This window comes from Cololabis saira, chromosome 10, assembly GCF_033807715.1.
Source record: "Cololabis saira isolate AMF1-May2022 chromosome 10, fColSai1.1, whole genome shotgun sequence".
NCBI classification, from domain to species: domain Eukaryota; kingdom Metazoa; phylum Chordata; class Actinopteri; order Beloniformes; family Belonidae; genus Cololabis; species Cololabis saira.
Genome location: NC_084596.1, coordinates 35,931,751 through 36,056,849, shown reverse-complemented (window position 1 = coordinate 36,056,849; position 125,099 = coordinate 35,931,751). Strand labels below are relative to the sequence as shown.

The window sequence follows — 125,099 nt, the reverse complement described above, 5'->3', positions numbered from 1 at the left end:
AAGGAAAACAACGAGTCTCAACTGAAAAAGACGGCGACAGAAAAAATGACAGCTGAAAACAGTAAAGAAAAGTCTAGCGATTCATGTGTTTTAGCTCAGCAAGCAGCGTTCTGAGTTAAAGAGCAGTCCTTTGTACAAGGGAACTCATGTGTGCACCATCACCTAAGAATCTGTTCCTACTAAAATATGAATTTGCCTCTATTCTCTTGTGGTGCCAGAACATTATTTCAACACAGCCTGTGCCTGCACCACATCCTGCTTTATCACAGAACTTGTAAAAAAAGAGAAAGAAAATGGCTTAAGGGGTTAAAATTAAATGTTTGCCAGTCACTGACCTGATGAATTACTATCTAACAGCAGCAACAGGACTGCAAATAATATCATCTGCCAGTTTAAACCAGAATTGCAGCTCCTCTGATGGCTGTCGTGTAAAATTGAGAACCAGTTTAATTAGGGTACGATGACATTTTTTTTCCCTCATTTGTATTCATAATTAGAAACATTTTTACTAAGACACAGCACATAATAGCAGCCAGTACTGCTCTGAATCGATGGCCGCATCATTCTGTCCACATCACAGTGAGATCTGAACTTTACTTGAGCATTATGCAGAATTCGCTTTGTTGCCTGAGCTGAATATTTAACCAGGAGCGCGTCAGTCAGGCAGTAATTGCTTTGCCACTCTACATTTCTCTTCGGATTACCAAAAGATAGTAGCTCATGTCAGCTGTTAAATTGAGGGAAACCAGTTTCTGCAGTGAGCTAACAATGCACACTTCATTAAATTACATGCTGATGTCTTTGCCAAGATTTTCACATCCAATCCATCTCAAATTTAAACAAAAAAAAAAAAGGAAACTAATTCCTGTTTCCTGAGGGATGGGCTTTGCATTTCAGTTATGGAATAAAATCAGAGGGGATGTTTTTGTTAGCACTGGTTTTAGTGTTTGCTGAGGATGTAGGGTAATTCATTTTCTTTAAAACGTACTCTTTTGAATTCTTACAGCTGCAAAGTCAGTTTCGAACCGTACCTTTGCTGCCAGAATGTTAACAAATCCCAAATTTATTCAAAGCATAGAGCTGTGTTTGGATAGCAGATGTTTCTGACAGCGACAGTGGATCTTACCCTCCAACATTACGTATTATGGGAAAAAAACAACAGAAAAACATTCAGTATTCAGCTAAACTTAAACCGAATGATTGGCGGCATCTGATTTGACTGCTGAAGTAAAAGACGACATTTATTCCACAGCAGACACCTATGAGGGAAGTTGTTCAGTCATTCTTCTCAGCCTTCAGATCACCTGGGTGTCGTGCTGTCATGCCGACGCTGACTGATTCAGATCAGCAGGTCCTGAGAATTTGTCTTGACTGCAGATGGTTGGCGGAAACTGACCGTTCATCACATTAATGGAAGAGTATTGATCGTGGTGCAGGACCATGATATCCTTCTGAAATAGTAATGGACTTTGTGAGATCACAGATGAAAAGGCATTTGGGGGTGTCCAGAGAGAAGGTAGAGGCAGCGCCCTGATTCTGATTAACACATCATTATCCGATTGGATGTGTGCACCTTTACATCTAGTAATGAATAGGGGTGGGCAAAAATATCGATATGGCAATATATCGCGATACTTTTCCAGCCGATTCAATATCGATATTCAAAATTTGAATATCGTTTTTTTTTTTTTTTATCCCCGATCTTTTTCCCATTATATTACCCAGTGCTCCTACCTAAGTGACAGTCCTGGGCATTGCCACTCTCTACCAACCCTGGGAGGGCCCTGCACTGAGCTCCGGTTTTATTTCACGTTTTATTTCATTTTATAATTTACTTTTTATATAACACAATTGCCTGTCCTTAAAAAATGAAAAATAATGGACAGAGGTTTATTTATTTATGGATTTATATCTATACTGACTGATCACTGTGCCTGTCCTTGGTTTTAGTACCCATCTTTCTTGTTTTTATTATCATTTGCCACATAATTAAAGCAACCTCATACTAAATTTAATGTTAATTTCATATGATGTAAATAATATGAAAAACATATACAAATAAGTTGTAACTTTAGCTTGTATAGTTATAATAAAACATTGTTTTGACTCAGTTTGTCCCATGAATTGTCACTATAATCTGATGAACGTGCAACTCGGATTTTAAGATCCATCACTATCATCTGATGTACATATATACAACTTGGATTTTAAGATGTGTAATGCATTTTTAAATTTTTCGGTGAACTATGTAGAATATAATAATCGGGATATCGCATAATCGGGATATCGCAATGTGTATCGTATCGTGGCTCAAGTATCGTGATGCGTATCGTATCGTGAGGTCCTTCCCAATACCCTCCCCTAATAATGAATGCATCTGACAGAAAAACCCACTAAGAGATTAATTACCTGTGTTGTTAAAGTAAAAATGCTCTCACTTCTTTTTTATAGCAGGCCTTAAAAATAATATAAACTATAGATACATAACTTGATTTAACAATAAGTCTTGTTTCTGTTGCCACACTCAAGTACCTGAGAATGTTTCCCATCATTCAGGCGCTGCGTTCTTCACTGTGTTTGTCAGCTACTCACTAATGATGAAAGGTGCTCTTTTAAGTTGTCAAGAGCTGTAGAGTTTAGTTTAGAAATCACTATGGGATGATGCGACGTGTCGTGTTTTACTTCTAACACTCACTTGCAGAGGCAGCGCAGCCTGACACCACAGAGAAGCCGGTGACAGAACAATACGTCCACCCCGGGAGGACGTGCCCGTCTCACAGCCTGTGTTGTGAGAGGGGACGTTCATGTGTTCATGTGTTTTAGGACTTGTTCCACTTTCTCGGTTTGATGCGATAAAGGCACTGAAGCAACGTGATTGAGTCAGTGCTTTTTGAACACCTTTCATAAATGTTCAGCACGAGCGCTGTGCAGCTGCACATTAAAAGCGAGGCATCAAGGACACGAGGAAGAATAAGCCTCCGGTAGATCCAGGCTCAGAGACAGTGTCCATCTGCCTCGACCGGTTGGGGGTCTGAGATAACCGGAAAGAGAGACCATCAAACACAGAGAGTTCTGACATATGTAACACAAAACAGTAGAATGCTGGTTGCAAAAATAAAGGCATTTACACAATGAACGGGGAGGAAAGAGCCCAGTGCATAACGGGAATCCCTCACCAGTCTATGCCTATATAGCGGCACGACTAAGTGGATGATGCAAGGCACCTGAGCCCGCCTTCACTATAGGCTTTATTAAAAAGAAAAGTTGTCAATCTAGTCTAAAAGGGAGACAACGATGTCTGCATCCCAAACACTAACTGAGATGAATTCACTGTGGAGGAGACTGAGAACTGAAGGCTCTGACTCCCACTCTGCTTTGGGAAACTCCCGGAAACACAAGTAAACGTGCAGTTTGAGAGCAAAGTGCTGCGCTGGAGCGATGGAAGTATGGTTTACTTTAGCTAGGCGCTTAAAGCAGCACAATGTAACTTTTCCACCTTAATATAATATTTTCAGAGTCATTGTGATGGTACATCAACTTACAACAGGTTTAATGACACCTCTGTCATGGTCTGAGGGGTCTGTATCGCCTTCACTGGCACTATGTAACTTCGAGGTGCATTGTAGGAACTAGGAACCCTTCCACGCTACTGGTAAAGCACTACCGCTTTTGTCCAAAGGAGCCGCCAAACTCAACAAAAGCTGAAAGTTACATTGTGCTGCTTTAAGATCATGATGTGTGAGGAGAAATGTTTTAATTTCTCCCAGACTAAACAGGAAACTAATTTAAGGGATCTAAAATTGAGGAAATGTGCTCCTTTCTGCAAATCCTAATCAGAAGTCTTGCTGCAGCATTTTGGACCAGCTGGAGGATGTTTGAGTCATTTCAGGATGTTCTACTTATCAGGGATTTCAGTAGTCAAATCTGGATGTAACAAAGGCATGGATTCATTTTTCTTTTTTCCTTGTTTTCACAATATTATCTTGAATTGAGATGGAAAGGCAGACACAAATGGAAGTAAAATTGACTGAACAGTAGAAATAATATTTAAGAAGAACAAGACCAAAGCCCCAAAACCACTCAAGGTTTCTACACAAACATTTCTGTTAAACAATTGCAGTAAGTAAAGAAAGAATATGAGACAAAGTAATCGATTAACAGACAGAAAATCCTTTTAGTCATAAGAGATGCTATATCGATGTTTTTGACAAGATGTTGTTGTTTCATCCAAGTGTCTTAAAAAAACAATCAAACAAGTGTCTGTCTCCAGAAAGACCACCGAACACAAACCCTGGCAAGCTATATGAAACGGTTGTTTCTCTGTAACTTCAGTAAGCATAAACATTTCATCTAAAAGGTAATATAACTGTCCTGTTTATTTGACTACACCTGCTGGAATATCTGATGGGAAGATGTCTTTTCTCCACAGATCAGTGTAATCCCCTTTTTCCACGATCTTACATGTCAAAATCACTGACAGCTGCCAAAGTGCGAGGACCGAGGCAAGGGATACTGGGCAGACTTATCCACTGCGTGCGTGAGTGTGTGTGTGTTGCAGAGTCACTGTTGCAGGGCCTAATAACATAAGTCTCTGGTAGCCTGCATTTGACAATCCCTCCAGTGATTAGTGGAACAAATGTCTGCCTGGTGCATTACAGCTGTTGTTTTGCCGGCCATTTGTGAAGCTTTAATGTCCTGCATGTTTTCTATCGGGGGATCATCTCATTACAGCATGTCTATGTGTGGGTGGAAGTGTGTGTGTGTGTGTGTAGGTTTGCATGCAATAAATCGCCACCATCACCACAGCATCTGTTTGTGCATTCGAACCAGTGTGAACCAAATCACAAACAAATGTAGTGTTTTTCCCACCTGATTAGTTTCAGTTTTGTCTTTGTCCCTCTTCATCTGTTTCTGCGCTTTTCTCTCTTTTTTTTCAAATCACTCAAATTTGGGATTTATAGTGGCATCATTATTTTTATTGTTGTATTGTTCATTCCCAGTTACATTTCTCACAGCTTGCGTCTGCTCCTGAGTCGTCCTTTGTCTTCTGATTCACATGTCTCCCATGAAGAGAAAGAAGAAGAAAAGAAGCATTTGTTTCTCTGCACGACATTTCTGGGCAACAAAGGAGCCAAATAGTGACAAGGCTACTTCGGTTCCAGATGAGAGGTGGAAAAAAATCCTCTATAGCGGGGGATGTACACAGCATGCTTCTTTGATTTGGAGGTGTTTTCATTCGTGAGGCAATTGATAAAAAGAATACTTCTAACTACAAAAATCCCTGTGGGAGTCACAGCAAAGGGATGAATGCTTTTTATTCAAACACACACATACAAATAATACATTTTCTAGCCCTTCATACATGACATTGATAATTTATTAACCTGTTAACAATGTTTATGATTCTCAGGCTGATGTTCAGCCTTGTTTTTCATCTGGTTATGTGTGTATATGATGGCACTTCTTCTACTTTAAAGTCCTGGATGTGCAGCTTTTCCGATTTAGGATGAAATTAAGTCTTTTGATGATGTGGACTCCAGTCTTCTTAGAATCCTGGCATCACTGGTGTCTCTGATCAGCCTCAAAGATGGTCCTCCAACATCGCTGATTGGGTGCAGTGTGTTCAACTAGAGCATGTTCTCGCTCAGACTCTGTCTGATCACAAATGGTGTAATGTATGTCTCATGACTCGAGAGCTTTGGATATTGACGCTAAAAAGTCACTAAACTTTCTAACTGGCAAAAGGGTTTCACTTGTAATGGGAGCACCAGCTTTGAACCTGTGCTCTAATCTGAATTAGTGAGAAATGTGCTTATACATATATTAATGAAGACATACTTGGAGTACTTTTACTTTTTTATAACTGTAATTCACATCTTCACATACAGTCCAACATTAAGGTTTCGCACATGGACAGAGGTGTCAAAAGTATTCACATTCATTACTCAGGTAGAAGTATAGATACTAGAGTTTAAAAATACTCCTGTAGAAGTTGAAGTATCAACTCAAGTTTTTTACTCAAGTAAAAGTATAAAAGTACTGGTTTCAAAACAACTTAAAGTATAAAAATAAAAGTAATGTAAGGGAGAAAAAAGCCATTAAGGACAAAAGCCATTGAAAATAAATGCATCTTAGTATAATGCAAATATATTAAAGAACCATATATGTGTACTATTGAGCATTAACATGTGTTTCAGAGAGCAGGAGATATGATGACTAGTTGCCTATAAGTATTGTAATGGTGCAAAAAGTCAAACTTCAGAGGCATGTTATCATTTATCCTAACCTTTATTGGAATGTACATCCAAGTTTAGTTGCAGGAATCTGAGGGAACGGATGTAAGAACAAAACTGGACAAGAACATCTGAAACAACCACAACCAAATTCACTCTATCCGGATGGAGCAATTTAACTGGATAGTTTTTTTTAAAGGCGAAATGAAATAGAGTAACGAGGCTGTTTTTAAAATGTAAGGAGTAAAAAGTACAGATAATTGCGTGAAAATGTAAGGAGTAAAAGTAAAAAGTAGTCTGAAAAATAATTACTCCAGTGAAGTATAGATAACCAAAATTTCTACTTAAGTAAGGTAACAAAATATTTGTACTTCGTTACTTGACACCTGTGCACATGAAGCAATGCACATATTACTATGGAAGTACTAATGCTTGCCGTTGATATGCTGATAAAGTGTAGATTACATTTACATACAGAGAAAAAGATCTTTGTGGAAGAACAAAAGGACCTCCAATTAACATTTCTTTGTATTTTATTATTTTTTTGGGGGGGTGTAAGCCCCAGCATCTGGTTGGGAGAAACCCCAACAGATTTACAATAAACATTTAACCAATTATACAATTTATAGATATAGAAAGTTTATAGCCATAAAATGGTGTTTCGTGTGTGTGCTTCCCTCTCAGCACTTTTTTAAAATGAAACAGGAGCAAATTTTCTGAGGTCCCTCCACAAAGAACGTGTGTTCGGTTTCCGGCAGTCCTCTAATAAACAGATCTTTTCGTCTTCCAGGTCGATTGTTTGGACAAACATCTCTTCCGATGCCAAAGAAAGCTTCTCTGTTTCACAGATGTCCACGGCGCCACCAGGTTTTTGAATGCAGGCACTGTGCTTCGTCTGCTTTTTGTTCTTGTATAGTCTGCGGTGAGCTGGCGTTACGAATTCTTTTAAACGCCTCCACAAAGTAGGCTTGTCCTCTGGTAGAAGGTCCTTAGTGCGTTCCCAGACATAGTCAGGTATTGAAATGACCTCAAGGTCAGCATAACGTTCTGATCTTGGGTACACCATGCTTTTTAAAGAACACATGTGTTCAGGTTCTAAGAGACATCCTGAACAAGTTATTTCCTCCTTTAACGAAGAAGTTTCTTCAGCTGCAAATATTTCTTCATTTCCAAAGATGTTTTGTGGCGCATAAATGCATTGCCGTAGAGAATTGCAGTCTTTGGAGTAACAGCTCTCCTCACTTGATGTGGAGATCTCATCCCATTCTATGATCTTTAGGTGTGTCCACATTTGCTCCAGTTTAGAAGTGTATTTCTCTCTGCAGACATGCTCTGTTGTTGAGTCATGTGCTTCTGACAAAGGTACACCCAGCGCTGAATCACCTGTCTGTGGGAAGCGGTCTTCGGAGCAAAGGCTGTTCTCGTGTGATGAGACCTCTTCCCATACAAAGATCTCTGCTTTTGCAAAAATGGCTTCAGGCATAGAAATATCTTCTGGTTTGTAGCTTGTGGAGACTTTTGTTTGTGGTAAAAAGTCTGCCAGTGCACAATTGTCAGCGGAGAAATCTTCTGTTGGTACAAAAGCGTCTTCAGTCTTTTCCGGAGCTGAAATGTTTGTTTGCTTGGAGAATCCGAGTGGTGTCACAGATGGAGCTGTAGATTTGAGTCTACGCTGGTCATCCTCTGAACACAAAGCCATAGCTTCAGACACAGCAGAGTCTTGCTCACCGTTTTGGTGGCTGCTCCTGACGTATGGGGAGATATTGAGCTCCTTAGCGTCCATTTCAAGGCCCACCGGACTCAAATAGCTCACTGTTAAGGGCTGGATTTACTTGTCCCTTGTGGTCTGTCCTGCTCAAATGTATGAAGTAAGCTGGCTGACTCGTATGTTCAGATTTTATTTTAGTTCTTTGATGCATCACAGTGAACTGCAGTGATGTCATAACCTTGGATTCTAAATCAACGTTCTCTGAGCAACATGGAATGTAAGCGCACATCAACATTTTAAACTGTAAAGTATATTATCATTATTGTTATTATTGGTGTATTGATATGGGGCTGTCAATAAAATACATGACATTTCAAAATGTCAACTTTAGAGGGTTGTTGGACACTATTAAAGGACCTCTTATCAACATTGTAGCTTTTTTCGTAATAATCATAGACTAGTTATACTAAAAAGACCAAATATGCTCGCTTGTCCTGTAAAGGGTTATGCCTTACAATGTTATTGCCTATGTTAAATTTTATTGCATGGCAGTGACCTAGTGTAAAATTGCAACTACAATCTCTCCCACCAAGAGCATGCTGACAAGAAGGAAAAGCAAGACAGCAGTAAACAAAAATGACAATAATTCATTAAAACTACTAATGCAGTCAGTTTAACCTTAATTAAAGGGGGCGCTTGAATAATAACTGTCTTCACATTGCTTTTTTTATATATATTTTTTACTTTTATTGGCTCATTAGTGTCAGCAGGGGGCCGTCCTCTTCAGAACAGTCTTTGTTTTTTTGTTTTTTTTTTAAACCTGGTCCTCAGGGCACATTGTCCTGCGTGTTGTTAGAAGTTGCTCTGCTCCAACACACCTGGCTCAAATTAGTGAGCCATTGACAGACTTGTGCAGACCTTGATGACAAGCTGAAAACATGCAGGACAGTGAGCCCTGAAGACCAGGGTTGTAAGACTGATTCAGACGACAGCACCTACTGTTTCATAAGTGGGGGTCTTGAAGTCCTTGTTCTCACTATTTGACTGATGGGTGGGAGGTGTCACAGACTACATGATTTAACGGAGACTTGGTCCCCCAAATGGCCTCCGAAATACATTTTGATAGCAAAACACATACAGAGAAAAGAGGCTTAACCACACAGAACAAGAGGTGATTATATGAAAGTGGTCCAGGAGACTGTGTGCATGGTTATGTGTTTAGACCTTGCACAGGAAGACTCAGACTATTATGGTACATTGTGTCTCATTCAATGTTTCCCACATGATTCTGTAAGTTTCTCTTCATTTTTCCCTTCCCCACGGTGACCTCACCCAATGCCTTGCCTTCTCCTTGGCTGCAGCATGATAGGGGAGTCACCAGACTGCTTTAGATATTTGGCAAGTTCGGTACCTGTCAGCGTTGACCAATGACTCTGTGATACATTGGAGATCATTTTGTCTCTGAGATAGTCATTACAACAATTGAATGCCAACTGGCAACTGCTGACCACTCACTGATTTGTCTCCGAATTTTGGCAAGCTCTGTAATTGGCAAATTGGGTGTGAAAAGTTATTATTTAGTATGTAAGCAGCTTTAACTTGCAAAGCAGCCAACTCTGAGAAGGTCTGCTGGTTTTGCTGTGATCTAGCTGAAAGCAGGAGACTTGTTAGTATAGCTAGCACACAGCTAACATAGACTGTATTAAGTACGGTGGGGAAACTAGCAGTCCTATTTGTCCTGTCAGGAGTTATTTTCCTATACGGTCGGACATATAACACATTATCTCTTACAGTTACTGGTGAACTTTGTCTTGGACATTGTTATAGAAGTGAACATGGTCTTTGCTAGTCTTTTGGACTAATTGTAGTTTAAAAAGTTAGCTGATAACCTCTTCGAAATAAATTAATAATAAAAACATATTCTTTTAAAAACAAAATATTTTCTTACGGTCGGCATTTAATCTGCTGTTTTTGTTCTTTGCACTGCAGCTCAGCTTTTTAAAAGGTTGTTACACACGGACATAATAAAGAGTAGACGCTGTATTGACTGGAGCACGAGAAAAAGCCGCCGCCATCTTGGATCGGTCACAACTCAGCCAACCTACACTGCAGTGTTTTCTTGTTCTGATCAGCGGACCATCGAAAGCCGGAAAACCGGGAATTACTTCTCACAAGTAAGACTGTATATTATAATATAATTAGTTGTATTTAGTAGTTAAAGTAGTTCCTGCCCTGTAATAATCTGTCCACCAGAAAAATCATGCCTAGCTAGTCAGACTCACTCACGTTTAGCGCTAGCTATGAAAGTTATATCATGAAAGTAAATCTATGAAACTTCATAAATCATACATTCTATAACACAGATGGCGATTACAGCTGACAATGTGAATGTTGTTGTAAAAATAAGCCCAGTGTGACTGGTATAAAACTGTTTGATCAGAGTATTTGGTTAAACAGACAAAACTATTGTGTCCATTTCTAACGAAAGCAAAATACTTATCGTGTTTCATACCATCTCCATTTACTTTTATATGATAATAATATGTTTGTGTTGGTTCAGAATAAATATACTTCTCGTAGGATAATGTCAATGGAGGACCAAAACTGAAATAATTAAAAATAAAAGCAGAAATACGTATATTTTGTTTTTCCTTTTCCTTATACATGCTTTCCTTGTTTTTACATTCCCTCGTCTCGTCATTTTAATTTCCCTTATGCATTTCTGCCTCATTATGCAAATGAGAAGCTGCTTCCACATGTCTGCTGTGTGCTGCTGACATCCCCGAACCCCGGTCTGGCCTTCGGCAGGAGGGTCCCCCCTTATGATCCAGGTCCTGGTCCAGGTTTCTTCCCTCCTAAAGGAGGGGTTTTCCTTTCCACTGTTTGGCTTAAGGCTTTTCTCCCACTAGGGGAGTTTTTACCTGCCATTGTTTATGTAATAATTGCTCGGGGGTTTATGTTCATGTTCTGGGTATCTGGAAAGCGTTTAGAGACAACATCTGTTGTATTAGACGCTATACAAATAAAATTGAATTGAATTGAATTGAATAGAAGGGCTTCCCTTGTTGGGGCAGCTTCCCTACTATTGGTCAATAAACGGGAAGGAGCAGGATAGGGCACAAAGGGCAGTCCTCCTCGTTTGCATAATGAGGCAGAAATGCATAAGGAAAAGTAAAAAGAGGAGAGGAGGGAATGTAAAAACAAGGAATGCATGTGTAAGGAAGATGAAAAACAAAATATATATTTTTCTGCTTTAATTTTTAATTATGTCCGTTTTGGTCCTCCATAAATGTCCCGATGAACCTTAGATCAAAGAAAACTTCTAAAACTTTCTAAAATTTGAGGGGAAAAAATAAACTTGACCTCCTTTGTAAAAATGTGTGTAGACTCTCCCACATCCCCAGTGTCTTTTCATTGTGAAGGTTTCCCAAAAATGAGTTACAAAGTGGGAAGTTGCTGTGTGAAGAGAGGGATTTACCAGCAGTAAATCCTCTGTGATACATGGCAAACACTTCAAGACAGAGGATTTGGAATAAATAGAGATTGTATAAATATAATCAGATATTATTTCTTCTTTCTTAATTAAGTCAAGTGCACTGGCATCAAGTCCAAACTAAAGACGCATCTATTCAGATTGACATTTGGCTCATAATAACATTTTTTTTGTAATTTATTGATTGATTTTATATTTGTAATTCTTTTTCATTTTTTACTGGAATGTTTTAATTAAGTCTATGTGTTTTATGATTATTTTTGTATTCCATGTTTTTATTTAATTTTAACTGCAAAACATCTTGGTTTTAAAACTGTTATACAAACACAGATTGATTGATCAGACATACGGTAGAAAAGAGATGTTGTTACCTTGACCTTCGTCAGAAGCGTCTCACTCAGTTAGAATGTCTGAACAAAAGAACAAACAAGTTTAACAACAGGACACAATGAACATATTTGAAATATGTCTGACTTTTGCAATAAAGAAAACCCCCTGTAAAAATCGATTGAGAGTCTGGGGAGTTGAGGTCATTTTCATTCCTTTTCAACAGGTGAATGAACGGAGCTGACGACCGGTCCAAGGTGGACACGCGGTTCATCAGCTCCTTTAGGCAGCAGCAGTCGATGCTGCATCTACTCTCTATCATGTCCATGGTTGTACGTGCTTGTTTGTCACTGGGTTATTTTTTCTTTTTCAAGGGGTATCTGAAGTTGTTTAAACATGTAACAAATGACAAATACTTGCTGCAGTTCAGTCAAGCTTTTCAAACGATCAGGGAATTATAGTTGGTAAGTTATTCAGGAAGCTGCACTTTATCAAAAATTAATGTCCTCAGCCTCATATCACTTTACCTTACAGTTTTCATTTCCAAATGTATACTCCCGAGTAAACTTAAGTCTGAACCAAGTTTTGATAAGATGGAGCCAGAAATTCTCATTTCACTTGCATTTTTTTTTTTAAATAAATTCAATCAGACTCACGGAATGAAAATGCTGAACACTTTATTAATCAGAAAACATATGAGGTTTGGTCTCTATGCACTTTTCAAGCATAATTTGTTAGGTTTAAATAGAGATATAGGAGCTGATGACCTTAACTTCCCCATCCACCGAATTGGAGCCTACAGGTGGATGAGGTGGGATTTTCATTCTGGGAGCAATAGTGAGCTTGGCAGGTGAGACATCCAAAAGTATTGGAGAGACAAGTACCTCTTAGCCCTTATATAGGTCTAAGAATGACATGAAGTAATTGGAAGGAACAATGCAGAGGGGTGACTGTAAGCACACTGTGAAGATTGTCTGCCTGAATTAACTCCCAGGGGTTGTTTCATAAAGTAGAATAGGGAATGATGACACTTTACAATCGGTGCCGGGATGACACTTCTACAGACACTTTGTATGGATCGATGTTATTGATCCTGAGCAGTTTCTCAAAATACCTCTGTTTGACACTAATATTCAGCTTCTCCTAGTAGAGTCCCTCTCATTTTATCTTATTATTTGACATTTCTTCCAAAGAAACATCTCTGGATTGCAAAAATCAAACAAATAAGAAGCTGCTCTTGCTATCGAGTAACCGTTGCAATGGTAAGGTTGTTCGTTCAACATGGGAAGGCCTTTCCAAAATGCAATTTGGGGTAAAAACATAAAACTCTACATCCTCTATAGAGATTAACACACCTGGATCATCCTGTTCCCTAATGTCCCCGCCCCTTTTTGGATCAACGAAACCCATTGAATTTCAATGGAGCTAAGTACAGCCTTCGCGTAATTGCTAACATGAAGTCCCTGTGGTTTCCCATCATTGTTTATGTAATAATTGCTCGGGGGTCATGTTCTGGGTCTCTGGAAAGCGTCTAGAGACAACTTTTGTTGTATTAGACGCTATATAAATAAAATTGAATTGAAAATTGAATTGAATCATAAATCTTGTCAGGCAAACAAATGCTAGTAAGCGTTATTTAGTGAAATTTTAATTTGTTGTGATGGATACTCTGTGTCCATCAAGGTGGACTAATCCTGCCGCCCGCTGGCCAGAGGTGTCATATTCCAACATCTGTAATTTCCATACAAAATCTCCAGGGCCATGTGTTGTATTTAAGATTGTGTCCTTTCAAGTAAATACCACATTGGACTACTATAAGTCTCAATATAAGAACTGATTACTTTTTTGACTTAATTGTGATAAAATAAAACAGCTGACCAGGTTCAACGATTTTCCATTTTCTCCCTCTCTGTAGATCGCCTGAAGCCACAAGTCTGTCCTTTTACCGTCCTTTCCTCTTTAAATAAGTGAACAAAATCTCAAAATAGGATTTATATGGTTTTAAATGATTTCATTAGCAAATGCTATGCAGTAGCTTTTTGGCATGATGCAGCTTCTGTTTTCAACTCAATGTATAGTTTTACAAGATGTGTTGTCAACCAGAATGAGGTGTGAATGAGGTCTTCCCCAAGAAGAGGGGTGTTACATATAACGCTTATTTGTCTATTGCCATTTGACATTTTGAAGAGGATTCTGGAGTAAAGAGGTGATTTCTCCACTAAGCCTTAGAGTCTCTAGTGTAGACATCCAAATAAGATATTGCACGGCCAATTTTGATGTTTTTAACCCTATGGTACTTAACGATTAAAGAAGACTTAAAGTTAGGTAAATAAAACCTGGCCCATGATTCTCTCTGTGCAGTCAAAGAACAAAAATGTGTGAAAATCCTGGATTAAAAATACTTTAAACCACAAGTGTGGACCTTAAACAAAAAACAGTGGATTCCATCTATCTAGCCTGTATCTCAGGAAATGATATGGATGAGGGTGGGCCGAATTTTCCTCACCTCCCAAAAATGTCCTCAGTTAGGTCAAAAACTAACCCACACATACACACCTGGAAACAATCCACACACTCTGTTTTTTTACAGTTTTCCTAAGAGCAGCACTAATGGAACGGGGACCTGTTCAAGTGTACTTCAGTAGTTGGGCAGTGGGGAGAGTGTGTATAGGAGGGATTTTTCTGCAAAGCTTCACATTGCCAACTATGGCATTAAAAACTTCAATGTCTCACTTTGGGACTGCTTAATCATGTGCTTTTGCTTTTTAGGGCTGGGAAATGCAATTTGTTCACAAAGCTTGATGCAGAAACACAATATTTGGATGACTACAAGTTTCTCATGCATTTTGATTTCAAATTTGCTGCTTTTGCTGTGAGCTAAAACAAGGATAGTTAAGAGCTGGTGGTTTTTTAGCAAAGATGGTGAAAGAAACCCTGGACACTTGCACACTTTTCAGCTTCGAATTAATTATTGTGATTTGGTTCAAACTAGGGTTATTGTGGTCCAGAGGGGGTAGGAGATCATTAAAAACTGAGCTCAAATCACACTGCAATGAGCTCAGCACCTCACAGAGATACAGTGAAACACAAACTAACGTACAGGCTCAGGAATGGTCACTTCCTCATATGCAGCTATGTGTCAGTATTCATTTACTCGCCTGTGTGGGCAAATGCTCAGAAACAGACAGCCGTTAATCAAGCTTAGCCAAATGTGGGTCAGTGTGGTTTTAAACTCTGTGGTGTGTGATCAGTTTGTGATCAAGTCATCATCAAATGGGACACTTGAGCAGAGAGGGACATATGCTACATGCAATATCTGTGATTCCAAGCAAGGCCACACCATGACGATCTAGAACAACATGACATGAGTAGCTTGGAAGTAGTAGCAAAAAAACAGACAAAAAAACACTCCATTGTGTATCTGCTCACACCAAGAACGTCTTTAACTATATTATTATACAATTAAAGTGGATTGAATCCCCACCAAAACTGTCACGATGATGGTAGCCAACAAGATCCCTTTTAGATGTGATTTGAAGAATGATTAAAAGAAAAAATGAAAATGACCAATTAAAATATACACAAAGGTAATGATTCACTGAGGACACACTGCCAAGCAATCTTTAATTGATCTTTACGGGTCCTGTTTGACTATTGCCAGGACATCATCAAAATGGATGATGATTCAAATGAAATATGAGTCAACCTTAATAATACGATTCATCTTTGGAAGATGGCTGACCTTGTGCGTCTCATGACAGTGGTAGATTTTCCTCACGCTTCATGTCCTCACAGATTTTCATGAACTAAATCTTTGCCAAAGGCACTAATACAACCCCATACCAACAGATGCTTGGAGAGTTCACTTGCCATCCTTGACCCAGACCAAAGGGCACCCATCTCTTTCTTTCAATTGAATAAAATAATCCGGAATACTGATTGTGTCATGGTCCATCCAAGCTTACAAGCTGCTACATCAGGAGGAGCCCCCCCTCCTCTCACCTCACACCTCTCACCATCTTTCACGGTCAGGTGAAGAAACGACTAGAGATGCTGAGCTGGGACAAGGCTGCAGGTCCAGATGGCGTCAGCACTAGTGTCCTGAGACTTTGTGTGGACCAGTTATGTAGGATTGTTTGACATCTCTTCACCCTCAGCCTGAGCCGGGAGAAGGTTTCGGTGCTGTGGAAGAGATCCTGCCTTGTTCCAGTACTGAACAGATCCCATCCATCTTCTCCTAATGACTACAGCCCTGTAGTCCTAACATTGCACATCATAAAAGTCTTGGTGGGATTTTTATTGGCCCACCTGAATAAGCAAACAGCCACCCTTCAGGACCCTCTGCAGTGTGCATATTGTTGTGGGGCAGGAGTTTAAGATGTCATCATACACCTGCTTCAAGAGCAGACTGCAACACAAACCGCTACAGGAGATCCTTCCTGCATACGGCTATAAACCTCTACAATAAATCTCTGTGGAGATTGAAATCATTAAAACTACTGCAATGATTAATTTCTCTTCAGGGGTTTTTAAAGTATTTTTGAACTGAATTATATCAGTTATTGATGAATGATGGTTTTTGATACAGGGAAAACCATCATTCATCCACAGGTAAGATTGTGGGTGATCAGAGATTAAAGATTCCTATTTTAGACTTGCACTGTGCAGACTCCTTTAGTCATTGAGTGATATCATGCAGCGTAGGAGGAGATATTTGCAAATCCCATCCAAAATCTCTTTGAGGAACTTTTATTTTTCCGTGATCCTTTTTCTAATCTCTGTTACCCTAAAACTCATGGGATGTCCATGTCTGAACCTGAGCTTGTGTGTGAGGTTGATAACTTTGTGTGCAGATTTTATCTTTTTATAGCCGTTTGAATATTGTGTGTATCCTAGTTCTGTAAAGAGAAGCTGCCGATTGATCAGCTGATGTGGGCTGGCTTTGGATCTGGTAATGTATGACGCATGTAATATGTATTGAGCTTACATGACCTGCTTGCATTAGCGTTATGCTCTGTAGAATTTAATATTCAGTAGTTGAATAGTTGTTTCAAAACATTTTCAGTTTATCTATCTGCCTTTTAGCTACAGTACACCAATTGTTTCTTATCCATGGCATCCCTGATAATAGCTGGGTAAAAGTAATGGACAGCTTAGATTGCTAAATAAAGTAGGCTATGTAGTTTTTACATTCTTCATTTACTTTCTTTTAAATGTATTCTAAATATGCACTCATGTAAGAAGTGCATGCAACTAATGGATCAGCACAAAGATACTTTAACAAGACAGATTGTACACTACTGTAACTGTGCTATGTATCATGTGTGAGTGTGTTACAGTGATGAAGTGATACAGTGTTGGGACCTGGAGGTGCTTTCAACACATTTGTTTGTCAATTTCACTTTGTTATTCATGTGCAACATGTAATCCTCTTACAATGATAAAAGCATTTTGCAACCATTTTATGCTCCCTGCACAATGCTACCTGCAGGACACTGTAATCAGCACATCCACAGTTTGAAGACAGAGAAAAAGTCTGACAAGTAACAGGGTCAGACAGAATAGCAAGAACAATGTAGACTATATTTTTAAAATATATATTTCCCTCAGACAGCTGTTCTATTCAGATGATAATGTTATTCTTTGTGCATATAAGACAATGAAGTATCGTTCTCAACTAGAAGGTTGAATTTTGAATTATGGCTGCATTTCTAAACTGAGGCCATCCTATACACTTACATTATCTTCAAGGCCACTAAATTCCATTAACAAACTCAGCGATGTTGCCTCTCAGGGAGCATAACTGAGTTTGGTAAGACATGTTTGCTAGGATAGATCGGCTGGCGACTCGTGTTCTTTACTCTGTCCTTATAATCACCTTTTTTATTTTGCCTTTTTTGTCTGTGTAAGATTGGACTGGAAACTCTAAAGTTAAAGACTTGGGTAGTTTGGATCTATCACTTATGCTGAAACAACCAACCACACTTTTTCGTGTTTGCATCTCTAACATCTGATACTTTGTATGAGCAGGTTATGGGTAGAGTGTGACTTCACTGCCAATTGTGACTGCAGAATAAACCTGAACCAGTTCCACTCTGCTACCATGCTTTACCGTTGACCAGTGTGTTTGTCATAATGTATAGTGCATTATGTAGTCTGTTGCCAGACTACATAATGCACTATACATTATGACTAACACACAGGGGAACAAAAAGAAAAAACACCCAGTACCCCAGTGTGAGATGGTGCAAAATGTAGTTTTGCATTGTCTCACATTGGGCTAGATTTGTTGGGATATCTGTGATGATAATAATAATAATAATAATAATAATAATAATAATAATAATAATAATAATAATAATAATAATAATAATAATAATAATAATAATATAGATTTATGTCACGTTTTTCTCATCACTCAAAGCCCTCAAAAGCGCTCTAAATCTAAGGAGATCGCAAATAGACTTAAATGTTTTCCTCTTGTGGATAATCTTTCTCACTTTGGGATGGTGAACTCTAAATTTCTTGAGAATTACCTTATAACCCTTCCCACATTGCAAGAGTGTCACTGATATCTGTCCTCCATGGCACTGTATGAACACAGTGAGTGAGCTGCTTAGAACTAACTCCAGGTAAAGATGATTTGACAGAACACAGTTACATTGAGAGAAGAGAGCGGATACCTCTACAAAACCACATTGAAAAACAGTTACAGTAGCACTTTCAACAAGAAAACTCATACACTAACATTATCTCATAATAAATATCACACTCTCCGGTGATTACCTGCTTCTAAGTCATAAATATTATGACATGCCCATAGTGCGCTTTGTTTTTTTTCATTACAACTTTTTAATCTGAGTGGTCAAAACACGGAACAGGTATTATTATTGTAGAGCAGTGTGCTGCTTGTACCGACATAAAGGTGGTTTCAGGCTGGCTATGTGACATACATTCATTTAAGATCATTGTAACGAAAAAAAGACATACAAAATAACATAAAATAGAACAATCCCTAAAATGCAATATAAAGAGGCATGTCTCATTTTTCTTATGAAATACTACAGTTTGGTTTACTTTGGAGTCACTGGGTCGAATCGTTTGGAAGCTATTAAAAAATAGTGCATAACTGAATCTAGAGTGAGCATTTTGAATATCGACCTGAAATTAACTTTACCACTGTGCTATTTCTACAAACCAACCCGTTCAAAGCCAGTCAAAGACTAAACACAAGATGTATGTATGTATGTATATATATATATATATATATATATATATATATATATATATATATATATATATATGTGTGTGTGTGTATGTTTGGTCAAAGTCTGCAATTCGGTAAAAAGATTGTTTGATGGAATGCAGTACTTTCAATGCGAAAACACATCTGATGACAATATACCATCTTAAATTGTCATTGTCACATTGTATCTTTATTAGCTCTTTGAAATTGTTCTAGATTACCTCTGAATTGTCTGAGACTGTGTGGTGTTATTCTTATGTTGGTTGTGAAAGTGAGGGCTAGACTTTCTTAATGATCTCCAACCAGTCTGACTTATTTTCACTTCTATGTGCCCCTGACATGTAAATATTCATTACTTTCACACTGAAAGACAGTCTTTATCTTATTTGTAATCCCTCCAATCCATTATGTGGCTGTATTTACTTTCATATCAACATAGGAGTGTGTCTTCTACAGAGCTTATTAGCTGTGCATGTGCTTTCAGTCATGGTGCAAAACCATCTACACCCACACAGAAACTATAGGCAACAGAAAAAAGTACAATTTGTGTGATTACAAACAACATCAATGACAAGAATATCCATCCATCCATTCACACATGAGTTCTCCAAACCAGGTAATGTTCTGCTTTTGTAGAGGCGCTCACATCAGGGGATGATTAGTCAATCAAGAGCATTTGATCAGGAGCAACTGGATACCACTTATCCTCTTAATTCCTATAGTGACGCATGGGTGGGGTGGCTCGGGAGTACTTTGTTTTTGACAGCTTCTGAATTATTAGACTGTATAGAACATTGAGTCTTTGAAAAAGAAAGAAAAAAGGCTAATGAAACTTCAATAAACTGTTTTAATACAATCAGTTATATACGCGCTGAAAGTTCACAAGAAATTGTTACGTCTGTTCAAAGTCATTATAGCTTTGCGTTTTTCCTTTGAAGGATTTTAAAAGGTCGAGGTTCAGCTTGAATACACTTGTCAGTGACCTGACAGAAATGGCACTCTGTCAGCTGAGTCCTGCCTCGTTTTTTTCCACTCTTTTTTCTAATCGTCAGTACAGCCGGAAATGTAAGTAGGAGCCTTTGTCTTTCAGCATCAGAGCGTGGAGGATCACATTTACACAGGGCCGCTGTCCGTGGTGCTGAATTAACTCTGCAGTGCCCTCTGGTTCTGCTAAACCTCCGTTTACCAGGTGCTGAAATGATAGTTAAAACTCAGCTGTAACTATCGGCTCTCCTTTGCAAGGAAAGCATTGAGATTAACATGTTACTCTCATTGATTAACTGTATTCATCAAATCAATGAGTGAATGTGCCAGAAATGTCTCCAGCTAAATGCAGAAAAGACAGAGGTGATCATTTTTGGCCCTAAAAATGAAAGGGAAAAGATCAGCGCTCACCTTGGCTCCATGTCATTGACAGCTACAAATCAAGCCAGAAATCTTGGTGTAATTATTGACTCAGACCTGAACTTCAACAGCCATCTAAAGTTTATCACTAAATCTGCCTATTACCACCTAAAAAACATTGCTAGAATTAAGGGAATTCTGTCTAAACAAGATATGGAAAAACGTATTCATGCATTCATTTTCAGTAGGTTGGATTATTGCAATGGCATCTTTACCTTAACAAGAAATCTATCAGGCAGCTGCAGCTGATCCAGAACGCTGCCGCCAGAGTCCTTACAAACACCAGGAAACTGGACCAAATTGCACCGGTCATTAAATCAGTACACTGGCTTCCAGTGAGTCAAAGGATAGAGTTTAAAATCTTACTGCTGGACTACAAAGACCTGAATGGTCTTGAACCAAAATACATGGTTGATCTGTTAGTTCCTATGAAGCTCCCAGACCCCTGAGGTTCATCTGGATCTGGTTTGTTGTGGTTCCAAGAACCAGAACCAAGCAAGGTGAGGCAGCGTTCAGTTATTCTGCTCCTCACCGGTGGAACAAACTTCCTGTAGACCTGAGGTCTGCTGCAACTGTCAGCTCCTTTAAATCAGGCCTAAAAACATTACTGTTTACTCAAGCGTACTCCTAAATTAAATACTTACCTGCTGTACTCTACTGCCCTTACTTTTAACAACTTGTGCTTTTTATTATTTTACCTCTTTTCTTATCATTTTATTTCATTTATTTGTTATTTAAGCGTACTCTTAAATCAGCAACTTGTGCTTTTTATTATTTTACCTTCTTTTCTCATAATTGTATTTCATTGTATTTGTTATTTACTGTCTAATTATGTCTTGCCGATTTTAATTTCGATGTAAAGCACTTTGAATTACCTTGTGTTGAATTGTGCTATATAAATAAACTTGCCTTGCCTACTTTACAAGGAAAGCATTGAAATTAATATGTTAAAAGTTAATAAATGTATAGAAAAGTGTATAGGACCTGGCACCCCGTGCACACAGAGAAAGAGAGAAAGAGAGAAAGAGAAAGGGGGATGGAGTCCATTCAAGCAGGGATAATTAGAGGAGTGGGTCACTATTGGAGGATCCATCCAAGAAGGCAGGCAAAAGGAGGAGACCAATCAAAGCTGCATAACAATATCAGCGTCGGAAGGCTGATTTATGGTTCCGCGTTACACCAACGCAGAGCCTACGGCGTAGTCTACGCCGTAAACCTACGGCGTAGGCTCTGCGTCGATTTAACGGGGAACCATAATTGAGGCTTGAGACGAGCCTCGCCAGAGCCGACGCAGATGCGCGCAGTTTCCTTTCAGCCTCCAGTTGTGATTCTCCGGCTCAGCCTTTGTGGACTCTTAACCGCGGCTCCATAAGGAGCGAAGCGAGAGAGCACGGAGCCAGCAGCTCCTGCCGTTGTTTCAAGCGGGACTTGTGTTCTTATTTATTTATTTATTTATTTATCTATTCATTGTGTGTATTATAAACGTCCTTCGAAGTGGCTGGAGCAAGTGTGCAGGACTGCTGCTGCGGAGATTAAAGTCCGTCCACGCAAGAGAACGGGTAGGTTTGTTTTCGGGGGAAAAGGGAAGACAAAGTGCTCTCGGGACAGTCAGGACTGGCGCTTTTACAAACACTGCGACCCAATTCAGCATTTGATACATTTTAATCCCTCAAAGCGAAAAACGGACTGTTTTTCTCATGATGTATTTTGAAGTGCTTTAAAAGCAGTCCGTATAGCAGGGGACTTCGGGTGATTTGAGTGGGAGTGAAAAAAAAAGAGGCAGTTTTTGTTTCTTTCAGATGACTGAAATAATGGCAGGATTGAGGATGAAGTGAAACGAAACGCCTTTGAAACTCAAGACTTCTACCAAAATGAAACGTTGTACCATCTTGTTTCAATAGTTCAATTAACTTGTGCATGTTGCAGCCCATAGTAAAGAGAACAGTGTTATGAGCATTTGTGTTCAGATAAATAGATTTATTATAGACTGTTATTACTAGATTAGTGTAGCCTCCTCTTTTTGATATGGACTGGATTAGATTTTGAAAACGCCTCTGTGAAGTGCAATTTTACCATTGTGTGGATATTTATTGTCTTGACATTTGCTGCCAGTTGATGCATATATACCCACAATGCACATGCAGTGGTCTCCCTTAAGTGATGCCTAATCCCCTCTATTATTCTTATGTACGGAAATGGAAAAAAACAAGAGAAAAATACAAGCTTTTTAAATGTGACGAGTGCAACAGTGTTGCATTGCACTGCATTAGATTGTGCTGCTGTACCTTATAAATTGAATATTAACAGAATATGATTAGATAATGAATTATAAAGCTTAAAAGCCCTACAAAAGAAAGCTTTCATGAAGATAAACCAGCATCTGTTCAGCAGCTTTGATGAATAATAGAACTTTCACAGTTGCGGGCTGTGCTGTGTGGATAAGACTGCATTATGTTTGGCAAAGTTTACCCAATATATTGACAACTGGGGCAAAATTTAGACTCATTGAGGTAATTTCGTTTTGTCTAATGTGCTTCCTGTTTATGTTGTTTTCACATTATTGTGATTGGTGATTAATTTGAAAAGCAAAGTGAGCATCCCCAACTTTAACTTGAGCCATCATGCTGCATGGCTACAACATTGATTTTTGAACATTTACTAGCCACAAATTGAACACATTTCATCACAAAGCTCCTATATAACTAAATCACATTGGCATATATAGGTGATATTGTTGTCATGGAGAGATTGGTGCTTGACAAGATCCATGCTGAGCACAGCAAACCCCATAGGATTCTGGCAGAGATATTACAGTGACACTCACAGAGTTGCTGGGAGCAATATGCTATGATTAAGTTAGCAGTTGCTTACTATTAAATATTATGTCTGCCTATAGGATGTCACCGTGTTTTCTCTTTCTGAATGGACAGCATCGCTCTTTTTTCTTTTTCCCTTTATATCAGAGTTGTAATGAACATCCCTATAGTTAATTGCTATTCTGCAGAGGAAGCAGTGTGGAGCCAAGCAGTGGGCCACTAGATAGACCTCATTTGTTTAACTCCAAGGGCGGGGGATCTGTCTCACATTGACAGATCTGTATGGACAAGTTGACTTCTTATGCCTGCAGGGATTTTTAATTTTTCATTGGCCAGTGTCTGCCAGACAATGGCTGAAATCTCTCTATAGGATGTAAATCCATAGCAGCCTCAATTCTGGATCTACTATGGGCAGACAAAAAATTGACTGATATGAGAAATTAATGTGGAAACAAGTCGAGGGAGCGAGAAAAAGATTATTTTACAGCTTTATTATTTGTTGTCTTTATGCACAACTGCAGAAATAACCACAATGCTCTGTGCCTGAGTGTGATTTGACATCCGTGTGGCATCCATCACCTGGAGTCAGCAGATGCTGTCACTTCCATGGTAAAAAAGAGACATAATTTATGAGGCTTCATTGACTTCTACTGCAGGATACACAGCAGCACACCCAATATTACAGAAGTATAATACAGGGGGGGTGATAAGTCATGATTATCAACACTATTTTACAAGTAATGGAGATACAATCATATGAAAGAAAGTACACCCTCTTTCATTTTTAAGGTTCCATGTGTCAGTACATAATGAAGATTCATCTAGTCCTTAGATAGACTTAAAACAAGTACGAAGGGGAAAATGTGAACTGGTGTGTTAAAAACTTACTACACGCCATGATTCATTAGCTCAATAAGAGCCTAAATCATCACCGCTCCACCACTGTGTTTGATAGTTAATTTCTTTTTCATGGTATTATGGCCAAACAACCCTGGACTCATCTGTCCAAATGGCATTCCTCCTGAAGCTTTGTTCTTTGTTCAGAAGCAACTTTGCAAACCTAAGCCTTTCTGTCATGTTCTTTTTTTTCCTTCTTCTTCTTCTTTTTAGAGGGATGAGGCTTTCTTAGCTCAGTGGGGTGCACAAGAGACTCAGAGGTTAAGTCACTTTTACAACACTGTACAATATAGCTCTTGCTTGGTCTCTTACTCCGACACTCATTTTCTCTTTCATCCTGACTTTCGTGGGTCTTAATTGCTTTTTATGTGTCTTTCATGGCATGAAAGAAGTCTTTTTTTGCTGGTTTAACATTCTAACTGAGATCTGTTGAGTCTCAGGTGCAGTTCTTTGGGTTGTTTCTTTTTTTTTCTTGTTAATTTTTAGCGATGTCCACTCCTGGGAAGATTGATAACTGTCTTTTTTTATTCACTAATGAATAATCTAGATTAAGATTAAGATTTTTTAGGGTTATAGCTGTCGTCTTTCCTCCTTGGCATTGTGTTAACATACACGTGAATGCCCCAGACCAGCAAACTTCCACAACTGTTCAACGGGCAATTAATCAAGTGCAACTGATCATGAACACGTTGCTGTTAGTTTGCATATTAGTTCAGGGATGTTTTCTTTTTTTTTAAACACATTTTTTTAATTGGATCCACAAGTTAAATTGAAAGGGATTGATGTTCTTTCCTGTAGAAGATGATGTGGCTCTTCTGAACCCATCCACCAATCTGTCTGATCCCATTTACACCGAACAGGGAGAAACATGGCTAAACTGGGCAGCTGTCAGATGTGAGTGGAGGGTGTACCTGTATATGCATCAGTAACTTACTGGTATCGGGAGACAAAAAGACTTTTGCAAAAAGGTGAAAGTGAAGCGAAAGAAAATCTAAGATTCAAAAACTATCCATTTTTATCATGCATTCACTGTCTTTTCAATTCTGTTGCTTGTCTGATGAAGCTTCTGTGAATGAAATTTTCTCTGATCTATTGCACCAACCAAGCTTGACTGTTAGAATGACAGAAAGAGAGAAAGAGAAAAAATGAAAATGTGTGACACAAGAAGTGATAAGAAAGCAGAAGAGAAAGTGTCAAACAAATGTAGTTGACACAGGCGTTCCCTTGGAGAAGGGAACAACACTCAAAAGGTGACGTGACTGTGAAACTGCTGTCATTTTTTACATAATGCATGCAAACACACAAATGTTGGCTGGTTCATTTTACTGTTTCATCAATTATCACTTTAAGTAAACAGTTTGACCATTGAGAAGGGGCCCAATTTGCTTTCTTGTCAAGTGGTAGGAAAGACTGACAAATGTATATAATTAAAAGGCAGCTTATCATCAGGTACCATCAGAGCTAAAAATGGGGAAACTAGGTCTGTTTGTGCCGGCCCATTCAATGTAATGATATTGCATTGAATCATTGCACCTAAACCTAAAAATACGTCTTTACTGGTTTTGCTGTGCAGATTGAAATAATTCTAAGTGAAATTTGAAAAGTGTTTATCTAAGCTTCTCAGAGAGTTGGAGAACTTTACCATCTCTTAGACACAGCCAGGCGAGCCCGTTTCTGCTATTGTTGCTAAACTGAGTTTACTGGATTTAGACTCAGTGAAGTTTAATTCTCCCAACCTATTACCAGTAAGTCATTTAACAACTGTTTGTCAAAGCATTCTTTTAAAGGTGGGCAACATTTCTATTTCCACATGGTTGAAGATGTCGAAGAGCCACAAATTGGAAAATGTCATTAAAACATTGTCACAGTTCACCAGCTGCTTCTATCATCTAGTTCTCCAAAACTTCACCATCAGATCAAGGCTTGCGCTGTTTTGCAAGCACTGCATGTAAATTGCGATGCTGCAAATGCATGTATACTTGACTGCTTTGTGAAAAATATTCTCTTTGAGGATATTTTCTGGGATTTTTCTTCATTTCACATCAATTACAATTTTGTACTAAACTAAGCATGGTTGATTGTAAAACTTTTTGTGTACTCCCAGGACATCTCAAGTACACTGCGAAAAGAATTTATACAAAATGTGATTAAAACCATAAAACTTTGGCTCAACTTTTCTATTTTTTTAAAGAATTGATTGTTATTCTTGTTTTGCCATCAAAACCGCTGATATACAGACCTTTCACTTGCAGAAAAAAACTCCAACAACACAAACTTAAAGCGGCTCTCTGTTTTCATAACCTGAAGGCTCATTATTAAAACGTGATTTTATTAAGTTCACTTTCATTCAAAAAAGGTGTGATTATATCGTATTAGGGCTGTGCGATTAATCGATTTTAAATCTAAATCGGATTTATTAATCAAAATCGATGTTAAAAAAGGAAAATCGGAAAATCGATTTTCCTTTTTTGCAGCTTAGTCATCTTTGTTTGGTCAAGAAAATTGTAAATGTTGTCACTTTACTAAACTCAAGGAGGATTTACAGTATCTTTCAATTGCACTTCATTCCCAGTAGGGAAATTTGTTTGCTATTTTTCTTTAAAAATAAAGATAAAATATTTGAAACAATTTATTCCATTGTCTTTTGTAGTTTTACCAAAAAAATCGAAATCGAAAATCGGGTTTTCAGAGAAAAAAATCGGGATTTTATTTTTGTCCAAAATCGCCCAGCCCTATATCGTATATATGTTTGGTGTAAATGTTATCTAATTAAATAAAGTTACGTTTAAGTCCTTTATGTTACAATAGTGGTTTTAAGTCTTGCTTGCTATAAAATGTTACAACAGCTAGAAAATCATTTTAGATGGTCTCGTCTCCGTCTGTCAAACGATCTGCCAGAATGACTAACTTAAAAGTTGAGTCTTTGCCACCAAACAAATTCATTTTCTATATACAAATATGTTTTCTTTGTGAATGCTGTAAGATTTATAAATTCATAATGTGTGGAAGTTGCACATCTTTTCAGCTTTTTCACTGTTGCTCATGTGTCATCCTGCAGATAAAGCACTGGCTTTAGAGGCATGGAAGCAGAGCGAAAGGAAAAACAAAGCACGATGCTCAATTGAGGCTTCAAATCTCCTTTTAAGCTTTGAGCAATCACAATGTGATGTTGCAATCACCATGTCTGAATGATGAGGGCAGAAAACTAAATCTTTTGTGGAACATGGACATTGATTATGCTGCTGCAGAGTTGCCATTGTGCTTTTAGTTCTCTATTATCAGCCGCAAATCAAATTGGCTGGCGGGAATTCTAACAAGAGAACTTGTTGAGTGTGTGGAGAAGAGGGATGTCCATTTCAAAAAATATATTTATTTAATTCCACTTATAGTAGGGGTAACTGTGCTCTTACTCACTGATAACACAGCCCAAGCCTGTCAAATATCTCATCAGCCTCTGGTTTGTTTGATGTTCTGTACATTTAAATCAATATGTTTGAACTTTTCTTGCTGGCCAGCTCACACTACCAGCAACTATCTCTATTCCTCGCAGCGGTTTATCATGTGCGAACTCTTAAAAAGCAAAGATCCATCACGTTTTTCTGAGTAAGAGGGGACGGATGGAGGGTTTTTAGACTGAATGTTCCTCTGGGAGTAGTGGCGGAGTGCTGCTGCTGCTCGGAGGGCAATTCTGCTCGAGGCGGTCTGACATCGAGCTGGAGACACACACCGAAAAAAGCACATACGCACACAGACACACACACAGACACACAGGTCAAGTATTCCAGCAACAAGAAAAATGCACTCATTTAGGCTGTTCTTCCTCAGCATAGACATTCACATATGCCAATCATACTCCCCGCTCCCATCTGCTCTACCGGTGAAAATCAATGGCTGCAGTCGACAAACTGGACCGAGCAGTTGTGGAAAAATAAAGAAATCAATGCAGACTTATTAACTGAGCAGAGCTGCCTTTACTACTGACACAGAAATATGTGTGCGCCTGTGTCTGATGTGATTTGTGTCTGTGAATGATAATGGCTGCTGCCAGTTGTAGGCAGGATGTGCAAGCACTTAGGAATCTGTGTGTGTCTTCCTGTGTATGTGTGTGTGTGTGTCCCTGAATGTTGGTGGCCGGGGTTTGTGCACAACTGCGACTTTGTAGCCGTGCCCGGCATGTGTATGAGTGAGTGTATGTGCGCACTTTTGTGTGTGTGGAGACAATCTTTCAAAGTCAGTGTGTTACTCTTGGGTTAGTGCCACAGCGCTGGGTTAGAGCCTTGGCCTCACTCTATTTGTGGACAAAAGGATGCTCTAAGACAAATGATTTAGCACCTGTCAGTCAGAGCAGAAGGACAGGAGATGAGAAAAGAGGGAGGTCAGAGCTCAGGAAGGAAAAATGATTGAGGCTCTCAGAGAAACCATGAAGGGAACAGGAGAGTAAAGAGAGAGGGAGAACAAAATATTGGAGCGGGAGGAAAAAGAAGGAAAGTTGGACCAAAAGGGAATTTGCAATTTAGCTCTGGGTCATCAGATAGATCAAGTGCCTGTGAGCAATTTTCCCAGGGAAATGATGGCTCCAATTTCTGCAGAGTTGTTTGCCTAACAGCAGCTCACAGGAACCATGCCTGGCCTTAGGGCCCCATAAGCAGACCTTTCCTCATCACAAGAGTTACCATAACAACAGATGAGGTCGACCTGCACCATTGGCAGCAGAGGGATGTCAACTTAGTTTCTGCCTCCAGCATTTCGGCTGTCTGTTGCACCTCAAACGCATCAAAACCTACCCTTTTCTGGAAAGTCCCAACTTATGCGGTACATTTTTTAGTGTTATGACTGTTTGGCACGCCATGCCAGCGATTGCTTGCATGGTGGAGTACAATTTATTTGAGCTCTGAAAGTAAGGTCGAGAATAAAAGAGACAAATGCAATTTCAGAGATGCCCAAATAAACAAATCCAAGCTGAACTGAAGGGAAGTGCAAGATAATGTTTGCAGAGATGTCTGCAGATGCATGTTAGGAATTAACTGCTGGAGGTGAATACTAAAAAGCTTTGTGCGATGGGTGGTATATCATTTCCTGTGGCATCATCTCTCGACAGTTATATCTATATACCCAACATTAGGCTTTAATTACACAACATACTCATTTTCACAGTCAATAAAGGTTCATTGCTGACCTTGTTTTTTTTTTGTTTTTTTTTGGGGGGGGGGGGGGGGGCTGGACAAAGCAGCTCTGACTACTAAAATGTTATCAGAGCCGAGAGCAGCTTAACTAACAAGCATCTGATTGTGGAGATTATGCATGTTCCACTGAGGATTATTCAGCCTGAAGTGAACAAATTGACCTCTTACATCTAAAATCCCACATCAGCATGACAAAAAAGTCAAGTGGAAGCTGTTTGTGTAACATTAGGACCAATACTGTGCGCTAAAACACTTGTGAGCACCGGTATTTGAATGATGAAGTTCTTTCCTTCCTTCTTTTTTTCTAAAACACTAGCGTTACTTCTTCATGCATCAATTACCCTGATGTTCTATCAGGCTGACATCACGTGGTTATCAGTAAAATGATTTTGTTTTCTAGACCAAAACAATCTTTTTCATACCTGACAGGATGTGATTTGCATTCATTTTGCACTAACAGTGCATCAAATATCAGGCTTTGCTTTGCTGATGTGTTCCGTGTGTATTCTTGGCTGAGGGCAGGGAATGGTCTTCCTCTCTGGTTATTTACTGACACATTTGGAGACAGTCATTGCTACTTAAAACTCATATCACTGCTAAAGTTCATTGACAAACTAAGGCCTTATTCGAAATTCAATTTCTGTGCTTTTTGTTCCCAACAACAGGAACATATGAATTTTCTCCATTCTGCCTTGGCGAGCTCTGGAGAGAACATGGCATGCTTTCGCTAATAAGCTCTTCGTTTTCGTTTTATGAGAGACAGTAATTGGACAGCTTATGTAGGTCACATTGTATTAATCTGGCTGGCTATCCTCATAAGTGTTCTCTAAATCAAACTCACTATGTTAAAATCCAGCTCTTGCTCGCTGGATGAAGTTTCAGTGTAGCCGCACTGGGAATTATTTCACAGTCACATAAATGGTGGATTCAAATTCAAGTTCAAAATAAAAAATACTTTCATAATCCCCGAAGGGAAATTAATAGTTGGGAGTAGTCATGATTTAAGTCTCTTCAAAGAGTCATTCTAGAGCTTTATTGCTGAAAAAAAAACATAGAAAAAAAATTATCCTGCAAATCGTGTTTCATTAGACCTTAAATTACTGGTCAAAAATCAATACATCCTTCATATTTTATTGACAACAGAACACAGAAAACGTCAAAAGTTTAACCTTAGGAAACGTATCAGCTTTGGAAAATATAAACTATATTCGAATAAGATGGCAGCAACATGTCACGCAGGAGATGGGCAATAAAAGGTAGGAAAAGTAAATTAAACTAAACGGAGACACTTGCAGGAACACCTTACATCTATTAATTAGTTTAATTGGCAACAGTTCTGTGATGAGTTTTATCTATATATATATAATATATTGAATTTTTCACCATCTGTAGTATATATCATTAAAAGATTGAGAGCATCTGGAGAAATCTCTGTGCACGTGGCCACAAATCAGTCCTGGATGCCTGCAATCTTTGCGCCCTCAGGTAACGCTGCATCAAAACTAGGCACAAAATATGCATTTATGAGATTTACAAATCACTGCATACTGTTTTTAGTTACATTTTACACACTTTCCCCTTTAAAAAAAAAGAAAAAAGGAATTTGGCTTGTACAAACAGGACATGCTTGATATCAGCCTGACACAGCAGCTGAAACACTAAACATTTATCAGTAGCAGTTTATCTCAAGCACGGAGGCCACCTTTTCATGAGACCGGCCCATATCTGTGTAATTAATATTAGCTGTAAACACTCTCGGGTATGTGTCTGGGTGAGTTTCCCGTGTTCCGACTGAATCACTGAGATGTGTGCTTCTCCACCGGCTGAAGCGTCTATAGGCAGGTGGCGCGCTAAATCTTCCCTCTGTCAGCTAACTCAGTGTGACATTTCAACATGCATTATATTTCCAATTGCGCCGTATCGCCATGCGATCTGCTTCTGACGAACGATTGTGAAGGCTGCTGGCCTGCATAGTATAGGGGGTGTGAGGCTATTTTGATGTGAGCAATCAGGCAGAACAATATATCCCTCTCAGGCAGTGTAGAAATAAAAAAAAGTGCATGGGTGAGTTGCTCCGTGATGGGTTTGTATCAAAGGAAGATATTGCTGCTGGCTGCAGCAAGCAGCCAAAGCTGATGGTCTTGGGCAAATCATTAGTGCTGGTTACTTCTTGAGATTTGCTTCTAGGGGGGGAAAGGTGTTTTCTGAACTCGTAGGGTTAATTACTGAGCCTGTCTTTGATGCACATTTGTAGGTGAGTGTGTGTTTATAAGACAAGGTAGAGACCGAACCGCAGGGTGAATGTGAATGTGTTTGTGCATGCATTAGGTAGACAAGAGAGAGAGGTCCTTGAGGCAACCTGCACATCTTTTATCACATCTTTAATTAATTGAAGCCCATAATAGAAGCTGCTGCAATTCCACTGAATCGGCACAGTTGAATAGTAATCAGCCAGGGATGAAAAGATATACATTTACGTTCGCTTGTTTTTATTCAAATCTCCTTTACCATTTAACAATAACTGCTTACTCGGCGTATGTGCAGCTACTTCGAGTCTACGTTTTCGTAGAATGAGTGTTTGTTGCTGAGCAAGCCAGTAGTGGGATTGATACTCACTTTCCAACTTCTCTCCTTTTAGGTATTGTCTCTGAGGACGCGCGGTGGAGCCGTCATGGGCCTCTTGTGGTTCTCCACGCACATCCTGATTATCTTGGCCATTATGCCACGGTGCTCCCAGAGCTGTCCCTCTGGATGTCGCTGCTACAGCCTCACAGTAGAGTGCGGCTCCCTCGGGATCAGAGAAATCCCGCAGGGTGTCCCCTCCATCACCGAGGTCAGTTGGCCGATAAACAGTAAGTTAGGGCACTACCTGTCAGTGCTTTTGCAACTGACCTGTCCTCACTGCATCAGCGGTTTTCCTTTGACTTCCCCTCTGATCCATTCTTATTACCCTGAAATGATTGTGGTTAATCAATTCGTTGTGACCCTCTTTGATGTAAGCCTGAGGGAGGGGCTGCGCTGTTTGCCGAGTAATTATTCATCCCTTCCTCGGGAAGAGACTCTCGCACACCCCCTGATCATCTGTTGAGAAGATGTTTAACATTACAACGTCTTTTCCTTTTGGGTTCAGGCCCTCCAACATTGCCGCAGCTCATGAATATTAATAAAAAGCGAGTCTCGCATAAATTGTTCCATTAACCTCAATCAGCAGGTCTATCTCGTCGATCATACCTTGCCTCAACTCATGATGAAGGCACATTACCAGTAAGGCAGCCGGCCATGTACCGGGATTCAAACCTACGGAGCGCTCCTCTCACAGCTGCAATTAATCAAAAAAAAGTCTGCAAATGTCTGTAGTGATTGACAGGTGTACCGCGAAACTGGAAAAAAGTGGCATGACCCATTGTTATGATTGTCATTAACCTGAACCAGCTAATTTCAATTTATGCTCGTTAGTGTTGATTTGCATTATATATTATATTATATTACATTCAAGCAGTTTGAAGACCCGCGGGGTATGTTATGAAGCACGATAAGAAGGTAAGCAAGATTTTCCGAGTCTAAAACCAGGCTTTTTCGATGATATACAGTTTGCTTTTAAACCCTCCCTTTTAATCCTCCCTGAAATGTATGCCGAACTCCTTATCTGCTCTGGAGCTGGTTATCAGCAACAACATTTTAATACAGTTTGGATTTAAATATCATCATGCATTTCAACATCATCAGGCATCATCATCATGTTCATGTTGACGTTATAAATTGCAACAAAATTCAAATTTTTTGATGGATGTTGAATGAATGTTGGCTTGTCAAATTTCATGGTTCAACTGTCATCTTATAAAAATGATAATGTGTTAAGGTCATTTAAGGAAAAAAATATGCTTGATGGGGAGGTGAGTAAAATTCAGAGAGAAAGAATGTTTTTCCTTGTATAGGTTGATAAACTTTATAACATACGGTTTCAAAGTCAATCAGTGCAGTGATTTTGTTGGCCAAATTTAAGGATAAAACATGTATTTCCTCTTCTTAGCACTGAAATGATTTGGCAGTCTCCTGCAGGGATTTTAGCTTGGACCAAAGATCGGCCAATTTCTGCAGAAATCAATGTAAAATGAAAAACGTGATAGAAATTTGTTGATTAGGGAATATCCCAAGTATCTGAGATCACTGGGTTTTTTGTCATACCACCAGAGAAGCTAGGTGTCACGTTACTGTGAGAATAAGTTTTTACATTTGTCAATGAGAGACTGACTCGATTGACTGAACTGACTGAACTGACTGACCAAACTTGCTTATACCCCCCTGGTAAGGATCAGGAGATTTTTTTCTTACATCCTAATACTTAAAAGTTAAGAACAGAGAAAAGAAAAAAATAATTTCTTCATATAACTGTATCTAAAGCCTTTCACAACCCAGTGAGATAACTCTCAAGTTGAACCTGTTGTGAATGTAATCTCTCGTTATATTTGAGGATTTTATTTTATAACCCACAGCAACAGGCAACGCTGTCCTTTGTTGTATAAAACAAATACCAGATCTAACATCACTAACCTTCTGTTTCTAGAATGTAACATATGGATGATCATTGCACTAATGGCCTTCTCCATTTCTTCCACACAGACCATCTTTCTTCAGGATAACGCTATAATGCAGATCCGTCTCAAGGACTTGAACCGCTTGAGAAGCCTCCATTATCTGTACCTCCAGAACAACAGCATCTCGGCTCTGGAGCCCGGGGCCTTTCTCAACCAGGGGCTGCTGCTAGAGCTGGCCCTCAACGGTAACCTCATCCACCTGGTTACCGCCGACATGTTTCGGGGTCTGGAGCACCTCCGGATCCTCTACCTGGCCGGAAACCAGATCACTCGCATCCAGGACTACACTTTCAGAGGCCTGCAGGTTAGATTGAAGCATTCCATATTTAGCTTCTAGAGCTAAACTGCTTTTAAAGCTGACTCAGCTGGGACTAAAGCCTGAATTATGGTTCTGCGTCAAACCAACGCCGTCGCCGTGACGCCGTCGCCGTGACGCCGTCGCCGTGACGCCGTCGCCGTGACGCCGTCGCCGTGACGCCGTCGCCGTGACGCCGTCGTGGTGACGCCGTCGTGAACCCTTCGGACTTCTCCGTCACTCCATTTCTCCGCGGTGCAGTACCCCCCGCGACCGCTAATTCGCAATCTTTTCCTGAATGGTTTATCCGACTTTTTCCGGTCACAGTGAATCAAAGAGATAAGGACAACTATTGTGCAAAAAAACAAAACAAAAAAAAATCACACATACACGAAGAAAAAAGCGCTGAAAGTTCACGACTTTTTCAAACTGGAAACCGGAAATGCGTTGCTTCCAAGCGAACCAATCACAGCCCTCTCCGTCTGCGTGTGGTCTGCGTCGCCTCGACGCGTAGTTACAATTTTTGGGAGGTGCACGTAGGTGACGGCGTCAGTGACGGCGTGTGGTCTGCGTCAACGCGTACCACATGCCGTAGGCACGGCGTCGTTTTGACGCAGAACCATAACTCAAGCTTTAGTCATCTATGTGCAGTAGACAATTCCACCCCACCCCCCCCTTAAATTGCATTTTTTTTTACATTCATCTTCCTATGCTTCATGAATTGTCTTTGCAGCGGCTGCAGGAACTTCACTTACAGGAAAACAGCATAGAGCTGCTAGCAGAGCACGCTCTGTCTGGACTGTCGTCCCTGGCCTTACTGGACCTCAGCAAGAATCACCTGCGTACCCTGGGACCCTCATTCCTCAAACCACTTGTCAGTCTGCAAGTGCTGCGTGTCACAGGTAGGTAACCCCAATTTCTACTGCCAAATATTTAACTTTTAGAGCTGAACCAGTGTTGCAAGTGAGGAACAAAATAACAGAAGATCTCAAAAATGTTCGGACAGGATGATGTTTACCGCTGTGCAGCACGCCCTCATTTGTTTAACAATACTCTAAACTATGTCTGGGAACCAATTACTGAAGTTTTGGTGAAGGAATGTATCATTCTTGTCTGATGTAGGATTCTAGTCGCTCAATAATCCTGGGTCTTCTTTTGTCATAGTTTTAATGAAATACCATCTTTTCATAGTTAAAGTTCTGGACTACAGGTAGGTCGAGGTCAGTTCATCACCTGGATTCTTCTACTTTGAAGTAATGCTCTGTAATGATACAATAGTGGCTTAGTATTGTTTTGGTTAAAGATGTCAAAATAGTGCCAGAACTTGCCTGTAGACTTGTATAAACCTCTATAGATAGAGATAGAAGGCGTTTTTTAGATTGGATCCCATTATTATTGCTGGATAATGAGCGCATGTTGGCAATGTGAACGCAAGCTGTGTTAGTTGTTACCTCGGGCCTGAAGGGTGAGTTGTGGGGAGGGAAGGCGAGTCAGGAGGCGTTATCCCAGAAACATAACGTAAGCTGTGTGGTCGTATAGAATGGCATATTGTCCCTACATCAGCAAGATTCATCAGACAGGTGTAGTTTTCAGCATTTTCTGACTGAGTTTTGCTTCTTGCAAAGCCCCTGTTTGTCATTGTTGTGGCCAGGTGCTCAAACAATGTGTTCAAACTTGTGGTTCTGGACATACGTCGGTTTATGGCGTCCTCAGATCTGAGGCTGAGTAACTCGTCTCTCCAGTTACTCATCTTGCTAATATAGGCCCTACCTGTGACCTCCTGCTGCTGTTGCTCTCATCAGCTGTTTCCTTATATATATAGTAAATAAAAAAATCTTCCCTGTCGGGTTGTACTGTACAGGTTACGTGATCTACAAACCCCTCCCACGACCCACCACCCAACGTTAGTCCTGTTTACATTAGTCCTGACCTGTGGTTAAGACTACACTCGCAGCTCAACACGCCTCCCCGCATTGGTCATTGTAAAAGGTGCACATGACACACTACATCTGTGCATTAAACGCAGGGTATTCGCCAGTGTAAATGGCAATATTTATGGAATTCATTCAAAAATGGCTTCTTCTTTGTATGATAAAGCTTTACCCTGCAATCGTACAAGGAACAGTGAACTGTGTTCTCAGAAATGGATTTCCTGAAATGTTCCTTCCATTACAGAATCATGCCTGATTTTATTACACGGCAGCTTGAGAGCCCTAAGATCATGGGTGTCTAATTTGTCCCAATGCCTTGTCCCATTGGCACAGATTATTCTCCAGATTTTCTCAGTCTCATAATGATATTATGTACTGTAGATTATTACATATTTTTCTAGATTTTATGCTGTGGAACATTATTTTGAAATTGTTCACAAGTTGTAGTCTCCGTTTTTCAGAGAGAAGTGAACCTCTGCCCATCTTCTGATACTGCTTCTCCAACATTCTCCTTTTATACCCAATAATGATACTGACTTGTTAAACTGATCAGTCGCACATTTTCTGCCAGGAGTTTCTTTTAAATATCACTTACTTTCATAGCCTGTTGTTGCCCCATGTTCCAACTTTTTTTAGATGTTTTACCATCATCAAATTCAACATTAGCTTATATTTTTTCAAGATACGGTAACATTTCCCACTTTCAGTATTTAATATGTTTTCCATGTTCTGCTGTGGATAAAATGTGGCTTAATGGGGTTTGAAAAGCATTGCATAGCAATAACTCAACTGACAGGAAAATAATCTGAGACTGATTTTCATTCATTTTTCTCTTAAATTTAACAACTGAAAAAACCCCAGCACAGCATGAGAATTTACCACATTTTTTGGGATAGCCCTAACAGAATGACTAATGCTGAAATAAGGGAAGTGGCCTTCAACTTTTTTTTTTACATATCAAAGGGTTTCAACAACCAAAGAACCAAAACAAACAAAAAAAAAACCCTCAAAGATACAATTTTGAAGTGCGTAGTGAAGAAACAGCCAATTAAAGGCACCTCATGTAGAGGCCAATTAGGGGGCCAGAATACTCCAGTTTCCTTTGGTAACCCTTCCTCCCACACCTTTATAAAGTCAAACCAATAGTCTGTAACTTTCTCCAACAACAATCTGACATTCACACTTACTTCTTACAGTAATTGGCCAGCAGTGCAGCGGCAACATTCCTGTTAGTCCTTGATACAGCCTCTTCAACTCCTTTTTTCATGCAGTTGCTGTCTTTTAACTCCGCAATGAGATCTGACTCTTTCTTTTGGTCTTTTTGCTCTTTTAGAAAAAGGAATTTTCTAACATGGTCAGGCACAGGTACAGATGATGATTAGTTGTTATCATCTGTACCTGGCTATCGCTGTCCTGCAATATGATCACCAGGGTTCAAACAAAACTGAAAATAGTCTTTCCAGTTCATTAGATAATATTCTCCAGCATATGGGGTGTATTGGGTACAAATCAACATTACATAAATTCATAAAGAGGAAAGACACAGAGACTACCTTGGAATGGGTTTTTAGCGCACTCCTGCAGGAGGGGGAGAGCAACAGGAGTGCAGGGCAACGTGGCCCTCATTGAGAACTCCTGAGCTTCCCCAAGTTCTTCCTCCCAGAAGATGCTTTTATTAAGAAACTTTAACAGGAAATGACGATATAAGGACAGTCAACGGTAAACAATTAGACAGTAGGCAATGGGGTGGAAGTGATAACGTGTGATTGAGTCATGACATTACAGTGGTCAGCTGTCACCAGGACAGTGGTCAGCTGTCACCAAGACAGTCCAAAACCTGAGTAGATCAGGAAGTGGCTGCCGTGACTTCTGTTAGCCAAGCATGTGACAGTTTCATAATGACAAAACAAGTTCAAAGGTTGATTAACCTCACAGGTGTTCTAAGTTTTCACGAAACTGTGAGAGAAACCTCCTTATATTTGCTTCAATTTATGAAATTAAAACGGCATTTAGATTAATCTATATTTCTTTTTTTGCCTCGGTAACTTCCTGACAGAGAACCCGTGGCGCTGTGATTGTGCTCTCGGCTGGCTGAGAACATGGATCAGCAAGGACGGACAGCGACTCCTGAGTTCTGCCGAGCAGCGTCGGCTGATGTGCTCGGAACCCCCTCGCCTGTCCCACCTCAGCCTGGTGGAGGTGGCTCCCAACAGCCTGGTGTGCATCCCTCCCGTGGTGCAGCTCGAACCCAGCCACCTGACAGTGCGACTCGGAGAGAGCCTCCGGGTCTCCTGCCAGGCCTCCGGATATCCTCAGCCGCTGGTTACGTGGAAGAAAGCCTCTCACGGTAAGGCCCAGCTCTCACCCCGAGGCCTGTTCCAAGAACTGGGCCCTAACGGGGAGCTGTTCAAGCCCGGGACTGGTGGAGTGGTGACGGCTCTGCCCAGCAGTGGAGGGATCAAGGTGGGAGGTGTCGGAGCGATCCACGGGCTTGTGCGTGGGACTGAGGAGGGTGGTGAGAGAGACAGCTTTGATCCAGACATGGGCAGCGGCATGCTGTTTCTAAGTAACGTGACTGTCGCACACGCTGGCCGCTACGAATGCGAGGCCTGGAACCCAGGTGGTGTGGCTAGGGTTACTTTTCATCTGGCCGTTAACATGTCTTCTTCCTCATATACATCCCAATTCTGGCCTCGTTCAAACACCCACTCCTATGTTTCTTCGTCGGCCAGCTCCTTCTATCAGCCAGAGGTTTTGGATATTAGTCAGGAGCCGTTGTATGAGCAGGATAGCATGGACTTCAACTCCCTGGGCCCTGCGACGCAGACCGCTATAGCTGTTGGAATCTCCTTGCTGGCCCTCACTGCTGTTCTTCTCTTGATCATGATATACACTCGTCACCAGCAGTACCAAAAAGAGGACAGTGGATCCTACTGTACGAGCAAGGAAGAGAGCATCCTGTATGTGAACGACTACTCTGACGGGCCCACCACCTTCGCGCAGCTGGAGGAGTACCGCGACGATCACGGCCACGAGATGTACGTGCTCAACCGGGCCAAGCCCGTCGCGGGCTCTGCTTCGTCCAGGTGCTCCATGATGAGCGGGTTTGTCCAGCAGAAGAGCATGAAGGAAGCTCTGCTGGACCACGAAATGGTTCAGACACTGACAAGATCAGCAGGACCAGGGCTTCGCAGAAACCCGGCAGAAGGAGGAGAGGGACCCCTGACGACAGATCCAGAGGAGCTCTTCCTCAGTCAGAGTCTCCTTTTCGGATCACAGGTTGCTTACGAGATCCACTGCTAAGGTACCCTTATTGTGTTCTGTTATGAAGCTATATATTGATGGACTTATTGAAAAAAACAAAAACAACTTTTAACTAAGTGTAACAGTTTAAAGCATCAGATTATTTTTTGACTTGAAAGAAAAGAGTGAATCAATGAGTGACTGCTGGAAAGCTGGATCTCATCTGGTGTCACAGAGATGCTCTTCTGATTGATTGTATGACATTAAGATAGGTCAGGGGACTGATCAGTCATATTTACAGGGATAATAATTAGTGAACCATACTTTTCTGTTTCTAAATCAACCCTTTAAGAATAATTATACAAGGCTAACCTCATAGGAAATGGGTAATGCCAGATAAATTGAATCCTCGCCACAGAGGCTCAACCTGTGCAGGAAGTAATGGTTACTGATTAATGTTTTGTACAAATTTATTTCTTTAAGCTTTATTTTATGTGTTATGTCTGTATTTTTATGTAAATAAATTGAAGTTAATTTTCACTGTGAAGTACAGCTGTTTTGTGGATCCTCTTGCAGATTCCATTAGAATTAGACTTCCATCAATCCTCTTAGTGAAACTGCATTATCTTACTCATGTAAGAGTGGGCGGTGGTGGGTGGATTTGATTAAGGAGATTCAGTCTAAATGTGGCAACAAGTCTTTTTTTACACCCCTTGTTTGTACCATACCACTTTAATCCTTAATGTTATCCTTGGATGAATTTTCTATGTTTATTGCCATAGCAGAACAAGGACGTTACATTGCTAATTAAAAAAATAAAGAATATACAGTATATATAAACTGATTTACTGAGGTCCAAAACAGAACGATATTGGTGAAACACACACACACACACACACACACACACACACACACACACACACACACACACACACACACACACACACACACACACACACACACACACACACACACACACACACACAAAAGCAACACAACATATTTAAAAATAGACAGCCATGACTGAATTACACCAACGCAGAGAACACATTTTATACATGACAAAAAAAAAGACTTTTGAAGAAAACAATAAAAAACTGTTGTCTTTTCTGTTTTGTAAGTGTTTGTTTTCTGAAACTTTTGTGAAATATTGTTTAACATGTACATTTTTTAATTTTTTTTGGTCTATTTTTCTTTTATTGGCCTTTGCCCCCTGCTGTGTTCGGAACCTCTGGAACACATTAAATGTTATTATTTGGACGGATCATTTTGTTATCGTCAGATTGTAAAAGCCATTTGAATGTGACTACTCTACTTTGTCTTCAGTTTCTATACAATAAAACCTATTTTAAAAGAGCATGTTTCTTTTCTTCCAAGGTTACTTTGACACAGCTCTTGTGCGCAACTTTTTGAGTTTATAGAATTACTCTGTCCTCTTTATCTTCCCTCCGGCTCTTCAAACTAAGCAGGTCAGATGGAGAAAAAAAATAAATAAATAACATTTTCATAAAGAGATAGTGACCTTCGGTAGCTGTGTTGGGAGTGAGAGATCTCTGGTTAATGTTTATTCTTCTCCTGCCACTAAGCAGGCCAGAGGATCATGTGTGAGTTTTACCAGTGGCGGCCGCACCTCCGATTATCTAGAGAAAATCTAGGTTACTTTAACATATATTAAATTAAATTAATTATGCAATGCAAAAATAATAATAGTATTTGCTTATAGAGCCTGGTAATCTTGCAGCACCTGTCAACATTTATTATTAAATCCAAATTTTTTATTAACTTCTATATGTACTTACTATAGAACTCTGGACCCCATGTGACCTGTTTTGTTTACAGCCTCATTTTGGCAGGAAAGAGAACTGCTCCTGCAAGTCAAAAGTCACGTGTAATCATGAACTTCAGAGGGTCCGAGTTTTCTGTGCATTTAAACCAAAAAGATAAGGAAAACTATGTTGCTAAACTTGAAAGACTCAATATTACGACCCTCACAAAGCTATTTTTTAAAAAGCATCGAAACTGCACCGAAGCTGCCAGACCTCCAATATCCCGACATATGGGATCAACTTTCCTTCGTCCTTCTGGAGGGGTAAGTATGGACGCTATTCCCTGGATTTGTGACCAACATTCAACCTTGGAATCTTTCAGCAAAGGATTATTTCATCATTACTGGATGAGTAAGCTGCACTTCATTCATTTAATTAACAAAGGCGCAATATAAAAGCACAACACCAACACAGTCAGTTCAGGCTAATGTGATCGGCATGTTAATTAGAATCAAACGTTACGGTGGATTTTCCCCAGATCAAATAAACTGTGTTTACTGTGTGAATTAAAATTTTAAGGCACCGCTTCATGCATTAATTTAATACGTCTATAATGAATAGTTATCATGCCTGTGCCAAAGGCTAAATGACCCTCCGTGACCCTCAGTTGAAGGCGTGGGTAGCGGTCAGAGATGATGGAGTTGGTCTTTGAGCCCACTGCAACTGCACGACTGGATTCGGTGAGAGCTTCTCTCATGTGTCAGCTGTCTTGGTCACACGTTTTATGGCATAAATGTGTTTTTCTCACCTCTCTGGATCTTTACGAATCCGATAAAAAGCTCTATCTGTTCCCCTTTTTCTAATATTCTGGCATCTGGGTGTACAACAGCTATCGGGCATCATTTTTCTACCGTTTATCGGCACAGAAATGTCGTACTCGCCCGCTTCAGCTTAACTGCAAAAATGGCGTTTACATTCTAGAGTGGTGCATGCTGGGAATTCTGGCGTCATGGCCTGGAGGTCTATGTGTGGGGCGCATAAAACACAACGTCAAAAGAAAAGCAATGTTTCTATATTGTAAAAAAAACAGGTTCACATTGTATTCTTCGCCAAGAAACCCATTCAAATGATGGTGATGGAAGACAAGAAAGCACAGCAGTGATGGTCATTGGATTATCTCTGTAATACATATTGATGACTAATTCATGATTTTGGGTAACATTTACGGAACCTGTAACATGTCAAAAAATAAAGACCTCCCACAGAATTGTAGAAGAAATCATCAAACAACTTTTAACTAAGATTTTCCACCAATCACATCTTAATTGGTGGTGATAGGAACATGGTTATGGATGAAGGCTATGATAGACATCCTAATAGATTTGCAAACCTCTATCCAAACCGTACTTTAGTTGATTTTTGTAACAGTTTTGGACTGTTGGACCTGTGGAGAGAAAAAAAACTCAATGAGAGGCAGTTTTCCTGCCATAAATCAGATAAAACAAGCAGATCTAGAATAGATATCTGGTTAGGAACAGATGAAATCCTCAGAAAAACATCAGATTGTAATATTTCTGCAACACTTCTTACAGATCATTGTACCATTAATTCATCCATTATACCTACCTCCGAAAATGCGAGACAGAGGTTACTGGAGATGTAATGCCAGCCTTTTGAAACATGACCTCTACTGTCATAAAATAAAAGAGCTAATTAAAAAGATCTGGCAAGATGAGATAATATCAACCTGCACTAATTAATTCTATATCTTTCAGCAAAAATCTTTAAAAACTCAATTATTTAGAAGAAGAAAGCATAGTTAAACAAATTAATTTAATTTGTATGAAACAAACATTAACAGATACTGAAGAAGAAAACTTTTCATCCCTACAATCCAAATGAGACAACATTTATGAACGAAAGGCTCAAGGTGCCTTCATCAGGTCTGGGGCCAAATGGATTGAGGAAGGTGAAAATAATTTGCTCACTTTTGCAGGCTGGTGAAAGGGTGGCAGAATAAAAACTTTATAAAATCCCTTATCATCGATGGCAGTGAGTGTACGTACCAAAACTTAATTGCAAATGAAATCAGACACTTTTATCAAAACATTTATTGTTCCTCTTACTCCTCCCCAGATTGTGATCAGCTGATGTGCCAGATCAAACATTTCATGCCATAAATCACTCAAGATCTCACACTCAAGGGAGAATTGTGATAAAGACATCCTTGTGGAAGAGGTGGACAACATAATCATGTGCCTGAAAATTGATAAATCTCCAGGCGCAAATGGCCTAACTGCACTTTTACAGAAACTTTTGGTAATATCTTAGAGATTTCCTATTTCAAGTCTTTAAAGAAATAATCAGTAACTACTCACTCCCAGAAAGTATGAAACAGGGTATCATCACTCTTATATCAAAGGAAGAAGAGACAAGAAAATTCTTGATAACTACCATCCCATTTCTCTCTTGAATTTTGATTAAAAATGATTGAGGTGTATTTACACCAACAGACTAAAGAATGGTTTTCAGGATGTAATCAGTGAAACAAAATCCGGTTTGATGAGCATATATACACAATAATATCAGACTGGTTAAGGATTTACTGGAGTACTGCAATTGGGTTGAGGATACAGGATTCATTCTTTTCCTAGATTTCTAAGCCATTCGAAATGCTACATCAGTTTCTTTGTAAGGTTTTACACATGTATGGTTTTGGGCCAAATTACTGTAAAATAATAGAAAGTTTTTATAACGGCACAACAAGCTCAGTAGCACTTCCACATGCTACCTCTCCATGCTTTACTATTAATAGAGGTGTAAAAAAGGGATGCAACATTTCCCTTTCTCTTCATTTTGGCAGATGAAGTGATGGCCAGTCTAATAAAAAATTCAGACATACAAAAATTTTAAGTATTTGATGATTATAATTAGTCGACTAGCAGATGACACCACCATCTTTTTAAAACATCTAGACCAAACTCCCAGTATTATTAAATTAGTAAATACATTTTCCAAGGTGTCAGGATTAACTTTAAATCTCCAGAAATGCGAATTAATGCCAATACAAGACAGAAATCTCACAGAAGCTCATAAAATTCCCATTAAATCCTCAGTAAAGTATCTGGGAATCCATATAACTAAAGATGTCAAACTTGGAGAAACTCTTAACATAGAAAGACCTGTAAATGTCGATTAAATAAATTGCTTCAAAGAGATCTGATACTTTTTGGTAGAACTTATCTATCCAAAACGCTAACTTGCTGCACATACCTTGCATACTTAATGGCCATACCAAACTTGTATAATAAAAGGTATAAATCAGATACATTTTAACTTCATCTGGAAAACTCGAGTCCACTATATAGTATAAAGAGATTAATTGGTCTTCATTCATTGCTGTCAAGTAAAGGCCTTGAAGGATTGCAACTATTGACTTTGAGTGTCTAAATGCGGTTTTAAAATTAAACTGGTTGAAATCATTTCAGATTAATCACAATAGCATTGGCACTGTTTTCCTAAAGGGTTATTCAAAAAGATGGGAAACATAGAATTTGTACTTAGATGTGTATTTTGTGCTAACAAACTTCCAGTTTAATTATCCTCTTTTCGCAAACAGGTTTTGTTGTGTTGGAAACTTATGTACACGCATAATTTTATTCCTCACCAAACTCCTAACTGGAAAAATAGTTATGTGACATACAAAAATAAGTCTTTGTTCTGGGATTACTGGATGGAATAAGACATTTGGTCCATAACACACTTATCAAATGATCACAGAGGTTGGCTGTCTTTTGAAAGCTTTTGTACCAAGTACAATTTAAACACACGCACTCAATTTAACAGTGTAATAAATAAAGTCTATTCCAACCTCAGTCAAATTACTCATTCAAAATACGAACATTCAAATTCCTGAACTTCAATTACCTCCACTTCGAACATCTGGGATAGACTTCCTGGATAAACATAACTCTAACAAACGGATGCGTCTGCATTTAACTAATGCATTTTTTCCAGTCTGATAGAATAGAAACTCTATTATTCAACTGTTTTAAAATTCAGAAGTAAAAAAAAAAAGGAGATCAACTTACTTAACATATCCTTTAAACTCCAAAGCTAAAGAAATTCATTTTACAATCCTTAGTAATATTTTTCCATCCAGAGAACTATTAAGACAAATATTCATTTTGGACAATAACAGCTGTACCTTTTGTGATAATGATATTGAAACAACAGACCATCTATTCTTCTACTGCGTGTACTCTGGAACCTTCTGGGAAGACTTAGAAGACTGGATCTCAACAAAAACTCTTCTAACTAACCCCCTAACAAGAGAAGATATTATATTTGGGACCACCCTCCAAGACAAAATAGGTGACTTTGTACTCAATAACCCGTCGATCCTTGCAGAGTTCTTTATTCATACATGCAAATGGAGAAACAGAAAACTTTTCAGCTTTTAAAAGAAACCTGATGAACAACCATCTCAGTGCCTAAAAACAAACATCGTAAACAACTCCTTAACGCCTATGCAGATCTTAAGATATCTGAAGACAACAAATGCCTTTGCTTCTCACCATTTTTCTCATATTTTATTATTAGAATTGCATTTATTTATCTTTAGTTTGTTATTTTTTGTTTTACTTTTGACCCTCCTTTTGTTTATGTCCTTGCTTTACATCTTATCTGTTACATTTACTGTTGCAGTCGTACAGTGATGCAGAATGTGCAGTGTGCCTTATAAATCTACATGCTGTTTTGTATGTTTTTATCGTGCTTCAAGGATTTATACAATATAAAATGAAGATGGTGGATACACTAATGAGTGCAGAAAAATTAGGAATAATATTCAGACATGAATATAACATTTGGCCTGAAATATAAAATCTACTGAGCAACAACAAACCAAAGACAATGGATGGTATGAAAAGTTAAAAAGACATGAAGAGTTAAAAACGGTCACCCTAACAGCATACCTGTCAAGTTTGGGATTTAAAAATACGGGAAATTTTCCCGCCGCTGTCCCACCAGCCCAACCGAGGTCCAGTATGTTACATTTTAAGACAGATTTAGGAGAAATCCAAAAAAACTACCTGTCAACCACTTACAAACTACAATTATGTGCTCGTAGAGTGATAGGATGACCTTTGTTGACACTGTACTATGAATGTAGTTCCTATAATAGAACCTAAATGAAAACACAAATGGGAATTAAAGCACATTTATTTATTTTAAATATTTTCAGTTTATATACACATTGATTGTCTTCAAGTGAAACATTTACATTTTCTTTTCACTTTTCACTCTTTTCACTCATGTGGCTCTCTGTCATTCACTGACTGATGACACAGACGCATGTTTCTGTGCCCCATCCTGCTCATCTTTTGGAAAGTACATTTGGTTTCCCATTTTTAGAGCTATTAACACGAAGTCTTGGCTTTTTGTGCAGAAATGTTTTCTCTCTCGTTAAATCCATCCATCTCTGATTTGTTGTTACGAGTTTGCTCCTGTGGTCACCACTAACCTCGCGAGAACTGCCACCCAGGCTACAGTAGGTGGCAGTTCTCGCGAGGTTAGTGAAAGTTCAGTTTACAGTTTAAAAATAATTATATTATAAAACAGGAAATTTACGGGAACAAACTAATACGGCAGGACGGTAGGAAAGAGGGGTGAAATACGGTAGTTTCCCGGCTAAAACGGGAGACTTGGCAGGTATGCTCTAACAGCAGTACTGGAGTTGAGGGGGGATGAGGGGGAATGGCATCCCCCCCTGAAATAAAAACAGTCAAAATCATCCCCCCTGTAAAACTGCCATCCCCCCTTTCCATCCCTTATGTCATTTCATCAATGAATGTGGTTTTACTGCTATTTCAACATTTAGAGTTATCACCAGAAAAATAACACCAGAAAAATAACTTATTTGACAATTTTCACCTGTTTCAAGTAAATTTTCACTTTAAATAAGTAGAAAAATCTGCCAGTGGGACAAGATTTATCTTCTTATTACAAGCAAAAAAACTACTTCTACTTATTTCAAGTGAAAATCTAATTGAAACAGGTGAAAATTGTTGTTTTTTTCCAGTGATGAGTCTTGTTTTAATTGTAATGAGATACTTTTTACTAAAATTAGACATTTTAACTAGAAAAAAGACAAATATTCTTGTTAAGATTTTGAGTTTTTGCAGTGATCCATTTTACTTATCATGTGAAGGACAGAGTCATATTGATAAATTCAGAAAACTGTTTTTTATTGTTGTGTTTTGATGTATTTGATGTAAGCCCAGTGGATATTTAAAGCTTACAGAAGGCTGCATTTAACTGCTGCTATGTCATTCCTGCAGTATTTCTGCAGGTGTTTTGGTCACTGCTATTATTTGTAATCAGCACAAATCATCTGTCCCCATATGATAAAATCCACCATCCCCCCTGAATTCTTTTTACAACTCGAGTAGCCTACTATACTCCCGAGTTGGTCAAAACCCCACTCCCCTACACACCAACCCAACGCTGACCGGAGCAGACGTTCTGCGCCTGCGCGGGGCGTAATACGTCCCCATAACTGCAGGGGACGCTAATCTGTGATGTACCCCAGAAAGAAAAGTAAAGAAGAACAACCGGAACTGACGGAGAGCGTTATGAACAGAGCCCGCTGTCATCAGTCAGTGTTTGTATTAGTGATAGAAGTCAAGAAGGATCAAAAATATAATACAGTCTAACACAAACCGATGCTATGACAGAGTGTAGTGTCTGTTTCCTCACCGTGGCAGGGGATCCATCCTAGTGAGTACGCCTCTCCGCTGTCCTGGTTTCCGGTTAGCGGGTTTGCAGTCCAGCAATCTGATTGGTCAGAGAGGCCGACGGCGATTCTCCTCCGACATCCCATTCCTTAAACTCATGACAAGCACGTGGCCTGAGGCTGCTCTCTCATTCACTTCCTTCAGTTTTCCCACGGGGCGCACTTACCTGCGCCCCACACCCGCCCATTTTGATTCTACTACTACTACTGCTGTCATTTACCAGACGCAGGGCTGCCAAGTTTCAGAAAATGACAAGAGTGAGACATTAGTGTCATGATGCGTTCGACTGCGGTGGAAAAAAAAATTGGCCTTTTTTTTTTTTTTTACATCGATTTGGCCCGTTTTAACGACAACCAAGACTGATGTCCTCATCTCCATGCCAGCTGCTCCCCCTGCACTGTGGCCTCCTAATGCTAATCTTAATTAACCAGAAATTAGAAATGAAAATCCTAACAAGAATTTTGACAAAAATAGATTTATTTGTCAATATTTCATATGCTCCATCCTTTAGCTGTTATGTTTTTTGTTGTAAGTGTTGGTCGCTGATTTGGAAGATGTGATGATGGAGGCAGGGGGCTCCCATTTATAGCAGTGTGGCTCAAGGCTTGCCATCTTCACTGTCATGATTGACGACAGTGTTCCTTCGTCTGAAATGCTTTTATCAAAAGCGACTTAGATCTGAGAGAACAACACAAGCACTAAATCCCATAGGAGGTCCAGCTGGATAAGTGCTGGTCAGACTGGTGGAAGTCCAGTTGGACACAGGTGCTGCCATGCCAGTGCTAGAATATGTTGGGTTTTTTTTTGTTTATAAATAAGAAAGCTACGTCTAAGAAGACACCATCTTGACCTAAGTGCATGCATTCATTCTCTGTGAAATAATCTCAAGTGATTGGACAATTGTCACTTTCACCGAAGCCCACTCGTTAACGCAGCCGTCACTCAAACTGCAGTTGAGGAGTTGTAGTTTTGAAAATGGCAATGAAACATGGAATCGTGGAAATGAAAGAAAATTCAGTTTTTTCTCTTCAGAATAACCCCTTCACACAGCGTTCACTGCAGGAGAGAAAGAGGGTTAAGGAGCTTGGACCAGACCAACCCGATTTACAGATTCTGCAGCAGTCGAGCGACAGAGGACGAGCTTACACCCGGACTTTTTCCCGCTCCCATTATGACAAATGGAGCTGGCTAACCGGTTGTGGTGTGAGCAACTCCTTTTATTGCTTTCCCTGTCTGCTGTTTGAAAGTGTCGGCACCGAAACCCAGTGGACAGCTACCGGGGTCCGAGACCTGAAACACCTGTCGGAGAAGTGTAAGCGACACGAATGCAGCTGCAGCCACCTCGACAACAGCTTGAAGCTAAGTTTTGTTGGCAGGCATAGCATCGCTGAAGAGCTGGGTGAAAGCTACAAGATCGGCATTAGGAAGCACAACGAAGAGGTGAAAAAAAACCGACAAGTCCTGTCTAGAATAATAGACTTCTGTATTAAATTTTGTGGAGCTTTTGAGTTGGCTTTGCGTGATCATAACGAGAGTGAGAGGGAGTCAGATAGGCCCGGGACCTTTGGTGGCCTGGTGGATGTTGTTGCTCCCCTTGATGGAGGGTTAAAAGAGCACATGGAGAGCGCCGCAATGTTTAAGGGAACATCCCAAACTGTACAGAATGAGCTACTGGATTGTATGTATTCTGTCCTGAGGGAACACATTATCAAGGAAGTCCAGAACAGTGATTTTCTGTCAATTCAGGCGGATGAGACCATGGATATCGCCACACAGTCCCAACTTGTGCTTGTTCTGCGCTACATTGATGGGAAACACAACGTGCAGGAAAGGTTTTTTGAGTTCATCCCACTGCAGTCAGCTACAGCCGAGTCCATTTCCTCGGCACTAAAAGAGCGTCTTGCTGCCATCCTTCCTGAGGACCAGAGGAAGAAGCTTATCTCACAGACATATGATGGAGTGATGGTGGGGGCCACTGCACTTGTCCATAGTAAAATACAGGATGTGTACCCAAATGCTCACTACATCCACTGCTATGCACATCAGCTTCACCTGATAATGCAACAGGCAACCTCTCGCATATCTCAAGTCAGAATCTTTTTTTCCAACCTCGGTGGATTTGCCAGCTTTTTCACGCGGTCCCCCGAACGAACAGCGGTACTTGACCGAGTTGTGGCCCACAGACTGCCGACATCCAGCAGCATCGGATGGAACTTTCACAGCCATGCCATCTGCACGGTGTTTGAGTACAGAGAAGACCTCATTCAGTGCTTTGAGAGCATACAAGACTCGGGCGACTTCGACCCCAATACCGTGAGAGAAGCGGGAGCCTTCATCATGCTACTGGAGCACCAGGATTTCAATTTCTTTCTGGAGCTGTTTCACAACATCATGCCACATGTGGACCTCCTCTTCGCTGAGCTCCAAAAGAGGAACATAGATTCGGACCACATCAATGGCTGCATCCAGAAGTTCCAACAAGGCATACAAAAGATCAGGTAGTAACTCTATTCTTGTTCTTAATACTGTTAAAAAGACGTGGTACAAGACGTAAATTAATATAATGCAAGACATCAAAATGTAGAAATATGCCATAAAAAAATATAGAATATGTTAAAAAGTAATTGACTATTTCAGTAGATTTTAGGTCATGATTATAATGAGAAAGCAAATACATGCTTATAAAAATGAAATATGTTTTTAAGTTATTGTGTCCGTTGTGCTGATTTAACTGTACGGTAATGTGTTTGTTGCTGCAACACCTGATTAAATCAGTATATGACTCATAGTGCCAGTGAGGAAACCTAAGACCCCATGAAGTGCTGCAGGATTGACACACCCCACCCGGACGCCTGCCAGGGTGGGGTGGGTGCCAGGGTGGGTGCCAGGGTAGACCAAAATTGTTGCCTGAAAGCACTACACTGTTATGTATATAGGGTCTTAGGTTTCCCACTATGGAGCCAAAAATCGACTCAAAACATTTGTGTGTGTGTATTACTTTTGTGGGTATTATTAGATTTGTGCGTGCATTATTGCTCAAAGTTACGGACAAAACGATAATTATGAATTCCAAAAGCCTCCTACACACACAAATCGTTTAACATGCATGCACGAATTGCCTGATACACAAGCACAAATGGTTTTGAGACTCTTTTCATGCCTCCAAGAAGCCTCACAGATTCATCCGTACATGGTGCATTTAAGTACTGGTGGAAAGCTGGTTCATTTGAATTTTCATCTGAGCTAAAAAAAACTAAAGAACTAAAAAATTTATTTAGCGGTGTCTAAATAGATAGGTTTATTGCAGACACAGGTCCATAAAGTATGGTAATTATTATTGAAATTAATAAATCGTTTTTTATTTTTTATAAACTGTCCTTCACAGAGATTCTCTCCATTCCATGGTGGAGCAAAGCAGTGGTGGGTCTCTGCCATCAAAGAGGCGCCGTACCCTCAGCCCAGAGGAGCATGAGAGGATTGCAGAAGAGGTGAGTTCATGTTGTCACAGTCCATGTTACACTGGACTATAGTCATTTAATCGACAACTTTTACATACTTTATGTAAATGGGACATATGTTTGGGAACTAACTTAAAAAGCTGAAATGTAACTGCAAATAGTTGAACTAGTATAACTTGAGAAGTAAAGTCTAACAGTTACCAATAAATATAGTTTTGGTGAAACTAACCTAGGTTTTATACAGGTATAAGTTGCAACAATGTTAACCTGTTGTCTTTTGCCATTTGTTTCATGGCAGTAGAAGCAGAAGTTTCTGTGAATGACCTTGGAGTTGGCCTTTATTTCCGCTATTATTTTTATGACTACGTCAAATTTAACAGTAAAATGGCTGAAGTAGTTCCACCTGTTGTCTATTTTAATTCTAAGTGACGTGGGTGAAATCTTGGTACATTATGTCATGTCAACTTATTATTTTTTTTTCCTCTCTGTAGATCTGTGACATCATACTGGGGCATACCAAGGAACGGTTCTCCTTCACAGATCACCTTGTTAGTGCCACCTTGCTGCTGGGGGACAGATTTGAACAATACAGCATAGAATTTCCTGAGAAAACACTCAGCAGCACGCTGAAGGCTTACCCCGTGTTCAACGTAAGCAAGCTGAAGACGGAGCTTGGTCTCCTGTACAGCAAGGACGAGTTCAAAGCCTGTCCTGGGGCTGTGGACTTGTTCCAGATGTTTATGGAGAACAATCTAGAAAAGGTCTTTTCAGAGACTGTCACCCTCCTGAAGATCCTCATCACCACACCCATGGTGACCATGGAAGCGGAGAGGCGCTTCTCAACTTTGAGCAAAATCAAAACCTTTTTGCGAAACACCACGACCCGGGAGAGGCTGAACGCTCTGGCCATTCTGTCCATGGAAAAAAGGCTGGTGACTGAGATGACTGACTTCAATCAGAGGGTCATTGAGAAGTTCGCTGCCCAAAAACAAAGGAGGGCAACATTTATGTTTAAATAGTAGTACTGGCCCATCTTGAGGCAATTGTGTTGTGTTCTATTTATATTTGTTTTCATATGTTTTTTTTTATTTCTTTTATATTTATTTGCTGAGGGAGGATGTGGTGCTACTGTTGTTTGACAATGTTTCCCACTTGTGTATGATCGTTTTCTACGGTTAAATGTTGGTATTTTACCAAAGATATTTTAGGGTATATGGCAATTGAGTAAAAGATTTGTCTTATCCATGTGCACACTGTCAGTTTAATAGGTACGTAAAGCGATGATTGTATTGATAGTGAAAGCTTATATTTCTGTCTGACATCGGGAAGTGTTGTTTTATTTACAAGAGTGGTCCAAGCATCCCAGGTGTTTTCAAGAGATGAATAAACTACTCAAATGAACAATAATTCAGCAAATTACAAAAAGTAGAAGGGATGTGGGGAAAAATTAAGTAAACCTCATTAGCAACAGTAGCCTGAAGTAATTATTTTCTGTGTAACATTATCAGTCTCGGATTATTGTGGGTGAATTTAACTCACTTTTCTGGTTCAGCAACAGCGTTTCATCATTTCGGCCAGTTTAAGATCAGGAATACTTTAATACCGAGTTTATAGTCGGCTAACTGACAGCAGGAGGGCCTGCGGCTGGAGAACAAGCTCAAATCCTCAACATTCCACCATCGTGCTTGACAGTTGTCATGAGGTTCTGTGTACTTTTATGCGTTGTTTGATTTTCACCAGACTTGGTGCAATTCATTATAGCCAAACATCTCAACTTTTGTCTCTTCTATGGAAAGGACATTGTTTTTTGTTTGTTTGTTTTTAATAAAGAAGAAGTTTGCTCCTGCAACCCAGGTAGCGAAGTTATTCTTGTGTTGTCTTCTTCAAATTGTTTTTCTTTTAAACTCAACAGGGTAACAAACAGTCTTTGATGAGTTTTTATTTTATTTTTTTCCCTCTGAAAATGTTACAGTCTGACTGTGCTGAATCTGATGGAGCATGCACTCCTGGGGAAATTGGATCTTGTCTTGAATGTTTCCCACTCGTGCATATATTTTTCTATCTCAGTAAAGTGAAGGGCTGTGAACTGCATGGAAATGATCTTATAACCCTCTCCAGATTGATGAGCTGCAGCAATTGCTCCTTAAAAATCATAACTGATGTATTTACTGCTTGGTAGTGAAATAACATACCTGAATGTTGCAAACCAGCAAAATGATGCAATTCCAGCTGTTAAAGAGGTGCTCACGCCAGCTGGTGGTCAATTTATCAAGTGGATGTGATTAGAAGTAGCTGGCTGCTTTTTATCCTTTTTAGTTGGAATCAGAAAAGGAATACTTTGTTTTTAATACAATGCTTTTGCATTGTACTAATATTGATTCTAGTGTCTCCTCCCAATACTCATCAGTCTCACTGCAGCATATTGGATGCTGGTGGCTTGTCAGACTCATTTTTAGGACTTTCTACTAATGCGGCATTGCAGTAGTTCAATCTTAACACAACAAATGCATAGACCAGTTTTTCTACATCAGTCTAAGACAGGATGTTCTTTATCATGACAATATTGTAAAAGTGAAACAAAACCATTTTAAAAACTTGTTTTATTTGTACAGTATATTAAAGGACTTATTGTGGTCAAAAATAACTCCAACATTTCTGACAGTAGTACTAGATCAGGGGTTCGCAACCCAAAAATGTTGAAAGAGCCATATTGGACCAAAAACACAAAAAACAAATATGTCTGTAGCCGCAAAAAATGAAAGTCTTGTATAAGCCTTAGAATGAAGACAAATGGCGAAAGGCCAGATGTCGAGGAAATAGTCGAAATGTGGAGATTAATGTTGAAGTCAATCTCGAGAAAAAAGTCGAAATGTCGAGAAAAAGTCGAAATATGGAGATTAATGTTTAAGTACAATCTCCAGAAAAAAGTCGAAATGTCGAGAAAAAGTCGAAATGTCGAGGAAATAGTCGAAAAGTGGAGATAAATGTTGAAGTGCAATCTCGAGAAAAAAGTCTAAATGTCGAGAAAAAAGTCGAAATGTCGAGAAAAAAGTCGAAATGTCGAGATTAATGTTGAAGTACAATTTCGAGAAAAAAGTCGAAATGTCGAGATTAAAAAAGGAAAAAGGAAGAAAAAAGGGAAAAAAGAAGGAAAAAAAAGAAGAAGAAAAAGAGAAAAAAAGAAAAAAAATAGAAAAAAAGAAGAAAAAAGGTGAAACATTTTTTAAAAAGCTCCAGGGAGCCATTATGGCGGCGCTAAAGAGCCGCATGCGGGTCTAGAGCCGCGGGTTGCCGACCCCTGTACTAGATGCAAAACCAATGCCAACCAGAGTTACTAAACAGCTGGACAGTTTAATTCTACAGCTTCCAGGTCCAAAGACAACACCCTCATTCTTTGAAAATGTAGTACCGGTAGCTAGAAAGTAGGAGTCATCCAGGGCTTTATGTAATAACACATTCTCGTAGTCCTGCAAATTTACTCATCTTACCTAGCTTTAACGATAGGTATAATTGAGTATCATCGGCATAGCAAAATCTTTGCCATTTTAGTAGTGCCTAATGGGTGCATATGCACTGAAAAATATCAATATAAGCACAAAACCCTGTAGAAAACATTTCACACATAAAAACTTTCTAACAAATTGCAACTCAGCGGGAGTCCCTTAAATGTTATAAATGATCAGTCCTTAATGGATGCCTGTCTTACAAAAAGTTTCCCGATTTTAAAATAGAGCACTGCATCAGTGTCACTAATCACCAGGGAAATGTCCTCATTATCACGAGCAGCCAAACGTCCCCTGGTTTTGTTCTCATAATTTCATCTGTTTCTAGATCTGTTCTGTTTTTGAATGAGTGCTCCGATGATTATTTGAGTTTGATCCGTTGCACCATGCTTTTAATTGCTTATTTCGGTTACTACACCATCCCATCGCATCTGCATTTCAAACTCAAGAAGTTTTAAAGGATTACGGCTAATCGTACAAAGGGGCTTGTAAGCTTTTTTAGTGTTTTGGACTCAGTCGAGTAGGTTCTGCACTCCAGTTGAAAGTGCTACATTAGTAACTCTGGTGTATGAGGAGGACTCTCGATTCACTGGAACAAACTGGAACCTACCAGACACCCTGAAAATGAATTGAACCAGCTTAACAAAGTTGGCAATAAGAATTATTTGGTTCTCACAAACACCCAAGACAGGTTGGAGAAGGAAAGCCATCAGACCTGCAAGGTGTATTTTAGAATATATTTGGCAGGAGAGACAATACTTAGAGCGTGAGTGCACATCTACATTGCTCTTTGACAAATTTAAGGTAATGCCGTCTTAAAATGTTTGTATATTCATGTATGCATCAATGAACTGAATACAGATAAGGTGTCTAACATCCATTTGCTTCCTCTAACAGTACATCACCAAGTGCTGAAGATCAGAGAAGTACTGAACCCAACTGATCCAACCTCCATACCTGTTTTCATTCCACCGTTGTCCATAACAAGCTCATTACAAATTTATAAATGACCTGCTGGCTCTTTGGTGTTTATTGTTGTGTGCTGGAGAGAATTCCAGTGACAAGTGACTGTGAGTGTGTCTAAATGAAGCCTTGAGTTGAGCTCCCACAGCACACTCCAACAATAAAATCACAGAATCTGTGTTAAGTCTCACTCTCAGTGAATAAATAACACAAATATAGTATTACTTACAGTATCGCCATGATAACAGTGGGACATCCTCACCCCAGGATGTCCAATGTCTTATCTACTGCGTCCTGGCTTGTATTTTGCCTTCTCATTATTTATGTCTGTTTATTTAAACTGCACTCTAACGGTTGTTGCTCTCATAATTCTGTTGTCAGGAAACTGCACAATGACAAATAGAGGTCTTGAATCTTTAATACTGTAATTTTTTTTGCTGAACTTGTCACATAATCAGAATCTCATATCGACCCAGATAAGCTAAGTTTGAGTGCAACAATAATACACGTGCACACACACACACCCACACACACATCTCACTAACTCTGCTGCAAACTGACATTTATTCAGAGCCACTGCCATAATCAATCAATTTATCAGCAAAAAATACAAAGTTAAAATAAATTAAGCTTGTGTTTCCAGGGAAAAATAAATCCAAGCAAAGGCTCATTTGTTAAAGTCAGATTCATAACTTCACCCTCTTGAAACAATGGCCTAAGTCATATTTTTCTCTATGGTTTACAGGAATAAATCTTTGGTTTAGTTTTATGAAAAACTTGAGAGAATATGACTTAGGCCATTAACGTAAGATACATGTATGACAATAAGAAAACTGTGTTTTTTTTGTGTTTGTTTGTTTTGGTTCAGGGTTTGTGTGCGTGCGTGCGTGCGTGCGTGCGTGCGTGCGTGCGTGCGTGCGTGCGTGCGTGCGTGCGTGCAAGAGTGCGTGCGTGCGTGCAAGAGTGCGTGCGTGCGTGCGTGCGTGCGTGTGAGAGTGTGTTTCTGGCGTTGTTTTCCAATGTTTTTTAGTCGGTTACATACACCAAATGATATTTTCACAGAAAATAAATTATATCTCTTTCCAAGTCCGGTGAAACAGTTTTCTTGGGCCTTAATGAAACGTTTCCTACACTCTTCCTACCGTGCCTTTCCATCTGTGCTCATCGCAGCAGGTTTTAGGGGCTGGAGTCAGACACGAATCCATCCTCACAAGGCTTGGTGTTGTGGCTCTGCACAACCCACTTCTGAGGTACAAGCACGTGCAGCCCAACGTGAAATCAGGTAAAAATGAAGATTGAAAAGTCTGATGACTCCAATCTCATGTGGGTTTGTGATGTAACAGGAACCTCTACATGTGAACAAGTGAACATGTGTATGTATGAATCAGGCAGCCCTGAACATAATGTGTGTGGATCAGAAAGAGTTATTCACTCTTAAACACACACTCAACAAAACACCTTTTTCATAATAAGTGTGGGGACATATCTGTCCCTAAAGAAGCAAGAAGCAAATGAGACTTTATGAGCCCAGAAAAAGTCATTTACAAGCATATACATTATATTTATATATATTTTTTCCTGTGAATACCTGCATTAGATTAAACAGGTACAGAAGATGGATGCCTGGATCAGGAATTCCTAAACATGAACAAATAAAAGTATTTTCTGTGCTTAAGAAAAGTAAAAATAAAAAGTAATTTCCTCTCAAAACAAATCTCTGTTCACCCATCTGAGTGTAAACTTGTCCAACATGGCGCTGCATTACAAGTGTGCCCAAAACAGAGAATTACTAGGAGAGTCACGAATTGTTTTCAGTAATGACAGCGTTATATGTTTTGTTTTTTGTTGTTTTTTCGAAGATCTGTCCCTCAAGTTTCACTATAACACAAATGAAAAAAACAGCAGTCTCCACCTCTTTAAGGATTGATTCCAGGAACACTGTGAAACTAATGACAGTGGTACATCTCGACTTTGTCGAGTGCTGCGTCATGATCGGCGAGCTCTGGTGGACGCCTGGGACAGTGTTTCTGGAAAACCATCAATGAATCTATTAGCAACTGTTTTCTGGCACGAGTGACGATAAAACGTATAACCAGTTTCGTGCGAGCAGCAGAGGTGTCAAAAGTATTCACATTCATTACTCAGGTAGAAGTATAGATACTAGAGTTTAAAAATACTCCTGTAGAAGTTGAAGTATCAACTCAAGTTTTTTACTCAAGTAAAAGTATAAAAGTACTGGTTTCAAAACTACTTAAAGTATAAAAGTAAAAGTAATGTAAGGGAGAACAAAGCCATGAAGGACAAAAGCCATTGAAAATGAATGCATCTTAGTATAATTCAAATATATTAAAGAACCATATATGTGTACTATTGAGCATTAACATGTGTTTCAGAGAGCAGGAGATATGATGACTAGTTGCCTATAAGTATTGTAATGGAGCAAAAAGTCAAACTTCAGAGGCATGTTATCATTTATCCTAACCTTGATTGGAATGTACATCCAAGTTTAGTTGCAGGAATCTGAGCAACGGATGTAAGAACAAAACTGGACAAGAACATCTGAAACAACCACAACCAAATTCACTCTATCCGGATGGAGCAATTTAACTGGATAGTTTTTTTTTAAAGGCCGAAATGAAATAGAGTAAGTACAGATCATTGCGTGAAAATGTAAGGAGTAAAAGTAAAAAGTCGTCTGAAAAATAATTACTCCAGTGAAGTATAGATAACCAAAATTTCTACTTAAGTAAGGTAACGAAGTATTTGTACTTCGTTACTTGATACCTCTGGCGAGCAGAGATTTGTAAGTGAGCAAGAAAACGACAACAATTTTTTTCTTTTTCTAGAAAAGAGGTTTGTTTTTCTCGGATCGAGGTGTCCTTTGCTTGGAACAGAAACTGTTTTAAAATTTAATGCAGCCATATTTTACGGGTCTCCGAAAGTTTAGTGTGCCACATTGCTTTCTCAGAACTTGGGCAGAGGTTTACTGTATGTTCTCTTCCGCTTTACCCATGGGGGAGGTGAATATTGTCTGATATCAGATGGCTTTGTGCCATGGGATTTTTAAAAAGACTTGCCTTATCTCATACAGCCCGGCTAATTCAAAGGCCAGAAGCTTGAGACTGGCCAAACACAACGCAAGATTACATGATTAGACAAAAGACAACACACAAAAGATGTGGCCATCTCATAGCCATCACAGCTCTTTATCCTCAGCAGATGATGGGTTGCACAGTTTATCTGACACAAGGACTGCAAAATACTCTTATTCCATTTGTCCCATGAAGCAAATGGATTTCTTTTGTGTCTGCTATGATTTAATTCTTAGTCTGTGTTATTACACTTGCAACAAAGCCCAGCTTACAATGGTTGTCATGGGCACAATGGATTCTGTGCATAAAGGTAGCAGACTGCTGTCACCGACTGAATCTTGTTTTTTTTTTTTTTATTTTGCTTTTTTTGTCTCTCTCTGTTCTGCTCACAGCAGGTGTACAAGCACATGGAGGAATGTACAATAATCCAGGCTGAGAAACAAATATGGAAAAGCTGTCTGGTTATTTGTGGTGCTGTTTATTACATTGTGCAAACCTTCTGCTCCTGAATAGACTGCATTAAATTCGTTTTTCCACCAGTGCACCTTCAAATGTATGTTGTTAATTAGAGGCCGCCAAGAATTAATTTAACAGCGAATTCATTATGCAAATATAACACTAATGGCAGCTGTAATGTGGAAGTTGAGGCTTTAATGCAATGTTGCTTCTAAGAGCACACCAACGAAGCACAGCAATTAATGATTTTCCTTATCTAAAGTCAACTGGCATGTTCTAATATGAGATGCATGTGACCCATTGTTGAAAGCATATTTGAGAGCTGTTAAAAGTGAATATCGATCGAATGATCCCAATATGAAAGTGAAATCAGGTCAAGCTGACACGCAAGCATCATAACGGGAGCGTAAAAGTATTTTTTGCGTGATGTTTTTCCAATTCAAATTTGATTAGTCCTTTTTTTGTAGCAACAGAGCTGCTCACGATCCCATCAATCTTCATGCGGAGAGAGGGTGCTCTAAAGCAGAGCGAGTTCATGGTCCTCATACTGATGCTGCCCTTCTTTTTTCTACTTGCTTTCAAGTATCTGTTCTCATCTCTCTCAGAACTTCATCCAACACAAGGAAATACATTTTCGATGAGGTCAAATGTGAGATATCTGCGAGTGCATTACTGATGCAGCTCTGCACGGCCTCTGCAGTGGCTGCATCCACATGATGGGTTTGTTCAAAATGCTTTCATGTTTGGTGTCACCAACAATGCACGTTATTCCTTTTATTTTTGGGGATTAACTCACCTTTCTCCGACATGTTGGATCATTTTTAAATCAGATGGGGCTCTCAGGAATCAGTCAATTATTTTTCCATCTAACTTTCATTCATTAGAACAGTACCAGGCTGAACTTACTGAAACACATAGGCAGAATAAATACTTTATCAGTATCACAGAATACAAATCTTCATTGAAGATGCAGAAAATTGGTTCTATTGTAAAATGTTGATCAAAGCCCCTTTTATTAAAGGCATGAATGAACAGCATTTTCCTCCCTGGATTATGTTGTTGAGAGCCGGAAAATCAATTCGGATCGTAGCCCTCTACCCCCCACCCTCTCCCATCCACGGAAAAGGTACACGACCAGTTAACGGTGACTCATGCTGAACACTGAGGGGCTTGCTTGACATCTGAAAAACAATCTAATATTCTTCAGTTTTGCCGCCTCTTCTTATGAACACAACACTGCAATGTAAAAGACTGGTTGAGAAAAAAGAGTGAAAACATTCATTTGTACTGTTTTCTAACCTTTGTAATGCACTCAGCATTTAATATTTTCAATTCCTCTTAAATCATCCTTTTATAACTTAAAATTGCAAGCTATTATCTCACCCCCTATCCCCATTAAATGATGTAAAATTAGCCTCGTCAACCAAGCAGGACCCACATCCTCTTTCTTCTCCGTCACGCACAGAGCGTGTGCTGTAAAGAAAGACTTGTAACTCAACAGCTCTGCTTGCGGCTCTGCAGGAGTGGCAGAGCGGGACACATCTCGAGATGGTGTTGACCAGAGGAGACACGCCACAAGTGGAGCCAGCACTTTGATAACCCGCATATGCACAAATGCACGAGTCACAATCCATAAAAGAGCAGCAAATGCAGTCACTCTCACACTGGAAAAAGGGGGAAAAAAGAAAGAGAACAATGCAAATGGACTGCTCGACTGTACACTGCACACAAAGTCCACTTGACTACTCTAGTACACAGCTAATGGCATGTCATTATTTATTTATTTTTATTTTTAAAAAGGAAAAAAGTGGATCTTAAAGGGGGCAATATGTCTCCTTTAATAGCTGTTAAAGGCAAAAACTAATAATCTTTAAAGAGCTGACACCATTTCCTGAAATCTCAATGAAATATCTGACATCCTTTAATCACAGTTCCAATAAGATCAAGTACAACAGCTCCCTTTTAAACCAGGTCTTTGCTGCACACTTCACAGCAGCTGTGATTTTTATACAACTCCGTCTGTCGTGGAGTTCTTGAAACTGCTTATGAAGCATTGTGCAACTCTCTTCTGGGATACAGCAAATACAGGGTATATGAGGGTAAGTGGTGCCCAAGATGTGGAAGCGGATGTTCCTACTCTGATCTTTCTTTCTGTTTTCCTCTTTATAGTAGAAAAGATGTTTTGCAAATGTCATAGTTAGCGCCTTCATGATTGAGAGGCTCAAGTCGAGATGGTCAAAAAGGTGAATTAAAAACACTTGTTTCATCTGCAGGTTTCATAAATGCTGTTGTTTACAGTGCTGAGACAAGTATACAGTGGAGAGCCGGAGTTGCCTTTGTGACCTTGATGTAAATGATACTCCTGCACCGGTGTGTCCTTCATACCTCACCGTCACGGTGGCTGCTCCCTTCCCATCACCCTGCAGCAGATGGATGTCATACTGTGAAATGTGAGCGGCTGAATGAGATTGCAGACCTTGGCAGTGCTTCTGATAACTGCTAAAAGTGACTGCTAATGCGCTGAACAGGAATGTTGCCTTTTTCCTGCACGACACAGGTCCATGTTGACCCCCAACACAACACGAGACATTAATAAAAGATTCTTAGACAACACACAAAGGCGGACTTTTCTATACACTTGTATACCATGTGAAAGTGATGACATTCAAAACAATTCAGCCTGAAATAAAATTATAAGCAGAGTAAATAATAAATAACAAATTTCCACTACAGAAGAATTACACCTCTTTTGATGGAGCATGAGCTTTTAGACTGAAAGCACTAAGTCTAATTTGTATAGACTTGAAAACCTAAGACAACAAGAGTTTGTTTTCTATTTTATAGAGCACCCTTTAATCATTCTAGAGATGCATTAATATTAAAGTAGAGAATTTGATGTTTTATAGGAAAATAACAAAATGCAGTGCATATAAAGTCCAGTCGGTAGGTGCATTAATATTAAACTGCAAAATGGTTTTAAAGGAAAATGACAGCATCCAATACATGCAATGTTTATATATATATATATATATATATATATATATATATATATATATATATATATATATATATATATATATATATATATATATATATATATAATATATGTATATATATATATATATATATATATATATATATATATATATATATATATATATATATATATATATATATATATATATCATTTTTGTCCATCGTTCCTGTAGTTTCTTGTGCCGGCCCCCCTTTTTTCTCTTTTTTTTTTTTTTTCTTTTTTTTTTCTCTTTTGTGCATGTTTGCAGGCTGGAGCCTCGGGAGCTGCGTTCTGGCCTGTGTTCCCGGCCCTCCCCCCCATCCCCGGTCATCCCGTTGCTGCTTCCACCTGCCTACGTGGATGTCTGCTGTTGCTGCTTCCGCCTGCCTGCACCCCCCCCCACCTCTGGTCATCCCGCTGCTGCTTCCACCTGCCTGCTGTGTGCTGCTGACGTCCCTGACCCCCCCAGTCTGGCCTTCGGCAGGAGGGTCCCCCCTTATGAGCCTGGTCCTGCTCAAGGTTTCTTCCCTCCTAAAGGGGAGTTTTTCCTTGCCACTGTTTGGCTTAAGGTTTTTCTCCCACTATGGGAGTTTTTACCTGCCATTGTTTATATAATAATTGCTCGGGGGTTTATGTTTATGTTTATGTTCATGTTCTGGATCTCTGGAAAGCGTCTAGAGACAACATCTGTTGTATTAGACGCTATATAAATAAAATTGAATTGAATTGAATTGAATTGAATATATATATATATATATATATATATATATATATATATATATATATATATATATATATATATATATATACTATAAAAGCTCCCATTACAACCATATCTTGACTTTTCTTTGTTAATATCTACTGGGAGCCAGTTTACATTTCATCTGTACCTTGCCTCTTTCTTTTGTCTTTTTTGAAACCTGAGACTCAAGTTTTACCAAACTGAATTGTGGGTCCATTTGAAATTGTATATTTGTACATTGAAAAGTCACAAGCATTATCACAAGCATTATCCAATCACATTGTGGCTAAACAACTTAGTGCAGGCTGAAATCTCACATAAGGTGGGGCTGCGTCCGAACGCCTGGCTTTCTGTGTACCTAAGAGGAAGAAACAGGGGCGTCTCTAGGATTGTGACACATCTGGGGCTTAGCCCTGAAAAGTTTTATGATGTGCGCGCTTAGAGCGCGCGCCCGAAAATTTTGGACATAGAGACATTGATTTATCACGTACAATTAGGTCTCTGCATTAATTCTGACTCTACACCTACTGTCTTTGTTCATTTCTTGTTTGTAACTTTTTACTTTCACTCCACACTTGCCTTTCTCATTTACTTATATATATCAAAATGTGTGCAGCTTTTTCAGGAAAAGTGTTAGTGCTATATCTTTTTTCTTTTCATACTATACCAATCTCAAATCTCACTGCTCTGCTCTGTGTTGTGCGTCTATAGAAAAGATACAGGGGTGCTCGTTAAGATGTTTATTAACACAGTTCCCCACAAACACATGATAAATGAAATAAGACTGACAGTATCAGGCATCAGAATGGCTTGTCTTAAAAGACATAGGAAAATTCTCGACGTGTACGAGAGGAGAACCCTGTAGGGGGGTCCGGGGGCATGCCCCCCCGGAAAAATTTTGAAAAATAGACTCAAAATGGTGCATTCTGGTGGTCTCAAAGCTCCATAATCACATCTTTTATCAATGCAAGAATACACACAAAAAATCTGAATTTTTGCAAAGAATTATGCATTTTGATAACATAATAACACGCATTCATCATCATGGGTAATTCTTCATGCATGAATAAATCTTGAAATGAAGATAATTATATCTTAAACTTCTACAATGGCCAGAATCCCCCTTTCCCACCGAAAAAACTAGGGATGCACGCACCGAAATGAAAATTGGAGGCCGAACCTGAAGCCGAATAAAATGTAAAGACTTGGCTGAATACTGAGTACCGAATAGCCTACGGAATTCGGTTGTTCACAGTTTTTCATTTATTTTGCCATTTTTTTTTTTTTTTTTTTACCGAATACAAGTCATCTGAACAGCTTTCTGCCTGCTGCCTGCTGTTTTGACTCACGACATGCGTCGTGGGACCTGGAGGTGTTAACCACTTGTGCGCCAAAGCCAAAGAAGTGGCTTGAAAAATAAATAAATAAATAATAATTGTTAATTGAATTGTTACTCAAATCTGTCCACTGTTTTATCTAAGCATCAACATAAGAGGACCGTAGATTAACCTAAACACACAAAAAAAAAAAAAAAAAAAAAAAAAAAAAAAAATTTTTTTTTTTTTTTTTTAATTCATATTCGGGGCTAATTAAAAAACATCCGGGGCTTTAGCCCCGAATGTTTTAGCCTAGGGACGCCACTGGGAAGAAATCTGTTTTGTTTCTTATACAGTCATCAGCAGGGGACACCCCGAAGCATCAGTCATGGTGATGGATTGTTTGTCAATTTAGACACCCAAAAGTACACAGTAAAAACATAGTAAAAATATTTTTAAATGTCCCATAAAAAGATGAGCAACTGATTGTTGTCCAATCTAACTCTGACATTAGCATTGCTGCAGCTTGTGTCAATCGACACCAGCAAATCACACGACTGTGGACTTGCAAACAATCTAAACCGCAGCTGACAACAGATAAAGGCACAAAGCAATGCCATGCAGGTAAGTGTAAACACACCTGTCAGAACAATCTAATAGTTCTCCTCACAGCGGTTTTAGAAGAAGCACAAAAGTCTGCAGAGTAAAACAGGAGAACTCCAGAGCTCCATCAGCTCCCGGTGGAGTGAGAGTAGTACTCAAAATTACCCGGGCAGCAACATAAGACTCATAGAAACCATCATCCTCTAAATTGCAGTAGTCATCTTAATAATACACCCATATGTGCCAGCGGGTCAACAAGGATTTGCTGGATCATTTGCAAATGGTAAAACAAAAGCCTGAAAGAGATATTGATTCCTGCGCTTATGTGTAGATCTGTTTGTTTTGTTGGCATGGGAGAGTAATTATCCTTCAAGACTCAATATATTTTGCTACATTTTATAACTACACATTCATATTAAATTGAAAAAAAATTGTTCAGACTGCAGTGCAGAAAGATTTTAACCGCAGCCTTCAGCAAATGAGTCATTTATCTTAAGCTGAAATGTTTTTATATGCAAATAAGTAACAGGAGGGATCTGATATTCTGTACTCTTCATTCTTTAGATAGAAGTTGTTAAAGCAGCACAATGTAACTTTCAGCTTTTGTTGAGTTTGGCGGCTCCTTACAACAAAAGCGGTAGTGCTTTACCAGAAAGAACACTACATTTCCCATGCATGAGCATCAGCGCGTACTGCCGGAAAACTCCCGTCCCCGTCGCGTGCATTTGTTTTGATAATGAAATAAGATGGGACGGACTTTCAAAACTACTCTTCTGTTTTCAGCGGTCGTTTGCAGGATGGATAGCGAAGAGGTAATGTATGTGTTTTTGGCTAAACAATATAATATGATGATGTTGAAAATCACTAAGTTCAATTTGGTTTTATTAGTGAAGTCTCCCCCGCCCCCCTGTGCTGTTTCAGCCAGATAATGCGCCCCAAACTACAAACGTTTTTTAGAGGGACTTCATCATAAATTAGTAGTCAAACATACTTACTGACAAAATAAAAAAAAATACTTTATAATCTGTAAATAACTAAATGCCCATTCCTTATATTTTGCAGATCAGCCCTGTAAAATTTTACAGTTCTCAGGAAAAATACTAGAACCTAAGATCAATCCCCTGTATGTGAAAACATTCTAATTTTGATTCTTATTGAACATAGAACTTTACATTTAATAATAATAATGCATTTAATGCACTTTCCATTCAATGAATCTCAAAGTGCTACACTTAGACCATTCATACACATTCTCACTGGTGGTGGTAAGCTACGTTTGTAGCCACAGCTGCCTTGGGGCAGACTGACAGAAGCGTGGCTGCCATTCCGCGCCAAACGGCCCCTCCGACCACCGCCAAACATTCATACACATTCACACGGGGCAAACTGGGTAAGGTGTCTTGCACAAGGACACTACGACAGTAACTGGGATGGAGCGGGATTCGAACCGCCGACCTTCGGATCATTGGACGACCCGCTCTACCACCTGAGCTACTGCCGCCCCCAAACTTACATTTGTATCATAACAATTCTGTCTCTCTTGTCGGACATCCCTCCTCGTCTTTCAGCTCACGCCAGCGAGTGAATGCTGGGCCAATGTTTATTCTTGTCTGGGCATTTTTTTTTTTTTGTCCGGGCATTTAGCTTGTTACTCTCCCGCTTTCTTTTTTTCGCCTCCTCCGATGAAACTTTTATTTTCTCCAGTTTTTTCGCTGCTTCGGCCATGATACCAGCTTCTGCTGAGCTCTGCGCTCCACGCCCCGCCCATTTTCATCTCGACTACGAATCGGGAAGGAGGGGGAAGTGACGTATGCCGTAAAGCAGTCAAAGCCATAAAGATTTGTAGTTTTTTAGTGTTGCAGGGTTCCTACCATGCTCCTCAAAGTTACATAGTGCCAGTGAAGGCGATACAGACCCCTCACACCATGACAGAGGTTCATTAAACCTGTTGGAAGTTGATGTACCATCACAATGATGATGATGAAATATTAAATTAAGGTGGAAAAGTTACATAGTGCTGCTTTAATGTCAGACTCTCAGAGTCTCAGGCTGATGGAATAAAGTTATTGCTCGGTATTTCTAATGTTTAGTAAAAGGTTTTGCCAAAATATGTTTTCCCTTTAAAGCAATCCATTCTGCACACATTTTAGTGTGGAGGAATTCAATGAAGAGGCAGACGAAAACACGCACTCAAATCAAGAGTTGAAATGTGAAGCTTCCAGTCATAGAATGAAATGGAATTTCAATCATTCTCATTCAGCAGTTTTCAATGTTTTTCCTGAAAGCAGAAATAGTCAACATCATATTCACAATGGCTCTGCTCTCAGCGGCCAGCGCTATCGCCATGCCTTTCCTGCAGATAATGAGAGCGCAATGCTCCTTGACCCAGTTAGACCACATCGTCAGAATGTCGCTCCACGCTGGCAGTGACATTTAAAATCACAATCGTCATCGTCCACGGATCTGAACTATGGCACAGCCTCACAAGTAAATGGCCCAAAATGGCTAATTTCTTCCGGGAGTTGCATGTTTCAGAGGAAGCAGCTATCACACAAAACCAATTTGCCCCGATTCTCAGTCTAAAGGATTTGAAATAAATGTTGATAACATTATTATTGTTTGCAAAAGAATGCTATGGAATTGTGCAAAAACACTAATTAATTTTCACCAAAGGGAAATCACCTCGGTAGCTCTTAACGTTACAGTTAAACATTTGTGGCTCCAATATGTGTGGGCACTGGGGTATGAATAAACAAAGATGATGCCATTTCTATTGTGCTTTTTCTTCTTTGTGCTTGTGAAGGATTTACAATCTGAAACACCTTCTGCAGTTATATTAACACAATAAACAACCTCCTGTTCTTGCAAAACGTGCAATTAGAGTTAATTGGAAAACTTTTGTTCTACGTGGAGCCCTAAAAGATTGTTTTATTATAATTTGGCAAAGAAAAAAATAATCTAAATGCCGGTCCAGGGGAGCTTCGATAAAACGCTGCTCTCTTTAAAAGATGAATATATCAATTAACAAAATTTCATTGACTTTCCATCCAGATTTTATTCTGTCTACTCTCCGAGCTCAAGGATCGACCATGCCATCATAACCGTTGCGGTCCAAACAACTGAAATATATATTTTAATGTCTTTTCACAATTCAGACTGATACTTTTTTGCATTAAGGACCATAAGCTTAATGCATAATGTACATTAAGTCTCTCAAAGTCCCTGCAAGACTGAAAATATGATCTCTCCAATTTACAATATTTCTTCTATCTCTGTAAAAAGCTGTTAACGTGTAGACATTTACTAAAGCTCATTACAGCTTTCTTCGGGGGTCAATGTGAGGTCCCCATGTGTTTGGAGTGTGTTCCTCCTTTTGTGTCAAACCATGAATGGAGACACTTAATGGAATCTACAAAAGTGTGCTTCTGAAAATGAGAGCAAAATAATGCAGGCAGTAAAGAAAAGGAAGCAGAAACCACTTCAGAATGTAAGAATAAAAGTGGAGAAGCAAAACTGAGCAAACCAATTCATAGGCTTCACCTTGCAACACATATTTAAAACACCTACCATTTCTCTGTCAGATAAAATGATGTGTTTCCCTTATCCAGAGCACCGCTGCACTGACAATGTCCGTGGTCTTCATTCTGCCGTTTAAAGGGCAACTAAGTCTAAAATGGTTCTCCATTGTTCTCTGCAATCAAACCGCTTTGGATATTAATTTATTTTTAATACGACATTAAAGGCTGCACAGGTTTTAAAGATAAAGGACAAGAAAAATCGAAGCTTCTCTTCGTGTTTTGCTGTCCAGTTGATTCTCGTAAACGGCTGCTTTAGGTATAAATGAAAAGCGTGAAGGAGCAGAGTGTGAAATCTGGTCTGAAGCTGCAAGGAGGGGAACGGAGATCTGAGGCATCGCAGCAGGACTCGCCTGGAACCTTCATTTCCAGCCGTATCACTTTGGTCAAGCTTGTGTTTGAAAAGGGTCGTCCACCAAGGGACTGTTTTTATTTTTTCCTTCTTTTTTTGCTTTGGTTTTTAATGTGCTGTTACTATAGAAACACACAGGGGATTTATTCCTCTCCCTCAGCGCTGCCTCACAATGGATTTACACTATCTCTGGTTTGAGGCTTTTTCCAGATTCTGGAAATGTTTTCACATAAGACACCTGGTTCTTTGTCCCCTGCTCACATGATCACGTGAGCATCCAGGTGTTTACACAGATGTTTCTTATTTCCTCATCAGCAGCTGCTATGATGTTTACCAGCAGAAGATGTTAGGAAAACCTGGATAAGCTGTTTAAGTGCCAGGATATCCGACTTCTGTAGAAACACAGAAGTTTCACAAAACCCAGATAAAGGCCTATCCAGGAGCAGATAGAAAGGATCGTACATAACTAGGATTCTGGTACATATATAAATCCATTCACTGTGAAATTGTGGCTTACAGTAAGAAAAAAAATGAATGCACTGTGTTTTTAAAGCCTGGTATGTCTAAACAGTGCCCTTGCAAAAATATATATTTTCTTTTCATTGGGCCTGTGGAAAGCGGCGTGCTCCAAGCTTTCGTCTAATAGTCAGCGGATTATTTTTATCCTTATTGAGATGCATCCTAATCCTCCCATCCACTTGGGCTCTCTCAGACAAGAATAGTGCCACATTTATTGTTGAATACATTTGCCTGTCCAGCGCCTGGCCTTTGCGCCAGTAGCTGCAGAGCAGAGAAGTCTTATCCTTCAGTCCGGTCTTCGACATTTCAAACTGATGCCTTATTATCTGCAGCAGCTCTGCACAAGGTGAGGACAGATTTATCGATTTTATACACCCACAAATAGGAAACACTCGAGCAAAGGGTTGCAGGAATACAATTTCAAACGCAAGCAGACATAAAAGAAAATGAGATTGTTTTCAGAAATGACACAGAAAAACACACAAACCCTATGAATATGAGCATGTAGGATGGATGTATTTTCTGTGAAGAGGTCTAGAAGGAGAGGCAGCAGCTTCCTTCTCTCTCTCGCTGTGAGTACTGTTTGGTCAAAATAACAAAGGCACATTTTTTGTGTGCATGAACAGACACAGTCCGCGACTATACATCACAGGGTGAACACATTTCAATCAGCGTTGACCTCCATCTAGTGGCAGAACTCATTCAGCCTGAAACTCATTACTATTAATGATGGAGTCCTTTCTAACAGCGAGGAGACCAAACGGCAAAAGAGACTTAACTCATGAGCGACTCTTCCACGGTGAATTATAAAACACACGTACACACACAGACAGAAGTGTGATTGCAACTTTGCGCAAAGTCAAGCAGGCAAATCGCAATCATTTCTTTGGAATTATCACTAATATTTTGTAATTTACATGAATAAACGAGCAAAAAGCATGATTTTTTTATTCTGTTTTATTTTCCCTCATATATTACTCCGAATACTCCATTTAAATTCTGTAAAATAACATGGCATTTTCTCCCTGTGGGGACTAATTGTGTCTCATAACTATGACCGTGACATTATAAATTGTCTTCATGTCTTCATGTCAGTCATAAAAGCTGGTGAAGACAATCAAAACGGAAATGAAATGAAACTCCAAATCCAAGCCGTTCATTTTTGGTTTATCACATTTTTTACTTATTAAAACTACAAACTTATTTTGCAGGGGAAGTCCGGAGTTGGGAAACACTATTTCAAAACGCCACCGAATCAGGTCGGATTAGTTCACAGAATACTTTCATCCATCCATTATGTATATCGGTTCTTTCCTATTCAAAGTTTGTGGATGTCTGCTGGAGCCCGGCCAGCTTTCTTTGGGGCGAAAGGGAAGGCTGCAGCTTGGACAGGTCTCACCGAATACTTAAAATAGATCAGAAAATATGTCTCAAATGGGGTAGCTAGCTAAAGAACTTGGCATTTGCAGGAATCCTCAGTGGAGCCTGTCCCGGCTGCAGAGCACAGCCTTGGCAGGTCCACACTGAGACACTAAACATGCACGCTCACACCCACTCCTACAAACAATGTAGGATCACCAACCAACCAACCTAAATTTGATGTTTTTGACCCGTGGGAAGCAGCAGAAATACCTGGAGAAAGCCTATTAGGCAACTGGAGGAACAGGAAGAACCCAGCTGGGACTCAAATCAGGACCCACCTTAGATGTCTAACATTATGACTCACAAGAACATTTTTTATTCAAATCTAAGATATATGTATACGACACCAAAGAATATTGATTCTGAGTTGAGTGTTTCTGATGTGAACTCATTCAGCATGTGGTGGAGTCTTGGCTCCACGGGCGCTTTGGGGTCTCATTAGCCCGTTCAGTTTACAAGTCGGACACGTTGTTTGTGTCTCGGTGTGAGAACAGCCAGATCAAGCATGAAATGCAGAGCTGTTCCTTTCAGAGTTCATTTGTAAACTCCTAATCTATTCTCAGTCGTTCCTTCCCACCTCCAAGTAAAAACACCTCACGCTCACATTATCTGCTTTTAATTGCAGCGAGATTTCTTTGTTCGTGTTTAAAGGTGTTAATTAGCCTTTTTATTTTGAGACGAAATTTGAAACAAACAACAAAAAACTCCATGAATCTATAACTGCAAACAATAATAAAAATAAAATCATGTTTTTTCATGTTAGTTCCACAGACTTCAAAAGACATCTTGCGGTGAATATTATTTCTGGATTTATTTCTCTGGATCTTTTTCTTTATTTCTCAGTTTTAACTTTTAGTTCCTTAATGTCCAGATTAATCAGAGCTTTATACTTTCTCTAACAATAGCAAACACTGTCCCTATCTAATCATCAAAAATAAATATGAATCTGAGGGAAGAATGAGTCATGGCTGAAATGTCTGTGGAGCATTTTTATTGATCTAAAACTGGAAACAGATAAACAACACTGTAATTATTGACCACCGTGTGCATGATATAGGGTAAAACGTTATTGAGGAGGTATTCACCTCTCCTGTACTTTCTGGGGGAAAATTACATTTTGAATTAGTTTATTTCTGAGCTCTGCAACGTACAGTATCTGGGCTGTTTTTCTCCAAAGCAGCAAGTCAAAACACAGGTGTCTGGTACATGATACAAAAGGACTCAAGAAAAAGACCTGCATGTTCTGTGCAGTAGATTAACACACAATTAAAAAAAATACATTCAGTTGCAAAGACTTGAGGAAACGCTCCGCAGAAGGATCTCAGTACATGTGGACCTCCTGGGAATCCTTGTTAAGAAAAATGACAGCGGCACTTTGAAAGTCGCCAGCATCCCCTGAAATGCGCTTTGAAAAGACAGGAGAAAAAATGGCTGTTAGAATTACTGAAGAATCATTTGAGAGCTCCCTGACAGCAAGAGCTACAGCGCTTCAGTGTAATGGGGCCTTACGGTGAATTTAGAGTTCCTGTCATCAACTTCTCTTAGAGGATCTTTCCCTACAAAAGAGAAGTGAGGCTATTTAAAGCACCGGTAGCAATTATCCTACTGCATCATAGTGACAGGAAACCTGGCATCATGGAAACTCAAGGAAATGACAGATGGCCTTACGATGGAGCCGCCACAACCTGGTGACCAATACGATCGCCCCCACGAGGACCACGACGGAGGACAGCACCGCCACGGACGCCATCATGTGACTGCAACACAGATGCAGAGCAGGTCTGCGGAGGCCGCACACGTCCACTTACACAAACAGCATGAACTGCAACCGTGAGACGACGCTTACCTGTGACCTTTCCAGGAGTCCTTAGTGATGGGTTTAGGTGGGGGCAGGTACGCGGGAGAACGGCTCATGAGTGGGGATGTCACAGAGACAGCTGCTGTCGAGGAAGACGTTAAACACAGAGCTGAAAAACATACCTGGGGTTTAAAGCAGCTTTTTTTTTAGTTATTTAATTTCCCCAGCTGAAAAATGCCATGGTGACCTTGCAATCAGAGAAGTGGACGGAATTTTTATACTTATAACCACACTCAGAACAATTTTATCACATTTAGAAGTTTCAAGTGGTAAGTCTGAATGCGGAAGATTTGGTTTGAAACTATTAAAATCTGTGTTTTTAAGGATTCTCTTTATTTTCAACCAGACAGCTTGGAGAACTGTTTTGATAATTCATCTGTTGAAGTACCTGCTGAGTTCAGTGTCCACCATCCTCTCAACCACTGGAGGGAGATGATTTTTTCTCATTTTTATTTGCTGCTATTATCAGGTTAAACCTTCAGTTTTCACACTTTGTCTGGAATTACCTATTATACTGAGAATCATTAAAACGCACTGTTGAAGTTCAAATATATGATAAATTAAAGCTGCAAGCAGCGATGAACGGGCCCTCGCACTCACGGCCACCGCCCCCCATAAGCATATCAGAAATGACACCACCCACGACTCTCTATGTCAAACCATCCAAAAGTTATAGCAGAAAAAAGGGACAACCAATCAGAAGAAGGGGCGGGGCTAATTCAGGCCAATGAAGCTCAAGGACTCATTACAGAGTCCCATGACACCACCCACGACTCTCTATGTCAAAACATTCAAATGTTATAGCAGGAAATAGGGACAACCAATCAGAAGAAGGGGCGGGGCTAATTTTCGCCAATTATGATCAAGGACTCAATACCGAGTCCCATGACACCACCCACGACTCTTTATGTCAAACCTTTCAAAAGTTATGGCAGAGAAAAGTATTCTAGGGGGCGCTGTTGAGCCGTTAGGCCACGCCCATTAATGCAAACCATGAAATATCAAATGTATCGACAGGCCTGGCTTTTCTTTAAGTTGCGACATGATACAGGTGTGTACCGATTTTTGTTCATGTACGTCAAACCGTATTATGGGGCTTGAGGCGCAAAGTTTTTTCTGTCTGAACCAACCAGATGAAGGGTGGGCACGCTTTTTGCCGTCTAGCATCGCCACTGTAACACTTTTGAAAGAGAAAAGTAATGCGTGGTGTCGGAGGATGGAGACGCACGTTTTGATGTATAACACACCTGGGTGCACGTTACGTTCGGGCCGTATTAATGACCGAAGAAATGGCATAAATTGCGCCAAAATTACACGATTAATTCAAAATGTTCAAAATGGCCGACTTCCTGTTCGGTTTCGGCCATGGCGCCAAGAGACTTTTCTTTAAGTTGTGACATGATACAGGTGTGTACCGATTTTGGTGCATGTACGTCAAACCGTATTGTGGGGCTTGAGGCACAAAGTTTTCTAGGGGGCGCTGTTGAGCCATTAGGTCCCGCCCATTAATGCAAACCATTAAATATCTAATTTTTCACCAGGCCTGGCTCAGTGTTTCGAGAGGAGGTAGTAAAACGTTAATACTTTTAAGTTTAACAGCACACTGGTTGGATGAAAGCTTCGTGCCACACAGTACAATTCTAAACACAACTTTTATCTTATTTCTAAAGATAAAGGAAGCTCTGAAAACCTTAACAAACCATGGTTTACTATAGAACTTAGGAAATCTGCTTTAAAGAAAAACAAGCTTTATAAAAGGCATTTTCAAAGTCCTAGTCCTTTAAATTGTGCTACATACAAAAATTATAGGAATAAATACAACCACCTTATTAGAAATAAATAAATGATCTATGGAAAATATTGAAAGAATTACTCAACAAGATAAAAAAAATCATCTATTCCAGCCCAGTCTACATTTCAGGATGGCGCATAAGATAACAGAGCATACACAAATCACAGTAACATGGATCACTGCAAAAACTCACAATCTTAACAAGAATATTTGTCTTATTTCTAGTTAAAATGTCTCATTTTAGTAAAAAAATCTCATTACACTTAAAACAAGAATCATCACTGGAAAAAACAACAATTTTCCCCTGTTTCAAGTAGATTTTCACTTTAAATAAGTACCAAAATCTGCCAGTGGAACAAGATTTTTTTGCTTGTAATAAGAAGATAAATCTTGTCCCACTGGCAGATTTTTCTACTTATTTCAAGTGAAAATTTACTTGAAATAGGTGAAAATGGTCAAATAAGTTATTTTTCTGGTTTTATTTTTCTGGTGATGACTCTAAATGTTGAAATAGCAGTAAAACCACATTAATTGATGAAATGACATAAGGGATGGAAAGGGGGGATGGCAGTTTTACAGGGGGGATGATTTGGACCGTTTTTATTTCAGGGGGGAAATCCCCCTCATCCCCCCTCAACTCGAGTACTGATTATAATAAAGTGTCTTATAAATCAATAATTTTAAAATCTCAATCCTTATTTTTATTTAACGGCCAGGGTTTATAGGCTGCATATTTACACTGTGTAGCCTGAAAGTGAACTGCAACTTACGTGCGGACGCATCTTTGCTGTGGAGGGGGCTGAATAAATCAACCAATTTTTGACATTTGGCCGTGTCTTCCTCCAGCGCCTTTTTTTTCTCTCCCTCTCGGCACCGCCTTGTCGAGGCAAAACCTCATTTTAACTCTCCCTCGCTGTGGAAACAGCCCCTGCTTGTAATAATGGCTGCAGCTCGAGCGGCAGAGCTGGTGGTGGGCGTGGTTTCAGCAGCGGAGGAGACCGAGGGGTGGTGTGCATTTTGGTGACGTAAAGAAAATGCACCAATCTGAACGGCTCACAGAAACCACGTGACACTGGGGGACTCTGTAAGGGTGGGGGCGAGCAGATCTTGCAGATTTTTATAGACGAATCCGGCGAAACCCGGAAGTCGAGCGGGCCGCCATTACTGCGGTGGCGGCTGCGCTCCTCCGCTCCAGCCCATAGACATATATACGTATGGATCTATTACTCCGCTCCCTGCCAGGCTCTCTTAATGTATTTGTATCATCGGAACACTCCTGTCCCGTCACGTGCATTTGTTTTGATAGTGAATGAAGAAGGGATGGACTTTAAAAACTACTTTTCTGTTTCACCAAGTGAACAGACGGAACGCAAAAAAAGATGTTAAACTGCTGGAAAGGAACTGGAATTTACCAGGATACCTTAAAAAAGGAAGCCAGGGAGCGGTATATGGAGAAAATAATGATTATTAACGGTTTGGGTTCATGAAATCACTACTAAAGAATGGAGCTCCGATGAGGATTTACTGCCGCAGTTCTGCAGAACCACCGTCTTACTACCTTGTTTAGTGTTGGCAGCTGCTTTGGTAAATGTTTGACTCGCCATGTGTTTCAATAAATTAGTATAATAGTACAACATACAGTACATCTTTTTTATTACTCTTACTTCTCTTTTCTTTTTTTTTATGCTGAAGAGGCGTGAGCAATATTTTTCTTTTCCTCGTGAGATTATTTTTTTCTTCTGCAGCTACAAATAGAGTTAACATTTTTTCCCCAACAAACTAGTTTTATCTGCAGATTGGGGTTATGTATGTATGTATTATGTATCATCCGGAGCTGAGATAGTTCTGCCCTTCAATTAGAGACCTGTAATTGCGTTTTTTTTCGTCATCGGATGCCAGGCGATCAATAAAATATTCTTGGATACCTAAAATTAAACAAAACATAAACAGGTAATATTTAATTGTGCAGACGTGCCTCGTAAGGAGAGGAGGTGGAGAGAGCTATATTACAGTGTTTAATCATACACTCCCTTATCTCCCTATTCCTCTATTCTTTCCTGCTTATCGCTCAAACAAATCATTATTTATAAATTAACATCAGCATTAATTTAAGATACCTTCATTATTTATGGAAGGCCACTGTCTAACATCATCAATCCAGCTATAATGATGCTGTAGCGCCAGGTTACAATAACAGCGCTGCGGTGGCAGATTGACACCTGCCACCGCAGCAATGGCGCCGCCGCAAGATGGCGGCGCACACAAACCGGTCGCCGGATTCGTGTATAGGGATTTCATCTTTTCTGTGTTGGCAGGCGGAGGGGAGACCTATGGAGCCAAATCAGGGCCAAAAGTTTTGCTAATTTGAAAATAAAATTTGAACCTGAAATTTTTTTTTTACAGTTTCAGTTTTATTTTTTTCAGTATCAGATCTTTTTTTCAGTTTCAAATCTTTTTATTTCAGTTTCAAATCTTTTTTTCAGTTACAAATCTTTTTTTTTCAGTTTCACGTCTTTTTTTTTCAGTTTCACATCTTTTTTTTTCAGTTTCACTTCTTTTTTTTTCAGTTACAAATTTTTTTTTCAGGTTCAGACTTTTGGCCCGGATCTGGCGTGGGGGGCGTGGCATCAACTGAGAGGGGCGTGGCATCAACTGAGAGGGGCGTGGCATCATGAGTGACAGCAGAACAGAGAAGGCGGGGGACGTTACTCAGTCATGTTGCCTTCAGGAAACGTAGGTTGCAGAAGTTATCAGTAGAAGTATGATTCAACACTGTATATACACCATATTCACGTGATTGGCAGTGGAAAAAACTGATATTAGTGACACTTTCTATTTAAAAAGCTGTTTTAGACCGTACTTGGCACCAATCGCAGTATAAAAGCAATAAACTATGTCAGACTGTACAGTTCAACAGCCACACTTTAAAGTTTGACATTTCCCACTTCCACATACTACCAAGTACGGTCTAAAACAGCTTTTTAAACAGAAATGTGTCACTAATATCAGTTTTTTCCACTGCCAATCACGTGAATATGGTGTATATACAGTGTTGAATCATACTTCTACTGATAACTTCTGCAACCTACGTTTCCTGAAGGCAACGTGACTGAAGAACGTCCCCCGCCTTCTCTGTTCTGCTGTCACTCATTATGCCACGCCCCTCTCAGTTGATGCCACGCCCCCCACGCCAGATCCGGGCCAAAAGTCTGAACCTGAAAAAAAAATTTGTAACTGAAAAAAAAGAAGTGAAACTGAAAAAAAAAGATGTGAAACTGAAAAAAAAAGACGTGAAACTGAAAAAAAAAAAGATTTGTAACTGAAAAAAAGATTTGAAACTGAAATAAAAAGATTTGAAACTGAAAAAAAGATCTGATACTGAAAAAAATAAAACTGAAACTGTAAAAAAAAAATTTCAGGTTCAAATTTTATTTTCAAATTAGCAAAACTTTTGGCCCTGATTTGGCTCCATAGTTAAATATGTTAAAACAAGAAAACGCCCTTTAAAGATTTTCTAACAGTTTAGTTTGTTATGAACGTCAGAGATGTAGTTATAACACTGCATACTTGTGAATAATTATAAACATTGAAAAACGTACTTTTATATGAAAATAACCAGAAACAGATAGCTATAACATGGTATTTATATACTGCTTTAATGAACATTATTTTTATAGCCTATAAGCTATAAATATTATTTTTCTATTTTAATAAAATTAAATGTTTTTCTCTCATTTCAATTAAAACAAATAGGAATATTATCGGTTTTAATGACAATTATTGTACATCACAGCTAATTGTAAAATACATTGATTCAATTCGATTATATACAGGAATTACAGGCTATGATAATAATAGAAAAGAAAGAAAAATGACTCAAACAAAAAAAAAAACAGTGAGTGAGACAGGCAAGACAGCGACAACCAATGTCAACAGTGTATACATATTTCAAAACACAGACAACAACTTCTGAGCAAGTGGTTTGTTGAGCAGATATTGGAATTAATCTCAGATATTTGCATGAGGTCACTCTCACTCTCAACTAAATAAATAAATAAATATATATATATATAAATACAACAATACACCCCTCTCCTCTTAAAATAAATTCAAATAAACAATCAAACTTATTTCCTTATACAATTTATACAAAAACCATATGTCTTTGTAAAAGAGCATAATACAAAGTCTTTCAGAATAAATGTACGTATTTTTAACGTGTGACAGCATCCTGTATCATAACTACATCTCTGCCGTTTGTACAAACCAAACTGTGTGGAAATCGGGTAAAGAGTCTGGGAGTTATGAATGATTGTAGTCCGGGAGAAACCTTGCTCAGTAGAAATGATGCACTAAGACGCAAATAATGCCCTGTCCAAGATGGCGGCCGCATCGATCGGCGCCCGGTCCAAGATGGCGGCCGCGCCCCACCCCCCCTCCCCCGAAGAGCTGCGCGCGCATTCCAAACTGCACTCATCCCCCCACCTTCCCCCCGCGGGAGCTCAACCCCTCCCCTCCCCTCCCAGTGCTGCTGCAGCAGTCTTCTCAGCTGCAGCAGCACTGCTGGATCTGACTGAGACACAGTCTGATCACACATAAATATTCATTTAAAATCACGTCTAATGATTATCAAAATCACAGGACATTTTCAAAATACAGTAAACAATATACTTATGAAGTCCCATATGTCTATGACATTTATTGACAAAGACATAGCTTTTTACGTTATTAGTTCATTTTTTTAATTTTTAGAGTGACAAAGTTCTCCGAACATAATATGTTCCAGTGTATGATTTTTTAGTCCTGTTGTAAGCTATCTGAAACTGTCATTTGATTTTCCTTACACAAAATCTTTGATTTTTAATTCATATTTTTCCAGAAATACAGAGTGACATAAAAATGCCAATTCCTTTCAAGAAATAACCACGATACGCGACACGGTCAACAAGGAACCTACTGCCAATCAAATGTGTCAATTACATTAAGATTGGATAAACCAAACAGCAACTAAAGCACATAATTTGATGAAAAATGTATACCTGACCAAAAGGTGGCGCTATGGAGTTCATCCAAGATTGTCATATCCACTTGTTCAGAATGCAAGCCCGATTAAATGTATTGAATTTGGGTTCATTCTGACCAATTATGTTTAAGTTACAACAACTTTTATGTTCATGGCGAGACACCGAAATTTGACAACCTCTGACAGCGACGCCCTTTGACACAAACTTACAGTTTTCTCTGTCAGTCATCGTCAATGCCTTACCTATTATCTCACCAACTTTGAGATCAAGAAACTGATCTCGTTTGGAGCACAGATGCAAACTAGAAGACATGACAATTCCTGGTGCCAACAGGTGGCGCTACAACCGATCCTGAATATTCCACCATAGATGTCTTCAGGCTCAACCTACAATCATGCACATACGTTTTCGGCCACATCAAATCATGTATTGCTGAATTACAGCCAATTGATGTTTGATGGCGAAGCTTAAAAATGACCTCAAACTTCGCCGAATGACTACGGTCACGCCCTCTGGCAGAAACTTAAAAGCTTCGCAATTTAGCGTCGGCCATGTGTCTAGATTGTACAAACCAAGTTGTGAGCCAATTCGATAAAATCTCTAGGAGGAGTTCGTTAAAGTACGAGGCCTAGAAATGATCAGAATTCATGAAAAATGACATTTTCTGTTCAAAATGCCGGACTTCCTGTGTAACTTAGACCATGGGTCCAAAAGACTTTTTTGTAGCTCTTTGTCTAATATAATACACACATAAAGGTCATTGCTGTAAGTCAAACCATATTGTGGGGCTCGTCAAAAAACATAAAATAGGTGGCGCTATAGAGCCCATTCTTGTGGACCCATGCCTGTCGCCCATAAAATACGTAATTTTACGCGACTCTGGAAGCGTGTGCAAAATTTGGTGAGTTTTTGAGCATTTTAAGGCCTCCAAAAAGGCAATTTATTTACGGCGAGAATAATAATAATAATAATAATAATAATAAACATCACAGATACAATAGGGTCCTCGCACTTTCAGTGCTCGGGCCCTAATTAAACCTTAATATGATGCCAAACAACTACAGTTGTTAAAAAAAAAAATGAAAAAAATAAAACACAGCATCTTTTGTTTCTATGGTTTCTGGTTTGCTTTGATTAGCACTTATAATTAAGTTATTAATAACCTGAGAAGACATTAACACATGACAGATTATGCTGCGCCGTCAAATACTGGTGAAAAACTGAACTGAAATTCAGAAGCAGTGCGTGAACAAGGAGGCTACCCTGGATGCTTCCGCAGGAGTTAAGTGAGTAAATGGAGGTCAGGTGCTGTCGATCAAATGCACTTAACTAACTAATCAGCATGTGTGGCCGCATCGATAAGAGCGCACGTCCTCAGAATTTGATGTTCTTGAGCACTTCAACACTTGTGAGCACAATACCAAGGAAGACAGGCCAGCTCTGATTAACTCAAGGAGAATTTCAGTCATTCTTCACCATAACAATCATTCTTCATGAGGGAAAAATGACAGCATCGTGCCTGTTTTTCATGTGCAGTTCTTTTGAACTCATTAATTGTAATTCTTCAAGGACTTAAACAACATTAGGGACACAAACAGTGCTGATTTAGATGGTGGGCTTCAGAAGCTAAGTTTTGTTTTCAGTTTTTATTCCCCCATTACTATAATAGGGAAGTCACTGGATGGATGGATGGATGGATGGATGGATGGATGGATGGATGGATGGATGGATGGATGGATGGATGGATGGATGGATGGATGGATGGATGGATGGATGGATGGATGGATGGATGGATGGATGGCACCATATAAATTATGTAATCCATTATGATTGGTCTTTACTAAGAATATACAAGTATACTGGATGATATTTTATTATCTTGCAAAATATCTTTGCATCCTGATAAAAATGTCTTTCTTATTAAAAAAAGTTTTTTACCTGATAAAATGAGTAAAATGCTGAACCTGGCAAGGTTTTGGCTAATTATAAATATATAATATTTTCATTTGCAGAGTTTTTTTCAACCACTCATTGAATTGTGAATTAACAATGAATCCATTGTTTGTTTCTTTGTTGCTATACTGAATTCAATGCTAGCAATTATGTTCTGCATATTATGGTTATAAAGTATGAAAGACATTCATTTTTGCTCAGAAAAATAAGGAAATTGTACACAATAAATTATTTTGTACTTTGCTTCTGGTACTCTGACCCACAACCCCTCTTTTTTTTATGTAACCGACCATCAAAATAACAATAATTTTATTGTGGTGTATAAAAGGACATTTCTCTTTGCCAGTTAAATATCCTAAAGAAGGAACCAAACTAAAATTTCAAAGTTTTTAAATGAAATGAAATTAATGTATCTTATAGGTGGAGATGCCAATTAAGGTGGGAATATTTTATTTAAAATATATATATATATGTATAGTTTTAAGGGTTCTTTATCCACCTACTTGTCGTGGGCTTTGGTGCGACCACCACGTGCACAGTTATCTTCTGCTGCCCTGCAGAGCACCAGTACCAGCCAGTGTCTCTCATCTCCAGCTTCTTTAAGGTTACAGTGAAAGCCCTAGTTCTGTCATCTGTGATGGCCACGGAGGAGTCCTCGTAGCTCCCGTCAGGCCCCGTCGACAGGCACGATCTCCAGTCTCCACTCCGGCACCACTTCTTCTCACTCTCTCTGTTGGCAGGGGAACAGGGGAGCGAGTGAGCACTAACCGTCCAGCGGTGTCTAAGGTTTTTGTGATGAGTAATCAGTGCTTTTTCTAACAGTTTCTTTTTTTTTTTTTTTTTACAAATAAATAACACTGGCACAATAATAATAATAATAATAATAATAATAATAATAATAATGTGATAAAAAAGGAAAATCAAATGCCTGTATCTCTCACTGTAGTGGCATTCTACTGTGGCGGTGCTTCCCTCATCTTCATATATTCTGCTGTTCACAACTGACATCCCTGCAGAAATGATCACAAAAAACCACAGTGCAAATCATTAATTGCCTTTCAATGTGCGATTTAGGCCTGTGTTGAAAAAATAGATTTTCCGATTCTAAATCGATTCTCATATTAATTCCTAAAAATCGATTCTTATGTCTAAAGATCGATTTTTTTTTTTTTTTCCCCATCATTTTCGCCAGGTGAACTTTAATCCTATTAGTCGGACACACAGTTTGTCATGACACTTCTGAAAAATGCCAGGTGCTTCATGGCAATATGTGTGCGTGGTGACAGAATAAATTAGATACGCTAAAATGATTTGTTTACTGCATGAACTGTTGCAATTTCTTTCTTTTTTGCACTTTAAATGGATATTGAAAGGCCAGTTTGAGTTATTTATTTCTTAGTTATTTCACAATAATTATTGTGAAATTATTATTTCACTAGTTATTTTATATATTTCATATAATTCAGGCAACAGCTCAAAAAACATTTTAAACAACACTAAGCCAAATCAATATCGAATCGGATTGAATCGAATCATGATAATCGATTCTGAATATTAATAATCGGAATCGAATCGATTCTTGACATTTGAATCGAGTGCGATTCCAGGCGGAGAGTGTATAACTGCTCACCGTGAATGACTTTAATGTTTGTGAAAGTGGAAACATCAGCGCTCCACAGGCCGCCTATCTCCACGCCGCACATGTACCAGCCCGAGTCCCCTTCCTTCAGGTTGTTCATGGTCACGGTGAACACCAGCTGGACGGGGTCGTCGAAGATGCTCACTTTGTCCTGGGCCGGGTTGACCACGCGGGGGTCGTCGGTGCGGGCCAGGCTGCTGCAGAACTCCCTGGTCCGGCCCTGACACCAGTACTTCACGTAGGTGGCATACTGGGGCTCGTAGTGGCAGGGGATGGTGAGAGAGCGACCCTCCAGGACTGCAAACTCCTTCTCCGTCGTCACCCCGCAGAGGAAGGCTGATAAAAAAGGAGATGATGGACTTTTAGAGTTGCTGCAGAGCAGAACACTTATTTCCTGTGGATACTTTTTAACTGCTTTGAGGAGCGAGGAAAGTGGCCTTGGCCAGTTTATGATTTCAAGTTTCCTTTGTGACTCAGCTCGGTTCCTTTTTTTTTTTTTTTTTCTGGCTTCCCCTTCTATACTTCTTATCCCACTATTAGATTATCCCTCTACAATACACAGGATTTCAAAGCCTTGACAAAATAAACATCAAACATATTGTTGCCAGAGGGCGAGTGGGAAGACAGCTTGGAAGATTTAGAAAAACAAAACAACTACAACAAATTCCTTCCGCCTCCTGCAAGAAAATGACAGCTTTAACCAACTTTTAAGTTTATTTACACTAAGACTAATTTAGAAAAAGTTATTAAATAGTAAAGTAAAACGAGACTTTAATAGCATGTGATATAATAGCAAAAGTATTTTCCAAAAATGCAATAACAATGTGAGGAGGCTGCACCACTGACACAAATCATCTCTGTGTTTTTCTTTTCTTTTCTTCATTTCCATGTACAAACTCTTTTCGTCCTGTCATACCTGGGATCCACCAGCTCAGGGCGAGTATGAACAGTTGTGTCATGGTCCAAGCTTCAGGTTTCGGGGTGATTAGATCAATTTTCTTCCCAGCAGAGTTTGTCCACCGACTCCAGGTTCCGCAGTGTCGAATTCCCCGGCGGTCACGTGACCGCAAGTTAGATCCAGATGTTCCAGATGTTAACCGTGTCAGCACCAGTTAGCTTTTCACGGCGGGATGCTTTTAGCAAACAAAATCCAGTAAACTGCGTTGCTAAAGTCACGTTTTTAGCGGTTTCTCCATGACTCTTTGTAAACAAACTGGTTTTAATGTGTTTTTAACTCCGAAACTGGTTAGAGTAATGAGTAGCCTACAACTAAAAAAATAAAAGTGTGCCACCCAATAAATATAATAACGAATCAATAAGACTTGTGTAGAGAAACTGAGTTAACAACATGGAAATATGAGACTGCCGCAAAGGGTGCCTTTTTATTTTGTTGTCATTGCCGGAAAAACCTCTTTATGATCTCACTTATGTCCTGGAATTCGAGGAACTGAAAGTTTTATTTTGAAAGTTCCGGCCGATATGAGAATCGAAACCTTAGGAAGGAAACTCGTCCCGTTTCCCCGTTTGTCTCTGTTGCATCTGTGCCAGATTTGATGTGAACTTTCCCTCCGATTCTCAAGCATGTCACAATGAAGAAAACATTAATAGTTCAATGCCATGGCACGCAAAGAAAACAAAACTGATGACAAAGCCAATTATTTACATAAGGTTTTAACCTCTTAAATGCTTTTTATTTCATCTTTCTATTCATTGAGAGGGCGAGAAAAAAAACCCCAACACATTGTTGGTGGGATACTATCTTTTTAAAAGGAAGACTTATGAATTGCTCCTAAATGAAGTCGGTCAAAGATCAAGTGGTTTTTCTTCCATCATTTGAAAGCATTTACTGGTGAGTCATTTATAAGTTCTCTTCTCTGAAGGTCATCAAAAATAAAGCACTGATGCCTCCTAATGTTTGTTTTCAATATTGTCAGTCTTTATGTAATTCATTACTTGGATGATTTGAAGTAGAGCTAGAACTTTGCTCATAAAAGAGCACTGTTCGAAGGACAAACAGTGAATGCCTCTCACTTCAGTTATATATAAATAGTGAAGTAGGAGCGATGCATCATAAATGACAAAGTTTTACTCAGGTAGACACTTGGCTGCGTTCCACTTTCTGCCAAGTGAAGTCAGAAATCCTACAAGACCTTGGTCTGCTGTGAGAATCTGACATCTCTGAACATTTCAGAGATTACCTGCTGATACCAGCTCAACACAACACATATTCTGTACACTAGTATACTTCACTGATTATTTATTCATTCGTACTGAATACCTTTTTTTCCCCAAATTACCTCTTCAGCCAGAAATACAATTAAATACATATAATAAATAACATTATTTAACAGACACTAAACTAGAATGCATACAAAACGTTAAAAAATATATACATTTCTGTTATTTCATTGTATCATTATTTTCTATGTTTTGTGATTTATTTTTTTCCTGTTTTTAAGTGATTTTAATTGTGAAGCACTTTGGTCAAACATGGTTATATACAAATAAAGACTGACTGATTGATTAATACAGTGGTCCTCAACCTTTTTTCAGTGATGTACCCCCTGTGAAATATTTTTTCAGCCAAGTACCCCCTAACCAGCGCAAGGCACTTTTGGTTGTAAAAAAAAGACCTAAAACAGAGTACTGTGCCATCAGTAACTGATTTATTAAACATAAAAATATTGCTGCTACTCTTCAACCACGACTCCATCGTGGGTCCAAGTGATTGACAGGTGAAGCCAAGTGGCATTTGACAGGTTAGGTGGAACCATCCTGGTGTGGGGGAAACTCTGTGGTTTTAGGATAATAAGTTGAATAGCCTACTCCTGTAGATAAAATTCATTTTATGAATTTAGACTTATATTTTCCTCAATTATTTATGGAATATTTATTTTTAAAGGATTTTTGCATGGATGCTACTTTTTACATATATGTATATTTTAAAATCTCGCGTACCCCCAGGGGTACGCGTACCCCCATTTGAGAACCACTGGATTAATAAAATAATTTAAAAAAAAAAATTGTAGCTTTATTGGTGCTTCATTTTTCAGTCGTTCTGTTGTAAATTTGCCAACGGGCTTGTGACCGTCATCCGGCTGCATAAATTCATGTCAGCCAGGCTTTGGCCATCAAAGAAAAAGCCACGGTCGATTCTAGACTTTCTTGGCCACCAGAGGATTTCATGTGTGACTCGATTACTGTAAAACAAGACTCCCAATGCTTCGCTTTGCAGTTAATAAAACATGTTTCTGCTTAAACGTTTACTTTATCCAGTCATGGCAGCGTGAACTATCACCAGATGATCCGAGCCAGGAAACTCTTAGAGCCAGCAACAGCTGCTTCTGTAAGATCGTTGCTGTTTCTTTGCTCCTTGACGCCCCATTAACACAAACAGAAACGCTCCACATCAACAAACTACAGGTAGCTAAACCCTTGTGTAAAATAAACAGCTGCTTCTTCACCGGTTGGTTCTTATGGAAGCAGTAAGGATGTGCTTAGGGCTGGGCGATTTTGGACAAAAATAAAATCCCGATTTTTTTTCTCCGAATACCCGATTTTCGATTTTGATTTTTTTGGTAAAACTACAAAAGACAATGGAATAAATTGCCTCAAATATTTTATCTTTATTTTTAAAGAAAAATAGCAAGCAAATTTCCCTATTGGGAATGAAGTGCAACTGAAAGGTACTGTAAATCCTCCTTGGGTTTAGTAAAGTGACAACATTTACATTCTTCTTGACCAAGCAAAGATGACTAGACTAGATGCGAGAGGAAAATCGATTTTCCTTTTTTTAACATCGTCTTGATTAATAAATCCGATTTAGATTTAAAATCGATTAATCACACAGCCCTAGATGTGCTTCTTCTGTATTTAAGCCGAGTTTATGTGAAATGACAGTTTGTTTTGCTTTCTTATCTGTAATTATGACTTAAAGGCAGGTATTAAAAGGACAAACCTGTTATGAGGTGGCACATTTAACCTTTTCAATAAAGATAAGATCTTTCGCTAAGAAAAAGTATGAACGTTTTTGATTCACATCCAGTCTTTACATGCATTCCCTCAGAAGAAAATATTCAAGACATGTCACATTTTCACCATTACAGGGTTTTATTTAATTCTCAGTACAAAGAGGGAATGCTTTACAAAAAAAAACCCAAACCATTCTATCAGTAAGAAATCCATATTGCAACAAATGTAAGGTGATGCATCGTATTCAGTATTGATGGTAGGTTTCTGTCCAAATCATTCATTCAAAAATGAAAAAAAAAAAAAAAAGATAAATCAAGAGCGCATCATGTCGTTCAGAGGGGTTTTTGATAACTTCCACTTCTATGATCTGTAAGGAAAAGAACACAACACGAGTGCGTGGGTTAGTGACATCAGAGTTATGGAAGCAGCAATAGAGAAAACGGTGCAGCACGACTCTCCCGGCTGCTGGCAAATCTAATAATTCAATGTTTTCTAGCAAAGCAAAAGCAATATGTGGCTTCATGGACCATCCGAAAGGGGAATTTTCTCTCTGATTCTATCATCCGACACTAAAGTGATAAACTGGCAATAATGTTTAAAATGACTGACAACACCCAAAAGACAAGTGTGTATCTCCTATCCATTTACAGTCCCAGGAAAGACCTGGGCTCTGCAGCCAAACATTTATGTGACATGTTATGACACAGAGTTTACAGTTTCCTAAAACTGAATGATATTCATGGTGTGATATTTATGGAATTAATTCCCTAAACATCAGTGCAAAAAAATATCCCGGCAGAGCAGATATAAGGGCTTGGTGAATAAAGAGTCGACTTCCAACTGACACAGGAGACTGTAAGTAGCATAAAACACGACAACTGCAGAAGAACCCATGAGTTGTAGATATTGATTAAATTTAAAAGGCCTTTTGTGCAGGTGTAAAACATACACACCAGTTTTGAGTTTGCTGCACGCCCGTTTCAGCCGATGAAGTTCATCACAACAAGATGCAGGACCGTATTAGCAAACAGGAAGTCAGCGAAGGCTCTTTCAGGGGAAATGGACAAGAAGTCTCCTTTGTTCTGAGGGTTGATCTGGATTCGAAGACACACTGAAAAAGACAAAGAGCATTCAGTATAATTTTATCCATTAGAGACCGTAAGGCCTCAGCTGAACAATGTTAAAATCATTGTTAACATCTTGCATTTGCAGATGTTCTGTTTTGTACTTTAAAAAGTCTTATAGATGGTTGGCCCGCTCCATCGCAAATATTTTCCAATATTTTTTTGTGACAAATAATTCCATCCCTCCTCCTACAGACGCATTAACTCCACCATCTAGCACTACAGACACTAACAGCAGTTCCTGTTCTGATCTGAGGTCTTCATGAGTTTGGCGTAGCGCTACATGAACCAGATCTTCACCAGCTGCAGATTCTGCTGAGATGAAGCCTCCAGCCCTCAGAAGATCACCCAGAGAACAGAACAAGGACTGCCGTCATCACGTCAATCCATGTCAAATTCAGGTTACTCCTCTTCAAAAAGAAAAGTAAATGTGGGGGCGACTGAGTCACTCAAGTCCTGCTTCAAAAGTAACCTGGAAAACATTTGGGAACCTGGATGCAGATGGGTTCTGGATCGGCATCTCTTATAATTCAGTGGGCAGTGACTGTGTAAACTAAGCAAAATAAAGAGGCTATTTCTTACCTAAAATTAAATGGGATAAAACATCAGCACATAACACAGCCATTTGCCAAGATGAGCTTTAATAACTGATTCATTCAAAAATCCCCAAATCTATATTAATATTATTATTAATATTAACCTGATAGAACAGAAATAGAATAGAATAGAATAGAAAGCCTTTATTATCACTATACTGGTACAATGAGATTAGGCAGCAGCTCCGTAAAAGTGCACACATGCAAAAAGAATGACTAAAAAACAAAATGAAAACAAAAAAGAAACATAAATATATATACACTATGAAAATGAGTGAATGAGAGAATAATAATGCACATAAATGAGTGGAAGAATATTGCACTTGAATGGATGGAAGAATATTGCAGTGTGAGGATATTGCACAGGTCCCACGTCAAAATTTTGATGCATGTTTATAGTTGATCCAAAAAATAAACTTTACTGATATTCAAAGTTAGGACATCTAAAATGTTAGTATTTATTTATATATTCAAGTATTAAGGAACTTGCCTGATAGGATATAATGTAATTTATGCACCAAGGCAAAGTCTTGGAGCCAATTCACATGTTATGGAGGACATCGTTATTTTGCTAAAGCAATGAAACTTGGAGTAAAATGATTAACAGTGGAAAGAGGAAATAAAAGTGAATAAACACAAATACACAAGTAGCAGATCAGTTGAGGTAACAGATCACAATGAAACCATAGCTTTTTATTTGACTATAACAGCTGTAGCGACGTGTTCCTGCAGATTTTCTTCATTTTAAAAACTTAGATTTCACCATATTCTGCAGTTATGTTTTCTCTACATGAACTTCCACCTCAGGTCTGTGTGCACGTACAGGACTGTCTCAGAAAATTACAATATTGTGATAAAGTTCTTTATTTTCTGTAATGCAATTAAAAAAACAAAAATGTAAAAAAATATTGCAAGCCTTTTATTATTTTAATATTGCTGATTATGGCTTACAGTTTAAGATTAAGATTCCCAGAATATTCTAATTTTTTGAGATAGTATATTTGAGTTTTCTTAAGCTGTAAACCATGATCAGCAATATTAAAATAATGGAAGGCTTGCAATATTTCAGTTGATTTGTAATGAATCTAGAATGTATGACATTTTTGTAATTGCATTACAGAAAATCACAATATTCTAATTTTCTGAGACAGTCCTGTAGACCTGCACAAGTTAGCATGGTTAGCACGGGGAGCTGGACTGAGTTAGTATCTGAGCCTGACCGTCCTGACCCCACAGGTGTCGTGTTATTACCGGCATGTTAAAACCAACCCCGTGCATGTTTACCTGCGAGGATGAAGGAGCCCACACACGAGATGAAGCCCGACAGAAAGCTGTTGAACGGGAAGGTTCCCACGAGCAGACAGTACAGGAACTGCATCGCTCCCGTCAGCAGGATGTACAGCAGATACGCGTCCACCACCTTCAGCTTGTTGGGCGTCGTGCCGGTGTACTCCTCCAGAAACCGGGAGATAACCGACAGCACCGAATTCGACATGATTAAAGGTTAAAGTGTGCAGAAACGTGTCTGTTGTGGATCTTGCTCGGTTTCTTCCTCCGTGAATGAGTGACGTGTCCCGACCGGCCGGAAGCAGCAGCGGTGCAACAGGGAATATGTTCCGGGTAGCTCGGAACTAATATCAAAGGAGTCATTTGGGATCGTCTCATATTACCGAGAGAAAATGTTATTCTAACATACTGGTTCATTTACAAAACCTTTAGTGATTAATATAATCTGTTTCGTTCATTCGAGAGAAATTGATCATCTTTTTTTACTATAATTTGAATTTAGAAATGATCACTCACACGTACAGACAAAATGTAGTACATAATAAACACTCACAGTACATATACACTTACATTAAACATACACATTAACATATTTTATTACAAAAAAACGTTCACTATAGAGCCTCTGAAATTGTCGCTCTTAGTTTACTGGTTTACGGCTTTGTTTTGACTGAAGGAATGCTGAAAGATGAGAAACCATTTTTCCATATGGTTACTGCATCTCGTTCAGAGACAATCTTTGTACCGGATCAGCTGACGCAGGAATGCACTTGTTACAAAACATGGAAAACTAGCATCCAGGGTTTGGGGTAGTTTCAAAACAGATGCAGGATAGTGAGTGGTAGTGAAATATCGACACACTTTCAGCTGAATGTAGGAAGTGGAAGCTGTCACTCCATGGATCCCAGTCCAACCACAGCTTCCATCCCGAGCGACTGTGAAACAGAGTGAGTAACTAATAACCTTTAAACAGCGCACTTCCAGCCCGCTTACGTCACACTGTTTATTCCATAAACTTCTACCAATTAGATGTTTCAACATATTTATTGATCTCAGTGTATAATACATCTGAAATAATGTTATTCCATGCTCACTTGACTAATTTATTGGCTGAACATAAAATGTTTATGTTTTCACTACGATTATAAGGAAATGGTAAATACAGTACATATAACACTACTGTACATTTGGAGAAGTGATCCATGTATTTGTCATGTATGATCAATATAATTTAATACCAGTGTACTATTACAATTGTTTTCTACTTAGATCTATGAAAAGGAATGACACAAAAAATCAATAAAAATAGGTTAATAGAAAAGCAGCAGGTTGACACTAATCTGAGTGACTCAGCAATACTGAGCTGCACTGATGATTTCTCAACAGGTGATAGACCAAACCTGTGCTAGTATTAATGAACCAGGTAGGAAAGGAGTTCTGCCCCCCAACGGACTCAGGAAATAAAGAACTAGCCCATCTCAGCTCAGTTTTACCACTATTCTTGTTTCAGGTTGGAAACTAAAACTTTTAGGTAAGATCTCTCTTGTGTTATGACAGTATGTAATTAATACTAATGAGAGGTCACACGGAACCAAGATCAGAGGTGTCAAAAGTATTCACATTCATTACTCAGGTAGAAGTATAGATACTAGAGTTTAAAAATACTCCTGTAGAAGTTGAAGTATCAACTCAAGTTTTTTACTCAAGTAAAAGTATAAAAGTACTGGTTTCAAAACTACTTAAAGTATAAAAGTAAAAGTAATGTAAGGGGGAAAAAAGCCATTAAGGACAAAAGCCATTGAAAATGAATGCATCTTAGTATAATGCAAATATATTAAAGAACCATATATGTGTACTATTGAGCATTAACATGTGTTTCAGAGAGCAGGAGATATGATGACTAGTTGCCTATAAGTATTGTAATGGTGCAAAAGGTCAAACTTCAGAGGCATGTTATCATTTATCCTAACCTTTATTGGAATGTACATCCAAGTTTAGTTGCAGGAATCTGAGGGAACGGATGTAAGAACAAAACTGGACAAGAACATCTGAAAGAACCACAACCAAATTCACTCTATCCGGATGGAGCAATTTAACTGGATAGTTTTTTTTTAAAGGCCGAAATGAAATAGAGTAACAAGGCTGTTTTTAAAATGTAAGGAGTAAAAAGTATGGATAATTGCGTGAAAATGTAAGGAGTAAAAGTAAAAAGTCATCTGAAAAATAATTACTCCAGTGAAGTATAGATAACCAAAATTTCTACTTAAGTAAGGTAACAAAGTATTTGTACTTCGTTACTTGACACCTCTGACCAAGATATACATTAACTTCTCCATCAGTGCTGTGGATCTGGGCCCTGCCTTTGATTTACGACATGATGGCTGTGAAATATGATTCCTGTGTGGTTTACATGAGTGTGCCTTGCAAATAATGACAGCATGGAGTAAACTGGCTTTAATCTTGGACGTGCGCCAGTAGCTTTTGGTTTTAATGCATTCAGCATGCGCTGAGCATTTTCTCTACTATCTATTGTCACTTTATTCTTTCCATTCATTTATTTTCCATTTACTCTGGTTAGGTCGAGTTCAATCTGGAGCTGGTGGCCTTCCTGGCGTCCAACTTCCATGTCCCTTTTGAAGACTACAGAGTCCAAGATTCTCGCCTGTAAGACTGTCCTGGCACACCGTGTGCAGGGTGATCATATAACTCTGGAGAAGCACTCTAGAAATGTGGCTTACTCTTCTATTGTTCCTCGAAACAGGTATTCACAATGATCTCTGGGCCAGGTTTGTGACCCTTCCAACCCAGGACCGAATATGGACGTTGACTGTCACCAACAAGATGGTGCGCAAACCTGCAGAACAAGGTGCTTATCTGCTAAATGTATTTGCTCCTTTCTTTTCAAAGTCATGCAACCCTGTGAGCATTATAATGCAAATGACACTTTGTTGTTCCTCTTTTTTCCTTAGCTAAAAAGACTCCCCTGGTGATGGTTCACGGCTTTGGAGGAGGGGTCGGACTGTGGATCAGAAACTTGGACGCGCTGAGCCGGTCGCGGCCCGTCTACGCCTTTGACCTCCTGGGCTTTGGGAGGAGTTCTAGGCCCCACTTCCCCTCAGATGCGGCCGACGCAGAGCAGCAGTTTGTTAACTCTATTGAAGCATGGAGGCAGTCTGTGGGTCTGGAGAACATGATTCTGCTGGGACACAGTCTGGGAGGATACCTGGCTACCTCTTATGCCATCCAACACCCCTCCAGGTAGTAAAGCAGATGATAAACTACTGTTTTTTTTAATACTTTATTTATAGTTTACAAGTTTTTTTTACAAAGACAGAAACACGATATACAGGAGGAAAAAAAAACACAAATAAACAATTACAACCAAGAAAAAAACAAAAAACAAGCAACTTATTCAGTCATAGCTGTCGCTAATAACAATATCTCCAGAGCAAGGTAAAATTACATGACTAAGAGAATCCAATCCAACACCATACTACAAAGTTATATAGCCAGACAAGACAGAGTTCCTGTAGTTATCGGGTGATGTGACACTGTGTCAAGAAAGGTCCCTACGTTCTCTCAAATTTGTTTTGTGTGTTGGATTTGTGCAGACGGAGTTTTCTATCTGTATAATGGACAACATTTCTTTCAGCCAGTGCGCAAAACAAGTTGGAGTGGTGGACTTCAACGTCAGAAGAATACGTTTCTTAGCCACCACTATTCCTATCTGCAAAGCCATCTGCACGTTGGGTGGTAGCGCAATCATCACTGGAGAGCATCCAAAGATCGCCAAGTCATGGTTAGGCTGAATGTCTTTGGAATAGGCTAGCGAAGGCCACTCAAAAATTGCAGTCCAAAAACTATGCAGAATTAAAGCTGCAAGCAGCGATGAACGGGCCCTCGCGCGTGCAATTTTCACCAATAAAAGTCAAGGACTCAAAACCGAGTCCGATGACACCACCCACGACTCTCTATGTCAAACCATTCAAAAGTTATGGCAGAAAATAGGAACTATCAAATATCGACCAATCAGAAGAAGAGGCGGAGCTAATTTACACCAATGAAGGTTAAGGACTCTAAACCAAATCCAATGACACCACCCACGTGTCTGTATCATCACCTGTTCAAAAGTTATAGCAGAAAATAGGATCTATCAAATATCGACCAATCAGAAGAAGGGGCGGGGTTAATTTGCACCAATTATGTTCAAGGACTCAAAAGCGAGTCCGATGACACCACCCACGACTCTCTATGTCAAACCATTCAAAAGTTATGGCAGAAAGTAGGAACTATCAAATATGGACCAATCAGATGAAGGGGGGGCGCGCTTTTTGGCGTCTATCGTCGCCATGGTAACGCTTTTGACTGAGAAAAGTAATGCGCATTGTCGCAGGATCGAGACGCACATTTTGATGTATAACACACCTGGGTGCACGTTACGGTTCGGGCGAAGAAACGGCCGAAGAAATGGCATAAATTGCGGCAAAATTACACGATTAATTCAAAATGGCCGACTTCCTGTTTGGTTTCGGCTATGGCGCCAAGAGACTTTTCTTTAAGTTGCGACATGATACAGGTGTGTACCGATTTTTGTACATGTACGTCAAACCGTATTGTGGGGCTTGAGGCACGAAGTTTTCTAGGGGGTGCTGTTGAGCCATTAGGCCACGCCCATTAATGCAAACCATCAAATATCAAATTTATCACCAGGCCTGGCTTGCGTGCAAAATTTGGTGACTTTTGGGGCACGTTTAGGGGGAAAAAAAGGCCCTCATTTCGTCGGAAGAAAAATAAAAACGAGGAAAACCAGAATAAAAAAAAACCCATCTCCTACAGATACAATAGGGCCTTCGCACTGTCAGTGCTCGGGCCCTAATTAGGCAGGACCAGAATAGCTGCGCTAGTGAACCCTCAGCTGAACAACAAGAAACACAGATGTAAAAATAAGTTTTAATTTAGTTTTTGAATAGTGTAGTCTATGCATTACCTTATGTTGAATTAACCTATAGCGTGAGTTAACAGAACAAGAGTGGACCCGGGACATTGCCTCTTCCCAGAACTGCTGATATCTCTGAGTTCAGGTCACTGGCCCAGCTATCCTTAATGTGATCTGAAGAAATAATAGTGGTAAAGCTCTTCACTAATTTTTATACCAGCTGCTTTGCGTCCAGGGGGAGTAAGATATTTTCAAGAAAACAATAAGTGGTAGGGGTGAATTCAAAGTGTGGGCGATTTTCCTTAATGTAATGTCTGCCATGAAGATATTGAAAAAAATGTGAATTTGGAAGGTTGAACTTAGTCCTTAATTGAGTAAAAGGGCAAAACCAGAATGATTTTTTGACCGCAGAGGCTTCTAGTTGTAACCACGAAGGGCTCCCATCAATCAGTTTGCTTCCGCTTTTCCAATAGGTAAGAGCCCTGGAGTTACAGTAGCTGCCCAGTAGTAGTGTAGAAAAGCCCAAGGCCACCCTTCTTAAGAGGTTTGTGTCGGCGGGCCTTGGATATCCTATGTGATTTGTAACCCCACACAAAGGGCAATAAAATAGAATCAAGCTTCTTAACAAAAGAGGTTTTGAAAGAGATAAAGAAACCTAGGCTCACCATTTTAATAGCATTAACTCGTCCAATCATGGATAAGGGCAGTGTCTTCCAGGAGTTTCTCTAACGCTTCTGTGAAGTTAAATCTGAAAAGATGCTTTGGGTTAATCGTCATTTTCAGACCCAGATAAGAGAAACAGCCCTTCACTACTCTGAAAGGCAACTTACTCAGGAAGTCCTCAGTAAATTGATCCACTAGGGCATAAATTCACTCTTCTGCCAATTTAAAGTGTAACCAGAAATCTTCCCAAAGGAATCTATATAATCCAGACGGCTTGGGATAGAGACTGCTGGATCAGCCAAGCATATCAGGAGATTGTCCGCATAAAGGGTCACTTGGGACTCAATGTCGCCCAATTTAAATCCTTTAATGTCCAGATAACCCTAATGCCAAGTGCCAATGGCTCCAGTGCGATGTCAAACAGCAGGGGAGACAAAGAGTCCCCACTGGCGAACGCCACATTGCAAAGAAAACGGGCTGGATTTATATCCATTTGTTAGAAAGAAGAATTTTGGGTCAGTGTATAATAATTTAACCCATTTTATGAATGTATCACCAAATCCGAACCTCCTTAATGTTGCAAATAAATAGGGCCATTTAAAGCTGTGAGGCCACACAACCAAGTCCCTAGATTAGTGATGTGATGTTCTTTTTTGATTAGACCTTGTTTGATGGAAAAGCATTTTGATCGAGTTTTCTAAATGTTTAATACATCTTTTATAATTCTGCATATGTAGAGTGGATAAAGAAAACCCTGATATCAAGTAACACACAAAAAATATTTATTTATGTTTTGCAGGTAAATTTTTTTTGTAACTGATTTTTAAATTAATTAATCTCATTCAGAATTTATTGTCCCATTAAGTTTGAGGAGATGCAGCAGAGCTGCCCCAAACCATGATGCTTACACACCCATTTTTCACTGGTGGGATGAAATAGTGAAAAAGCAGTATTAGCCATTCTCCAAACAGCTTCCCATTAAAGCAGGGGTATTAAATGTTTGTTTCATTCAAGGAAACAGAAAAAAGCATTTTGGCAAATCACAGATGGACAACAATTCTCTCGATGGAAAGTCGTGGCGTTCTCCTTGTAATCGGGTTGTGCATGAGTTAACAGAGATTAATATTTGCAGATGTGAGAGAGGTCTTGCGTTGCTGGGAGGCGACTCTGAGCTCCCTCATGGCTCACGTCTATAACATGCTTTGCTCTTTGATCTTTGTTGGCCTAACATTTCAGCGTATCCAGGGTGGAAATGGTCTAGTTAAACTTGGAGGAATCCAAACTCTTCAAAGGTTTCTTATTTCACCCCGATCTTTTTTTGTTTAGAAGTTCCCAGAATTTTCATTTATTTGCAGTCTTTGTCAATGCCGCATAAATGTCTGTGTATATTATGAAAAGTGTCGGTGACAGTGATGAACATGTAAAGAATCGTCATCAAACACAGATCCTTGATCCCTTCATTTCTATTCTGGCGTCATGTCTTAAAGCACCAAGGGAAATAGCGTTATTGTGACTCAGCTTTGGATTTTTATTTGTGCTATTGTAGCACAATTCCTGAGTTTAAGTGGCTTTTGTTGGTAGTAGTTTCTGTTGCGACGCCTCGGTCTGAAAAACATTAAATAGGGTAATGTTTGTGGGGGTGTTTGAACTAGCAGCTTGTGTTTGCGTTTTATTCAGCTTCACCCAGAGGGGACATGACATGGCGATCAGTATTTCATAACTGCTTTTTTACTGTAGCGTGTTGAGGTATGATATAGGACAATTAGTATAAATGTATTTGCAGGCGATACTAAATAAAACGAGAAGCCATATTGTCATGAAAAGCGAAGAACCCCCAAAGGGGCTGTTTACAGAACGGCAGAGATGCTAAGCACCTTTTTCTAAACTTAAGCTCACGACAGCTAAGGTGTCATTACTGTATTCTTTCGACTGCAGGGTGTCGCACCTTATCCTGGTGGACCCCTGGGGTTTCCCGGAGCGCTCCACGGCGCAGGCCCAGGGGGGTCAGGGCGCAGAGGTGGCGAAGAGGCCATCCATTCCTCGCTGGGTGAAAGCTGTTGCAGCAATTTTTTCCCTCTTCAACCCGCTGGCAGTCATCAGAGCAGCAGGCCCATGGGGTAAGAAGTGCAAATGTCAGTCTGCTGCTGTGCCGCAGCACGCGTAACGCCCTGCGATCATCTCACAGCATGTCGTTGATTCAGGCCCAGGATTGGTGAACAGATTCCGTCCCGATTTCAAAAGGAAATTTGAAGACCTTTTTGATGACAACACTATGACGGCGTACATCTACCACTGCAACGCGCAGACACCAAGGTAGGTGCGGGAATCTGATTCATCGTGATAGCAGGCCGGAGAAAGGTTCTGTGGAGAAACTGTGGCTTTTCTCTCCTCTCAAGTGGGGAGGTGGGCTTCAGAGCCATGTCAGAGTCCCTGGGCTGGGCGAAGAGGCCGATGCTGCAGCGAGTCCATCTCCTGCCCTCCTCCATGCCCGTCACCATGCTGTATGGAGCACGGTCCTGGATGAGCAGCTCATCTGGGGACAGAGTGGCTGAGATTAGAAACCAGGCTCACACAAAAGTGCTGGTGAGTGGAAACAAAAGACTTAAGAGAGGGATATGCTCAGTACTCGAGATGTAAAAAAAAAAATCAGGGGGGATGGTGTATTTTATCATATGGGGACAGATAATTTGTGCTGATTACAAATAATATAATATATTACAAATAATAGCAGTGACCAAAACACCTGCAGAAATACTGCAGGAATGACATATCAGCAGTTAAATGCAGCTTTCTGTAAGCTTTAAATATCCACTGGGCTTACATCAAAATACAAAAATAAAAAACAGTTCTCTGAACTTATCAATATGACTCTGTCCTTCACAGGATAAGTAACATGGATCACTGCAAAAACTCAAAATCTTAACAAGAATATTTGTCTTATTTCTAGTTAAAATGTCTCATTTTAGTAAAAAAAATCTCATTACACTTAAAACAAGACTCATCACTGGAAAAAACAACAATTTTCATCTGTTTCAAGTAGATTTTCACTTGAAATAAGTAGAAAAATCTGCCAGTGGAACAAGATTTTGTTTGCTTCTAATAAGAAGATAAATCTTGTCCCACTGGCAGATTTTTCTACTTATTTCAAGTGAAAATTTACTTGAAACAGGTGAAAATTGTCAAATAAGTTATTTTTCTGGTGTTATTTTTCTGGTGATGACTCTAAATGTTGAAATAGCAGTAAAACCACATTCATTGATGAAATGACATAAGGGATGGAAAGGGGGGATGGCAGTTTTACTGGGGGGATGATTTGGACCGTTTTTATTTCAGGGGGGATGCCGTCCCCCCTCATCCCCCCTCAACTCCAGTACTGCATGCTGCACAAAAGCAATGAATCTTACACAATTTGAATTAATGCCTTTCCAGTCCATCTGGAAAACTTCCAGCGTGGTTGTTTATAATAACTGACCATTTTTTTGTTGGCTTTGTTTCCTTATCTGTTTCCCTCTGCAGCTGATAAATGATGCCTCACACCATGTGTATGCTGATCAGCCAGGAGAGTTCAACAGAGTGGTTGAAAATATATGTAAATCTGCAGACTGATCCTGCACCGCTGGTCTCCAAGGACTGAAAGTACTGTACATAAAGAATTCATTGTGGTTTGCATGTGAAGCCTCCTGAATCCTAAATGATGTCGCTTTAAGGCATAAACAACATGAGTTTGAATGTATTTTTTTTAATTCTACCCTAAATGTTATGTTGATATTTGTGAGCCAGTGTATTTGGTATCATCAGGAACTTTATTTATAACTTTGTTTATGTGATCACACAGAGCATTAGCCATTCTTCTTCGTCCAGGTTATTGTTTTGTCGAAGGAGACATATTATGACCTTTTTTTCCTTTTTCTTTTTTTGAAAGCTGGCACAATTATCTGAGATATTAATGACTTTGGTGTGTCTTTGGGATGCAATGACTGTGAGAGATACAACACACACAAAAGATCTCTTTTTGACCATGTCTTTACAACTCTGTTCACATCAGCTTATTTGAGTGGGTGGAGTCTTTTTCTTTTTTTAAGTTTGTGTTGGAGAGTTTCACTTCCTCCTTCAGAGGTACAAATATGAAAATGAGTGGAACCAAAGATGGGAAGCTGGATAATTCTACTCCGACCCTGCAGGATCCCGCACAAGGAAAACAGCCCACCTTTCTCTAAAGCTGACACAGTTGACTTGTGTTTCCATGAACTTTTGGTGACATTTTTCAGTTCTTCACACTACAGATTTACATTACTAAAGCTCTCTTTTCAACCTTGCCTTCTTTCCCTGGGAACAGCTTTAGGGGGTGGAGCGAGTCACGAAGATCATCCCCCCAACAAGGTGTCTCTTCTGACAGTGGTGGTGGTGGTGTAGCTTTGTGCTCATAAATTCAGGGTTATAACAATGCATGTGCATTGGTATGAAATTAGGCAGCGATAAAGAAGAGGAAGCTTGATAATTCATACCTCACCTGGATGTGTGACATCGTTTTACCTTGCAAATCTGAACGGCCTGCCAAATGATATGTTTTCAGATGAAGGTAGAACCAAACAAAGCGTAGAGGTTTCAAGTTTATAGTCACGACAGACACCCAAACCTTCCTTGAAATAGCACAAAAAATGTTATTTTTTTGTTCTTTTTATTTTTCTGCATCCTCGTTTATCACAAAGTGAAATATTTATTACTGAGCAATCACATGGCTACTGATTGATACTCTTAACATGTGCCTGTTACAGTACTGTTTCTTTGCCTCCTGCTCTTATGTATTTCTCACTTGTCATTTAGCTTGTCTGTATTTTATACTTTTTTGAAGGACTTTTGAAAAAAGATTTATTGGCTAAATCACCAACAGAACTTCTGATCAACAAGGCCGAACCAGAACAGGTCTGCAGCAAGTATCGTTTCTACAAAGTTAGTCAGTGTAGGTGGAACTCAGATGTTGGTATTAGGAGCAAAATTACCTCTCTGTATCAGATGTTAAATTTATATGTATAATATTTATATATGTTGAAATTTACTGTCAAAAAATGATCAAAGAGGTAATTTTTGTGTCTCTTATTATATTCTGGAGCATGCTAATAAAAAAAAACCAACAACTGTGTTTTGGGAATTTTCTTAGTTTTACAGTCAGATTAAAGTGTCTGTAAATACGACTTTTCAAGCATGATGAAATTCAGCAGAGGTGCGTCACCTGCCTCAGCTTGCACAGCTGAGATCGCCGTAAACCTTCCAAGGTTCACCTCTCCTGTGCAATAACATTGCTGGAGTGTAGAAATGGAAAGTGTCCTGTGTGAACCTCAGATTACATCATTTTAAACCCTCCCCACTCGTTACGAGTACAGCCTTGTCAAAGTAAGTAATGGGCCAGGCCAAAGTTTCAGTGAGCTTTATTATCAACACAACACAGACGATAAAAAAAACATTCCAAGTAGTTAAGGTAGATAAATATTATGATAGTTATACATAGTTTCCTTCACATTGTACATTGAGTGCTGAAGTTAAAGCGATTAGAACCAGGAATAAGCTAAGATGAATAAAGGCCTCTGTGGTCTCTGCAGGCTCACTGCAGTGTACTGTAGAACTATAGCTGGTCTTCTACACGCGTAATGAAGGAAATGGACACAAGAAGTAAAAGATTGACTTCTGGATAATAACGTTTGTCATTCTACAAACAGACCATATCACTGGATAAAAGAAATAGTGGTGTAGCAAAGGAAACATCATAAAATTGCATTTAATCTCAAGATTAAATAACTTGTAGCTACACTAGTTGCTTTTTTCCTTTGTTAAAATATTCAGCAATAGTTCAGTTTCAGTAATATTTTTAAAATGTTCAATGAAAGTTGACTTGAGGAATTTTAATAGGCTTCTTTTGAAAACTTGTTGCCAATTTAAGCACCATTCCCTTTCCAGACATGTCACAGTACCCTCTTTTCATTTTAGCCACGTGAGGTTCATTTTGTCAGTTTTTTCACATTAAGACAAGTTACAATGCAGATACAGTATTTACATCATCATAGAATGGCCCGACTTTTGCACCTTCACATATAATCTTCAGTGTAAATGAATTGCACCAATTGTTAGAAGAGATTTCTAACTTTGATACACAACATGCTTGTTACTTACAACATTGTTTACTGTGCTTGTATTTGAATATTGCTGCATACTTCACCTTTGGAAGGTGAAAATATGAGTTTATACCACTTAAATGTAAAAAACAAAAAGAATACTGATGGTGCTACATTTGTTAAGTTAGTTTTAGAATATTAAAAGATTTCAAAACTTTGCAGCAATACAAAATAAACAATAATGTTAAAGATATAGAAATATAACACTTCATATAATTGGAAACCGTCAGTTTCGATTTTGATAGAAAAAGTGATGTGAGAGAAGACGCTCAAGGCTCCTTCTCATTTTTCAAGAACAACAATGTTAGCCACTCCGTGCACTTGCGAGAGTTGCTTGCAGTCGAGAGACGCCACCAGCTTCCTGGGTCCAGGGTGAGTGGGGATGAAGTGCTCCGTTAGTGTCACGGTGGAGTGACCGCCAACATCGCTGAGAGGGTCGAGGAGGAATCGGGTTAGTCTGGAGAAGAAAGTGTGCAGGAAAAGGTAGCGATACTGAAGAGAAGAAGAAGAGTTCTTACCCGACAATCACTTCATGGCCCTTCTGAAGACCCAGGCCCTCCACTCTGAACACCACTCCCTTTAGAGTATGCGGCAGGGGGTTGGTGAAGTTAATCTTTGCTGCCATTTCCTTACCGACCACTGCTTCTCCCACAGGCTACCAAAGAAAAAAAAAAAAACGCATTTTAGAGGAGAAGGAGACTAACAGTAACATGGTTTTACTCCACAGAATTTATGCCGTTATGGTCAGTACTCGAGTTGTAAAAAAATAATCAGGGGGGATGGTGGATTTTATCAAATGGGGACAGATAATTTGTGCTGATTACAAATAATATAATATATTACAAATAATAGCACTGACCAAAACACCTGCAGAAATACTGCAGGAATGACATAGCAGCAGTTAAATGCAGCCTTCTGTAAGCTTTAAATATCCACTGGGCTTACATCAAATACATCAAAACACAACAATAAAAAACAGTTTTCTGAACTTATCAATATGACTCTGTCCTTCATAGGATAAGTAAAATGGATCACTGCAAAAACTCAAAATTTCAAAATCAAGAATATTTGTCTTATTTCTAGTTAAAATGTCTAATTTTAGTAAAAAAATCTCATTACACTTAAAACAACACTCATCACTGGAAAAAAAACAACAATTTTCATATGTTTCAAGTAGATTTTCACTTGAAATAAGTAGAAAAATCTGCCAGTGGAACAAGATTTTATTGCTTGTATTGAGAAGATAAATCTTGTCCCATTGGCAGATTTTTCCTACTTATTTCAAGTGAAAATGTACTTGAAACAGGTGAAAATTGTCAAATAAGTTATTTTTCTGGTGTTATTTTTCTGGTGATGACTCTAAATGTTGAAATAGCAGTAAAACCACATTCATTAATGAAATGACATAAGGGATGGAAAGGGGGGAGGATTTTGGCCGTTTTTATTTCAGGGGGGGATGCCATCCCCCCTCATCCCCCTTCAACTCGAGTACTGGTTATGGTTAAATAATATCTACTGAAGAAAAAATAAGACAGAAAAAAGAAATGGAATAGGAAATGATGATCCTACCGTGATGGTGAGGTCAGGCGTTCGCAGCCTGAACGTTGTCTGGTTGGCAAGCACTTGCTGAGTTTCAATCACTCTCCCAGACAGGGTCAACATGAGCGCAGCCTGATCCACCAACTGGTTCTGGTATTCTTGGAAGGGCAGGACCCACTCGATGGTCTTTTCTGTGGTGAACAGAAGATTTTTTTACCATCAATTCTTTTGTGAAAACATGGGCTGTTATGTTAGTACCAAGTGCATTAACTCTGGACATTGTGTACTTGATAGTTCCTAAGCAGCAAGTCTGGCTCGAGGCTTTTTCGAGGAGACAGTTTCGTCTTTGTGCTACTGGAACTGGAACACTGGTTGAAAGTTTTAAAGCAAGCTCTAGCTTGGTAAATAAACTGAAAATTTGAAGTTATTCTCACATGACTCATCTTACACAACAGTTAGAGGTCGAATTTGGTGTTTACAGACTGCTAATGGTTCCGAGCATTAGCTTGCAATAAGTTAGGAGGGAATCTTAACATAAAAATTGTAGACCACCAAAGCAATGGATTATACTGTACGATGTTCACTCAGCAGAGTTGAGAGTGACCGAAAATAATAATGATAGGTTTGCATGTCCTTTGTCAGTAGATGTTTTCAAAACTACAAGCTACACTATAAGTGCATTGAGCCACTACTGTAGAATCCCATCACAGTGGTCAGTTATGCCAGATATCTTGTATGCTTTCATACAGTAAATGTACTAAAGATGGCTTTCACATGTGCATGACCATTTAAATATATATATATATATATATATATATATATATATATATATATATATATATTTTTTTTTTTTTTTTTTATATATAACTATTAAATAAAATAATGAATATATAAAAAGCAGAAACTGTAACATCTATGAAGCAGAAGGGAAACAAACCTTCATTGGGCAAAAGGTCCACAGGTATCTTATCCTTCTTGATGGCGTTCTTCAGCACGCCGGTGTAGTACATGACTGCCACCTGGCTGTGCAGAGTAGCTTGGCGGGCCTGCGAGCTCATGTTCTTCACCACAATGCTCAGTTGAGCATCACAGCCCATCTTGGGCCCCTCGCCATCCATCTTCACATCTACACGCACATCTTCTGCCATAGGGGCAGAGTAAACCTCTGGCTTGCTGCCATAGCGACTAGCAGTCTCCACAGCAATGCGCTCCTCCTCTGAACCTGGTGGAGAGAAAGGAGGGGGAGGTGGTGAGTACTCTTTACCTGTCTGAGGATCTAAGATTCATCGGGAGATACAAGAGATAGTACACAAAGTCCTTCCAACTAAAAGAAACAGGAATGCATATTTCCATCTTTTGAATAACAGGTGTGCAATTTAGGGGTTGCAGGAAAAAATGATCTATGGAGAATTAAATCATTCAAACATCAAATTTCAAGATAGTCCTGTTCTGGGCCAATCTAATATGGCAAGCAGTCAACTAAAATGCGCCTGTTAGTACCTTCTTCATGTTTGTAAAGGTGTGTGATGTCCTCCCTCTCCTCAGAGCCAGCTGCTTTGGTGCTGAGGCAATGGCCCACAGCCTTCTTTTCACTGTGGATTTGACTAAATGTACCGTCCAGGTTCCTCTGCCAGTAGATTTTATCACTGTTGACCTGGGGAAAAAACAACGAACAAAATATTTCACGGAAAGGAATGAAAAATCCTAATTCTGTCCTGTTGAGAAAACCCTCTGTCACGTCTGTTAGCTGTTTGCAATCTCTCCTGCTCAAATGTCTGTGCACAGTTCTGGTTCTTACCTCAGCAAAGACGAAAGGCGCGTCGTGTTTGAGGAACACCTGGCCGGAGCGGATGGCGTTGATAGAGGCCGGGCCGCAGCGGAAGGTGCCCTGGCTCGTCTCCTGGGGCGTGGAGTCCACAGCCTGCCACCCTCCGTTGCCAGGGGGCAGGTCAGGTCTGGCCATCCAGCAATCGTTCCACACATGGAAATTCCTAAAGGTATATAGGTTTAAGATTTTCTTTCCTTGATTTGGGGATGTACATGTACCTTTTTTTGTTTATTGTACATTTGAAAACCCATTTGTTGATAATAAATTTACCTAAGACCTATGACAGTGTAATCTGCAGAGGTGTCAAGTAACGAAGTACAAATACTTTGTTACCTTACTTAAATAGAAATTTTGGTTATCTATACTTCACTGGAGTAATTCTTTTTCAGACGACTTTTTACTTTTACTCCTTACATTTTCACGTAATTATCTGTACTTTTTACTCCTTGCATTTTAAAAACAGCCTCGTTACTCTATTTCATTTTGGCCTTTAAAAAAAAACTATCCAGTTAAATTGCTCCATCCGGATAGAGTGAATTTGGTTGTGGCACAGATGTTATTGTCCAGTTTTGTTCTTACATCCGTTCCCTCAGATTCCTGCAACTAAACTTGGATGTACACTCCAATAAAGGTTAGGATAAATGATAACATGCCTCTGAAGTTTGACTTTTTGCACCATTACAATACTTATAGGCAACTAGTCATCATATCTCCTGCTCTCTGAAACACATGTTAATGCTCAATAGTACACATATATTTGCATTATACTAAGATGCATTCACTTTCAATGGCTTTTGTCTTTAATGGCTTTTTCCCCCCTTACATTACTTTTACTTTTATACTTTAAGTAGTTTTGAAACCAGTACTTTTATACTTTTACTTGAGTAAAAAACTTGAGTTGATACTTCAACTTCTACAGGAGTATTTTTAAACTCTAGTATCTATACTTCTACCTGAGTAATGAATGTGAATACTTTTGACACCTCTGGTAATCTGTCATTTGTCATACATCTGAGGTGTCATCTACCTAATGCCAATACCTTGTAAGTCAAAGAGGAGTTTTTATCATTTCAAAATGTGTAAAAACTCACTAATTGCCACTTAAAAAAGAGAGGAGTTGTTACAGGAAACCAAAAATGGGTTTGTACACATTTTAAGGATATATCAAGAATTATTATACACCTGAAACTAGTTAACATGCTACGTGTTTGGAGCATCTACATTCCAACTAATGCTCCCATTACATTTACAAGTGAAAAGTGTATTAACCAACAGGGATGGGAAATAGTGCTTCTATTCTATTATTTATACCACTACAGTCACTCTATTTTACATTTTTTTTATATTCTTATATTTATATATTTTTTGTACATACGAGACATGCCTCATTTATCTGCTTTTATTTTATTCTATTATTCTATTTGGTACTTTCAACGTCTTGCTGTTCAGTTGTTCATGCCCCTCTGGGATAAATAAAGTTTTTCTGAATCTGAATCTTCTATTGTCTGAGGCCATACTAATAAAAATGAGATAGCAGTCAGACTGCAGATTAGCTTCTGCAGATTGAAAGGATAATTGTTAAAGGAGGTTCTTCTGCAATGGATATAAACATGCAGCACATTTCTCCGGCAGCGTGGATTTTTATTTGCATGGTATCCCATCAATGTTCCTTCTCTTACCAGACAGAGTCACTGTTGAGGTGGTCGATTGGCTCCATGTTCTCATCAAAATACACGTCGTTGGTGAGGGACACGTCCGTGTCATGTGCAGACTGGAAGTTGGTCACACTGCGGGCAGGTATGCCAAGACAGCGAAGCACTGAAACCCAAAACAGACGCATACATTTTAATTGCATTTGCAAGGAGCAATTAAATAATTGAGCTGGATTAAATTTGCCAGTGGCAATGTTTTGCATGTTTATGCCAAAATGACAGGATTAACTTTAATAATCTTGTTGAATGAAAGCAACATATGTACTGTAGCTCCATTTGTGACAAAAGTAGCAGGTATGAAAGGAATGCCAATGTGCGGTATTTAGGGTGTAGATGAGCTATGGCTCGCTCTCAGGGTCATGCTACGTGCTAAAGTTGTCTAACTATCATGTGAGGTTCCCTGAATACACACACAAGTGTTCTTTTATGGCGCTGCGGCGGGAGCTAATGAGAGGAGCCTGATAGGAGCATTATTACTTGTGGATTGTTAATCAAGTTGAGCCCTGGGGAACACTCTGTGTGACATGTGTGGCTTCTCCACATGCAAACACACAGGACCAAACAGCAAATTCCCCTCACACAGCTTCTACCGTGCAGCTTTCTCCTGACCCACAACACTTCAGCCCCTCCACGCGAACACACCCTTCCTGCGAACACCATGGAAAGAACATCTGTTTTTATTTTATTTTCCCTCCTACTCGCCTGTTGTAGTGACCCCGGAGAAGACCCAGCACTGTCCGTATGAGACCGGCGTGCCATTGGAGGAGTGGTATTTCCTCAGGATCTCCACACTGCTGCTCCACGCCGCAGGAGAGACGCCACCGGTGTAATCCCCCGACCAGTTCCCGACCAGAACGCCATAGTCATCCTGAGCGTTTATCTGAAAAGATCGTGGTCACACGGTCATTTCCTTTGCACTTCTTTCAGGAATGTAAGAGATCGGTCAGGGCATTTTATTTCAAATCCCAATATATCCGTTGTTTTTCTTTTTTTGCTTGTTTTTTTCTTCATTTCCATTTCAAATATGTGCTCACCATGGCAGATATGACCCTGACCACGTTGACCGGGTCCCCTCGGCCAGATGGAGGCATGTCACTCTTCTCCAGGATGAACAGGCATGCGTCCAAAATTCCTTCCGTAAACTGTAATCAAAGGGACAGAATTTGCATCACATAATAAATCATATTCAACAAAGATGAGATCCCAGAAGCCTTATGAGAACTCTTGCCTTGCAATTAAATTTTACTTCTGGTTATTATCCATTCATATTTGTTTTATGACCCCCCCCCCCAAAAAAAAGGTTGTAAATGTTTCTCTGGGGCTGTTGTTGATTCTCTGCCAGGCTCATCTGCACCATCATCTACAACAACAGCAGGTCCTCACACGTCCCCCTCAAATACTGTATATGCAAATAACCAAATAACCCATTCTGAATGCGTTGTAAAATACGTTTTATAGCTTTAATATCTTTTTAAAGGTCAACGTCTCCAACAAGAACAGACAGACTGAGTTAGATTTCATATAGACTTTTAAGTTCAAATAGAGTTGTAGTTCTACCAAAGTATGTCAAACTCTGCTTAAATAGGTGTTTTTAGGTTTAGTTTTTTACGTTTCACATCAACAGCATGGGGCTTTTACGCTTTTACACAACAACTATTACAAACAATCTGCCAGTACATTGCTACTATTTGGAGCAGCGACCTGGACAGATTACAGCTCTAAGTCTGTCCAACTGTGCATGCTGCACGCTGTATTCTGCACGTTTTATAATTTATATGTGCAATCCACCACTATATGTTATCCAGTGAGAATTTTAAAACTGCAGGGTATTATGACATTGCAGAACAAGATAAGTGTAACATGATACGGTCGCCCCGTGTTTATCGTCACCCAACCTCACATCTTTTTCCATTCGCTGTACCTCTGATACGGGTAGTACAAAGCTGTTACGCTGATTTAAAGACAGGGGAAGAGGGTGTTGGCGTGGAATTGAGTGTCTAACTCCAACCCCTAAAACCAGCTGTTATAACACACAGTCTGTTGACCTATATCTTTTTGATATTTCAAACAACACATGCCATGGACATTTCATTAGGACTTGAGGAAGTTATGTCAGCATTTGAGGGAGAAGTCAATAATATGTCTCATTTAAGTTAACGCCCACTGCCAGAACGATGGTGTGTGTGTGCGATGCACCTAGTCCAACATATTGTTCAACAAGTGCAGGAGTAATTCAACTCCCAACTGCATTTTCAGGGTGCGCCACGCTGATTTTGACTAATTTGATCCAGTCTGACTTCATCTGGACTGACGTGTTCACGCATATTTGGAAAGTCCAACTTAAGCTGCAATAATATAGTCTTTTGCCAGATAAAGCCGTCATCATGAATAAGATACAGAAGAATACAACGCTTCCCAGTCACATCTAGTCCGTACCTGCCCGAAGTTCCATGTACGAGCACCAATTTGTTTCTCCGTGCCATAGTAAATCCTCCCGGTGTCATTCAGCACGTATTCCTTCAGGTGCTCCTCATCATCCAAGAACACCGTGTCCTCTGGAAATAGACAAAACACAGCATAGATTTACATATATTTTACGTAGTTTAAATATTTCATTTCATCCGCCATCATACCACGGAAAGTCCATCTCCGTACACAGAGCAAACTTGTTCTCTCAGTATTCCAAACACTTTTTGTTTGTGCTATTAGTGCATTTATCTATAAAATTCAATCCAATGAAACCGGCCTTGATAAGGGATGCAACTTTTATAATGTTCCTTTTCATTAAATTTGCCGTTGGAGTTTTTTTTTTTCCTGTATTGTGAAAAAGCACAGAATCTGTACTTTAGTTACCAGTGACTAAACCACTAAAGAATGTGATTTTTTTTTTTCTCACATACTACGAAAAAACTCCCCAAGGTCAGGAAATGGTTAAGAAACACAATGAATCTATGGGCCTCAGAGAGGGGCCCTCCATCGTTTATGGGAAGCTGTCTGTTTTGTGTGAAATCAGCGCACAAACCTGGGCGTGGACCTCTCGCACGAGCTTTGCAAAAATCTCAGTATTTCTTTTTCCATCCCTTTTATCTGTTGCTATCACCGGCGTGATTAACCGCGGGTGGGAAAAAAAGGAATGTCACAAAAAGAATAAGAAACAGAAAGCAGTCGAAGCATTGCAGAATTCTAGACGGACGCAAGGACGGGGAGAGGAAAGGAAAACGTTTAAAAAGCCGTGAGGGGAACAACTGGGAGAAGTAGAGGAAGTTATGCTTGGGAGGGTAACGGGGAGGGGAGGGCGGAGGACGGGAGGTGTGGGTGAAGAAAAACAGTGTCTTGAAGCTTACAGGAGGGAGATGAAGAAAAAACGGTATCTGTCGACCATGACAAGGGCCGTTTTCACTTTTCACTGAAAATTCCTGGAATGTAGGAAGAAACACAGGGGAGGATATGAGGGAGGAAGCCTGAAAGCAGATCGATGGGACGATGGAGTGAGGGTCGGGTCAGCAGATAGCAAGAAAGGAGCCAAGCTGGCTGGGAGAGGCATTGACAAATAAAAAAAAGTTTGAAAGTACACATGGAGGCAGTAAAAGCAGGTTGTCGCCAGCTGCAAGGATTTCTCTGAGCGTGCCCCATGGCGCTTAATGCAGTAATTGTACTATTTTGACTTTTATGAGCGTTATGGAGGGATTGGGCTCAGAAAGAAGAGATCGAAAAAAGGGAAAAAGGGATTAGGCGTGCTGCCAAAAGCAGCAAACCTATAATAGAAGACAGCCGGTATTTTATTTTATTATTTATTTTTGTGTTGATTTAAAGCTCGGTCAACAGCTTTTTAGTTTGCTGCGTTGCAAATACTCTTACTGTCAAATATCCTGTGTGCATAATTTGCCAGGTTCAGCCGAATAAACAATGAACCTCATTTCCTAATACTTTAACTTAATAAAAGAATAAGAAAAATGCGACATGAAAAAATGAGACACACACCCACAAACACACACACACATGGGATTCATTAATCTAACGTAAACAAAAATGAATGCAACAATTTTAAAACCAAGATGTGATGGAAAATAGTTCTCATCATCTACATCAGTGTTTCCCAGCCCTGGTCCTGGGGGGGGGGCTGACCCCCATGTTTTACATTTCTCCCTGCATCAACACCAGAGGTGGGTAGTAACGAGTTACATTTACTCTGTTACATTTACTTGAGTAAGTTTTGGGAAATGTTGTACTTTTAGGAGTAGTTTTGAATCACTATACTTTTTACTTTTACTTGAGTAGATTTGTGAAGAAGAAACTGTTCCTCTTACTCCGCTACATTAGGCTACGTTGAGCTGTTACTTTTCTTTTATCCCCTCCGCGTACGCGTCAATCTCATGACATCACTGGGTGATTCTTTGGGAAAAATGTTTGTTTTTGCATGTTTTGTCACATTTTCACAGACTCAAACACACACAGAGTTTCTATGAGTTCATGGGCTTGTTCTAGTTCTGCCTGGTTAAAAAAGAAAAGAACAAGGGCTTGAAATTTTGTGCTACTTGTGCTTAATTTATTTTTTTATTCTGTTATTATTTTATTTATTTTATTATTTATTAGAGTACTTGAATTTACTTTAAGATTATTTTAATTTAAGCTATTTATTATTTTTTATTTATTTTATTATTTTATTGATTTAATTTGCCTGAAGATGATTATTTTGTACTTTTGTCTGTTTGAACGATTTTGTTAAAAAAATAAATCAGACGTTACTCAACAGTTACTCAGTACTTGAGTAGTTTTTTCACCAAGTACTTTTTTACTTTAACTCAAGTAATTATTTGGATGACTACTTTTTACTTTTACTTGAGTCATATTATTCTGAAGTAACAGTACTTTTACTTGAGTACAATTTTTGGCTCCTCTACCCACCTCTGATCAACACACCCGGTTCAAATGAATGGTCATAATCAGCATGAAGGTTCTGCACAAGTCTGTTGGTGACACAGACGCGTCTATCAGGGTGTGTTGGAGCAGGGAAACATCTAAAACACGCAGGACACCGGCCCTCCAGGACTCCAGCTTGACACTCCTGTTAGAGATGTTTCCCTGCTTCCACACACCCTGACAGACACGGCCGTGTCACTAACACACTTGTGCAGACCCTGATGGCAAGCTGGTGACGACCATTAATTACAATCAGGTGTGCTGAAGGTGCTGTGCAAAACATGCAGGGCAGGGGAACCCGGGGCCCGGGTTTGGGGAAATACTGATCTACATAATATTATCAAAACAAGAGATTTGTACTGTAGTGGCCGAAATCAATATTGAATGGCCATGATCCTTAGGGAGCGTCATGCGGCTGCAGTACAGACTCAACTCTGTCATGGAAATCACAGCAAGAGCTCAGGAATGCTTCTGTGAACCATTAAACCATTATCAGCGGACGCAGCTCACTGCTACTTTCACAAATACTGGTAAGAACTGCGCTTTGGAAAGAAAGGAAGCTAGAATGAATAGCTTTATGGTAACAAGGAGGTATCTGTCCGTGTAGATCACACCCCGTGTAAAGTGGAGGATTAGGGGTATGCAGACAATGCCCCCCCCCCCCCCCCCCCCAAAAAAAAAACAGGAAAAAAAGCCATACATGGCCAAAGTTAATGCAAGGTCTGAACACTTTGCAGGACGGATTAAGATCCGATCACGCAGAATGCATTTCAAGGTGGTTGAAGACGCTTGAGTTCACATTTTCTTTACAGTCTGAACACAAAAACCTCCTTAACTAAAGCCATCCCCTTTGGAGATGTCTCATTTGATTTTGTGCACAAATTTCATCATATATATGATGGATCTGACCCTTTATTGTATACAATCTGAATGACATCGTACATGTCCTTGTTGAATAAAGTTTTAAAAAAATGTTTAGGGCAGATCTTCTTAGTCTTGTTAATCTTTGTCTTCATCTGCAAACTACTCTAGTGACTCCCCATTGCTGCCTTTGGCGATAAAATAAATAGCAATGCATTTGGTGTTTGCAAGCTATAAAATGATAAGCATGTTTATTTGGATATTGAGCAGGAAGCTCAGATCTAATCACCCACAATGCATTTTGATACACGTTTAATTCCAAGTGCTGGCCACTTGTGATCAGAATGAGGCCTCTGAGATGCTGTGATGCAGAGTTCTGCATGTGTGTATTAATGCCATGAGGATCGTGGGGTGCTGGAGTTTAAGACATGGGATCATGGCGTCTATGAAAGCGCTCTCAATATGTATCCTTCACCTATTGGTAGCGGCCAGTATGTGAGAAATCCAGTTACCATGGTGACTCCAGAGTCTAATAATGTAAACTATGCTTGTAGTGTGTAGGAAAAATAACATACATGTACTGCAATCTTGTTTGAATGCTGTCATTCAAATATACGACTCAATGGACAAAGTGTTTCAAGAGTGGCGGGTGTTGGATCCTCCAAGTGGACACTCTTAAGGAATCTCCATGGTTATTAAATCTCTGTCTAATCCAATAAGGCAAGGGAGGTCTAATGTTATTCATGTGCTCCCCAGTTGCAGGCTTTGAAAGTCACTCAAATTTCAAGCTGCCCGACAGCTGGTTTCACAGTTGATTTCATGTTTTTTCACAAATGATAAGATGTAGAAATGGGTTGAATGGCAGGCATCTCCAGTGGCGTTTGAATTAAATCAGTGGTATGAGCAAAGAAACAGAAAATGTGCACGTCTGTGCAACTCCACTGATTGATAGGTGAATTCAGGAGACTCAAGCATCACCATGGCAACAGCAAGCATGCCTCAGCACCTCTTGATGCCCATGAATACGGTTACATAAAAGTGTGGTTATACATGCAGAGTTTTAGTACTATTCCATATGTTTTTGTGTTTGCACCTTCTCTAAATGTTGTAGAAATGCATTTTTCATTACGTTCTTTGTTTGCATGTGTTTTCTCTTGTTGCAGTCATCCCTCAGGGCCGCAGCGGGTTAAAAAAAACATGAGGGTATGTATGAATCTTTCATAAAATGAAGCAAGTTCGAGCCTGTTTTTTATCTTAAACACAAACTGTATTGATCTCAGATGTAGCTGAAAGGCGCGCTTCAGTGGGCCAGCCAAGTTTGCAAGCAGTCTTGAAGCGCAGCCAGAGGAATTACATAACTCTCATAGCTACCGACAGTCACGCTGCAGATACTTGACGGACAGCAACACACTCAGAAATTCAACTGGCCTTTCTCAGCCCCGTCCGTCCGTCATCATATCAGTGCTCCTTTCACAGTTAAATTGGCTGAACAGACATCTATTTTCAGCAAGTACTTGCAAGCAGATTGATAGAAAGGTGACCGTAACACATCAGAAATATTTTGAATATGTCATCCAGTAGATGAACCACACCGGACGTTTTTCTCCCTAAACATTCTTGATATTTTATGGCATTTCTGCCTCAAGCATAATGGGAATCAAAGAGGAATCAAGTTCATTTCAGTATTTGCTTTCCTTTCCTCATTTTTTCTCCTCTTATCACTCACTTCTCCCTTCCCTGCTCTATCTCACATTCCTGCTCTCCGTTCATCTAAACTCTCTGCCCTTTCCCCACCCAGCGCCGGCTTACCTTCACACCAAGGGTTGAAGAGCATGATGATGTTCTTGTTGGAGTTGTGGGTCGCTGCTGTCTCGCCTTTCCCAGAGCGGGTCGTCACGGTGATCCCGTACAGGCCGACCACGGCGTTGGCTGGAGAGTTCACGGACATCTTGATCTTGTTGCCGCTCTGCTCGGTGATCTTGGCCTCCCAGCGTTCGTCCTCCAGGTGCTCCACCAGCGGGATGATGACGTGGGTCCCTTTGGACACCATGGGCAAGGGACCTACACCGGACAAGTTATGTTTATCCATGAGCCAGATGTACTGCAGTCCATTTCCTATTACTTTCTTGCTATTATTGTTTATCTACAACAGAAATATTAGTATTATGTCATTGATCTCATTTCTACGGAGCCCCTCTGGTGACATTTGAAAAAAATAAAATAATGCGTGGCCACGCATTAATAACTCGTGGCACGAGATAATCAATGCTTGGCCACGAGATAATCAATGCTTGGCCACGAGATAATCAATGCTTGGCCACGAGATACATAATGCGTGACCACGCATTATGTATCTCGTGCCCACGCATTGTTTTACTCGTGGATGGCATTATAACCTACTGTCTGGACTTCGTGGATGCAACTTCCTTGGTGGGATGGTTATTCATCATTAATAACGGTAATTATAGTCTATTTATATTAAAGAGCAAGAGTATTGTCATGGCGAGTGTAGTAATAACATGTGACATTTGAAAAAAATAAAATAATGCGTTAATTATCTCGTGGGCACGCATTGATTATCTCGTGGCCACGAGTTATTAATGCGTGGCCACGCATTATTATTTTTTTTTTTACAAATGTCACCAGAGGGGCTCCGTACATTTCACTTTGTTGAACGTGATTTAAACTAACGTCCACGCGAGGACTTTTCTGAATTTGCTGTGAAAAGCTTCAACTTTAACACTTTGACAGCCATTTAATATCCAAGTACATATCTAAAAATAAACAACACAAGTGTTGTGTAGCTACTTGAAATAGTCAAAGGAGAAGGTGCTTCTCCTTTGACTATTTTCAGGTCTCTTTCAGTTCTCAGCTAACCTTGACTATTTGGATGAATCATATTAGAAAGTAGTTGTGGCATTAAGAGACTTTATCGTGATGAGGAGCTGGAAATAGAGCGGGTGCTTTCTCATCACTGTAATTGTGAGTGAGTCAGTTCCAGTACATCATACCAAAGCCTAACCTCCTCTCATCACGGCCTCCCTCCCAGCTGTGCACGATTTCCCTGAGTAAACAAAGTTGTGATGCTGGAAAACCTCCAAAAGTGCTCAACACACAAACACTTTTGGAAAGAAAAACAAGCTGTCGTGTGAAAAAGAAAGCCCATCCTCTTTGAGTTGTAAACTAAATATTACAAAGTCTTTGATACGTTTTGAAATAAGGTAAATGCATCTTCAGATATTACACTGTGTTATGTATTTGACTTAATACGATCACATTTTTAAAGAAAAAGCTGAAATGCATGAGCAGCGTGGGAAAATATACACACCATTACTACAGTAAGTAACTGATAATCAAAAAGTGCAAACACTTCTACAGAAGCTGAAGTTTTGGCATGTGTTGACATTATTGCAATGCCAAGCAGTAAAGACATCAGCTGGGATTTTAGAGAATCAATTGTTCCTGTGCATCAATCTGGGCAGAGTTGAAAGGCCATTTCCAAACAACTTGTAATCCATCATTTTGCGAGAAATATTGTTCTAAAGTGTGGGACATTAAAAACAGTTGTCCATCTTCCCAGCACCGGAAGTCCCAGACCATGCAATTCTCAGAGGGATTACAAAAAAAACAGAAAACAAAAGTGAGCGCTACATGTCTGACTCTCCAGGCTTCAGTCAGACGTTAGATATGAAAGATGGTGAGTGAACAATCAGAATCTGCTATGTGCTTGACAGCCAAACCTCGCAGGAAACTAGGTCAAGCCACAGGACAATGATGATGGCTGAAAATGTTGCATGCAGATGTCAACCTAAATAAAATACTGCAGACAGTAGACCTTAAGAGAGCTGTGCATAAACCAACTTTGGATAAGCAAACTTCAGTTAACCACAGCAGCATTGCAGCAACATTTCCACCACAACTAAATTGAAATACAGAAGATGATTACTACAGTAGCTTAAATGTTTTGTTAAATGAACAAAAGGACTGTGGAAAGTTTTTTTTACTTTTTAGTATTGTTCTTTCTAATTTGCATATTCGAAATAAAGCTAAAAAAAAAAAAAAAAAAAAAATATGTTGTTTATTCAATCTGAGGTCATAATACGTATATTTTAAGACCTGGACTTAGTTTGTCCTTATTTACAAAAAGAAATGTGTACAAAGGACTAATGTCTCGGTAGGACTGTCAGTGAAAAACTCATTTTGATCTTCAGTGGATTGGATTACTGCAACAGTATCCTCATAGTCAGACAGCTGCAGCTGATCCAGAACCCTGCTGCCCGGGTTCTCAACAGAACCAACAAGGTGGACCACATCGCTCCAGCTCTGAGGTCTTTACAATGGATCCTTGTACCTCAGAGAATTAACTTTAAAATAATGATGTTAGCTTAGAAATCACTAAATGGTTTAGGACCAAAGTACATCCCAGACTTGTTGTTGCCACATCCAGACCTCTCAGTCTTCTGGTTCAGGTCTGCTCTTCGTCCCCGGAACCAGAACCAAATATGGAGAAGCAGCATTTAGTTTTATGCTCCCCAGATCTGGAACAGACTTCCAGAAACCTGCAGGAATCCTGGTTTAAAATGTTCCTTTAAAGCAGCACTATGTAACTTTTCCACCTTAACATCATATTTCCAGAGTCATTGTGATGGTACATCAACTTCCAACAGGTTTAATGACACCTCTGTCATGGTCTGAGGGGTCTGTATCGCCTTCACTGGCACTATGTAACTTTGAGGAGCATGGTAGGAACCCTGACACACTAAAAAACTACACATTTTTACCAGCTTTGACTGCTTTACGGCATAAAAAGTAGCAGAAAAGTAGTTTTGAAAGTCCGTCTCGTCTTCTCTCATTCAATATCAAAACAAATGCACGTGACGGGGACAGGATCTTTCCGGCAGTACGCGCTGGTGCTCATGGGAAATGTAGTGTTCTTTCTGGTAAAGCACTACCGCTTTTGTCCAAAGGAGCCGCCAAACTCAACAAAAGCTGGAAGTTACATTGTGCTGCTTTAAATCATGATTAAAAACTAATTTGTTTTCAGCTGCCTTTGACTGAATTATTAAACTATTCTGAATTTAATTTAAAAAAAAACGTTAATTTTAGTACTCAATTGTAACTATAGTTTAAGTCTAACTTTTCTTTATTCTGCCACTGCACTGTAGCTTTTGTTCTCTCCTCCTCACTCTTCATATATTTATTATGTAAAGCACCTTGAATTGCCTTGTTGCTGAAATGTGCTATACTAATCAACTTGCCTGGCTTTGACTTCGTTTTTGACACAACTCTGCGTTCTGGTTTAGGATGACTGACTTAAATGTTCCTGTCTGCATGATTTAATATTTTGTAACAGACTAACAGGCCCAGTAACTTGTTTACAACTCTCCGACTGCTTTCCTCTGATCTGTTTGTTGTGCGGCAACCTGCTGCTAACCACTTCTGCAGCAAATATGGAGTTTGCCAAGAAACCATTGTTCCTAATCGGCTTGCCTCCAGGACTCTCCGCCCTTCCTCTCTCGCCTCTAAATGTTTCTTCAAAAGAAAATCTACTGAAAAATACTGCCTCGTTTAGAAAAGACCGACTTTGTTTATATGAACATTTGTCTCGGAAATGATGTTCAGCTTGCTAATTTAGAAAGCTACACCGACCAAAAAAAAAAAAAAAAGGGTGCAGGAGTGAAAATGATGGTATTTATCTCCAGAGTGCTTGACAGCAAATCACTACTGTGTGGTGATGTAATGGCCATTTATTCCCAAGTGTGCAGTGTGAGGTCAGTAAATGCCAGAGGGAGATGTGTGGTATCCTGAGGTCTGGAAAGTGTCAACACTGGGAGGAATCTAAAATTTGTGGCTCACCTATGATTGTCCCGCTGCTCAATTTAAATGTGCTATTTATGCCCAGCATTTTATCTGTTTGTATAAACCCGTATGTTGTTATAATATGATCACACGTGCAGTAAATACTGGTTTATAGACATCATCAATTTACAAAATGGTAGCTAACACTCACATGATGAAATTAGTTGTCAGATGGTTTGCTCATTTCCCACATCCTTCAACTTCTGGTGTTAGAAAGTTTTTACTTGTAGTTTAACTTTAGCTGTCCCATTATGTCCCTGTTATTTTAGACATCTCGAAAATTGGATCCATTACTTTTTGGATGCCACACTTATCAGTTAGAGTGAGATTGGATGGCAAATGGGTTACGCAAAAAAAAAAACGAAATCCCTTTGCTAGAGGGCATATAACTATGTGCCTGAAGTAACTATCAAAATTTCAAACTCAACTCTGTAACTGCATTTGTGGCTGCCTAAGGCTGAAAAGATTTTCAGGGTTTGTGATATTACATACCCAGATTAGAGGAGAATAGTCAAGCTTCATCATTTTTATCTCTATCCAGCTTCATATCATGCTTTAATGACTGTATCTTGAAAAAGAATAGTGAAAAGTTTGATCACCAAGTTTAAAAGAGGAACATGTCATGGATTATGGGGAATGAAATCAACTGCTTTGAATATACCTGTAAAGATGTGGAAAAGACCCCCCCTCCCTGCTGCACTCTCAAAAGAGCATTTCCCATGTATTTAATAAAGATTTTAGATAATTATGTCAAATGATATAAACTAAAAAAGAGCATATGTGTCTCCTTTAAGCAATTCAATATTTTTTTTCTGTCACCTAAGTAAACGCCTTGGCTGTGAAATATACACTCACTTGGTTCCCTCAGATTAAACAGATGTTTATTTCTATGTATTTCTTTGCGTTACCTGTTTTCAGTTCCAGGTGCAGCTTATCGGTGTCATTGTTGAAGGGCCGGTTGAGCTCCATCTCCACCTGGAAGGCCTGTCCTCTGCGGATGATCAGCTCATCTCCATCGTACAGATCAGTGTGGTGCTCCATTCGGTTCTGACCCGTCTTGGAGCTCAGCAGCTCCACCGAGCACACTGACAACTTCACCTCTGAGACAAGAAAGTTTGATATCAATCAACAATGTCCTATCTTTTATCATCACTGTGTCAAAAGGACTGAATGAAACATTTTCGTGCATTAAAGTCAGTGAGGTTACCTTCCATTTCCTTTGTCTCTCCATTCTCAGGCTTTGGCTTGATGGGCTCTGGCCCGACTACCGGGGCCGGGGTGGGGAGTTTGGTCAGCTCCACTTTGTCGGTGACATCGTAGGAGGTGCCGTTCTGGCGCTTGCAGCAACATGGACAGATCTTCCTGAACCAGCGACGACAGCCGCCCTCCTCCTTCTTCTCATCCTTCTGGATGGAAAGCTCCACTCTCGTGGGCGGGGCTGCCCCGGGGAAACGCCCAATCTCTGATGTAGTTCTCACTGTCAACCTTTCACCTGGCATTCTGAAAGACATAGCAATGATATATATCAAATCAAATCAAATCAAATCAAACTTTATTTGTAAAGCACCTTTCATACAAAAAATGTAACACAAAGTGCTTTTCATAAAACATAAACATAAAATGTATTAATGAGGTTCTCCGGGAGGCTGTTCCACAATCGGGGACCATAAAAACTGAATGCCGCCTCCCCGTGTGTCCTGGTTCTAACTTTTGGTATGGTTAAAAGGCACCGGAGGACCTCAGGGTCCGTGAGGGTTGATAGGGTAAAAGTAGTGCAGACAAATAAGAAGGCCCAAGACCATTAAGACACTTAAAAACTAGTAAAATAACCTTAAAATCAATCCTGAAGCGCACGGGGAGCCAATGCAGCGATTTTAAAACAGGTGTAATTGGCTCCCGCCCTCTGGTCCTCGTCAGCACGCGTGCGGCTGAGTTCTGTAATAATTGTAGATTGTACATGTTCTTTTTGGGAAGACCAGAGAGCAGGGCGTTACAGTAATCTAAACGACATGAGATAAAAGCATTAGCACCTCCGTACTAGCCTGAGAGAGAAACGGGCGGACTCTGGCTATGTTCTTAAGATGGTAAAAACCTATCTTTGTTATGTTTTTAATATGTGGAATAAAGGTGAGCTCAGAGTCAAAAATCACGCCCAGATTTTTAACCGATTTTGAGGGTTTAAAATCCTGTAACTTTGGTAAAAGTTTCTCTCTCTGGCCTTCAGGACCGATGGGTAAAATCTCTGTTTTGCCCTGGTTGAGCTGTAGGAAGTTTGCTGCCATCCATGACTTGATGTCTAAAATACAGTTAAAAAGGGCATCAATTGGCCCAGTGTCATCAGGAGACACAGCGATGTACAGTTGCGTATCGTCAGCGTAACTATGGAAGCTGATGCCGTGTCTCCTGATGACGTCCCCAAGGGGCAGCATGTACAGATTAAAAAGAGTTGGACCTAAAATTGACCCTTGGGGAATATATATTTCTATATCTATATTCATATTGGTAAACATGAATACAACTACATAAGAACTCATTATTTTTTGTGGTGAAGACGATTTAAAGGGATAACCAAGGAAGCTGGACTGATTTCAGAAGGAAATAAACACCTCAAATGTAAAATCAAATACTTTGGAAGTTGACATGTAATGATGCAGAAATCTTCGATAAATAAAATAGAGACGTTAATTGTCAGCACAACCAAAGCTGGTCTTAATCTAAAATGCTGGTTTACTTAAGATTTAAAGTTACATTTCCTCCCATCGTATTGCCTCAAGAGCAGCCACAGTTGCAAATATGTTTGACCCTCAGTTTTCGTTTAGCACCTCACTAATTATTTCCAAATTGCAAATAATCACCAAAAATGGCCCATTGTTAAAAGTGTTACGTGTATAATTTAAAAGGAAATCTGAGCAACGGAGAGTTAGTTGTGGATTGTGAGTAAAGCAACAAGAAGGAGTGATTCTGAAGGAAACGCTGCTCGGTGCTGTTCTTTTCCCTCCACCGAGACTCTCTGTTCTTAACAGTCTCATACATACAAACATCTTTCGAGCTCTCTCTTACTTTCATCTCTCCGACTGCAAAACCATCATGTTATTTTCTAACAATTTTCCCACGACAATCAGATTCCTAACTTTGAAATTATTTTCTCCATCATGGAGCCCCAAAGTACTCTGGGATTTTTCGCCACCCTTGTTTGGTGTGCAATCTCTCTGTGATCTAACATACCTCCTACTAGCAGCTGGAACCCATCTGCTGCACCCCAGCTGCAGAAGGGCAACGCGCTCGCAACGCCTCTTTAGTGTGCACGTACAGAACATCACGGCTGTACTGTGGTGGACGGTAATCTGCATTAAATGAACATTTACAGTGCTGTCACACCCCAACTCTCAAACAACTCACCGATAACCATGGTGAAATGAATGCATTGGTCACTTTGCAGATAAGATTGCTCATGCCCACATTTTTTATGAAATGTCACGGGCCAAATGGCAATGTTTGAAAGTAAGAAAGTGGGGGGAAAAAAGCTGTGGGAGTAGGGCTTTTTTCTCTTATCGCTCTCCGTACAGCTACCATCTGTATCCCCTCTTGTGTAGCAGCATAAAAGCCACACCAGAGTGTGGTGCTCCATGCAAAAGTGAACCGATTTTACTCAGGCCTGGATATACACCAGTGGCATTTTGTTACCTCTTGTAAAACACCCACGACTTATAATGAGCTACGGTAATGCTGGCAGCGAGGAAAAATACGGCATTATTAAGTTTATAGGACGTGACTGCTTTATAGAGCAATTATACTGAGTTTTCTTAGCAAACATTCTTTGGTAAGCCATGTCCCACTTAGTACCTCCGCTGGTTCTCTCAGCAGACCTTTAATGTTATACTTTGTCCACTCCTCTTTCCTTTAATGTTGTAACAAAAGCTTCTTGTGTATGTGAAATATCTGCTGAGCTATGAAGTCAAAGGTGTTCGAGAGAGGAAATATTCTTTTCTCTTGGAGACTAAAAGAATCATTTCAAAGTCAAAAGTCCCCACTAGAGGAAATCATTTTCATCAATAGAAGACGCACTTCTCAGCGTGCCTTGAAACACCTCGTTTGTGCTCCAGAATTGTCTTTCCACACGTCCACATCATGGTGTGACTCATTCATCTGCGTGACCTGCTTTGTGGCTAATTGGCCAAGACTAAAAACAAAATGAGCAGTTCACCATATTTTTATTACTCAGTGGGTCCAACTGAGAAAACTGATGCTATCAGTAGGATCTCATTACTGGGGCGGTAACCAAACTCAAGGATTTCAGAGAAAAAGCAACCAGATATAACAATAAACCCAAATCTAAACTCTGAACTTGTAATGTTGTAATATTTCTTTGTTAAACAGACTGCAGAGATAGTAAAGAAGTAAAGCTGCTTTAGGTTAAAATTGATGGAATGTTTGCAGTGACGAGGCGTGTGAAACACTGCACTGATTTGGGTGTTATGCGGCAGAGGTCAAAGGGCAGACAGCAGCTGACGAGGTGATGGGGACGAGCGCCTCACTATCAAACCCCTTAAAATCCATGTGCATGTACGTGTGTGTGGTGTGTGTCTCGAGCAGAGGACACCATCTGTGTTACTGTGTGTTTCACATGTGATTTCCTGAGTTCATCTGCTGGTCAGATCCTCTCTCCGCTCCCTGCACAGGGTTCCTAATTTTTGGCAGAAACAGTCATTGTGACTGACACAATGGACTGAAATAGGATGTGTAATTTTCCTATATGAACCCCACCCCAAACTAAATCCACATCCTCTGACCTGTTTTTAGAGGAATTAATACTACAGTAAATACTTTCTATTCGCTGACTTCGGTTTCAGTACTTGTCATTAAACTTCTCGGCTTCCGCCCCAAAAATGAAGCTTTTAGCTTGTTTTGTTTCATTTTGAGTAATTGCCATGCACCCCGCCCTCTAAAACTGTTACAGACTTAGATCAAGTGCTCTTAATCTCACACATTAATGCTTTGATAATATGGGCGTGGGCTTGACTTGTCCTCACATGGGCAAGGCTAATCTTCTATGCTGCATGCTCTCTGTCCCGCTGAACCCAGCTCGGACTTCTCTGCAGGTTCTCTGCATGTTCTCATGCTCCAAACATCCCCCAGGTTAACTGTTTGTAAATAACTATCAGCTTTTGGGTTGTGGGAAGAAGCCGAAGCGACTGCAGAAAAACCACACGAACTGTAATGTTCCAGTAAATCAGAATGAAAAACATATGGAAGGTCTTTAAACTTTACAGAAATTCACACACTTCCTATGGAAAGAGAGAAGGATGGGCAGCAGCTGGTTGGCCTACAGCCAACATGCTGGAGCCATTAAATACAAACCTAAAGTAAAAAATATATGTATAACTGAAGTGGGGAAAAAAATACAATAAATAGCCAAGAACTTATTTGAGTATAAGGATAAAACACCCTCCTTGTTGCTACAGTAATCCAGTGAGATGACTTTTTCTATACAGTATATGACAAATGACAAAAAATGTTCCACAAGTTACTGAATGTATAGCTGCTTGAAGTCAGATAAAGGAGAGTTTATTTTACGAAAACATCGATACATGAAATAGGATTTTTAAAAAGAGAAAACTAAAACTGGAGAGAACAGCGCAGACGGCGCGATGCGCGCGCACCGCAATAAAACTAATACAAATCTCAGTTTAAATTTTAAAGTACCGGTGACAGAAACAGTGACCAGATTGAAAGAGTGTCTTACTTTTTCTGCGTGGGTTCCTCTTCTGCAGTGAAACCACTTCTTCAGCTCGTGTAATTACACCCCCGTGGTCTTTTAAAACTTTTGGAAACTTTGCTCCGTTACTGGCTCCGCTCTGGAATCAGTGAACTTGCTTGGCTGTCCAGGAATGCGCATCGGTTCTTATAGCTGACACACACACCCCTCAACCCGGAGCTCGGCCCCCTTGCCCCACCCGGAGCTCAGATTCACGCCCGCCCTGGAGCTCTGCGTCCGCGGGCACGTACTGGGTGGCCGGTGTGGGGGTGTTGTGCCAAAAAGTGATTGCCTGCCAGGATCTGATTTCTTTCTGATTTCTGGCCGCGGGAGCGCGCACAGCAGCCCGTTGAACGATAGCGCTAAAACGTCAGATTTTCAGATTATGAAGCTCAAGAATGAGATTAAGTCATATTTAGGCTGAAACAACTTTTCATTAACTGTATTTGGCCTTCAATCAATTTTTGGCAGGTGAAAATGCCTATTTTGTGTTGTAATGGTCCTTTAAAAGAGAAAAGCAATCCTGTGAGCTCTGTTTATATTATGAAGCTCAAGAATGAGATCAAATCATATTTAGGTAGAAACAACCTTTCATTAATTGTATTTGGCCTTAAATCTTAAATGAATTTTGGCAGGTAAAAAGACCAATTTTCAGGGGAGAAA

The 125,099-nt window shown here is 39.6% G+C and overlaps 6 protein-coding genes across 9 annotated transcripts; 3 read left to right on the top strand and 3 right to left on the bottom strand.

Moving 5' to 3' along the window:
• Positions 1–21,745: 21,745 nt before the first annotated feature.
• LOC133452998 (leucine-rich repeat-containing protein 24-like) lies at positions 21,746–40,358 on the top strand. 2 transcript variants are annotated; one of them, XM_061732796.1, is made up of 5 exons: positions 21,746–21,970; positions 31,946–32,140; positions 33,928–34,206; positions 34,931–35,099; positions 38,185–40,358. In XM_061732796.1, exons 2-5 carry the CDS (start codon positions 31,979–31,981, stop codon positions 39,429–39,431), a joined length of 1,857 nt encoding a protein of 618 aa, XP_061588780.1. In that variant the 5' UTR covers positions 21,746–21,970; positions 31,946–31,978; the 3' UTR covers positions 39,432–40,358. The 2 variants fall into 2 exon arrangements, with proteins under 2 accessions (XP_061588780.1, XP_061588781.1); XM_061732797.1 differs by lacking the exon at positions 21,746–21,970 and having other exon boundaries at positions 32,028–32,159.
• Positions 40,359–47,758: 7,400 nt separating this feature from the next.
• LOC133452053 (uncharacterized) lies at positions 47,759–53,218 on the top strand. Its single transcript, XM_061731249.1, has 3 exons — positions 47,759–50,432; positions 51,320–51,422; positions 51,884–53,218. Exons 1-3 carry the CDS (start codon positions 48,910–48,912, stop codon positions 52,409–52,411), a joined length of 2,154 nt encoding a protein of 717 aa, XP_061587233.1. The 5' UTR covers positions 47,759–48,909; the 3' UTR covers positions 52,412–53,218.
• Positions 53,219–71,931: 18,713 nt separating this feature from the next.
• pigr (polymeric immunoglobulin receptor) lies at positions 71,932–84,512 on the bottom strand. Of its 2 annotated transcripts, none has more exons than XM_061731247.1 (8): positions 84,134–84,512; positions 83,209–83,553; positions 82,507–82,588; positions 82,082–82,308; positions 72,798–72,891; positions 72,620–72,708; positions 72,461–72,507; positions 71,932–72,356 (listed from the first exon to the last, which is right to left on the bottom strand). In XM_061731247.1, exons 1-8 carry the CDS (start codon positions 84,174–84,176, stop codon positions 72,273–72,275), a joined length of 1,011 nt encoding a protein of 336 aa, XP_061587231.1. In that variant the 5' UTR covers positions 84,177–84,512; the 3' UTR covers positions 71,932–72,272. The 2 variants fall into 2 exon arrangements, with proteins under 2 accessions (XP_061587231.1, XP_061587232.1); XM_061731248.1 differs by having other exon boundaries at positions 72,798–72,888; positions 84,134–84,511.
• Positions 84,513–87,303: 2,791 nt separating this feature from the next.
• On the bottom strand, positions 87,304–90,504 carry dad1 (defender against cell death 1). The gene is made up of 3 exons (XM_061731246.1): positions 90,194–90,504; positions 88,143–88,300; positions 87,304–87,556 (listed from the first exon to the last, which is right to left on the bottom strand). Exons 1-2 carry the CDS (start codon positions 90,402–90,404, stop codon positions 88,170–88,172), a joined length of 342 nt encoding a protein of 113 aa, XP_061587230.1. The 5' UTR covers positions 90,405–90,504; the 3' UTR covers positions 87,304–87,556; positions 88,143–88,169.
• A 451-nt stretch (positions 90,505–90,955) lies between these two features.
• Positions 90,956–100,993, top strand: abhd4 (abhydrolase domain containing 4, N-acyl phospholipase B). 2 transcript variants are annotated; one of them, XM_061732794.1, is made up of 9 exons: positions 90,956–91,143; positions 91,707–91,727; positions 92,775–92,860; positions 92,958–93,062; positions 93,166–93,454; positions 97,731–97,912; positions 97,997–98,108; positions 98,192–98,378; positions 99,312–100,993. In XM_061732794.1, the coding sequence occupies exons 1-9, from the start codon at positions 91,094–91,096 to the stop codon at positions 99,399–99,401; spliced, it is 1,122 nt and encodes a 373-aa protein (XP_061588778.1). In that variant the 5' UTR covers positions 90,956–91,093; the 3' UTR covers positions 99,402–100,993. The 2 variants fall into 2 exon arrangements, with proteins under 2 accessions (XP_061588778.1, XP_061588779.1); XM_061732795.1 differs by lacking the exon at positions 91,707–91,727 and having other exon boundaries at positions 99,312–100,992.
• Positions 100,994–101,204: 211 nt separating this feature from the next.
• On the bottom strand, positions 101,205–124,560 carry tgm1l1 (transglutaminase 1 like 1). Its single transcript, XM_061732793.1, has 14 exons — positions 124,425–124,560; positions 119,889–120,181; positions 119,590–119,781; positions 114,632–114,883; positions 109,478–109,596; positions 108,076–108,183; positions 107,744–107,921; positions 107,009–107,147; positions 105,300–105,492; positions 105,002–105,155; positions 104,439–104,723; positions 103,532–103,692; positions 102,481–102,617; positions 101,205–102,389 (listed from the first exon to the last, which is right to left on the bottom strand). The coding sequence occupies exons 2-14, from the start codon at positions 120,178–120,180 to the stop codon at positions 102,245–102,247; spliced, it is 2,355 nt and encodes a 784-aa protein (XP_061588777.1). The 5' UTR covers position 120,181; positions 124,425–124,560; the 3' UTR covers positions 101,205–102,244.
• Positions 124,561–125,099: the final 539 nt, after the last annotated feature.

Bases quoted from the DNA above. Each gene is read 5' to 3' on its own strand.
- LOC133452998 (XM_061732796.1), top strand. From the start codon at position 31,979: ATGGGCCTCTTGTGGTTCTCCACGCACATCCTGATTATCTTGGCCATT. The intron at 32,141-33,927 runs GTCAGTTGGCCG...TCTTCCACACAG, and splicing joins GTGTCCCCTCCATCACCGAG to ACCATCTTTCTTCAGGATAA. The intron at 34,207-34,930 runs GTTAGATTGAAG...TTGTCTTTGCAG, and splicing joins ACACTTTCAGAGGCCTGCAG to CGGCTGCAGGAACTTCACTT.
- LOC133452053 (XM_061731249.1), top strand. From the start codon at position 48,910: ATGGCAATGAAACATGGAATCGTGGAAATGAAAGAAAATTCAGTTTTT. The intron at 50,433-51,319 runs GTAGTAACTCTA...TGTCCTTCACAG, and splicing joins CAAGGCATACAAAAGATCAG to AGATTCTCTCCATTCCATGG. The intron at 51,423-51,883 runs GTGAGTTCATGT...TCCTCTCTGTAG, and splicing joins ATGAGAGGATTGCAGAAGAG to ATCTGTGACATCATACTGGG.
- pigr (XM_061731247.1), bottom strand. From the start codon at position 84,176: ATGACACAACTGTTCATACTCGCCCTGAGCTGGTGGATCCCAG. The intron at 72,892-82,081 runs GTAGGTGGATAA...CTTCCTCGACAG, and splicing joins CGCACCAAAGCCCACGACAA to CAGCTGTCTCTGTGACATCC. The intron at 72,709-72,797 runs GTAAGCGTCGTC...TCTGTGTTGCAG, and splicing joins GACTCCTGGAAAGGTCACAG to TCACATGATGGCGTCCGTGG.
- dad1 (XM_061731246.1), bottom strand. From the start codon at position 90,404: ATGTCGAATTCGGTGCTGTCGGTTATCTCCCGGTTTCTGGAGGAGTAC. The intron at 88,301-90,193 runs GTAAACATGCAC...TGTCTTTTTCAG, and splicing joins GGGCTCCTTCATCCTCGCAG to TGTGTCTTCGAATCCAGATC.
- abhd4 (XM_061732794.1), top strand. From the start codon at position 91,094: ATGGATCCCAGTCCAACCACAGCTTCCATCCCGAGCGACTGTGAAACA. The intron at 91,144-91,706 runs GTGAGTAACTAA...TTCTTGTTTCAG, and splicing joins CCGAGCGACTGTGAAACAGA to GTTGGAAACTAAAACTTTTA. The intron at 97,913-97,996 runs GTAAGAAGTGCA...TCGTTGATTCAG, and splicing joins CAGAGCAGCAGGCCCATGGG to GCCCAGGATTGGTGAACAGA.
- tgm1l1 (XM_061732793.1), bottom strand. From the start codon at position 120,180: ATGCCAGGTGAAAGGTTGACAGTGAGAACTACATCAGAGATTGGGCGT. The intron at 114,884-119,589 runs GTAACGCAAAGA...TGTCCGGTGTAG, and splicing joins GCACCTGGAACTGAAAACAG to GTCCCTTGCCCATGGTGTCC. The intron at 108,184-109,477 runs GTACGGACTAGA...CTTTGATTACAG, and splicing joins GTACATGGAACTTCGGGCAG to TTTACGGAAGGAATTTTGGA.